Source organism: Euprymna scolopes, chromosome 19 (genome assembly GCF_053919585.1).
Source record: "Euprymna scolopes isolate OS-2025 chromosome 19, ASM5391958v1, whole genome shotgun sequence".
In the NCBI taxonomy this organism is placed as follows: Eukaryota; Metazoa; Mollusca; class Cephalopoda; order Sepiida; family Sepiolidae; genus Euprymna; species Euprymna scolopes.
The window spans coordinates 47,941,802-48,065,329 of NC_136500.1; the positions used below are offsets into that span (position 1 = coordinate 47,941,802).

General features: G+C 33.4%; 1 protein-coding gene across 2 annotated transcripts; it reads left to right on the forward strand.

The window, feature by feature from the left end:
• Nucleotides 1–31,568: 31,568 nt before the first annotated feature.
• LOC145303562 (RING finger protein 141-like) lies at nt 31,569–120,753 on the forward strand. 2 transcript variants are annotated; one of them, XR_013873739.1, is made up of 7 exons: nt 31,569–31,860; nt 63,695–63,876; nt 66,735–66,843; nt 69,828–69,988; nt 90,479–90,601; nt 95,845–96,053; nt 120,619–120,753. XR_013873739.1 is itself a non-coding variant. In XM_080145075.1 (6 exons), the coding sequence occupies exons 2-6, from the start codon at nt 63,731–63,733 to the stop codon at nt 95,999–96,001; spliced, it is 696 nt and encodes a 231-aa protein (XP_080001201.1). In that variant the 5' UTR covers nt 31,569–31,860; nt 63,695–63,730; the 3' UTR covers nt 96,002–96,099. The 2 variants fall into 2 exon arrangements, 1 of the variants encoding a protein (XP_080001201.1); XM_080145075.1 differs by lacking the exon at nt 120,619–120,753 and having other exon boundaries at nt 95,845–96,099.
• Nucleotides 120,754–123,528: the final 2,775 nt, after the last annotated feature.

Consider the following 123,528-nt stretch of genomic DNA (forward strand, 5'->3'; position numbering starts at 1 on the left):
GGTTTATCATAATTTTTAGGTACGGGCAAAAATGGGCGGACAAAAATGGGGAACCTAGTTTTGAAAGCCGATTTAATTTCTTTGTAGGTTTCCGACTACTTTTGAATTGTATTTGAAAGATTAAGGACTAAACTTAATTTCCAAATGGAAAAAAATATGCGAAAAAAAAAAATAAATAAATAAAGTTATGAAAATGTTTTCACGGCGAGCTACCCAATTCAGCTAAATTTTGAAGTTAAATAAATTCATTGTAAAAATCCTTTAAAAGATAAATATTAGTTTTCTGGGTCTATTTCAAAGTTAATTAGTAAGGTCCTAACATATTGAATTCAATGAAAAAAAACACACACACACACATTGTTTGTACAAAATATAAATTAATCAACCCACAAACCGAGTGATTCTTCTGGCGTTCACAAAACGCAACAAACTAAAATTTTGTAAACACGAAAATTACTAAGGCCTAAAATTTCAGGCAGTCGAAAGACTTTGAAAATGACGTCCTGTAATTAAAAGGGGGGAAGTTCTTCCCCCCCCCCCCAGTCGCGCATCTGTACATTCCTTTTCTGAACGTTTGTATTAAGTTTTCCATTTTTTAATTTAATTATTTTTCTATGTTCCTGTTTTTAAATTATTTTTTTTTAATTATTGTTCAATATTATATAAAAAAAAAAAATATGTTACGCCGAAAGTTTCACATTCTTGCGAGCAAGGAAATTATTAAAATCTTGCATATAAAAATTATGCGAAACCCGTAATTTAAAAAAAAAAAAAAGTAGAAACATTTTTTGCAATTATAATTTTTTTGTATGAAAATATTAAATAAACAATGCTTAATTCAATCGTAATATCGGTAGTTCGAGAAATTCATTTTTCGGTACTAGTGCATGACATGAGCTGGCCTGGGCGTGGCTTATCACTCGCTCGGATTTCTCCGTAAAATGACGTCACATGCTGCCATTTAACGGAGAAAATGGACGAAGAGGGGGGGGGGCTTACAGAGAGAGAAAAACGCGGAAACAGCGCCAAATACAAGTTTCCAGAATATTTCAACACGAAACTGCTTGAAAAATTAATTATAGCATTTTCTTTAATTACTATAAAATTGATATAGTGGTAAAATTATTTTTAAAAAAAAGAAGAAAACAGAAGCCAAATTTGAAGCCAAATTAAAAGCCAAAAAAAAAGAAGGCCAAATACAATTTCTTGAAGGCCAAACCATTTCAAAAAAGGCCAAATTCACGAAACCAAAACGTGGCTAAAAACATACCCTGTTTTTTTTTTGTTTTTTGTAATAATTACTACTTTTTTAAATAGAAAAATGAATGATGCAGGTAAGTTGCAAAGTAATTTTTATTGTCAAATAATAACAGAAAAACTTACCGTAATTATTTTTCACATGCATGGGAGTCAAATAGAAGAAAACTTGTAATGTTTTCAAGGAAAAAAGCTAAACAAATTTGTTTTTTTTGTCAAATAAATTAAGTTGAAAAATTTATTTCTTCTTTCACAAAATTTAATTTAATTTTTTTCAAATAAAATACTTTTTTGAATGTCTTTTTCAAAAATAATTTAAGCAAAGTTCAACAAGTTTTTTTTTTTTTTTTTTTTTTGTAAAATGAATTAACTTTTTCTCCGTTAGATGGCAGCATGTGACGTCATTTTACGGAGAAATCCGAGCGAGTGATAAGCCACGCCCAGGCCAGCTCATGCACTAGTATCCATTTGCATATAGAATTCATTAATACGGATTTAGGGGATTTTTTCGTAATGTTCCTATAAAAATTATTTTATTTTATTTTTATTGTTACAAATTACGATGCTTTATTTATATAAAAAAAAAAAAGCAAAAATAAATTCTTGCGTTTTTTATTTACTACTGAAAACAATAACTTTAGTAAAGGTATTTTTTGTTTAAACAAAACAATACATTTCCACTAAGATTTAAATAAAAATAATTGGTTCATTATATTCCGTGATAAATACTGAAAATTTCATTAAAATTGGTTAATTTCTTGATTTTTGGTGAATTTTTAAGTAAAGGGGGGATTTTTATACATTTGGAGCGCCAGCAGTCATTTTGCCCGTACCTAATAATTTTTTTTTTTTTTTTTTTTTTTAGGTTTCTGGCTACTTTTTGGTTGTATTGGAAAGATTAAAGACTAAAGTTGATTTGCAAAAGAAAAAACAAATGTACACATGAAAAAAAGTTATAATGAAAAATGTTTTCATGGCGATATTAGGAAACTGACAAGTTCAGCTAAATTTTGAAGTTAAATAAATTCATTGTAAAAATCCTTTGAAACATAAATATTAGTTTTCTTGGTCTATTTCCAAGATAATTATTAAAGTAAAGTCCTAAGATGTTGAATTAAATTTAAAAAAAAAACAACAAAAAAAAACCACCTTATTTGTACAGAGAAAGGCTTTATTTACCCCTCAAAGCGAGAGATTCTGGCTTCGCACAAATAAAAACAAACGAAGTCGGCTAAGAATGCGTTCTACGGAAGCCCAAAATGTCAGAAAGTCAAATTCTTTTTCCCCCAGCCGTGCACCCCGTGCATCCGTACATTACTATCATAAACGTTTGTATAATTTTAGTCATTTTTTTTATTTGATTATTTTTTTTTGTGTTCCTAAAAAAAAAAAAATATTTTTCAAGGTTATATAAAAATTATGTTACTCTGAAAGTTACACGTTCATTCAAGCAAGGAAAATATTAGAATCTTCGTATAAAAATTATGCGAATTATGTAATCTAAGAAAAAAAGCGGAAATATTTTTTTGCAATTATAATTTTTTGTGTGTGAAAATATTAAATAAACAATGCTTAATTCAATGATAATATCGGTAGTTCGAGAAATTTTTTCGTCAAATTATATCAAATTCATTAATACAGACTTCAGGGGCTTTTATCGTAATGTTCCTGAAAAAATTATATTTCCTTTTTTTTTTGTGACAATTTACAAATGCTTTATTTCCATAAAAAAGAGCAAAAATAAATCCATTCATTTTTTTTTTTTTTTTTTTTTTTTTTACTGCTGAAAGCTATAACTCTAGTAAAGATGTTTTTTGTTTAAACAAAATAATACATTTCCACTAAAATTCAAATAAATATAATGGATTCTTTATATTCTGTGATCATTATTTGATAAATACTAAAAGTTTCATTAAAATTTAATTTCCTGATTTTTGGTAAATTTTTAAGTAAAGGCGGGGTGGGGTCAAAATGTTTATTCATTTTGAGCATCGGCTATTCATTTTGCATGTACCTAGTTCTTAAGCCAAACGAAAAAATAAAATAACGAAACAAAAATTTTAATTTATTGGCCTTAAATTAAAATATTTATTCCACACTTAAGTAGGGGGGGCAATGTTTATACATTTGGAGCGTCAGCATTCATTTTGAATGTTCCACACTTCTAATACTTTTATTGTCATGGAAATCGTTGAAATCACCCATTTTTCACTCAAATTGGTTGATTGCTCTAATTGGGGACCCACATCTGTACACCGGGAGGAAGCTTCACATGCTTCTCTGCAGTGACTTAGTCCACAATACATTGTAGTTTACATTACACTGTAGAGAACCTACTGTTGATTTTTATAAATTTTTTATACATAATAATTTGAATTAACGTTTAAGATGCAAAAGTAAAGTATCACAGAAACATTAATTTCGAACGCACCACTGTCTTATCAAAGATCCTAGTGTTGATTTTATATGCCGGGCCGTTTTGCTTGTGCAGTGATAATACTTCTCAAATGCACTGTATAAGGGCGTTAACTTTGGTCAAAATTGAACTGTTTCTTCTTTCATCGGATTTTTTCGATTTTCTATACTTATTGAAGGCATTCTGATACAAAATTCATCTAAGAACACTGCCAGATACATAAAGTACATTTGTGTGAAATTTAAAAATTCGTTTCAGCCATTTTAGAGTCCATGGGGAAGGAACTCACACACACTAACAAAGTGTCTTTTATATATAAGTAGAGACAGAGATAACAGATAAATGCGATGCACGGTAGCATATTGAACATTGATAATGAAATTCTCTGACGATCCTACTGGATGTCCAACTTTATTAGATATCATTTTAAGCATCTGTGCCTGACATATTTAGTGTGCCGCCATCGAACCCTTTCATGAGTAAGTCGGACCATGCAATTGTTTGATTTAAATGAAGCTACGAATTCAACTGAAATTCTTGACATACCACAATGGAATGTACTTTGCCTGTGTTATCAATTGGTCTCTGATTGATTTAGCAATCAATGCTCAGCCCTAGGATATATTTTTCGAATATGACAATCCTGATTTTGCTTTCAATTTTCTAATCTCTCAGCTTGGCAAGTTAATATTTACTCCTGTGCCCAAAACATGCTCCAAGATTGTATAATCATTCATTTCATTGCCATTTGTAACACTAGAATTCCAACTCTTGTCCCTAAATAAGAAGAAATCTGCCTGGTTTCGATATCAATCTCATGGTTCTGAGTACGATCTACAACTGCTTTGAAACACATGAAACCAACTCTCTTCTGAAATGAAGTTGACAGTTATCGTCTCCAGGCCAACAAGATTGCTGATAATCCCTCAACATGCTTCTTAATCAGCACTATGCAGGTGCAACTCCCGCGAGCGCAATGCACTATCCGTCACCAACATTGACAGGTACACCATTACTTACTGATATTTGGTTCACGCCAGACATTATTTTTGCGAAACTTAATAAACTTGACACTTGAAAGACTATGGGGCCGGTTAATATTCCCAATATTCTACTCAATTGGTTGCTTGCTCATTTGTTTAATCTATCGGTTGTATCTGGTTGTATGCTTCTTCTGTGGTCCTGGACTCCAAGCACAAAGGTGATAGATCAAAGTTAGCCATCATCTAATTTTTCTGACCTCTTGTCTTGGCAAGGTCATAAAGAACATTGTGAATAACTGTCTTATTTCACATCTCAGAAAATAAACTCATCCATCTGTCTCAGTTCATTTTTCTAAACTCACACTCAAGTTGCCTGTCTTTATCAGTACTTGGGCTCAGAACGTGAGGTTAAGAAGTGCTCGATTTCTGCATTTTTAGATCTTACCAATGCATTTTGAACCATTCCTTACTCGGCCCCGCAGCAGGAACTATCGTCATTTGGCATTCAAGGCAAGCTCTTCTCTTGGAACTGTAACTATTTTTCTGATCGGCAGCAGGCTACTTTGGTAGCTGGCTGTTTGCGGATGAGCTTCCTGTCTCCGTGGAAGTTGTGCAGAGAAGTGGTATTGCACCAACGTTATTTTTGCTCTTCATCAACAACCTGCTGACATTAATGGACAGTGCAACATCTCATTTTAACTGTGATAACTTGACTGTGTTCTCAAGCGCTTACGCCAATCGCACACAAATTTCTGTGTCATACTGAAACACTTACATAGCATCAACATACCCTTATTCACTGCTTGTTTTTGCATCTGAGTGGGCGAGAGACTGGGGGCATGGTGTTCAACCCAACAAAAACAGTTGTGCTATTGTCCTCTAGATATCTCTCTCCTGTTCCTGTGCATAGGATTTTGTTTCAAGACACTTTGTGCCATTCTCGAAATGTCATAACTATGTAGGAGGAAAAATAGCAATCCCAGGTTTGATGATCATTTGTCTTATATATCCAATAAGATGAATGACATTTGCTGATTTGGCTTTACAAGGCAGTGATTCATCCTCACTTGGAACACATGTCCCTAGTGTTCGGCGGAGTTGGCCAGATGTTCTCTGATTCTCTTGAGTGTCTACAGCATTGTGCCATCAGGTATATACTGCATATTTCCTGCTGCGATCCTGTTTCCTCTGGAGTGTATGATCTGTTTCAATTAGATCAGCTGTTTACTGGCTGGAATAGTTGCTTCTGTTGCCTATAGATTATTTCATAATTCTTGCTCTGCCACAACATTCAAATACCACCCCGTGCTGTGGCTGAACAGACCAAACCTGTGATGATATACATTCACATTATACTCTCTGCATAATCACACTAGTGTTTGCTCAGAGATGTACCGGCGAACTCCTTTCACATTGTATTCTGCAGCCCTGAACATGCTGCTTCAGAATTGTGTAAATGAACATGTGTCACTTTCACATTTTTGGAATTCTATATTGTCTAACTATCGTGATGTTCCTAAATTTTATGCATTTCCTAATTAGCTTAGTAGCCTCTGTCTATTGCTAGTGTGGAGATAGCCATGTTGGCTTGTTTGTGTTCATGTCTTAGTTGAACCCTCAGCTTAAAGACCGAGTGAGTTCTGTTGAGTTTCTGGAGAGAAGTTGGGTGTGGACAAGTCCATTCCACATGGAGTTGTTGTCCATCCAAGATCTAGGAAAAAAGAGAGAGAGAGAGTGTGTTGCCAATTTAACCTTATATAACCTCGGTCATGTGACTGAGAGCTGGTTTCTGATTGGACAAGCCAGGAGGGAAGTGTATTCAAAAACTCCAATGGCAAGAATTTGTTCCTGCTTGTGTTCCTTGCAATTTCGTCTGCTGCATCTTATTTGTTTCTTGATAAATCTTCAAATGACAATAACAAGGACTATTTTGGCTTAAAAAATTGTGAGACAGTGCCACATATTAAATGACTTGAAAACTTTGAAAAGGATTTCATGAATGTTATAAACCAAATTAGTTTCCACAATAAGAAAAATCACTTGCAAAAGAAGCTCGACAACACAGTAAAAGAAATTAACAACTCAAAAATTTTATTTGTGAAAGCAGACAAAATACACAATTTTTACAAACTCACAAAACAAAAAATACCATAAATTACAAATAACAACATATTACAAAAAACTATTAAAAATCAACTTCTGACATACTTAATAAGATATATTCAGATAGTAAAATTATAATAGATAAACTTGAAATAAGCAACATAGTCAATAAACTGCACAAAAAAGAAGCATACATACTTTGTAAAGATCATAAATCTGATTTTCTAAATAAAGCATTCACTAGACTCATAAACCCCACCAGACCAAAAATTAGTAAAATAAGTAAAAAAAAAAAAAAAAAAAATTAGAAAGAATTAAAAATGCAATTCAAGGCTACTTACGTATAAATTGAATCTATGGGTTAACACGGCTGAAACAATCAGTTCTCAAATATTAAAAAAAGGAAAATGCTCTTTCATACAATTCAACATAGGAAACTAATACAAATCAATCACCAAATAACTTTTCAAGGAAGTACTGGATTTTGCCACACTTCTCTTAGACATTTCCAAGGATGAAATCGAAATTGTCAAAAAGTGCATAATCACAGTACTGTTAAGCAGTTACGAAAAATGAACCCCCAAAAAGTCAGGTCAGCCAATTTGATGTTTCTATATATATTTTTACATGTCTTAGAAAGTCTTTTGAAAGATAAACATATTTCTTCTAAAATTTTTTTAAAGATGATTAATATATTGAACTAGAAATAGTAGCAACAACAGCAAAAGCAACAAACAACAATTTAAATAAATATTCTTTTTTTAATTCATGCAGATTTCATATTGATTGTTATAGAGCGAATTCTCTATTGAATATTATATTGTACCTAATATATAGTACTGATTCCAAAAGATTAAAAAAATGATTTGCGTGCCATCAGCTAGAATCAAAACCAAAACATTTAGAGCTCCAGTTGCATTCTCTATCATTTGAGCCATCAACAGATAGATAAGAAAGATTTAAAATTAAACTACTTCAAGCTAAGAATCAATTTGTGCATGCACAAAAGTAATAGAAAAGTTGAAATGAACATTTTGCATTTCAACTTGCCAACATATTTCTTTATGCGTTATTCCTACATCCAAACGAAGATTTTACTCGTTATAAACCATCCTTGGTATATGATTACTATTTCCTGTTAATTTCAGTGTTATGTGACCAGTAGTTTAAGAGTTTATCGGTTAAATATTTTCATACAGACACATATACAGCATTAGATTACTTATTAATTTATTTGTTGAGAACTATTATCCTCATCTTTTTTTTTTAGTTGTTGTTTGATGACGTTTCGACCAATTATTCCTCTGGCTTTGGTTAGGTGGTAACCACAAGGGGATAGGAACTCCGAATCTCCTAAGTGCATCCTCAGCAATTACTGCCTTCCATAGTTGTTGTCGTCTCACCACATTCAATTAAATTTATGAAATTAGAATATGTTGACATATTACTTACTTTTTATTTAAAACTAGCAGTAACCGCTAACCGGTGTTGCCCAGTGGAAGCATATCCCCCCCCTCTAAAAAAATTAAAGCGGTTGTTGTTGTTGCTGCTGCTGCTCAACCCACAACCTCCTTATGTTACGAACATGTTTCGGTATAGACGACTCCAACTCATGGTAAGAACGGCTATTGGAACACAGTATGCAGCCCGGGTGGAGAGAGGTGAAAACAAAACAAAAAAAATCCTATCCTAAGGAAATGAAATAAAACTTCTTTCCTGCATGTATCATTTATTATTTTTTTATTATTTATTGCAGTACTTGGTTTCCAATATTTCACTTACCACCGTTACAAAAAAAAAAATATATATATATATATATATATATATATATATATATATAAATATATAAAATAAAAGTAACCCCAGAAAAATAGCAATGCAGGTTGTGTGAATGCGACATCTTTGCTCATATAAACCCCTAGATTCTTCATTACTTCCTTTGATGTGATTTCTTGTTGCCCTCACAAGTATCCAGATCTTTCCTTGAGATGGTCTTTATTACCATATTAGAGTAGTTCAAATTTATCTCTGTTTAGAGCCATATTGTTATTATTAGCCCATTTTATGATTTTTTTTGAGATCTTCTTGTAAAAGCCTTGAGTCATGTGGTGTAAAGATCGTTTTGATGATTCGTGTGTCGTCAACGACAGATGTTGCTATAATGTGTTCCAGGTCTCTATCTATGGTAATAACCCTTATAAGAAACAATAGAGGACTTTATACTGAGCCTTGTAGTATGCCGCTGATGATCTTACTTGCCTCTAATAAGCTCCCTCGAATGGTTACTTTTTGTGCCCTGTCTGTGTATCCATGTCCCGAGTTTTCAACAAATTCCAAGCAAGCAAATTTTATGCAGAAGTATACCGATGTCTATTTTGTCAAAAGCTTTTGTGAAATCTATATAAAAATTACGTTTACATTATCTCCATCTTGAATATCATATGGGACGTTCTCATAGTGAGATAGTAGCTGTGACAGGCAGGACTGACCTTGTTGAAATCCATGTTGTCTTTTGTTGAAGGCTCCTTTGTTTTCTAGAAAGTCTACCATCTTATGTCACACTCCTCTTTTGACAATCTTTATTAGATGTGATGTCAACACTACTGCTCTATCATTTTTGCTATTCCTCTACTACCTCCTTTGTGTATTGGGGTAATCATACAATTCTTCGGAGCTTGAGGTATATATTCTTCTTATAGCGATTTATTCCAGACCAGTTGTAGTGGGAGGGATAGCTGGTGTTTGCGATTTTTCAGAAATTGCACATAAAAGCCATTGGGTCCTGATGCTGAGTTAGATAAGATTTTGTCAATGGCCGAGATTATGTCAGTCTTTCTAACCTCTACACTTGAGAGTTGATTTGTTGTTTCTAATACAGTATTGAAGAATATATGAGGTTGTTGACTCTTATATCTTCTATAGGTGGACTGGAAACGCTTTCATATTGTTGCTTGAGCATCTCCGCCATTTTGCTTCGATCACTTTCTAGTTCCGCAGTAGTTGTCCTAAGTGGTCCTATGGTTGAGGTGTTGTTATATTTCCTCATGGCATGTGCATAGAAGAATTTGCTATTTGTTTTCATGTTGGATATGGCTTTTAACTGCTCTTTTAATCTTTCATCTTCATGTGATTTGATTCAATTTTAACTTCTATTGATTTAAGTTCCTTGTCTAGTTTGTGTTTATTGTTGGTAAAAGTGACGTTTTTTAATTTGGCTTTAGGTTTTGCCCTCTTTTTCATTAAGATTCTTCTGTCTCCGGAGATTGCTCTTATTTCCTTGTTTTTTCGCGAACCTGGTTAATATGTACCTTCTGCAGACCTCAGCGCATTTATTCTGGAAGACTTTGAGTATTTCATCCGGGTTTTTTTTTGAAGAGAGTCACCCAGTCGGTGTCTCCAATTTCTGATTTTACTATGTCCCTTGTTGCAGAAAATAAACATGCTTAACATTTCCCAGGTTTTGTGGAGGTTGATTTTTGCTTCGTATTTATGTGATTCGGCCTGATGATTTAACATGTATTATTATGGTAATCAGGGGAGAAATAAAACAACTTTATAATTAAATATTTAGAGATTTATAAAGAATCAGAATCAGGAATTGGTAATTGTATCAGAATCTAGAAAAATATTGGTATTGTCCCATCACTAACACATAATTTGAAATTTATCAAAAAAATAATATATACATGTGGAGCATTACAAAAACGCAAACATGTCAAACTGTTTTAATTTTAAAATCGACCACTTGAGACCAAACAGAACAGATACTCTACTTGAGTAGGGTTGAATGTAGCAGAAAGTTAAGCTTCATGTAAATTGTGGCCACAATTAAGAGCTGCAAAGGTGCTCCTCATGGCCACGTGAACCTCGGCAATATGCTTGGATCAAATTGACGAGCTTTCAATAAAAAATCATCAAGTTTTTTTTTTACTAATGAATTACTGCTCATTAAAGCCCAAAGACAACTCGAGGACAAGGTTTAATAGTTTGCGTCAGGTGGATGATGACAACTAGCACCTTGAGAATTGTAGCTTGGAAAGAAACTCTGCTCATGAACATCCTATTCATCTCCAGACATATAAAAGAAAGGAAAACTTCTACAGTGTTTGTAGCTAGATGATTTTTTGCTGTGAATATTTTGCATGAGGTAACCAAGAAATTGGAGTTCAGTCAAGCACCCACATTAAAAATCATGATATAGTAAAGAAAGAGGCCGTAGGGACAAAAAGTGGATGTTCCCGACTAGCTTTTGAAGTCGATTTTCTATTCAGTTAAGGAAGTAGAGGGTGCTCTGAGCAGCGCATCGTTACTGTATCAATCATAGTATATATATTGAGCTTTTTCATCTGGTTTGAATTGTTTATATAGATATTTTTAATATTTATATTTTATTTTAAGTTTATTCTCGTACTAAACATAATTCTTGAGCATATAATATATATATATATATATATATATATATATATATATATATATTATTTTAAAAATATGACTATGGGTGCCCGGCGTTGCCTGGGTGTTTGGAGGTGTGTGCTAAACAACAAAAAAGAAAAAGTAGTAGTAGGAAGGCAGTCTCGAACCCGTACCATGAAGGAGGAAAAGAACGGGAAAAAACCCTGCCGTCTTTGCTGTTACGACCACTGTCAAACCGGAAGTGACGTAGGTTTAAATTAAGGCTAGACAATCGAAAAGAAGGGATGACTTTCGAAAATATCGGCGAAAAAGCGACCCTTCCCTGTAGAAAAGTGCTCAGTTGAGGATGAACAAATGAATGTTTTTAGCCAATTTTTCGGTATTTGTCATCTGAAGGGTAGAGCTTCAAAAGGATACTGATCTTGTGAAAATCCATCGCCTCTGTCGAAAGTTTTAGGCAAACATGCAAACATAGATACATACATTTATATATTGGTAGCTCACATTTTCAACCCAAACCGATTAAAAAGCTTGCCTTATCTCTGAATACCCTCTATGTAAAATTTCAAATATTTAGATCAGAAATTGTCTGAGTAATTTGGTAGAGACCGCAGACGTCAAATTTTCTTTAACTTTGACCCCTATTATGACCCCTTAACATTTACTGTTTTGGACTCAAATTAAGTTATTAAGATAGATCCATGTCCAAGAAACTTATATCTAAAATTTCAAGTGTTTATACCTAAAATTGGCGGAGGAGTTTGGTAGAGATCTCAAAGGTCAAATCGTTGAACTTTGATCCCTTAACAGCCAAATTTCTGGCCGAAAACGGATTACAAAGATTTTCCCAAATCTCAGTACTCTGTATATCAAATTTCGAGTTTGTAGACTAAAAATTGACAGAGTTATTGCATAGGGAAATGTACACAGACACACACACACACACACACACACACACACACACACACACACACACACTTTCACTATAGATATATAGATTATCCATTGACACGTGTTTCATCGTCTACGACTCATCAGAGTGGCTGAATCTAGTGAGATTTGAAATCGGGACCCCACGGTAATGAGGCTAAACCCCTTATTCGGTCGTCCATCTCGCATGACTATTTGGATATATCGCAATATATTTATATATAGATGTTTTTATTTGTTTTTGTTAGCGATACCTGTTGAATGAATTCAATTATTTATACAAAGGTTCATTTTTACGTAAATGTAAGTTGGGAATAATTTTCCCTTTGACCAATTTGATATCCCCTAAATAGGGAGCGGCATAAATATTATTTTTAAAATATAATTAAAATATAATTTTTAAAATATAATGTTTAAAATATAATGATCCACTTATATGTTAAAAAATAAAGTATGTGAAAGTAGAGAAAAGTTTGATTGTTTTTTTCAAGAGAATGTACAAATTATTTAAATTTTTTTAACAGATGTTAAGAAAATAAACAGAAAAATACTTCCATCATTAATTATGCAAAAAAATAAATAAAATGTTGATTTAGTGTTTCAATATGCTTATAAATTACGATAAAACTTGCTGAGTATGCACTGTTTTATGGTTGTTGTAAAAATGGAACGGAAACTTAAATTTCGCTTCGTTTTAATCTTTCTTAATTTTTTAATTGTGCCCCCCCCAAACGAATATAATCAAAACAGTAACATTCAACAATTGTACTTTATGTATATAAAACACAAAATATTTATTAAAAAAAAAATTTAAAAAAAAAAGTTAATAACGAAAGGGAAATAATTCCATTTTTAAACGAAAAAGTCAGTTTGGTATATCTTTTTGTTATTTTTTACATAAGTCCAGCTTACCATTCACATTGGAAATGTCGACATTTATAGGTTGTCGGGTACGTTTACAATGAATAAACACTCCAATCTAGTAGATGTATCAGAATTTTTGTAGGAATTTTTTACACCTCTATCACGAAACTGCGAATAAAATATAAAAATCTCGTAATTTCTCTTTTAAAAGTGGGTTGTTTATTTTCTTTATGGATTATACTTCCAAAATAAACTATTAAAGTTTTAAAAGTAATAGAAATATTTTTTTTTATTTTTTAAAAAACAGTAATGAATTTTACGAACTCAATATTTTTCAATTTTTAAACTTAAAAAATCTATCAAAATTTTTCTATTGATTCTATTTTTACGATATTTTCAGGGTCAATGTGAAATTTTATGCTCTTTCCAATAAACCGAATATAATATTTTAGACAAACTTTTTTTTAATTCACGCCCCCCCCCATTTTCAAGTGTCTAGTAAAAAGTAAATAATTAATTTACACACCAAAGTTTTATATATCACAAATTGAAGAGAAAAGGTCAATAAGTAATATATTCAAATTTAAAACAAAAAAGTAGTTTTTTAGAAATTTACCTGTAAAGTTCGAAGTTTAAAACCTTTTTTTTTAAACCACGTTGTTTGTTTTTTCTTTTGTTTTTTTTTATGAAACCTTGGTCCTTGCTCCTTTAATTGAAAAAAAAATTAGGGCTTGAATTACATTTTTCGAGTAGTTATAAGCTTGGAAAGACAGGGGGTAGAATAATTCACGCCTCCCATTTTGAAATGTCTATTAAAAAGTAAATAAATTATAGATTGAAGAGAAAAGGTCAATAAATAATATATTCAAATTTAAAACAAAAAAAGTAGTGTTTTTTTAGAAATTTACCTGTAAAGTCCGAAGTTAAAACCTTTTTTCTTTTTAAAAAGCATGTTTTTTGTTTTTTGTTTTTTTAATGAAACCTTGGTCCTTGCTCCTTTAATTGGAAAAAAGAATTAGGGCTTGAGTTACATTTTTCGAGGAGTTGTAAGCTTGGAAAGACAGGGTGGAATTATTCACTATTTTTCACGAAATTTCTTACACACCTACCAATCTACCCATGTTAAGAACGGCTTTCGGAATAGACACCCCTAACCTTGCCAGAATACCCGAAAAGCTATAAAAGTTGACGTGTCAAATGTGAACGATGAGTTAGACATAATGTAAAAATGTATCGAATTTAAAAGGGAACGAAATTCAAATTTCCGTTCCATTTTTACAACTGTAAAGTATAGCATTCTATGCAAATTTTACCTAACTTACTGTATTAATGCTATTTTTTTTAAGCAAGAAAAAAAGAAGGTAAATATCCAGATACGCTACTACAGAACACCGACCACTCTAATTTGTTTTTTATAGGTAATTGAGGTCGCTGACAACGAATCTGATAGTCAAACTTGGGGCAAATTTACCGTTTGCATGGTATTTACCCCTGAACCCACGAACTTCTTTCCACCATTTTGCAGCTTCCGTTTATGCTACGCGCATGCATGCTGTAGCATAAACGACGGCTTCACCAAGCAAACTACGTTGGGGGGAGGGGATATTTTTTTTCCAGGACATAGAATTTTCTAATTTTCAAAAATACATTATAGCGCTTTTTGGGTGGAAAATTTAAAATTAGCTGAAAAAGAAATAAAATAAGAAAAGGAAAGCACACCAAGTTGGAGTGGGGGGGGTAATTTATCTGTTTTTTTTTTACCTATCTAATGCGGGTGTGTGGGTGCCAAATATCTCCAGATTTTCTAGAATTCCCCGCTAGATTGCAAACGAAATCTCCAGATCTAGCAGAAAAACCGCTAAATTGTAACACTGGTCACGTGACAGGAAGCGGTAATAAATAATTGTCCCTAAATAAAAAAAATGGCCTCTCGGTACAAAGAAAAACATCTATTTATAATAGAAAAATTAAGTATAATGTTATAATTAAAAAGAAATATATAAAAACACACATGGATATAGTAAACATATTATACCAAAATGTGGAAGCCATCCGTCCAGTGGTTTTTTAGACTATTAATTCTGAACGAACCAAGAGTTACATTTATATATATATATAGATATAGATAGATAGATAGATATAGATAAAGATATATAGCTATATAGATATATGATGAGAATAATAGGAGTAGATAGATAAAAAAGAACAAACTATGTTACATGTTCATTAATGTTTCGTCTTTATTGTAAGACTTCTTGTGGATGAATGTATAGAAGAAAATAAAATACAAGTGCAATATTTGAAAATATATTTGTTGTAATGAAAAGTATGATTTTGTTCCATTTCAGAACAAAAAAATCGTTGGAAATTCAAAAAAAAGTTATGCATTGTGAAAGAGAGTAAGATTTTTTTATATATATATATAAATAAATGACAAAAGTCTATATTCCAAATTTCAAGATGTTGACCATCTTACCGTTTATTCCATTAAGTATGTTAAAATGCACAATTCTTGACTACACCTATTTCGCAGCGCTGAATAATTCAGGTAATTATTATGCCAATTTTTTAATTTATTCCACCAATATATATATATATATATATATATATATATATATATATATATATATGTGTGTGTGTGTGAAGGGTAATATTTGGTTCACAGGAAGAAAAATGTGAACACAAAAATGAATGTAAATATTTATATAATAATCCAAACCAGATGTAAAAGCTCAATAAATCCAACAATGAGATAGAACTTAAATATGAAATAAAAATCTTGATATTGAAAGTTTACTCAAATTAAAAAAAAAAAAAAAACTTATTAAGCTATAAGGAAGGTATACAAAATTTTAATTATTCGACAAGGGATACAAATTTGTTTTATTTGTATTCCTTGTCGAATAATTAAATTTTGTATACTTTCCTTATCGCTTTATAAGTTTTTTGTTTTTTTTTAAATTTGAGTAAATTTTCAATATCAAGAATGTTATTTTATATATATATATATATATATATATATATATATATATATATATACATATATATATACATATATATAATGCTTTCATAAAAAATCCAGACAACAAAATATACAATGAGAATATCTTGTGTATTTTCTTATGTGTTACAATTGTTTCATAACTATTTGGACAATTTTAAATTATAATTCAATAACTTGAGTGTTATTTCTTCCGCCCGTCACACCAATAATTTCCTCGGTAAGGTTAACACTTTTGTCCAAACTTCCAACTTCCAAACTTCTGTACACGTAACGCACCTTCTCTCAACTCCCAACGTACTTCTGCTAATTCAACTTATTTCTTCGAAATCCAACTTCAAAATGAACGACCCTCTAAAAAAATCAACCCTCTTTTATCTCCAACCAGGAGTATCTCATTTGCATATCGGGTGGTCACATTGCAGGCACATAAAGAGATAAGGCAGCCATTTTTGTTCCTTTCTTCTTCATTCATTTCATTCCATGACCGACCCATTGAATTATGCACACGTGCTAATTAGGTAAGTCGCACGTTTCCCTACATAAATAAATCTTATATCACTTAAAAATATTCCGAAACAGCTACTCTTCAGAGGATCAAATGCACTATTTATACATATATGAATACATTCATAGTCTTTAATTTTAGAGAACAAACCGTTGAATGACCTACACCACCCTTATGTTTTCTTTGTTTTTTTTTTTATTTTTTAATCGACTTTGTATTAGGTAATCACCTCATTTTCGTATCTCTACCTTTTAAATAAGTACGGGCAAAAATGGGCGGGCAAAAATAGGGGGACCTAGTTTTGAAAGCTGATTTATCATAATTTTTTTATAGGTTTCCGACTGCTTTTTGATTGTATTTGAAAGATTAGAGCTTAAAGTTAATTTCCTAAAGGAAAAAATATTTGTACACGTGAAAAAAAAAAGTTATGAAAAATGCTAACCAATTCAGCTTAATTTTGAAGTTAAATAAATTCATTGTAAAAATCCTTAAACAGATAAATATTAGTTTTCTGGGTCTATTTCAAAGACAATTAGTAAACTAAAGTCCTAAGATATTGAATTAAATTAAAAAAAACATCTTGTTTGTGCAAAAATAACTTAATTGGCCCTCAAAAAGCAAGTAAGTTACCGTTCGCCAAAAACGCAACAAACTAAAATCTTGTAAACATAATTATAAGGAGGCCCAAAATTTCAGCCAATCGAAATGCTGCTTCAAAATGAAGTCATGATAGTAAAAGGAGGTAGGGGCGTCAGATTTCTTTTTTTTTTCCCCCTAGACGTGCATCCATACATTCATATTCTGAAAGTTTGTATCAATTTTTATCATTTTTTGATTTAATTATTTTTTATGTTCCTGTTTTTAAATTAATTTTTTTTGAATTATTGTTCGAGATTATATAAAAATTATGTTACGCCGAAAGTTTTACATTCTTGCGAGCAAGGAAATTATTAAAATCTTACATATAAAAATTATGCGAAATCTGCAATTTAAAAAAAAAGTAGAAGTATTTTTGCTATTATAATTTTTTTTTTGTGTGAAAATCTTAAATAAACAATGCTTAATTCAATGCTAATATCGGTAGTTTGAGGAATTCATTAATACAGACTTTAGAGGCTTTTTTTGTAATGTTCCTGTAAAAATTATTTTATTTTTTATTGTTACAAATTACGATGCTTTATTTATATAAAAAAAGCAAAACTAAATTCTTGCGTTTTTTATTTACTACTGAAAACTAACTTTAGTAAAGGTATTTTTTGTTTAAACAAAATAATACATTTCCACTCAGATTTAAATAAAAATAATTGGTTCATTATATTTCGCGATCATTATTTGATAAATACTGAAAATTTCATTAAAATTGGTTAATTTTCTGATTTTTGGTAAATTTTTAAGTAATGGGAGTGGTCAAAATGTGGGTTTGTATTACTGCACACATAGATTCGAAAAAGTTGTCAAAAAAACAAATATATAACAAGTAAATGTTATCAAAGGCAAGATAATTTACTATTCTACCTAACTGGATATGTTTTTAGTGTTTTTATTCAATGTAACATGTTTATTCAGCTCGAAAAACATACAGTGTTTACCGATGTATTGGAAAATTTAAAATGGCGACCGACTCTCTCTTTAACACGGTAAGTTTGGGAAAAGGAGTTAAAAATAAAAAAATATGCAAAATGCTGTTAAAAAACAACGAATATACGTCAGCCTATGTCACGGTAACATATATTGAGCGAGTTTTTAACCGTATTTTGTCTAGTTTTTTATTTATAACTCCTTTTCGCAAACTTACCGTGTCAAAGAGTGAGTTTGCCGCCATTTTGAATTTTCCAATACATCGGTAAACATTGTATGTTTGTTGAGCTGAATAAACATGTTACATGAAATAAGAACACTAAAAACATATCCAGTTAGGTAGAAAAGTAACTTATCTTGCCTTTGATAACATTTATTTGTTATATATTTGTTTTTTAACAACTTTTTCGAATCGATGTGTACAGTAATACAAACCCCAAAATGTTTATACATTTTGAGCATCGGCATTCATTTTGCCCATACCTACAACCAATTTCCTATTTTAATATTAATTTAATCTTTTGTAAGTTTTTTTTAGCTTAATAATTAGTTTTCTTCCCCAATTCATTTATTTAATTAATCTATTTTCAAATACTAATCCACCCCTTCACATTCTAGTTTATATTTAGATGCTTGATTATTTCTTCAACAAACTCTGATAGTTTCGTACAAACTTTGTTTTTATTCTACGATCTACTGATTAGTTTATGCTTAACATTTTATTTCTTAAGAAGGAACTTTGATTAAAAGTTTAATTTAAATATCATTAATTAAAATTTATCTTCGTCTCATACAGTTTTTGCTAATAATTTAAAATTTAAATTTATCTTTTCAATTCTTATCATTATCAAAGTATTTTATTTTAATCTATTATCTTCCCTATTTCTTACCATCCATAAAATTTCACGTTCAAGGGGAGATAACTCTATTTAGTGAATTTTTACCAATTTATGAGTTTAACGAAATTCAATGCATTAATATTTTAATATTTAGACTTTAGTATTTATTAATCATCTTTGTTTGATTATAAACTTATAATTCTAGCATTATCTTATTTATAACAATCTCAGTCCAATCTCTTACTTATTTTTCTTCAACTTTATATTTTGATTAAACTTGTTTTAATCTATCGTAATCTTCTTGTTATTGGAACCACCCGGGTGATATTTTATTACACATAACAATTATAAAAATTAAAATTACTTCTATTTCTCCTATTTAGGTTATAATCACTTTAATTTCATTATGTTAGAGGGGGTGAGAGGAACTGACTTTACTGTATTTATATACTAGTCTGGGTGCCTGACGTTTCCCATGTGCTTGTGTTACAGGGAAAGACTATCTCCTTTCCATGTAAATAAGAAAAATATTAAATAAATAAAAAGGCGATTAAGATAAGCCGAGACTCGAACCTTGTAAGCAAGATTAAAAATTGGAATGTTAGAATTTAGTCTATTGTTAAATTCTATTAGAAATAGTTAGATATTGTTTATATTGTAAAAAGAATTGATTTTAAATTCTATTAGAATAGTTAGATATTGTTTATATCGTAAAAAGAATTGATTTTAAATTCTATTAGAATAGTTAGATATTGTTTATATTGTAAAAAGAATTGATTTTAAATTCTATTAGAATAGTTAGATATTGTTTATATCGTAAAAAGAATTGATTTTAAATTCTATTAGAATAGTTAGATATTGTTTATATCGTAAAAAGAATTGATTTTAAATTCTATTAGAATAGTTAGATATTGTTTATATCGTGAAAAGAATTGATTTTAAATTCTATTAGAATAGATAGATATTGTTTATATCGTGAAAAGAATTGATTTTAAATTCTATTAGAATAGTTAGATATTGTTTATATTGTAAAAAGAATTGATTTTAAATTCTATTAGAATAGTTAGATATTGTTTATATTGTAAAAAGAATTGATTTTAAATTCTATTAGAATAGTTAGATATTCTTTATATCGTAAAAAGAATTGATTTTAAATTCTATTAGAATAGTTAGATATTCTTTATATCGTAAAAAGAATTGATTGTTCATGCTTTTGGAAAACTGAATATTAAAAACGAACAATACAAATTAAAAATATATTGTTAAAAAATAGGTTTTATATGTTGAGAATTCTTTTGTTGTTAAAAGTGTGTTTGGAAAAACATGCATAGCCATGTGAATTCGTCACGTTTGGGAAACACACTGCTGACGTCATAGACGAAGGGGGATTCTCAATATAGAAGCTAGAGTTAGTCAGATCAGGGGAGTCAGCAGAAGAGTAGAGTCGAGAGCAGTTGGGTTGAGTTGGAGGCAGTCCTTTGGAAGCAAAAGGAAGAACATTAAACTATGTAGATCACAAATTTGAATTCCTGACGTCATCAGCATTCGACCGGTCCAATGAATAAAGAATAATGATTGTGTTTTTGTAAATGTTGTCATGTGTCATCTTTCAACACCCAAAAGGTAATGTGTTAATCATCTTGTAATGAACATTGTGTAACCCTTTCAAGATTATGTATCTCCCCTCCTCTGTGTTAAGAACTTGTATACGTCTCCTTTCAGTATATATATGAAGTCCCAAGCATCCCAGAACTGTAATATGTATAAATGTCTCTCTCCCTCATCATTGTTATATATGTTCCTGTCATCTGTGCATATGTCATCCTGTCATATGTACCTCTATTCAACATTTGGAGATGTATGTTGAGCAAAAAAAAAAGAAAAAAAAAAGTGGCAGTAGGCAGGCAGGCAGGCTCGAACCTGTATCGCAGAGGAGAAAAAGAATGTGACAAAAACAATTTGACGTCTTTGCTGTTGCGTCCATCGCCAAACCAGAAGTGACAAAGGTTTAAATTAAGGCTAGTCAATCGAAAAGAGGGGATGACTTTCGAAAATATTGGCAAAAAAAGCAACCCCTCCCTGTAGAAAAGTGCTCAGTTGAGGGTGAAGGAATTAATGTTTTTAGCCAAATTTTTCGATATTTGCCTTCCGAAGGGTCGAGCTTCAAAGTGATACCGATTTTGTGAAAATCCGTCGCCTCTGTCAAAAGTTTTAGGCAGACATACATACATACATACATTTAAACAGACAGGTGAGATTTATATTATAGACTAGCAGGGCTACCCGGCGTTGCTCGGGACCGTATAAACAATGAAAAAACAAAAGCAGATATTGAACATATGTTTTATTCTTAGGGGAGAGGAATCTTTCATCTCAAGTTTTAGCGTTACAAACAAACATTTGTCTTTTATATATATAGATAATGACAGGTTTTTTTGGGGCCCCCCTCGAAGATAACTGATCAGTTGACCAACTTCTAGTGGTCCGTTTGACGTGAAATTTCGATATTTGTCATCCGGGTGATGGGCTTCGATATGATACCAAATTTGTCAAGTTTGGTTCCGTCTTTCAAAAGTTTTAGCGTTACAAACAAACGTACATACATACACACAGACGTTTGTCTTTTATATATATAGAAGACAATAAAATTTAAAGATATATGAAGAAATTTCTACATGCACGCACTAGTAATAAAATAAAAATAATCAATTAGTTGGACATGCTGTTTGTTGACAGGTGTGAGAATAAATAACCAATACAATATTTAAGAAGATCAATAAAATATGATAGTAGAGCAAGTTGTACTTTTATATACGGTGTAGTCATGTTGACACACCGGTTCCTGTTGGATCACCGAAGTTAAGCAACAATGAGTCTGGTCAGTACCAGATGGGTGACCATTTGGGACTTCCAGGTGCTGTATGAACTCTCTGCTTATCTCGGCATGGTTTCCAGTCGTTCTGGACTTCTCCTTGCCACTAGACTCAAACAGTGTTGATTCAGGAGAGGTGTGGTTATGGATTGTGCGACCCTTGCCTCACAATTACATGCACAACTGCCCCTACAGGGGTATCCTTTGTCTTTCGAAACTGAATGGAAGCATCGATCGAATCACGACACACTAGTTCCAATTAGATCACCAAAGTTAAGCAATTTGAGCCTAGTCAGTACCAGATGGGTGACCATTTGTGAACAGCAAGCACTATATGGAAGAAGACATCGACACCTTGCAAGAACTACAAAAGCTTAAAGTTGTCTCCTCTCTTCTAACCAGGATATACATCTGATTGAGGACCGCTTGTGAATTTGATATTCCCATAATACTTCCACCTTTGAAGGAAGCCGATTCAACCCATGTTAGAAAGAATGCTGCCTTTTAAAAAACAAAAAAAGAAGAGTAGTACTTTTGATTCAGTGACAGAAACATGTAGACAAGTTAGCAATTAATTATTCTTGATACACACTCTAACTTGAGATGTATCATATTATAATGCAGATTTTGTGTCAGTGTGTTTCGTTTTAGACTATTGTTGAGGAATGGACATTATCAAAAGAAAGAATAACATAGCCTATCCAGATTACTTAGATTCTTTGGATTACTTTGCTTATCTTGAGCATTATTTGCACAACGTTCCGGTTGATGTAACCTCCGGCCTTCTTCAGAAATCTTTCTGTCGAACTCGGGAATCTTCACAGAATTTCGAACGAAACCCATTATTTAATCCACAGGGCTAACATGCTCTTGTTCCGTCAGCCATGAATTGAAATAATACAAATAATCAATCCTCATCTCAAAAATTCAGAAACATAACGTCTATCTACACAAAAAAAAAAATTGTTTTTTTATTGACAATCCAAGACAGCAAAACATAAAGAGTTTGTATTATTATTAGCAGTATTATTTAATGATGAGAACTGCAGTCCGAATCATTCAAATAATACAAATTATCAATCCTCATTTAAAAATCCAGAAACATAAACAGTTCATAAAGAAAATGAGAGTTCAAAAGGTTTAAGGAACGTTTCTAAGTAAAACTGTTCAGCTCAGGCTCTCTACCGATCCAAGTTATGACAACAGGACCATTGCCAGCACCCTCAAAATGCAAATCCAGAATATTCAAGTTTTTAAATTACATTCTCACCCAAAACAAGGCACAGTGCCACTTTGATGTAGAAGACTACCATCGGGGACATAAGTTGCAGGGATACTATGTAGGGAGTTGAGCAGTGAAATGTCTGTTCATATTACACTTGAACTTCTGCATGTCAGAACAGTTGGGAAAGCAGGAACCCAGAAGATAATTCCAAAGTCTATCAGTCCTAGGGAAGAAACTATTAAAGTAGAAGACTTTCTTACATCTAGGGATCTCTACTGTGTATTTTTTTTTACAAGGTAGTCACTTCATATCAAGGCCCAGAAGCCACTTGGGGATAAGGGTTATTGTGTGTACAGTACGTTAGTGTTGGAGATTTGATGTTTCTTACTTAAGGAGGCAGTTCATCAGGAATGTGTTTACATTGGACTTGAAGACATCCAGGTTGTAGTCAGGTGGGAAACAGGCAACCGGAACAGAGTTCCACAGGCGTGCACTTCTAGGAAAGAAGTTTTGTTCATTGAATCTACGTTTTGATTTTGGCATAGATAAGGAGTGGGGAAAATTTTTGATAGTGGTCTCAGCTAGGCGGGTTTTTATCGTGAAAGATTGTTGAGGGGGGACCAGAGATTGGAGCTCAGACAAGCACCTGCCATGGTAGTAACGATAAAACAAAGACAGACTCGCAACGTCTCTCCTGTGGGAAAGAGGTTGCAGGGAAGAGAAAAGGGCATACCCCACTAGGCCACAAAGCCTATTTTGTACTCTGTCAAGGCAGGATAGGCTGTTTTTAGCAGCTCCTGCCCAGATGTGGCAGCAGTATTCCATCCTTGGACGTACTTGGCTTTTATACAGATAGAGAATTGCATCAGGGGTGAGATATCTTCTGGAGCGGTAGAAGGATCCTACCATTTTTCCAACGACCTTGGCAACTGACTTGATGTACATGTTCCATTTCAGGTCAGGAGTAAAAGTCAAGCCCAAAAGCTTATCAAAACATGGAGCTTCTCCTAAACGAGAGCCATCCATTTCAATTGATGCCAGATGGGGATCAGAGCGTTGATGATGTAAAGATAGGAGCTTGGTTTTAGATGCATTAAAAGTAACCAGCCACCTCCCCCCCCCACTGTACCACACGCTCAAGATCAGAGGAGGGAGAATCTGAGAGAACTTTGTCATTTACAGCCTTTGATGTGTTGCCATAGATGGTCATGTCTTCAGCATAGATGTGAACTAATGATTTAAGTATGTGTTTTTGGAGGTCATTGATATATATCAGGAAGAGAGTTGGGCCTAGGATGGACCTCTGAGGGACTCCAGCATTAATATTGAGTGCCTCTGATTTCTGCTCATCAACCACTACTCTTATGAGCCTATCAGAGAGAAATGATTTAATGATCGAGAAAACATTTCCAGTTATACCGTAGCTGGAAATCTTGTGAAGTAGGCCTTTATGCCATACCTTATCGAAGGCCTTCAATATGTCAAGAGCAATTGCCCTAGAGAGGAAGCCTTTGTCAAGAGATTCACTAATCCTATGAGATATAACCATTAGCACATCTGCGGTAGATCTTGCAGAACGGAAACCATATTGCATGTCACTAAGAAGGTTATTTCTGCTGAGGTGGGTGACTACTTCTCTATTTAATATGGATTCCAGCAGCTTACTCATGACACACAGGAGACTTATTGGTCTGTACTGAGAGGGAGATGATTTATCACCTGAATTCTTAAATACAGGGCATACTTATGAGGTTTTCCAGATTGTTGAGAAGCATTTCTCTTTAAGGCAACGCTTAAAGAGTTTTGTAAGTATGGGGGCAAGTTCTAGTTGAAGCTTTTTCAGCACAATGATTGGAATGCCATCAGGACCAGTTGCTTTACTGGAATCAAGGTTCTTGATTAGCTTGGCGACATCACGCACATATATTTGTATGTTGCAGAGTGTGTTGTCTGTTATAGGAGAAAATACAGGGAGTTGATGGCCTTCGTCACATAGGGTAGAATTAGCTGCAAAGTTCTTTGCAAATAGTTTGGCCTTATCTGATGCTGACGAGATGACCTCAGGTCCATTGATGATGGTTGGGATAGAACGCATGCTTCTGTTCAGGATCCTGTTTGCTATTTGCCAAAACTGGTGGGAACCAAGCCGCTGCACTGCTACTTTGGATTTAACGGACTGAGCATATAGCTCTCTTGCATTTTTTATTACTCTTTTGCAGTGGTTGCTGGCAGGCCTTAAGGCACCTTTAGTCTCAGTACATCTATTACATTGGTAGCTATGGAAAAAGTGATTTCTGTGTGTGATGGCAGCAGCACATTCTGGGGAGAACCATGGCTGGCTGTTAGGTTTTTGTTGGAATTTTTTGGATGGTATGAATCAGTCTATGCCTACAATTAGCCATTCGGTCAGGTCTGATACTATGGAGGACACATCCTTTTTAAACATGGAATGCAGGGGTAGATCGGATATAAGTGTATGGAAGCTATCCCAGTCAGCGGTAAAGTATCAATATACAGTACGGTGGAGAGGTACATCTAAAGACTTATTGCATTTCGTTTTTATCTTAACTGATACAACTGAGTGGTCAGAAGATCCCAGAGGAGACAGAACGGAACTTGAACATAGCTCAGGGGAAGTTGTGAGAAAAAGGTCTAGAAGGCTAGCATACTGACCGGAAGTATCGGCCACTCGGGTGGTGGATAATCTGAGTGAGGTCATAGGCAATGGCAAAATCATGACAGAACCTCCCCTCATCATCTGTCTTGTTAGAGTGAGTCAGCCATTCCACATTGTGGACATTGAAGTCACCACAAATGTGGATGTTAGCTGAAGGGTGAGCAGACAGGATGTGGTCAATTTTTTTCAGATATGCTCTTAAGGATAGTAACTCCACTTCTCAAATGCACTTATGATGTTAGGCTGTGTAGGGTGTTAACTTTGATCAAAATCGCCTGCTCCTTCTTTCATTGGATTTTTCGATTATCAATACTTATCGAAGATATTCTGATACAAAACCTATCTAAGAACACTGCCAGATACATAAAGTATATTTTTATGAAATCTCACAAAAATCGGCCCAGCCATTTCCCAGTCCATAGGGAACGCATTTGCACACACACACATACACACACATACACACACACACGCACAAAGTTCCTTTTATTTAATAGTAGAGATTAGGTAGTGTGTAAAACTACTTGTGTCTTTATCTAGCCCTGGATGAAATGATTTCAAGTGATGAGAAGAAGCAAAAAATAAGTAGTAAGTAATAATAAATAACATGTATGGGGGAGGGTGTTTTGTAATTATGCTGTAATTTCACCTAACAATATAGTAAAGAAAGATATCATAAAACTTGAAGTTAAATCAAAAGTACTACTTTAAAAAATAGCATTGTAACATAAGTACATAAACAACTAAATTTTTTAATTGTCCGTAAATTGTTAGGTGAAAATACAGTACTTATTCAAGGGAGAAAAAAGTAGAACGGTGGGTACTGTCGTAAGAAAATACTCAATTATCTAATAAGCAAAAGTTTTTGTTTCAGTGAAATAACCTGGCTGGGGGAAGGTGTTTTGTAAGTTTACTGTACTTTTCCCTAACATTTAATGAAAGAAAACTTGAAGCTAAGGTAAAATACAATTTAAAAAAATAGCACAGTAACATAAGTACATAAAAGGAATATATTAAAGGAAAGTCGATACCAAGTGATTGGGAGGCGATGGAGGACAAGGTCCTGTCTTTCATCACATCTGACCTATGGGAAAACTGTCTCAAGGGTCTGAAAAAGGAGGTGATCACGGACCTCCTCCAAAAGCTGAATATTCCTGCCAGGTATATACATCAGAGGAGCTTTGCAATGTGAAACGTACTGCTCCCCAACAAAGACGACGTGGAAAGACTCATGCAGGGAGCTTAAATGCGGAGAAGTCAAGCTGCTGCTGGAGTACCAGGTACAAATTTTCAATACTCCATCTGATCTATAGGTATTGTGAGCCTTCCCTAGCCAGTTCAGGGAGGTGGAGCAGGTAGACTCAGTATGCTCCAAAAACGGTGTCCACCTGAGCAGCTACACAGTTGCAATGAGGTTAAGAAGGGAGGGCTTCCTAGGCATACTAAGAAGCTAAGGTAAAAGTTTAGATCAGTCCAAGGCTTTTGATAAGGTTTACCATCAGTTCCTGGGATCTGTTTTAGAGGCTGCCAGAAGTGGGTCTTTGTTCTGCACCACAAACTGACAGTAGCAGTGCAGATCAACAGTAGGCTTTCGGAGTCATTCACCGTCTTCCTGTCGGTGTGTCAGGGTTGCCCTCTGTCGCCCCTGTTATATGTCCTGGCATTGGAACCCCTCCTTCACAAGTTAAAGGATGAGGGGGTAAGACACCAGACCTGTGCAGAATAGCTCTACCTGGCGGTACATGAGCCAGGATTTTCATGTTCGCTGATGACATTATCGTGTTCGTGTCTAGCCGCACGGACATAGAAGCAGTGACCAAGGCGCTCGCTCAATATGAAGAAGTCACAAAAGGGGCCGCCTTTAACCGCAGCAAGTTTGTTGGCCTGCGGTTAATGCCTGGAGCGGAGACACTACGCTTCCGGGCATTTTCAGCTGGACCGATAGCCCAATACATGTTTTCGGGGTCTGGTTTGGACCGGGTCTACAGCTGAAAAAACTGGTCGGAAGTATAGACAAAAGTCGAATCGTTGGTCAAGTCTTGTATTCGAAGGAAATTGTCCTTGCAGGTTTAGGCAGAGGCATGCACCACTTACGGCTTCCCACTCATCCGTTACCAGATGTGTGTACTACCCTTTCTTGTGAAATGCCTCCAATCTTTCACAGAGCTCTTCTCCTCGCTTCTGTGGGAGAAGGAAAAACATCATGTTTGCAGGGAGGTCTGTACCCAAAGTCTGAATGAGGGAGGCCTGGGACCGGCTGATCTTATACGCCACACATGCTGAGATGTTGGCTTTCCTAGGTCGTTCGCTAGAGGAAAATGTTCCATGGGTCTCTACGGTTGGAAGTACCTGGTTAATCCAAGGTTCGGGTCCCTATCAGACGGGTAACGTCAGCCCAGATGAAATGTTTACCTCCAGCACCCTTACTAGTGACATGACCACAAGGATACACATAGGAACAGAAAATTTCCAACATCTCAGGCTACTGTTTACAAAGTACTACCGACCTGGAAAGCAGCTTTTTCTTCACCCTTTGTCAGAAAGATCACTCATTGGAAATGAGGACTGAGGGACAAATAAGAGGAAGCGAGAGTAACGAGAACTGCCGATGACGCATCCACAATGCATTGTCTACTCTCTATTTAAAAAAAAAAGGGGGGGGTAAGGACTTATTAATATTTACCTAGTATAAATCTGTCGCTCTAATTCGAAATTAAAGATATGTATGGGTGGGATTTTGCTGCTTGGCAGGTTTGTCGGGTTATTTACAATGATGAGGTACAAGGGCTTGTAATTTGTCAGACCATTCAGCATTAAAATACTTGTAGAACAGGCTGCAACATTTCGTTAATGGGACAGAGGTTGAAGTTTTGATGACAGTTTAAGGTTAGCGACTCTCTTTCAAACCTTGTCCAGGAGTGAGAGACTAGTAGCAGATGCACTAGCCTAAATGTGACAACAATACTCCATACATGGGAGAATGGTAGCCATGTAGAGATACAGGATACTTTGAGGCATAAGTAGCTTTCTAGCATGGTAGAGAGAGCCCATCTTCTTCGCAGTGGCCCTGGCAATGCTTTCAATGTATCTGTTCCAGCTCATGTTCCCTGTGAACATTAAGCCAAGGAATTTGAAAGAAGTACTTTCAGGTAATGTATCTTTAACCATAGCAATTGGTGGTTGAGAAGGTTTCTTGTAATTATTGAAGGAAACAAACTTAGTTTTGACAGTATTGAATGTGACCATCCATTTTTGTTCGTATTCCACTACAGATTGAAGGTCTTCCTCTAGTATTTTTGCCATTTCCACCTTCATTTTATACTGATTGATCAGCTTCTGCTTATCATGCTGCCCAATGTCATTTGATTTGTCAGCGAACAGGAAGACGTGTGCAGAAATTGTGTCTATCACAGCCAAATGTGCCGAAGCTGTTGATAAATCAACATCTGGTTTCGTTAGAAGTACTAAGCTGCAAATAGATTATGGCTGGGCTTGGATCACGGTGTAGTATCTGAACCGTCCGTCGTTGGAGGAAGGGGAAGACTTTGACTGAGGACGTTTTTATTTTTGTACTGTTCAGAATGACTGTTTGTAGGTAACTGGATATCTTTCCCATAAAAAAAAAAACGCCATTGTACCTAACTGCACTTGTAGTCAATGGGTGGAATGAGCAGAAGATTACTTAAAAAGAACTGATTATCCAAATGTACAATTCAGCAAGTATTTGTTTACATTAGACTTGAAGACGCCCATGTTGTAATAGTTGGGAGGCAGCTTTGTTGTATCTTGTTCCACATGGGATGTTCTAGGAAGGAAACTTTATTCATGGAAGTACCGTCACTTGTGTTCTATTGCGAAGGAACCACTTTTTTGGTTTTCAATTTGGATGATTGGAGAGTGCATAGCATTGGCAGACAATGCAATTTCAAGACCGAATCAAAAACTTCACAAAAATAAATGCATGTGCTTTTTTTTAATTTTATTTTTTGCTGAGAAATTTTTTGTTACAAATATATTTAATTAAAATAAATTTAAGAAACTCATAATTACACAAATAGTTTTTTTTAATGCAATGAAAGTTGTCAAAATGTATGATTTTTAATATTTATAAATATTTTTGAACATACATTATTGAAATGCGTGCGAATTTTAAGAAAACTACTTTTTCTTTTTTTTTTTTTATTTCCATATAACAACGACCAGGATATTTAAATAAATTAAACGATCTTTTAAAATTATTCCTAAATCGAGTTCTTGTCATTGTGGATTTTATTCAATGTTTAATAATCTTAAGAAAAAAAAAAAAAAGGAAAAATCATGAAAAAAACGTTGTTTGATTCATCGACCACTTTTTCTAATGAGAAAAAATCCTTAGGGAATTCTTAAATTGCATTTGTCAGTTACTGATGTCCAAACTGTACCCCCCCCCCAAAAAAAGTGATTCCTCTGCAGTAGTGCACAAAGCACCAAAGCTCCTTTTGCTGTTGGTACAGAAAGAGAGAAAGGAGCGTTTTGCTGTAGTTGTAACTAGACGAGTTCTCCCTGCGAATGTTTTACGAGGAATATCAAGGATTGGAGATCAGTCGAGCACCTACCATGGAGATAAGGATACAGTAGAACAAAGTTATCAACAGCTCTTTTGTGTGAAAGAGACTGTAAGGAAGGAAAGATATTGTGGTGTGGTCCCTGGTCTTGGTAGAGGCCATTTTAAAGGATGATAGCGACATTTAATATGAATTGTGAATAAATGCTAGATTATAGTGAAAGAATGAAATGAAATACAGGCATGCTCAATAAAATGGAAATAAATGAAACTTTAAAAGAATGGAAGGCTCACCAGTTAGCAAGTGCTACCTAAAAACATGAACAGAGTTTTGTAAAGGAAATATGGAGAAAAACGAAATTTTATTCCAAAACATTTTTATACCAGAGATAAGTAAATAAGAGTGGTTTAATAGTCACGAGTCAAGATGTCCATAGTGTGAATAGTATGCATGTGTCAGCAATATATATACGAGTATTTGGCAGCGTGGCATTATGTATGTATGTTAGTTTACCTTGTTTTTGTTAGTGTGTGTATAAATGTGTGCGAGTTGAGTTTTGTTCTTTTGTAACTTGCCTCTCTCAGCCCAAAGTGTACAAGGAGGTGTTGTTAAATGACGTTCTTGGATTCCTTCATACGCGGCTGGCTAGTGTCATCTCCATTTTTCTAACTTCTTTATAGGAGTTTTGCACTTCGCATCAGCTTACTATTTTCACGTGTATGTGTTACTGTTAAAACTTCCTTGTTTTGAGGAGTAAAGAAGAAGGCGAATTCCAACGAAGTGGAAAAGGAAAGAGTGTAGTGATTATGGCTATTTGCTTTTTAGCGTTCGTCAGAATCACTTGGTGATTCACTGTCGCCACAATATCATCCCAACTAGATTGAAAGTGAATGAGCCTCCTCAAATTGGTCCTAATTATAAAAAAATATTAATATCCAAAGGTATTAGTGTATATTGCGATTTTCTTGGGAGAGGTCACAAAGTTTGCCCAGACTTTTTTGCGCGAATCTGCCACTTCTCCCTTTTTATAAAATAGATAAAGGTTTCTCGAGACTGAGTTCAATTAAAAAAAAAAAAACCCAAAAAACAAAATTAAAAAAAAAAAAACAAGAAAAATATTATTTATTTCTTCTTTGTAAATTTATTTTCGATAAATATTTTTTAAAATTAAAAATAAGGAAAAAAACAGATCTGAAAATAAAATAAAGGAAAGTTGCATGGATAGAAAAAACTAGAATTTATTAACGAGAGAGAGAGGGGGGAGAGGGAGAGAGAAATAAAGAAAGAAAGAGAGAGACGGCAAGCCAGCGAGTGCGTGTGCATGAAGGAGAGAGAGAGAGAGAGAGAGAGAGAGAGAGAGAGAGAGAGAGAGAGGCAGGTGTTGGGTATGAGTATCACGTCACCATTTTATGCGTACCAAGGTAATAATAATAGAAGCAACACACGAACAATCTGTTTGTGTTTATCTATAAGATAAAGAGAACAAAATCATAAACCGTGTCTTTTGACTTCAAAAAATATTTTCCAGATTTATTTTCCTTTATTTAAAAAACAAAACATTTCTTTGGAGATTTCTTTGCACCAAAACCACGGAATTCAATGCACTATTTTTTTTTTTATACGAAAAACATTAACTTTTAAATAACAACGATGGTAAATATGTGTTGATTATATTTCTTGTTTTGTTTTCCTTTTGTTGTTAAACTTGGGTCGAAAAAAGGAAGTCGAAATAACATCGTTTTTACGTTTGATGCTAATTTGAACACAACCTTTTTTGAATGAAACCAACAATAACAACAACTATTGACCACCACAACCAACAACAGTAAACACAAATGTCCGTTTTTCCCCTGTTCTTTTGTACAACAGAGACGCCGTCGAAACATATCACGCTTTCCTTTATTTTAAAATCACAACCTAACCACAATACTTGACTTCTGCCTCTTAAATGTTAATACAAACCAGATATTACTTCTGTTCGCCAGTCTAAAGGTTTCAAAATCACTTTAAATGTAAACAGGTGACGACTAAAAATAGTTGTCTTATCGTGGCCTTTCGAAATTCGAAAGTGATTTCGGTACTTGTAAACAGACGTACTTGTGCATTTTAACACACCCACACATACCGGAAAATTTAGAAAGCCATTCTTAACATGGAGAGAGGAGCCTTTTCTTTTTTTTTCTTTCTTTTTTTTTTTTTTTGCCGCGGACGGAATTTTCTAAAAATGAAACTAATTAATCTTCCGAAGCATCTTAAAATGCACAGTGCCTGGAAATAATCGAAGCAGTTTAAAATTTGAAATTTATTTTATTTATTTGGTACTCATCATGCACTTATTGATCCGTGCTGAAATAATGCCGTTATTTAAAAAGCCATTATTAACATGGGGAGGGGGGTGTTTTTTTTTTTTTTTTTTTTTTACATGAGGTCACCAATCAAGGCCCGAAGGCCACTCAGGGATAAGGGTTATTCCGTGTACAGTAATCAATGAGATATTATTGTAGTAATCCTTAGTATTGGGTGGGTAGGGGGGGGGGGTTGATAGTGTCTTACTTAAGGGGGCGGTTTGTCAGGAGTTTGTTTATGTTGGACTTGAAGACGTGTACATATTCTGTTTCTGTACTTCTTACAATTGAATAAAAAAAAAAAACTTTAATTAAACTTGGAAATACGATATAAAAAATACTGCGGATCAGTAAGTGCATTAGCACTATTTATTTTTTATGGGTTTTTGATACTTATGCACTTTTGTTACCGTGATGAAATAACTACGTTATTATTTAGAAAGCCATTTTTAACATGAGGGCGGGTGTTTTCTAGCTATTTCCTACTTTCACTTAATTTAATTATCGTAAAACTTGAATTTAACTTGAAAATACTATTAAAAAAAAATAGCGCGGTAACAAAAGTGCATAAGCGTCGGGCTTTCTTATTTTACCCTGACCCTAACCTAATTGGTAAATATGAAGAATTACTCCACCCTCGAAAATTCCTTTAAAATTATCACTAGTATAGGTTTTCGGGGTCGCTGAAAACGAAAATAACGTTTAAAATTACGGCAAACGAGTAGTTTCCAAGATATGAAGAAATGTTAGTTCTAAAAAAGTGGGGGATCACTTTTCTATAATAATATAACGTAAAATGATCACCCATTTTGTGGCCACGATTGTTTTTGGAGGGGGGGGGACTTTCTTTCCATCCCCGGAAAATCCTTTAAAATTACCACTAACGTTTAAAATTCCAAGGAACAAGTAGTTTCCAAGATATAAAGAAATGCACTCACTTTATGGTCACGGCTGCCGGTTTGTTTATCGTTCTTTTTTTGGATGGGGATATTCAATTATAGAACTTGTATAGTTTTTTTATAGGTCCTTATGCAGTTTAATTAACCGTTTTAACGTAAGTAATGTGCCGATATTAACCGAGCAGAAGAACTGTTTAATATTAACAAAAATTCTGTTTGCATTATCAAATGTAAACAGGTAATTTCAAAGGATTTTCCGAGGGTCGAAAGAAAGCCCCCCCCCCCCAAAAAAAATCGTGGCCACAAAGTGGGTGATCACTTTACGTTGTTATTATAGAAAAGTGATCCCATCCCCCACTTTTTTAGAACTAACATTTCTTCATATCTTGGAAACTACTCGTTTGCCGTAATTTTAAACGTTATTTTCGTTTTCAGCGACCCCAAACACATATAAGAGTGGTAATTTTAAAGGATTTTTTGAGGGTGGAGTAATTCTTCATATTTACCACCTAATTTTTCGCATGTTCAATATCATCTAACTTTTTACATACCCCCCCCCCCGGTTTCAAATTGTAAACTACTTCGGCCATTTCCGGGACTGATTTTGGATTCACCGTCGATACTTGAGATCGGTACTGAAACCCATTTTAACATGGGCAGCGTGTGTGAGTATGTAGCAGCGGGGGAGCTGGGTAACTAATCTGTTCCCTTTATTCTGAAATCCTTTGGATACTTACATCCTTACAAGTACCGTTATTTTGAGTCCTTTAAACTGGCGAATAGAAACTCCTTTCTGGTTTCATTGAAACGTAAAGGTCAACAAGTCAAGTATCGTGGTTTATTTGTGCTATGTATGCTCTCTTAAACGAAACAAAAATGTAAACTTTTATCTACGCCTAAATAAAAAAAACATCTTTAAAATCCATTCGGTACTTGTATAGTTTAGTCAAGACATTAAAAAATGAAAATATCGAAAAAGTTTAAATTGTATGTATCCATTATGGAACGAAGTTCTCCGAAAAAATTTAATTTCATCAAGTAGTTGGTTTTTTTTCTTTCTTTTTTTTTTTTTTTTTTTTACAACGAAAAAAACAATTTATGATATCAAGCAAAATGTTTGATTTTTAGGAAGAAAAGCTAGTATTAAAGGAGGGAAGAAGTGTCAGCGTTTTAACTGGAGTTATCTCCCTTTGGCATTTCTAAAATTCAAACAAATTTTTTAAAATCCAAGATGGCCGCCTTCAGCCCGCTCTCATAAAAACATGTTTTTCCGCTGTAAAAAAAAAAAAAAAAAACTACTTGATGAATTTTTTTTTTCGAGAACTTCGTTCCATAACGGATACATACAATTTAAACTTTTTCGATATTTTCATTTTTTTAATGTCTTGACTAAACTGTATAAGTAACATCCATTCTAATTTTAAAATCCAACATTAACAAGGAAGTCATCGGTTATAGTAGCCCCCCCCCCCATGTTGTTACTTGTCTCTTAGATTTTTATTTTTCAATTTTCTTCCCAGTTTGTTCAAGCTGAGGATAAGGCATCCTACCGGATTCCAAACATTCATCAGCTATCTTATTCCAACCGAGAGATCTTTGTAAGATTTTGACCATCCCTTTAAGTGCAATTGTTGGTCCTTATGCACTTATGCTACTGTTCTTTTTTTTTTTTTTTTTTTTTTAAATTATATTTTCGAGTTAAATTAAAGTTTTACGATATATTATTTTTGGTTTGATTTAAGAATCAAAGTTTGTTTACTTCCGGGATAAGATTTCATTGTAGGAAGACCAATCTTTATTAGAACTTTTTAACCAAGTATTTTTAATAATACATGTATATATTTATGAACTGTTTTAATTTTTTTTTTTTTTTTTTAAGAACTTTTAATCAAACAACGTGAACAATTTTTTAATGAAAAAAAAAAAATTGTTGAAATAAAAATAATCTTTATTAGAACTTTTTTTAAACAAGTAACAAAATTTACCAGAATTTAACATCAGATGGTTTCATTTAACATTCATAAATTTTAGTAAATTTTTACATTAGGTCCACCTCCACGATTTTCTTATAAAGGATTACTATGCTGAATGAGAAAATCTTATATAAATCTTTCAGAGACGCATAGTTTTCGAGACCTGTATTATGCACTGTAATTCACTGGTCGCCTTGTTTATACGCGCGTGCGATAAACAAATCTACTTCTCTGTGACCGACATTGCCACCTGGTGGAAACAAATCTACTTTTCTGCGACTGAGATTTCCCCTCCCCTTTTTTGTTTTTAGTATTTGTGGGTGAGTATGCTGACAACGAATATCAGTTAAATTTGGGGCAAATATTTATTTATTTATTCCAAAAGCCGTTCTTAACATGGGGAGGTTGGGAGATGTTTATTCCGAAAGCCGTTCTTAACACGAAATTACTCAAAGAAGTAAGAAAAAAAAAGTCATAATTGTTATTTTAGACGCATGCACATACTAATTTCTCGATTGTTGGGAAAAAAAAAGTGGATTTATTTCCGCTAGGTGGCAGTGTCGGTTGCAGAGAAGATTTGTTTATCGCACATGCGTACAAACATGACAGTCAGTAAATTACAGTGCATAATATAAGTCTTTATATCTTGAAAACTACTTGTCTCTGCAAAATTTAAATGAGATTTCCGGCGCTTCTACAGAATTATGACGAGATTTTTGAAGTTTTCAGATAAAAAACAATGGTTTCAACTGATTTTTTTTTTTTGTCCATTCTAATAAGTTACAATGGTAGCTTTCAAATTATGCAGTCGAAATCACCTGAATATTACTGAATTATTAAATGCAACAACTTTACTTGTGTTAGCAGGTGAAAAATTGCTATCTTGTTTGAAGCAAAATGGAAAATCTCCTGTGTCTTACAATCGTTTTCATCAAATTCTATTTATTTTCTTTAATAAATAATTTTCTACCTCATCGGTTTTCGTAATTTTTTAATATAATTATATTAAAAATACAGGGAATAAGTAGATACCATTATTTTCATGTGAATTTTAGTATTACGATTTCTGAAAGTTCGTCCTAATAGTGTAGAAGCGCCAGATTTTCTTATTCAGCATAGTCGAAAACCTATAAAAGTCATTTAAAAGAAAATTCTGGAGGTGGACCTAGTGTAAAAAAAATATCAAACTTTTTACACAAACAAAATAAACTTTTTAAATCGTAAAACTCTTACATTAAAAGTTAACCTAGAAACGTAAACTTTATCAAACATTAGAGGTTTCAATTTGTTTTAAATTCAAATGTAAATAGGAAAACTTTTAATCAAACAACGTGAACAGTTTATAATAAGTCTTTTCATGAAATGTATTTTTAATAATAAATGTATATATTTATGAACTGTTTTTATCTTACTCAAAATTAAAAAAAAAAAAAAATCGTATCCAATAAAGAATCATCATCGGCGGTCACTCGTGTCCGAGTAAGACTGTCCTCCGTTGTGGCTTCTGTGGGTCCTCAGGTGAGCATAGAGCCCAATCCTAGACCCAATTTGTTTTGTGCAATTTGGGCAGATAAAGGTAGTGGTGGTGGGGTGGGGTTGGGTGTGTCTGGTTGATAATCTGTCCTTTCTGTGCTTGCGTTTATCCTCAGCAGCTTGATTTAGGTCACTACTATAAAGCGCAGCACCTTCGTGGACAGCGCTCCTCCATGCCAACCTGCTCCCAGCCACGTCCTCCCATGTCTCAAGCTCCATGTGAAACCGCTTTAGATTTGCTTTGATGTTGTCCTTATACCTCATCTTTTGGCCACCCTGGGCACGCTTTCCCTCAACAAGCTGAGAGTAGAAAATCTGTTTTGGGAGGCGGAGATCCGGCATTCGGACAACATGACCAGTCCATCTGAGCTGGCGTTGAGCAACAGTAGCGGTGATAGTGGGAATGTCAGCCTCACTCAGGACGCTGGTGTTGGTGCGTCGGTCCTTCCAACTAATTCTGAGGATTTTTCGGAGGCATCTTTGGTGGTACGTCTCCAGGGTTTTTACGTGCCTCCTGTATGTGGTCCAGGTCTCCGATCCATAGAGAAGAGTGGGCAGCAAGACAGCTTTATATACCATGATTTTGGTCTTTGCCAGAAGGTCACGGTTCTCAAATACTCTCTTCCTTAGCCTTGAGAAAGCCCCACTGGCACAGCTGAGACGGTGTTGTATTTCATCATCTATGTTGGCTTTTGATGATAGGATGCTGCCTAGGTATGGGAAGTGGTCCACATTTTCCAGTCTAGCGTTGTCAATGGAGATGTTCGGGGGTGAGACTGGAGTACTGTTTGGTGGTGATTGATGGAAGTGTCCTTTATTCACTTCCCGCCAGAGAAATTCCTGTAGCAAACTATTGAAGTTTGCCGGACTAGTACCTCGCATAGCTCTGAAATTAGTTTTACAGATGCTCCAGTTACCTTTAATGTGATTTGTATGAATGGTAGGGGTCATCTGGATTTGTGAAGTTATAGCTGTGGTTTAATACCTCATGGTTGGGTAGGGTACTATATGCATACCAACCATCTGTCACTATCTTTGTGCCTGGTCACACATACTTCTGAATTATTGACAGTAGGGTTTCAACATCTCTATTGTTGACTGGCATCATGGTCACATTTGTTTCTCGCTCAACCATCCCAAGAACTCATTGCCCTTCTGGATATCTTCCTCTGTGATATTTCTGATGCATAAACTTGCTCTCATCTATCTCAACTTTTCTTCCAGGACCACCAATTTCAACTTGATTTTCCATCAGGGACATGCGCAAATGTCCCTAATGAAATTGAACCAGTCCACTAAGCTTGTCTGTGGCACATCAGTTTCTTTTGAAACTTTTACTATCAGTGTCTCCAGACTCCAATATAAAATCTAGATTAAAATGTTTAACTTTAATTTCCTGTCTTCAAAAAACGATCCTGCTCTAATATTTTTCCTTTTCCTACATTTTCGTCAAGCCCAACAATATGGCGATATATTCCTTGCCCTGTAGATATTGCAGGTTCATATGACGCCTAGGAATTGCATCACATTTCGGACATTCTGCTGGTTGGTGATTAAACCGCGATATGTTAACCATGTCATACTGCTTAAGATGTCAGATGTATCATTAAAAATGTCTTTGAAGAGTGTATTATTGCTACAAACATCTGCAGTTGCCATCACCACATTTACTAATTTGTTCATGATTAAATGTTATACTAATATCTGTCTTTAAACAATGCTCTTGTAGAATTTGACCCGGATCTCAGGATTTTCCGTCAGTTATGATTCGGGATCGACAGGTAATCAACAGATTAAGCTGAAGAAAGTAACAAACGCAGATGAATTTGAAAACAAACAAACCAGATACCCATGTACCACCATCATCCCATCACTGGTAAAAGTGCATTGAGAATGACTATGTAGAAAAAAATATTGAAACACAAAAGTTTGCTGGTTTTAATGGTACCACTTCCATCTTCATAGCTCTGCAACTTTTTTAGTTAAACATAGGATGCTAACTTTAGATACAATCCTCGTATTTTCACTTACCAATGGGTTTATAAATCTTGGGTTTGTATTACTGTACACGTAGATTCGAAAAAGTTGTCAAAAAACAAATATATAACAAATAAATGTTATCAAAGGCAAGATAAGTTACTTTTCTACCAAACTGGATATATTTTTCGTGTTTTTATTCAATGTAATGTGTTTATTCAGCTCGGAAAACATGCAGTGTTTACCGATGTATTGGAAAATTCAAAATGGCGCCCGATTGTCTCTTTAACACGGTAAGTTTGGGAAAAGATGTTATAAACAATAAACTAGACAAAATACTATTAAAAAACAACCGAATATATGTCACGGTAACATATATTGAGCGAATTTCTAACAGTATTTTGTCTAGTTTATTATTTATAATACCTTTTCCCAAACTTACCCTCCCCGAGAGAGAGTCGGCCGCCATTTTGAATTTTCCAATATATCGGTAAACACTGTCAGCTTTTCGAGCTGAATAAACATGTTACATTAAATAAAAACACGAAAAATATGTCCACTTTGGTAGAAAAATAACTTATCTTTACTTTGATAACATTTATTTGTTATATATTTGTTTTTTTGACAACTTTTTCGAATCTATGTGTACAGTAATACAAACCCTAAATCTTTTATACATTTGTGTTGCTGTTGTGAATCTCGATCATTGGCCATCTATAGATAAAATTTCTCATGTTTGCTAGGATGTTATCTCTTTGAGAGAGTGAAAAAAGTGAATTTTAAATCTAACATGTCTTGCACTGTCTGTTAAGCTCTAGCCTTTGTCACATCATCATAGCATTGCACCCTTTTACTTGTATGCCCTCGACAAAAATACCCCCAACCCACCTAACTAATAGCAAAATCCCACTCCTTCACTTTAGTGATACCTAAAAATTTTCTATTCTAATAGTATTTTTCTCCAAACAACTTCCCTTTGGATTTTCCTGTCTGTTCCCCATTACCCCGAATGTACTAACATGCAAAAATTTAAATATAATATGAACTTACTACTAAACTCCCCACCCAGATAGCGCCCCTATGTAAATCTGACCCCAATCACAATAGCCCTTGCGTTTCAGTGGCAACCTGCCTTGTTTGGGTTGACTAAAATTAAAAACTAGCAAAAACAAAATTACTTTAAAGTAAAAATAAACAAGAAACAAACTTTTTACCCTCAATTTACAAATCAATTCGGACAAAATATTTTTTTTGAAATTTTGACTGCGTTTAACTTGGACTTTATTTTGTTTATTACAAATTGAGGATAATGAGGTAAACCAAATAAATACAATACTCATATAACCAATGTTTGTGTTTTGTTTATTTTTTATCTCTATCGTTACTTATATATAAAAGGCACTCTGTGTGTGAGAGTTCATTCCCTATGGACTCTGAAACGGCTGGGTCGATTTTATTTTTTAAAATTTCACACAAATGTACTTCATGTGTCTGAGTGTTCATATCAAAATGCCTCCAATAAATATCAATAATTGGAAAAATCTGATCAAATAAGGAGCAGTCCAATTTTGACCAGAGTTAACACCCTTATACAGCCTAATATCATGGGTGCATTTAAGCAGTTTTATCACTGCACAAGCAGAATGGCCCAGTATATAAAATCCACAGTATATTCTTTTTATATGGAAGGGGTGCATTCGAAATCAATGTTTAGATCACAATTGAACCATGAGACTTGACTTTTGCATTTTAAACTTTAATTAAAGCCAAAAAGTCACTGAAGGGTTTTGAACTTAAATAGATTCTTTATTTTTGATATCTTTCTGCAATTTAAACACATGTAATTTTGATATGTTTCTGTAATTTAATTTTTTGACAAATATATTGGGAAATTAAAAAAAAAAAATAAAATGCAAACAATCTTTATTTATGAAAAAAAATGTCTTTCAAATGTTGCCCATATTTGTGCTCTTTCCAAAACATTATTCATGACAGATTGCAGAATCTCTTGATTGCGATTTAACTCCCTAATTTCGTTCCTAATGTTTTTCCTTCAATTTTTGCGGGGTTTGGGGTTTATTAAGATGCTCTTTTTTTAAAGATATCCCCACAAGAAAGTCAGAGCTAGTCAAATCTGGGGAACATGGTGGCCATTTGACGTTGCCATAGTGAGATGATGTCTCGAAAGCATTGCCTGAGAAGCTCCATGGTGCCTCTTGCTGTATGTGCCATTGTCCCATCTTGTTGGAACCATAATCTAGGTCTATTTTGAATTTATGGGTGCAGGAAGTCTGTAATCATAGTCTGGTAATGCTCTCCAGTAACAGTGACAGCGTTTTTGTCTTGATCTTCAAAAAAATAAGGTCCAATATTCTTCTCCTCCGTTACTGCACACCATACAGTGCACTTTATGGGATGCTTTTGATGAATTGTCCTTGGATTTTCAGAGCCCCAAAATATGTAATTTTGTTTATTAACGAATCCATTCAAATGAAAATGGGCTTCATCTGACATAATCAACTTTTGCAGAAATTGGGGTTATTTCGGACAAGTTCTTGCATTTTAAACTGCATATTTAATCCTTGTTTGAAAATCTTCAGGCTTCAAATGTTGAACAAGCTGCACTTTATAAAGAAAGAGTTTTAAACTGTGCAGAATACTGTGTAGTGAGCTTCGACATATTCCAAGTTGTGTGGAACGTCGGCAAATCGATGTTTCAGGATGCTGCTCCATGCTCTCTCTCGCACTCTTTCCCTATTTTTATTTGTGATGATGTTTCGAGGTCTGCCAGCTTGTAGAAGATCAAGTACAGCTCCTTGGTCTTCAAATCGGCGCACAATGTTTTCAATTATTGTGACCTGTGCTATCTTCTACATGAAAATGTTTTCAATTATTGTGACCTGTGCTATCTTCTCCATGAAAATGTTTTCAATTATTGTGACCTGTGCTATCTTCTCCATGAAATGTTTTCAATTATTGTGACCTGTGCTATCTTCTCCATGAAAATGTTTTCAATTATTGTGACCTGTGCTATCTTCTCCATGAAAATGTTTTCAATTATTGTGACCTGTGCTATCTTCTACATGAAAATGTTTTCAATTATTGTGACCTGTGCTATCTTCTACATGAAAATGTTTTCAATTATTGTGACCTGTGCTATCTTCTCCATGAAAATGTTTTCAATTATTGTGACCTGTGCTATCTTCTCCATGAAAATGTTTTCAATTATTGTGACCTGTGCTATCTTCTACATGAAAATGTTTTCAATTATTGTGACCTGTGCTATCTTCTACATGAAAATGTTTTCAATTATTGTGACCTGTGCTATCTTCTACATGAAAATGTTTTCAATTATTGTGACCTGTGCTATCTTCTACATGAAAATGTTTTCAATTATTGTGACCTGTGCTATCTTCTACATGAAAATGTTTTCAATTATTGTGACCTGTGCTATCTTCTACATGAAAATGTTTTCAATTATTGTGACCTGTGCTATCTTCTACATGAAAATGTTTTCAATTATTGTGACCTGTGCTATCTTCTACATGAAAATGTTTTCAATTATTGTGACCTGTGCTATCTTCTACATGAAAATGTTTTCAATTATTGTGACCTGTGCTATCTTCTACATGAAAATGTTTTCAATTATTGTGACCTGTGCTATCTTCTACATGAAAATGTTTTCAATTATTGTGACCTGTGCTATCTTCTACATGAAAATGTTTTCAATTATTGTGACCTGTGCTATCTTCTACATGAAAATGTTTTCAATTATTGTGACCTGTGCTATCTTCTACATGAAAATGTTTTCAATTATTGTGACCTGTGCTATCTTCTACATGAAAATGTTTTCAATTATTGTGACCTGTGCTATCTTCTACATGAAAATGTTTTCAATTATTGTGACCTGTGCTATCTTCTACATGAAAATGTTTTCAATTATTGTGACCTGTGCTATCTTCTACATGAAAATGTTTTCAATTATTGTGACCTGTGCTATCTTCTACATGAAAATGTTTTCAATTATTGTGACCTGTGCTATCTTCTCCATGAAAATGTTTTCAATTATTGTGACCTGTGCTATCTTCTCCATGAAAATGTTTTCAATTATTGTGACCTGTGCTATCTTCTACATGAAAATGTTTTCAATTATTGTGACCTGTGCTATCTTCTACATGAAAATGTTTTCAATTATTGTGACCTGTGCTATCTTCTACATGAAAATGTTTTCAATTATTGTGACCTGTGCTATCTTCTACATGAAAATGTTTTCAATTATTGTGACCTGTGCTATCTTCTACATGAAAATGTTTTCAATTATTGTGACCTGTGCTATCTTCTACATGAAAATGTTTTCAATTATTGTGACCTGTGCTATCTTCTCCATGAAAATGTTTTCAATTATTGTGACCTGTGCTATCTTCTCCATGAAAATGTTTTCAATTATTGTGACCTGTGCTATCTTCTCCATGAAAATGTTTTCAATTATTGTGACCTGTGCTATCTTCTCCATGAAAATGTTTTCAATTATTGTGACCTGTGCTATCTTCTCCATGAAAATGTTTTCAATTATTGTGACCTGTGCTATCTTCTCCATGAAAATGTTTTCAATTATTGTGACCTGTGCTATCTTCTACATGAAAATGTTTTCAATTATTGTGACCTGTGCTATCTTCTACATGAAAATGCTATTGATAAGCTCTTTGAGTCCAAACAACTGACTCCTGATTTTGGTAAAACAATTTCACAACTTGCATACATTGTTCAATGCTATACTTATCTATAATTTCCAAAATATTATCTGTAAAATGGAAATGGAGAAAAAAATAATCATTAATTAATTAAATGACAAAGATTTTCAACCTTTTAGTGACTTTTTGGACATCTGTATAAAAGTAACTTTATAAAATCAATAGTAGATTCTCCACAGTGCAATGTAGATTACAATGTATTGTGGACTAAGTCACTGCAGGAGGCATGTGAAACTTCCTTCTGGTGCACAGCAATGAGTCCCTGACTACAGCAGGCAATCAATCGATTTGATTGAAAAATAAGCAATTGATTTCAATGACAAAAGTATTGGAAGTGTGAAACATTCGTTAACCCTCATTCAATCCCGGACAACATTATGTCTCCCTGCTAGTCATTACTAAAGTTATCATTACTTACTCTAATCTCATTTTATAAAATCAAGAGTAAAATTCTATAGAAATTTTCGGTGTCCATAAAAGAAAATGTGTAAAGAAACAAAAGATTAAAAAATATTCTTCAGCGATTTATTTATTTATTCTATTTGCAAACTCTTATCCTCATCTTTTATAGTTGTTTCATGACGTTCCGTTATATTATAATACCATTCATTACGGACCCAATGATGGAAGACTAGATAAGAATGAAAACTTGGATTTATAAGACCAAAAAATCCAACCTTGATTGCCCTTCAGGGCCTGTAGTGCAGTGGATAAAGGTGTTGAATCTTTATAGTTCCAGGTTAGCATTGTCTGAATATAGCGGTTTCAATCCTACCCAAAGCCGGCCAGAGGCTTACTTGGCCAAAACGTCGTGAGACAACAACTATGGAAGCAGTAATTACTGGAGATATAGTTAAGACTCAGCATTCCTATCCCGTTGCAGTTAACCACCTGAAGAAGGACAGAGGATAAGTTGGCCGAAATGTGGTGAAATAACAACTATGAAGATAAGGATAATGGTCCGCAATTAAATTAATATATAAATTACTCATCTCAATAGAAAAAAATATTCTTCAGCTAATATAAATGTGTGTATGTGGAATAATGGTTAAATATGTAAACACACTAGTTTAAATGATAACACAAGCGCATTTCTAAAGCTAAACTCCCATTTTGATTGTGAAAACTGGCCTTGATCTGTGATGAAAAAAAAAAAAGCTTTAAAATCGAAAAAGTGTTCCTTTTCGATTTTTCAGATTGATCTTCCCAACAATAATTTACAGACAAGCATACAAAATCAAACAAACCTACATTGAAGCTAACAATCAAATTTACAAGCAAACATATAGACAAATAGATAAACTCGCAAACATAACTAGCAAAGACAAAGGAAACGTACATCCACGTCTTTATGTAAGTAATACATGAATTAATTGGACAGAAATGTGTATTTGTTAACATGTGATTTTATTCCAACTATCCAGTAATGCACTTAAATGAATCTATTGACAGTTTTGAACATTCTTTGCCTTTACCAAATGGTCTATTTATTTATTTAGTAATATTAGGTTTGTTCATCTATGCATTCCAAAAGCAATGCGTAATTATATAGGACGTGCCCTTTGAATGCTTACAGTGCTTGTAGCGTGATCTTCTTGTTAGTAACAAAAAGATAAATGCTATTGTTATGTTTATAAATAATTTATTTACTCGACTTACCACAAGGATAAGTGTGACACAAGGTCATTTTTAAGTTATGTACTTAAGGCTCTCTCTCACGCGTGCACACGCATGCATGCACACACGCACGCACGCACGCACACACACACACGCACACACACATGCACACACACACGCACACGCACACGCACACACACTCACACTCACACACACTCACACACGTGCACAAAGTCAGTTTAAAAATGACTGAGCTCCACTTTCTTGGCACTCCCAAAATTGTAGGAGTGATACAGACACAAATTGTTCTTCTGCTTTAGTGAAATGAGGGAAGGGGGAGGGTATAATGCTCTGCAAGGATCTGCCCTCTCCTTAGGAAAAAAAATGTCAGATCCAATGCTGTTTTAAAATCTTGACTCCTCTTCCAAACTCCTGCAAAACGTTTCCGACTCCCTACCTTGACTCCTCAAATGAAGTATCGGGGGGGGGGGGGGGAACTCTATCTAATTCTTGTAAAAATTTCTGACTTCTGTCTTTCTCTGTGGCCTTTGCAAAATATGTCAAGAAACCCCAGTTAATGAAAGCCTGTCTAAGTATATTTATCATCAAAATATGATCGAAATAGATTAATCCAGATATCCTGTTGTCTTATAAGTCCCCTAATAACTTTTTAAATCTATAAAGTGACAAGTTCACCCCAAACAAGGCATATTTCCACACTTGGGCATAAGAGGCTTCTATTTGGGACCATGTTTAGGGGAGATGAGCTAGATGTGTGTTTACATTACATTTAAACTTCTACATGTCAGTACAGCTAGGAAAGCAGATAATAGGGAGGGAATTCCAAAGTCTAGCAGTCCGAAGGAAGAAACTATTAGATTTTCCAGCATTTAGGGACCTCCACGGTGAAGGGGTATAATTTTGTTGCTAAGCGGGATTATCAGGGTATGTATGTTGAGGGGGGGTACAAATATGAGTTCATCAGAGCACATTCTATTAAAATACTTGTAAAACAAGCATAGGGATGCAACATTGTGGTGATGGGACAGGAGTTGGAGCTCAATTGAGCACTTGCCATGAAAATAACCATAGAGCACAGACAGGCTCGCAACATTTCTTCTGTGCAAAAGAGGTTGCAGGAAAAGAGAAAAGGGCATCATCTAGGTTTCAAAGTCGGTTTTGACTTCTATCAAGGCAAGATAGGGTGCACCAGGCAGCTCCTGCCCAGATGTGGTGACAGTACTTCATTTTAGAATGTACATGACGTTTGTACAGATAGAGGATTGTATCAACAGTGAGATACCTACTGGAGCGGTAGAATGATTCAACCATTTTCCCAGTGATCTTGACAATAGGTTTTTGTATGTGTTCCATTTCAGATTAGGTGTGACAGTCAGTCCCAGAAGCCTGTCTAAACATGGTGCTTCCCCAAGACAAGAGCCATTCATTTCAATTGATGCCAGATGGAGGTTAGAGCAATTATGATGAAAGGAGAGAAGCTTGGTTTTATATGCATTAAAATTAATCAGCTACCTTTTTCCCCATTACAGCACATGCTCAAGATCAGAAGAGAGAGAATCGGAAAGATTTTGATCATTGCTGGCCTTTGAAGTGTTGCCATAGATTGTGGTGTTGCCTGCATAAATGTCCACGAAGGATCTAAGAATGTGATTTGGGAGATCATTGATAAAGAGAGTTGAACTCAGGATGGAGCCCTGAGGGATGCATTAATGCTATGAGTTTCTGATTTCTGCCATCAACAACTACTCTTATAAGCACATCACCTGTAGGTCTATCAGAATGGAAACCATATTGCATATCACTGAGTAGGTCATTTTTTCTGAGATGGTTGCCGACTTCTTTGTTTATTATAGATTCTGGCAACTTACTCATAACACATAGGAAACTGATTGGCCTGTACTGAGAGGCAGATAACCGATTATAGATCTCACAGAGCTAATATATTAACGTTTGTCTTTGAAATCAAAGTTTCATATCCAGCCATATAAAAAAAAAAAATGAAGAAAAATATAAAGATGATACTATTTTTGAATCTTTATGGAAATTTTGGTTTTAATGTGAGTTTAAAAATGGAAAGATTTTGAATATACTTCCTAATAAATGTATATGAGTGCATCTGAGGTTTTTTTCCCTTAAAACAGTATGATTGGCTGCTTAAACCATAAATATCGACTGGTAGAGCCACCTAAGGACAGACATCAAAAAATACACCACAATCCTCACACTATGAATACTAGCTTTGACCACAAAGTTTATTACTCGAATCAGTAGCAAGGCTCACTCAACTACTGCAAACGAATATATCCCTTTTGAAAGCAATGAAAATAATTATTTTAGATTATAATTTTAATTTAATTCTCTTCTAGTCATAACTTGCTTAGTTTCCTGTTTTTTGCAAAAAAGAAGTTAATTTCTTTTTTCTTTTGTCTGTGAGTCTGTGATTGATCATATGTTGGACATTTCCGAAGTAAGTTAGGAATTCCAATCAGGTGTATAATAAAAGTACAGCCTAAACGTTTCTAGAATATTCTTAGGTTCCAACTAAGAAGATAAATTTCACTCTCAGCTAATTTCCATCCCTTAGTCAATGGCGTTATTAAAAGTAACCCATTTGTGTGCAAAAAATGTAAAATAAGAAAGATGAATGAGAACTCTGATGTGGAGAAACTATATTTGGATGGTAAAGTTATTGAGATTGCCCTGATGTTTTGTGACCTACATGATAAAGGTGGAGCACGGGGAGGAGCAGGTACTCATGTGTTAAGAGTGAATGGAGTAAGTTCTGAAGATTTCTGTCATTACTAATCAGAACGTTTCCAGTGTCTACCATGGGAAGAGTTTATCGAGCATGTGTATGCAGTATGATGATGTGATGGAAGTGAAACTTGGCCAATGAGGATTGAGGATATGCGTTGCATGGCGAGAAATGACATGTGAATGATATAATGGATGTGTAATATGAGTCTTACAGGCAGACAGATCTGATGATCTCAAAGTAGCATCTTTGTAGAACAGGAGACTTTGATGGTATGGCCACATTGAAGTGATGGATGAGAGATCTTGTGGTAGTAAATGTAAAACAGTTGCACTCTCAGGAGGAGTGCTATAGTTGAACACGGGGGTGGGGGAACGCAAGGTATGATTTAATTGTTCTGTTATGATTTGTTGATTTGCATTCAGTAATAAAACGCATTTTTTTTTTTTTTTTTTTTTTTTGTGATATAGGAGACAGAACTCCCCTTGGAGGGGAGATGTGCAACAAGGGCTCTTGGAATTTTTTTAGATGAGAATTGATAATTTGAATTTTTTGGAGTTGCTATTCTCATCTTGGATGTTATTCTCACCACGTTTTGGCAATATATATCTGCCAATATTCTTTAGGTGCATCTTTTCAAACTGAAGAATTTGTATGGAATTTCGAATGGGGGTAGCTTGTTCTCATTCTGTCAGTTGTGACTAGATATAAGTCTTGAGTAATTTTTATTTTATTCTAAGCATTGTTTGTAATAAGGATTGAATCTTCAACCCCCAGAAGACTGTCATTTGCAACTGCTTGTTACTCGATACCTTTAGCTATTAAGTAAATGGTTCCATTCCAAATTTTGTATAGTTTTCTGAATTCGACAAGATGCACCTTAAGAATGGGCAAGTTTTGATTGGCTGACATATAAAAGTAACATCCAGAATGAGAATAGTAGTCTGAATAATCGAAAATTAAGGGCAGTGTTAAGTTAGACCAATGGACACAGCCACTTGTAGAGATGTGATTAGTATTAGGGCAATATATTGGAATTGGGAATCGAAAAAATCGGAACTTTGGGGGGCATCAGAATCAAAAAAATATAGATTTATTTTCCGACGCTTGAAACGATTTTTTTATTTTGTTTGTTTATTTTTGTTTAAACCTTGATTTTCCCCAGCTCATTTTAATGATAGAAATGATGAAATATTTATTGATTTTAAACTACCAGCAAAACTAAAATCTACAAGTCATACTCATAAGTACACTTTTACATTTGCGAAAATATATAAACATATTTCATGGATTTCATTCTAATCTGCCCCCCCCCCAAAAAAAACAACAACTTTATATTTAGAAATCTAAACAGCTGAAATTGGTAATTTATCAGAATCTGTGAAAAATATTAGAATCGTCCCATCACTAATTATCATGTTTAAAAAAAAACAATCCGTTGATGAATATTGACTACTTGTTAAGTCACCGAAGTTAAGCAATGTAAAGTCTGGTCAGTATCAGATGGTGATATTTGGAAATAGCAGGTGCTGTATGTGGAAGGGTGGCAGCACCTAATGACAAAGACTGATGTTATCGAAACCACCTCGCCTGATCATGATATTCATGCGACTGAGAAGCACTTGTGAATTTAATATTTTGTAGGAAGAGAAAACTGGCTAAACTTACCCAAGGCGAATGCTACACTGGGAAAGGAGAGCTTGAATGACAGCTTTTTTAATCTGATTCAATTATGCAAAACGTGCAATTGTTTAAAGTGTGTGTGTATTAATGTTATGAGCTTAATATCGTAAGTTCTGTTCGGACATCCATTATAGATATAATCAAAATGCCATCTGTTAATATTGGCTAATGGAGTTGACATTTAGTTTGCATACTGAATCGATGGCATTTGTGGTCAAAAATCAATTTTTCATTTAGATGTGAATATATACAGGGGTAGTTCCAAAAGTAAGACTGCCTATTTTTTTTTTAACTCAAAAAACAAAAAACGGTTGAAGAGCTATGAAGATGAGAGTGATACCATTATAATGAGTGACCTTTTGTGCTCCAGAATTTATTTTTCTACATAGTCGCAACCATTTTTGCCAGCTTCTTTTGATGCCTCAGTTGTAAAAGTCCAGAGTGTGCTTTGTCACTCACATCTGTCACCACTCTGAAATCGATGAACTCCTCTCCTAACTCTGCTGACCTCAACTGCATCAACTTTGTAAACATTGAATAGGTACTGGTGAATTTTGATCGGTTCAATTTTTTTCTGCCTAGAGGAATTCAATGACACATCTCTGCTTCTGACACATGTTCATGACAGGGGGTTACTTTCTTAGAATCTCATACCATCAATATCTGCAATAAGAGCAATAAAAATAATTGAATGCATAACTTTAGTCAGCATAACAATGCAATTTCTAATCCCTTCTTATTCATTCATGCGGAATAAAAACCTAGGTGTCATTACTTTTGGAATGTCCCGATATGTATACTAGACGATAAGTCTAGGCCTGGAGGGTCTATTCTATTAAAAGGCAGTTGTTTGTTTTTGTGTATCTGCATAAAAGTCAGGAACTACACAAAGCACACTCACAAAATTGATTTTTTTTTTTTTTTTTTTTTTTTTATAATAGTCATTCTTTGCAATTCAACGGGGACAAAATAAGGTTGGTTGGAGGTTGACATGTAGAGCAATTTTTATTTGTTTCCTTCTTTTTTGAGCTTTAGTGTGAAAGTCCAAGTAAAATAAATTTTCTTGGCCTTCAAGGTAGGATCAAAGTGTATTTGTATTGTTCTTAGTTGGATAAGAGGAAATATGTCTTGATAGATAGGGGCTATTTTTATTTTTGATCTAAAGTGCTCCCTTTTTGGAGTGCTGGATATTCATCGTATTAAAAAAAATGGCCTTGTGCCCAATTTTGCCTGAAGGCAAGTAAATAGGGAAAAGAGCAGGGGTGATGGAGATAATTGGGGAATATGAATGGTAGGTACGGGCAAAATGTATAAACATTTTGACCCCTCCTTTTACTTAAAAAATCACCAAAGTAACCAATTTTAATGAAATTTTCAGTATTTATCAAATAATGATCACGGAATATAATGAACTATTATTATTTTTATTTATATCTTAGTGGAAATGTATTATTTTGTTTAAACAAAAAATACCTTTACTAAAGTTATGGTTTTCAGTAGTAAATAAAAAACGCAAGAATTTAGTTTTGCTTTTTTTATATAAATAAAGCATCATAATTTGTAACAATAAAAATAAAATAATTTTTACAGGAACATTACGAAAAAGCCCCTAAAGTCCATATTAATGAATTCGATATAACTCAAAGAAAAATGAATTTCTCGAACTACCGATATTACCATTGAATTAAGCATTGTTTATTTAATATTTTCACACACAAAAATATTATAAGTTCAAAAATATTTCTTTTTTTTTTTTTTTTTTTTTTTTTTAAATATACAGGTTTCGCATAATTTTTATATGCAAGATTTTAATAATTCCTTGCTCACAAGAATGTGAAACTTTTGGTGTAACATATTTCATCAGTATGCCCTGTATTTAAGAATTCAGGTGATCGCTCATCCCCCTCTCAGTATAGGCCAATAAGTCTCCTGTGCGTCATGAGTAAGTTGCTGGAATCTCTGTTAAATACAGAAGTAATCAACCATCTCAACAAAAATAACCTTCTTAGTGACACTCAATATGGTTTCCGTTCTGCTAGATCTACAGCAGATGTGCTTACAGTTATATCTCATAGGATTAGCGAATCTCTATACGGAGGCTACCTTTCTAGGGCAATTGCTCTTGACATATCTAAGGCCTTTGATAGGGTATGGCATAAAGGTTTACTTCATAAGATCTCTAGCTATGGTATTGCTGGAAATGTCTTCTCAATTATTAAATCATTTCTTTCTGATAGGTTCATAAGAGTAGTAGTTGAGGGGCAAAAATCAGAAGCTCACAGTATTAATGCCGGTGTCCCTCAGGGGTCCATCCTGGGCCCAACTCTTTTCCTGATCTACATTAATGATCTTCCAAATCACATCCTTACATCATTTGTAGACATCTATGCTGACGACACTACCATTTATGGTAGTACATCTAAGACAGTAAACGACCAAGTTCTCTCCAATTCTCTCTCCTCTGATCTTGAGCACGTAGTACAATGGGGTAAGGAGTTGCTGGTTACTTTTAATGCATCTAAAACCAAGCTTCTCTCTTTACATCAACATTCTGATCCACATTTGGCATCAATTGAAATGAATGGCTCTCGTCTTCAGGAGGCCTCAAGTTTTGACAAGCTTCTTGGCTTGACCATTACTCCTGATCTTAAATGGAACACGTGCATCAAATCTGTTGCCAAGGCCGCTGGAAAAATGGTGGGATCTTTCTATCGATCCAGTAGATATCTCACTGCTGATGCTATTCTCTATCTATATAAGAGCCAGGTACGTCCAAGGATGGAATACTGTTGCCACATCTGGGCAGGAGCTGCTAGAAAGGACTTGGCTTGCCTTGATAGAGTTCAAAATAGACTTCGTAGCCTCGTAGGAGATGTCCTTTTCTCTTCCTTGCAACCTCTATCTCACAGAAGAGATGTTGCGAGTTTGTCTCTGATGTATCGTTATTTTCATGGAAAGTGTTCAACTGAGCTTCAATCTATGGTCCCCCCTTGCCAAACTTTCACAAGAAACACTCGTCTAGCTGTAAACACTATCAATAATTCCCCCCACTCTTTATCTGTGCCTAAACCTAAACGTAGATTCCATGAATAAAGCTTTTTTCTTAGAACTGCACGCCTGTGGAATTGTCTTCCGTTTTCCTGCTTTCCGGCTGACTACAATATGGTTGTCTTCAAGTCTAACGTAAATAAGTTCTTGATGAGCCGTTCCATATAAGTTATCAAATTTACCAAATTTTCATTACTAATGATTACTATATTGTCCAATTTCTACTGTACACTCTTTAACCCTTATCCTTGAGTGGCCTCTTGGCCTTGATAATGTTGTGATGCCTATGTAAAAAAAAAAAAAAAAAATATTGGACAATAATTAAAAAAAAAAATTAATTTAAAAACAGGAACATAGAGAAATAAATTAAAAAATGGAAAAATTTATACAAACGTTCAGAATAGGAATGTACGGATGCATGTCTGGGGGGACAAAAAGAAACGTATCACACCCCTTCCTCCCTTTTAATTACATGACGTCATTGCCTGAAATTTTGGGCTTTCGTATATTCTGTGTTTACAAAATTTTAGTTTGTTGCATTTTGCAATCGGCAGAATCACTCGGTTTTTGGGCTACTTTATGTTTTGTACAAACAAGGTGTTTTTTTTATTTTATTTAATTCAATATCTTAGGACTTTACTAATTATCGTTGAAATACACCCAGAAAACTAATATTTATCTTTTAAATGATTTTTACAATGAATTTATTTAACTTCAAAATTTAGCCGAATTGGGTACCTCTCCGTAAATACATTTCTCATAACTTTTTTTTTTATCACGTGTACAGATATTTTTTTCCTTTTGGAAATCAGGTTTAGTCCTTAATCTTTCAAATACAATCAAAAAGTAGTCGGAAACCTACAAAAAAAATTATGATAAATCGGCTTTCAAAACTAGGCCCCCCCCTATTTTTGTCCGTCCTTTTGCCCATACCTAATGGATGAAAATAAAAAAGGGGTTTTAAAAGAAATAGATTACACACTTTATAACACTTCTCTTTTGTCTTCCAGGAAATGCTGATTAGCTGTGCTAGTAATTGTTAAAGTAAACCTCAAAGTTTCTTAGCTTCTAAAGAAATATCTCCAACAAATTTGGTGTAGTTGGTCTGGGCAATGCCAAATTAGCTGGACGATCGTTGTTATGATCGTTATTGATATTTGTAAAAGTAGAATGTCAGAACGAATGTTATCAAAGCAAAATATTTAAAAATAAAATTATGTTAAAATAGTTTCCAAAACTGTTAACTTGGTAAAAAAGAATGTTAACAAACATAAACAAAATACGTAACGAAGGTTGATCATCCGATTTGTGTCTTTGGTCACATGGAGTTAATGACGTAATGAAATAGCTTGTAAATACACATAACCAGTTAGAAGAGTTAGTCAGTTTATAGCTAACAAGTTGGAGAGAATGGACAGGAAAATCCGCAGAAGCATTCCAGTGGACACATCAGAAAAATCTAGAGATACAGCATGCTAACTTTGAGAAAAGGGATAACCCATAAAAAGGAATAAAGGTCATATAAAAATACTAGCCTGGGTGCCCGGCGTTGCTTGGGTGTTTGGAAGTGTGTTGGGCAAAAAAAAAAAAAATAAATAAATAAAAAAGCAAAAAAAAAAACAGTGGTGGCAAGCAGGCAGGCTCTAACCTGTGTTGTGAAGATGGGGAAAAAAAGTGAAAGAAAATCTGACGTCTTACTGCTACCGGAAGTCTGAAGTGTTCAAATTTAACGTAGTCAGTCAAAAACAAAAGGGGAATTGCAGAAATGGCGTTGCTTTTAAACCTACCACAAAAACAAATTAGATACAAGGTTGTTTTTCATGTGGGGTGGGGAGACCAGCTTCCACAAAAAGGAGGCACTCTAGCAGTATCCAAATAAATAGTAATTGTCTCAGTATGAGGAGTTTCCCCTACATTGACCAAGCACCAATTACAAAACAGATACTACCTGACCTAAAGGCCAGGTGGTTGCATTCGAATAGTCTTGCTTTATTTATATGAAAAAGACAAACACTGGAGATTACGGTATGGTGGAAATTTTGTTTAACTTGATCCAAAAAAAAGACAATGTTTGTTTGTGAATGCGAGATATTATTTCAGCTATATTTGTTTCCCCACGATGTTAGGGAAAACAAGCTCCCCCCCCCCCCAAAAAAAAGGGAGAGCTTTGCCAGTGTCCAAATGAATAGCAATTGTCTGATATGAAGGGTTTCCCCCCACATTGATCAAAGCTAATTGCCTTCAAGATGTCCTGGCCAGGTGAATGTGTTTGCTTCGATCAGTTTTGCTTTATTTATATGAGAAAGACAAACAAACACTGGAAACCAGGGATTTTTTTAAGTCAATCAAAATAAAGATCGAGATGACGTCCATTTTCAAATCTGAGATATTATAATCTAGGAAGTATAAGGAAACGTCTCTATAATAGTAATCAATGCAAAAGGCCTTTTGCGGACATACACAAACATGCACGTCCATTTTGCTTTTTATATATATATACTAGCGGGGGTGCCCGGCGTTGCCTGGGTATAAAAGAAAAAAAAAATATTTGTAGGGAAGTAGGATCAAGCACGAAGCCCTGAGGTGATTAACCTGACAACTTACCACGATGCTACATGGGCAGAAAAGTGAGGAAGGGTGAAATTAAACATTTAAAAAAGCAGATGGTTAAACAAACATGAACATGTGATTTTCTAGGTCAAACATCACGCTGTAGCAGTAGAGAAAATGAAATCACAGCACAAATTTTGTAACATAAAAATTCAGACGACCTCGTTTCATAAATTGGACATATTATAATCTAGACAGTATATAAAAAGTTGTAAGATTTAGTGATCCCTCCGAGCCCCCCCCCCCAAGCCTTTGGGAGACATACAAAAAGAATGCAAACACACACATTTTTGCTTTTATATTATAGGTTAGCGGGGGTGCCTGGCATTACCTGGGTGTTTGTAAGTGTGTGTGTTGAGAAAAGTTTTAGTAGGCAGGTAGGCTCGAACCTGAACCCTTGATGCAAAGGTGGGAAAGAAAGTGTGAAAAAACCCGAAAACATCTTGGAGGGGAAAAGCAGCTCCCATAAAAAGAGTAGTGTCAAACTGAATAGCAATTGTTTGATGTGATGGGTTTTTCTGGCATTGATCAAGCTTCATTGCATTCTGGACGTCTCTGGCACTTATGCCAGGGAGCTGCTTTTGCTACAGATTCAGTTTCGCTTATATATGGAAAAGCCAAACAAACACGCGAAGAGTAAAAAATATCGCGAAAATAGAGTGTAAAAGTCGCCCAAATAAAAGATACACACAACTTCATTTCGTAAATCATAGATATTATAATCTAGGTAGTATATAAAAAGTTCTAAGAAACAGTGATTCCCCCTATCCTTCACCCCCGGGGGCCCCTCTCCCCTCCAAAAACCTTTGCCGGACATACAAAAAATGTGCGCACACTAACACACATTTTGCCTTTTATATATATAGACTAGTGTAGTTGCCCAGGTGTTTGGAGGTGTAAAAGAAAAAAAAATAGTTTTTGTATGTAGGTAGGCTCAAACCCAAAGCCTTGAGGCGAATAGCTTGATAACTTACCTCCACGCTACAGGGATAGCGGAATTAAAAAATTAAGTGACAGGTGTGTAAATTTAATGAGATCAAACATCACGCCATAGGGCAATGAAATCCTGCACTTAACTTTGGCTGCAAGCCAGTTTCCCTATGATGTTGGGGAAACCCAGCTTCCCATAGAGAGGGGAGTGTCCAAATGAATAGCAATTGTCTGATATGACGGATTTTGCCCCCATTGATCAAAGCTAATTGCTTTCTGGACATCACTGGCACTCGTGTCAGGGACCTTCGTTTGCTACAGATTCTGTTTCGCTTATATACAGAAAAGCCAAAGAAACACGCAGAGAGTAAAAAATAGCGTGTAAAAGTCGCTCAAATAAAAGATAGATGCAACCTCCTTTCGTAAATCGGAGATATTATAATTTAGGTAGTATATAAAAAATTGTAAGAATAAGTAACCCCCCCCCCCGAAAAAGCCTTTGCTGGACATACAGAAAAAAATGCACACACACACAAACATGCACACATTTTTGCTTTTATATAATAAACTAGCGGGGGTGCCCAGCATTGCCCGGGTATTTGGTGGTGTAAAAGAAAAAAAAAAAGTGATAGTATGCAGGCAGGCTCGAACCCGTGACGTGAAGGCGGAAAAGAAAGTGGAAGAAAAGCTGAGATCTTACCGCTACGCTACGAGGCGAGAGGAAGTGAAAAGCGTTCAAATTTATCGATGTCAATCCGAAAGTTGACTTGAAGTGAATGAGTTAAGAATCCTGCAGGCGCATAAATGAAGGTTGGCTGCAGGTCAGTTTCTGCTTCCCCACGATGCTAGGGAAAACCAGCTCCCTTAAGGGAAAGCTCTCCAAATGAATAGCAATTGTTTGATATGAAGGGTTTTCCCAACATTGATCAAAGCTAATTTCGTTTCTGGAGATCCCGGCCAGAAAGCCAAGCGGCCTACTTTGCTCTGATTAGTTTCGCTTTTATACGAAAAAGACAAATAAACATGTGAAAGGATGGAATAGAGAATTTTATAAAAGTCAATTAAAATAAATGTAGAGACCACGTTCATTCGCAAATCGTACATATTATAATCTAGGGAGTATATAAAAAGTTCTCCAAAATAGTAACCCTCTTGAGACCCCCCCCCCAAGTCTTTCGTGGACATACAAAAACACGCATGCCACTTTTGCCTTTTATATATATACTAGGGGGGGGGGTACCCGGTGTTGCCCGGGTGTTTGGAGGTATATGTGAGTGTTGGGGGGGGGGTAGATCAAAACAACCCTGTTTAAAAAAAAATAAATAAATAAAAAAAAAGGTTTTAGTAGAAAGGTAGGCTTGAACCCCGAACCTTTGACGTGGAGGTGGAAAGGAAATGGAAAAAAAAAACCCTGCGATCTAACCATCTCGACCACGGGAATAGATGAATTGATAAGTGTGTTAAGTTGACGTTTATAAAGCGAACTTAACAGGTGCGAGAACATTAAGTCGCGTGATGTTTGACCTAGTTTTGCACTGGAAGCCAGTTTCTGTTTTCCCCACTACGCGGCGATCAAAAAATATCTCAAATAGCTTGTAAAAGTCGGATAAATTAAAGATAACTGCGACCAGAGTTCCTTAGTCGTAGATATTATTATTTAGACAGTATATAAAAAGTTTTAAGAAGGAGCGAGCCACCCGAGAATCACGGCCAAAAAAGCCTTTTGTAGACATACACAAAAAGCGAACACACACACATACATACATACATACATTTTCGCTTTTATATATATAGATGTTGTGTATATATATATATATATATAGAGAGAGAGAGAGAGACAGATAACTTGTTATAGATTTCATTTGAGGAAAATGTCTTTGATTACAGAACTTCACAACAAAAACTGCCAGAAAAAAAACTATACAAAACGTTATGTTTGTGAACTATATAATTGAATATGTATATACATCCGCTTCCCTAAGTATAAACTGTACATGTGATTTAGATGAACAATTTATATACACACAAGAATAGATATGTTTTAGATTATCTTAACAACAGTATTATTTATTTTACACTAGAGGCACAAGCCATATGTACAGGAAAAGAGAAACATTATAGCTACTAGATGTTACACAAGCTCCATATACAAGATACAGAGAGAGAGAGAGAGAGAGAGAGAGAGAGAGAGAGAGAGAGAGAGAGAGAGACTAAAACCTATTGTTTTTATCTTTTTATGTCTCATTTTCCAAATTTGGGAGTGTTACCTGTTAAAAACACTAAACAGCTGATAGAATTTATCTCTTTGCTTAATGTTAACTACAGGTTTATTTCATGACAGGAAGATGTGACATGAGGTCGGGCAAGCTTCTGGGTTTGACCTTTACTCCTGATCTGAAATGGAACACGTACATCAAGTCTGTTGCCAAGGTCGCTGGAAAGATGGTGGGATCCTTCTACCGCTCCAGAAGATATCTCACTACTGATGCAATTCTCTATCTATATAAAAGCCAAGTACGTCCAAGGATGGAATACTGTTGCCATATCTGGGCAGGAGCTGCCAAAAACAGCCTATCATACCTTGACAGAGTACAAAATAGACTTCGTGGCTTAGTGGGGGATGCCCTTTTCTCTACCCTGCAACCCCTCTCCCACAGAAGAGACGTTGCGAGCCTATCCTTGTTTTATCGTTATTTTCATGGCAGGTGCTCGTCTGAACTCCAATCCCTGGTCCCCCCTCGCCAATCTTTCACGAAAAACACCCGTCTAGCTGAATCCACTGTGAAAAATTTCCCCCACTCTATATCTGTGCCTAAATCAAAACGCGGATTCCATGAACAAAGCTTCTTTCTTAGAACTGCACGCCTGTGGAACTCTGTTCCGTCTGCCTGCTTCCCTCCAGGCTACAACTTGGATGTCTTCAAGTCTAATGTTAACAAATTCCTAATGAACCGCCCCCTTAAGTAAACACTCCATCAAATCTCCACACTAACGTAATGTACTTGCAATAACCCTTATCCCTGAGTGGCTTCCGGGCCTTGATAAGTGGTGATCACTGTGTAAAAAAAAAAAAAAAAAAAAAAAAAACATGATTTCGAAAAGTCAGCACCCTAGAGGAAGAGCACTTTGTCCTACAATAAAAAAATGCCTGGATAGCCTCATTGGCATTCCCTGGTAGGTTCGCTTAAAATGATTATTAATAAACTAAACCTTTTTCAAAGGGCAAGAAAGTAAAGCCTGGGAGGATGAACTTTCTAGATTTGCACAGAAGTATACTGCATCCTGACAGAACAAACGGGTCAACTAGACTCTGACACACTGATTTTGGTATGAAATAACCTCAGAGATAAATCAACCATAGTTGAGGTTGGGCTCCCTGAATGCACCATTTTTATTGCCTATTATACAGATGTAGGGGGGGGGTCATTCTTTTCTCTGGATTGCTCCACTTACTCTTGATCCTAACACAGAGGCATCAACTACTATTTTAGTCTTTTTGTATGACTTGATCAAGAATTGAACTCTGGTGCCTCAACCCATAAACAAATACTAACCATTATGCCAAATGGGCCAAAAAAGAAAGAATAAATGTGATTGTCTACTTTACGTGCCTGATTTATTTCTGATATTTTTGTTGTCAAGTTGGATATATACTAAAGTTATTACCATGTGATAGCTCTGAATTTCTGTTATATATGTTGTAGGCCGGTAATAATCAAGACAAACACTGTGGTATCATTAAGAAAAAGTTCATTAGCAAAAGTATATAACAGAAGTACATGTCATGATTCTGGGAACATAACTGCCACAAATAGTGTGTTAGATGTAACTATATTTATAGTTTCTTGGTAATTCCATTTACCCTAAAATACAATTGTAGAATTTATAGTTAGATTTTGTGAAGTAAAAATATAGAATTTTTAGACAAAAAATTGTTTTAAACAAGGAATACAAGAAGTTTAAAGTTATTTCCTTAATCCATAGATTTTCAATGCGTGGGTCATATCTTCAGAGGAAATGTATTTAGCAAAATAATCATCATGAATAAACATTTTGCATTGTTTTTTATTAATTAATACATTTCCTCTGGAGATATGAACCATACCTTGAAAATCCACGGATTAAGAAAATAACTTTAAATTTCTTGTATTCCTTGTTTCAAACAGAATTTTTTTGTCTAAAAATTCTATATTTTTACTTCAGATATATATACTATATTTTTATTTCATAGAATGTAACTATAAATCCCACAATTCTTACTTTGCTCTATCTTGTATATTGAGCTATTTTATTTGGCTGGGATTGTCTTATATAAAAATATTTCCTGTCAACAATCTATATATATAAAAGTGAAAATGTATGCATGTATGTGTGTATGTTGTGTGTCTGCTAAAAACTTTCGACAGACAGAACAAAAATTCACAAACTCGGTATCATATTGAAGCTCCATCCTTCGCTTTGAAAAATATCGAAAAATTGGCCAAAAACATTCATTTTTTTTCACTCCGAAATCGACAATTTTCGACAGAAACGGTCCTCTCGTGACGACGACCGGTTATACGCATGTGCCAGATAACGTCATGACTTGATTTACTTTAAATAGTTGAAAAATTGACTAAATTTCATGTACGCCGCGTTAGCTCATTTGATTAGCGCGTTGGTTCGTTATCTAAACGTTTTGGGTTCGAATCATGGTGTGAGATGTCTTTTTTTTTTTTTGATTTTTTAAATCTAAATATTGAACCAGTGATATTTAAGCCATTTTTCACGTAATGTTCGTTTTTCTGTGTTTTTTTTTTTTTTTTTTTTACTTCGCTTTTCCACCTCCGACCACACACCCAAAAACACCCGGGTACCCACCGATTTTTAAAATTTTAATATCGAAACAGGCTTATTTAAGCCATTTTTCACGTGTTCGTTTTTCTGTTTTCATCGTTTGTTTGCCTTACGTTAGTTTTTTTTTTTTTTTTCGATGTTTTGATTACCCCTCCCCCGCTTAAGTTTTAACGTTGTTTTCTTTTTTTACTTCGCTTATAACAAACAAACCTGGTCATTGACGTCGTCATCACGCTCTATGACTTCCATGCGCGCACCTGTCAATTTGGTTCTTACTTAAATAAATTCAAACATCTTTCAATAACTCATTCTGGCTGGCCGATTTTATTTTCAAACTTTGCCTCAGGGCTTCGGGTTCGATCCTACCCCCCCCCCTCCCCCCGGTTTCTTTTTTATTTAAAACCACACACACCTCCAAACACCCGGGCAATGCCGGGTACCCCCCACTAGTCTATATATATAAAAGGCAAAATGTGTGTGACCATTTCGTATATGTCTCGCAAAGGCTTCTTTCGCACATGCTCCGGGGGGGTGGGGTTATGATCGCTTAGAACTATTTATATACCCGCTAGATAATAATATCTAGGATTTGGGATCGCGGGTCGCCACTACATTTATTTACGTCGACTTTTATGAGATTTGCGCTGTTTCGCTCTGTCGACTGTTTGTCCTGCTTTTTAGTATAAATAAAGTGAAACTAAAAATTCAAAGAGTGCGTTCTCGGCAATGCGCCGGGAAACGTCCAGAAGCAATCAGCTTTGATTAATGTGAGGACAAACTCCTCTTATATCAGACAATTGCTAATCAATCTGGACAATGGGGAGATGGTTTCCCCTTCCCCACCATCTGTTGGGGAAAAAACCAAAGTTGGGTAAACAAACCCAAACGCTGCCTCGCAGCAAAAGTTAACTGCTTGACTTCTATTTGAATTCATTAATTAGGTCAAATAGAAGCAGCAGAGTAAACTTTTGAGGCCACCTGTTTTTAATAGTTAAATAAATTCAAACGTTTTTTGTTGTATGTCGCGGTGGCCCAATGGTTAACGTTGCACGATTTTTTTTCACACTTTAATTTCCAACTTTGCCTCAAGGGTTCGGGTTCGATCCTCATACTCACCTACCAAAATTTTTTATTTTTTTATTTTAACCCCCCCCCCTGGAGTTTTGATTTACCCAAAACCACACACACCTCAAAACACCTGGGCATCGCCGGGTACCCCCCCCCCCCCCCGCTAATATTTTATAAGACTTTAATTTAACTGTGATTTAACTCCTCTCATTGCTTGGATATTTTTCCTAATATAGGTATATCTGTTTACTGCATAATTTTCTAACTCTTGAAAGGAAAGACAATTCATTTTCTAAAGTGCTGATCAGTATAATGCTAAAGGTCAAATTTTTGTGTCAACACTATTTGTCTGTCCGGCTCATTTCCACTTTAGCAAAGTTTAGTCTCTAAACTCTAACTGATTTGCTAGTTTTTAAGAAAAAAAATTGGTCACTATTTTTCCAAGTAAATTGAATTACTTCCGTTTATTTATTTTTTTTCTACCTCTCTAATGCTTAGTTGATCTGTCTATGGTTCTGTTCACGAGACAAAGCTGATGTGTTTTCAAAGGATTTCTCATCCCTGCCTTCCAACCTCCATGAGGCGCCTATTGGCAGGAGGCCCATAATATGTAATTCTCTAAGAATAATTAAAAGAAAAATAAAACCAGGAAAAATATTAAACCCAAAAGTATATTGCCTTGCACATTGCTGACTTCTGCAAAGAGAGATACTATGCTACATCGCTTACTATGATCAACACCAAATGTCGCATCAGGGAGATATGTATTGCTATTACTGCTATGTTTTTTTTAATATAATAATTTATATATATGAATATTTAATACAATATGTTTTTGTTTTTTTTTAATGTAAAACTTTTGTTTTTTATTTATTTATTTTTTTTCATAAAAGAAAAAATAAATTAAAATATTTGTAAAAACAACTTTTAAGAATATAACTGTGATTTAACATTTCTAACAAAATCATAGGGACAGTAATTAAGTTTTAAAAATCCAGTAAAAATACAGAATAGTTAACACTTGATAGCTCATAAAAAAAACACAATTTATATCAAATGCATTAGAGTGAAATTCTCTACCTAACCGGACAGATCTTTTACAGTTATACCATTTTTTAAGTTCATATACTTTCTTCTAAAAGACTATCTTCTCGGCCACTGATGACTACAGTTATGGCCTCCATTAATGTAGATTTTCAAGACAGATTTTATAAGAGGAAAAGTATGAAATAAAAATCATTATAAATATTAAAACTGATTTGGTTTGGTAAATAATTTAATTTTTTTTTGTTTTTTTTTTTTATAAAAAAAAAAAATCAAACATTCAAGTTGCTATTTATTATGAAAAATTTCTTTTAAAAAAAATTTGTTTCTGATTCTGTGATCCCAAAAACTGGTTTTCATACCTTGTACTAATTAAGCAACAAACATTTATTTTCAGTGGTGGACGACGATGTGGTCAAATTAGTTTCTTATCATGGGCCAGTCACATAGCTTCCCCGAAATGGTCAGCAACCTTGGCATTGTGCAAGGAAAGCTGACCAGACATTTGGACATCATCAAGAAAAGTGCTGTGCTTACATATGAAGAATTTTTGGACTCTGTTGACGAGCTAAACCAAACGTAAGTAGACACAGTATTGTTCAAAAAATCTTTTTAATGAAAAAAAAAAAAAAAATGGTACCACCAAATCAGGCTGTGTGAAGATACTAGTTTCCTAAACTTAAGATACACCAAACCTTGATGCTATTGTTTTTTCTTTTTTTTACTTTTCTTTTGCAAAAATCCAAAACATGTTCTGCAAAACCAAAAGCAAAAAACACAATTTTCTTCTAGACCAAACCAAACCAAAGAACTTGAAGCATACTTTTTTTTTTCTTAGAGAGCCATTCAAAAAGTAAAGCCTTTTATTTTTAACTCTAAAGCTAAAATTTTTAAGAGCTACAAATATGGGAATGGTACCATTAAAACGAGTGACCTTTTGTGCTCCAGAATTTATTTTTCTACATAGTCCCCACCATCCTCAATGCACTTTTGCCAGCCGCTTTTGAGACCTTGATCGTAAAAGTCTGGAGCATGCTTTGTCACTTGTATCTCTGTCGTCATTCTGAAATCGATGAATCCATCTCCTAACTGCGCTGACATCAACTGCATTGGTTTTGTAAATGTTCAATAGGCGCCGGTGAATGTTGATTGGTTTAATTTTTCCTGCATGGAGGAATTCAATGCCGGATCTCTGCTTCTGACACATTCAATTGCTTTCTTTGTCTCATACCGTTAATATCTGCAATAAAAAAAATGAAACTTTCTGGTTATGAATGCATAAGTTCAGTGATCTTAACAATGCAATTTGCAATCCCCTCTGATCAGTTTGGGCAGAATAAAAAAAAAAAAAAGGAGGCATTACTTTTAGAATGTTCCTCATAACATGAAAAAGCTTGATATGCTGTAAAATAAAACCAAACTAATGAGGGAAAAAATGTTAGTTTGAGACTAAGTCAATCTGTAAGTATGTGATATGGAAAAATTTTTGAGTGGTATTGAATACAGTGTCGTGCTTAATCTGTTCCTTTCAGATGCTGACATAATTACAAGTGCTGAAAATACATCTGGTCCAACTGTAACATAACGTGTATGAGCATGTGGGAAAATATCAACAGGAGCTGTAAGATAGTTGACTTACAAAGATATTAGCAGCAGTAGCCAAAAAAAGCACAGATGCAAATTAGGAATTGTGCACTGGCTTTCATGAGAAAAAAAAAGAAAAAAAAACTCCACATTATTATAAAGATTAAGCATCGCCTTTTTCGCTCTTAAAAATGAAATTTGTATATGTGATTATTCTTTCTTTTGTTGTTATTATCAACTAGCAGTTCCACCCGGCTTTGCTCGGGTTCTATGTACTGTTCATAACTTTATGTGCATATGTATATATTAAAAAGTGTGAATATGTATGGTAATGCCTTTCTGTATAATAGGCTTTCTTAGAGGAAAGTTGGTAGAGACCGCAGATAGCAAATTTAAAAATAAATTTGACCCCAACTTTGACTCCTTAACATTTATTGTTTTGGGCTCAAATTCAATTAAAATGTTTGATCCATGTCCAAGTATCCTACATCTAAAATTTCAAGTGTTTAGACCCAAAATTAGCGAAGGGGTTTGATAGTCTGCAAAGGTCAAACTCTGTAAACTTTGACCACTTGGCAGCCAAATTTTTGCCTCAAAACTGATTAAAAAGCTTGCTGCATGTCTGAATACCCTTTATGTAAAATTTCAAATGTTTAGACCATAAATTGGTCTTAATAGTTTGCTAGAGACTGCAAAGGTAAAATCTTTGGACTTTGACCTCTTGGAAGCCAAATTGTCAGCAAAAACAATTAAAAAGCTTGCCCCTATGTCTGAATACACTTTATGTAAAATTTCAAATGTTTAGACCAAAAATTGGCTGAGTAATTTGGTAAAGACCACAGAGGTAAGTTTTTTTTTTTTTTTTTTTTTTTTTTTTAAACTTTGACCCTAATTTTGACTCCTTAACATTTATTGTTTTGGGCTCAAATCAAATTATAAAGTTAGATCTATGTCCATGTAGCCTACATCTAAAATTTCAAGTGTTTAGACCCAAAATTGGCAGAGGAGTTTGGTAGAGTTTTCAAAGGTCAAATCGTTGAACTCTGATCCCTTAACAGCGAAATTTCTGGCCGAAAACCGATTAAAAAGATTTTCTCAAATCTCAATATCCCTTATGTCAAATCTTGAGTCTGTAGATCGAAAATTGACAGTTATTTGGTAGGGAAATGTACACAGACAGACAGACACAGAGACATTTTCACTTTTCCAGATATATAGATTATTATAAAGATTAAGCATGTTTTTTTTTTTGTTTTTTTTTTTAATGAAAATTAAATTTGTATACATGAGTATTCTTTTTGTTATTATTATCAATTATTATAAAGATAAAGCATCGTTTTTTTTTTGTTTTCATTGTTCATAAAAATTAAATTTGTATACATGATTATTCTTTTGTTATCAATTATTATAAATATTAAGCATAGTCTTTTTAGTTCATAAGAATTAAATTTGTATACGTGCTTATTCTTTCATTTGTAATCAATCATTATTAAGATTAAGCACTCTTTTTCGTTCATAAAAATTAAATTTGCATACGTGACTATTGAAACGATTCGGAAACACGCATGTTCACTTTTATTATATTACTTATAAAAATAGTTCATAGCAAGAATATTTAGACATTGAACTTGAATATGACCATGCTGTAGTCGGCAGGGAAGCAATCATGTGGTAATGTGTTATGAGCAGAGATGGAATTTCATTCTTGCGTATCGATCACTCGGACTCTTATGCCATAAACAAGGAGTGTATTTATGCTAAGGCCATTACATGTATTTTTTGTTGTCCTAAAAATCTTTAATTTATTATAAAATTTTGAGCTGTTTGAATTTTTATTTAATCTCTTTTTTCAGTACTGCTAGCTTTGCTGATCGTAAGGGAAAACAATTACGCTTCTCTGTCTGTATAGGAACAGCTGACACGGTATTGTGGAAAGGAACAGTTAGGATACGCTGCCAAAAGGTATGTTTTTAACCTCTTCCCTTGTTATCCCAAATATTCATGAGATATGCAGTCTGACCCCCCCTTTTTTTTTTTTGAATCCTGAGTATTTGTCTTTTATCGCTGAAACTAAATTTATTAACCTTTAACAGTTCAATGATAATTTTACATCTTCTGAGTGTTGACAACTTTTAGTTCTTTGTGCAGTGTGATAAGCAATTGTGTATTTAATTACTATTTTCAAAATATAAAACAAATAAGAGGAAATCCACTGTTTGAGAAGAACTTGATATTCAGAATTTAAAATTTAACGGTTGAAAAGATGCACAAGTGCAAATTTTATTATAATAAACGTATCTAATTATTAAAATTAAATTCGATTTTTTAAAATTAAAAAAAAAAATTTTTTTTAATTTTTTTAAATAGTAAAATATTCTTTAGCAAGAAATACTTATAGTTTTTTTTTCTTCTTTTGTGTCATGCTAGAGGTAATACCTGACACGTCCTCAGAAGTTGGAAAGAGGGGCTGAATGAAGTTTGAATGTAAAGTGCCAGTCATGTATATTTGTCTTCTATCGCTGAAACTAAATTTATTAACCTTTAATGCTTTAATGACAATTTTACATTTTCTGAATGTGGATAATATAAGGTATAATTATGTTGATACAGCATTTCTTGTTAGATCATCAAAGTGAAGCAAGGTAGAGCCTGGTCACTATGAGATGGGTGACCATTTAGGAATACCAAGAGCTGTATGTAGGAAGACGTCAACATCTCAATGAAAGAACTGCAAAAAACTAGCATTCTTATCTCCTAATGGGGATATAACTGGGGATCTGTTTTGAATTTGATGTTCTCTTGAGACTTCCTCCTTTGGAAGAAGCTGGTTCAATGCATAAACATATCTACAGAGAACGTATGTTTGTAAAAAGAATGAAAAAGTTATTTATTCATTGAAAGCGATTGTTTGAAGATTAATTAGGCAGTCGTCTAATGTGTGTTTTGAGAAATCTATTAATGCTTTGTTAATGTCTAGATAGAACATGTGGTTCTTGCTAGTTTATTTGTGAAGAGTAATGACTTCATTGTTTTTAAAGAATAGAATATGGACAGACATTGTTTAATTTTACAAAATGGAATCTGTAGAATGAAGATATGTGTCTGAACATCCAATGAAAATGTTATAATTAGAAGTAGAATGATTATTTACCTAGTGAATGTGTTTTAGATTAATGTTAATCACATAAAATGAAATATTGATGATTACTATGAAATATTTTTCTCAGTGAAGCCTAGAGTGTAGAAGTATATAATAATGACAGAGTAATATATCCTCCTATGTCCTGTAAATATGAATTGTTGGGGGGGGGGGTCACCTTGCTTGGAAATATTGTAAAAATTTATGAATTTGATTGAAACTGTCTGATAATTCCCAGAAACATGCATCAGGTAGTAGCAAATAACCAGACCATAATGAAATTATGTGTGGTACCTGTGTTTATACTCCTATAACGTCTTTTGGGAGAGGGGGGTGGGAAATAAAGTTTATTTTATTGATATAGAGAAAAGATAGATAATAATTCTAAATTCACTTAAGAAAATATAAAAAACCTGCCTTAGTTTATATAAGTTATTAAAAAAGTGAAAAGATTAATCCTTAAAAAAAATTATTTTTTCTTTATTTTAGTATAAAATGCATTTTGTCATGCAAGAAAGAAATACATACTGACCCACTGTGATACTGTAAGCCTATCATGTAAGCTTACCACACTCGGAGATTAAAATTAATCTATAAATAAACATTTTGGATAGTTTTTAGAGTTGTTGACAAAAAAAAAAAAAAAAAATCGGTCCATGTGCAATACTAATTTTTCACAACTGATTGTCTATCTGGAAGTGCTTTAATTCATGAAAAATCATGAAGGAATTGATAATCTAGATGTAAATAGATGAGTGTATTATGTGACCAAAAGCACATCAATTTGTTTGCACTGCACCTGCTGTTGCTAGTCTTTTTATTTTGAGATTATCATGGATATGAATTCTCCATCTTTTAGCAGAATCCTGAGTATTTATGCAGAGAATGACCTGCTTCTTCATGGATGTTATGTCGGCATATTTCTGTAGCTTATGTAAACTGCTGGAATATGCTGGGTGCCGATCAAATTTTTAAAATGCTACATAAAAAGAAACCATCATGATAGAAAACATTGTTGTATTTGGTGACTCTCTATTCCATTTGAGGGATTTTTTATAAGGTGCGGAAACTTGTATGCAATTTCTCTGCACCTTCTCTCTCACAGATGTTATGTTGCTAGTTTCAGTCTTTTCTATAAATACTATTATTGCACGTGTTTTTTAGAATTGTCTGTTTTTATCTCTGTGCTCTGAACTCGTAGCATTTGTATCCCCGACAAACCCGCTTAGCAACAAAATCATACCCCTTTACTGTTGAGGTTACTAAATGTCAGAAAACTTTCTACTCTAATAGCTTCTTCCTTTGAACAGGTAGACTTTGGAATTCTCTTCTTGCTACCTGCTTCCCTGACTGTACTGATATGCAGAAGCTTAAATGTAATGTAAACAAACATCTTGTTAATCTTCCCTAAGCATGGTCCCAAATTGTGGCTCCTTATGCCCAAGTAGCAATGTGCCTTGTTTAGGGTGAACCTGAGTAAAAAAAAAAAAAAAAATGCACATATTTAAAATCTCCTTAAACTGCATAAGCACCAATTTTGTTTTATCCATTTGCATTTAATGTTCATTCAAGTTTCTAGCAATCCGTAGTTGTTTAGAGACATGATATGTATACACTTAGTGGTAAATTGTTATTCAGCTGAAATTGGATTACCTGGCAAAACAGTTTATTTGGCAAAGTGTTCAACTAAAGAGTTCCAGAAAATCAATTTTGTGCCAGTACTTTAATTGAATTCTTGCAGCTTAAATTCTCTTACAATCCAAAATGTTTTTACGATCATCGGCACCTTGTATTTCTATTATTCTAGATTAACACAAAGACGATGAAAGTGGAGACCTCCCGGCTGCTTAATTTGCGGGAGTATGTGCTGCTCTACAAGGAAATCACAGAACAGATCGGAAATATGAATGTCAATGAAGAGACAGGCGAAGATGTTGGACCATGCTCAGCATCGCTTCTTTTTGATGAGTAAGCATAATCTTTTATGTACATGTACAAGAAATATATCTGTCTCAGGACAGGTAAAATAAATTCTCCAGTTTCATGTTTCCCCATATAAAGATTAAAATCCAGATGTAGTGCTACTAAACCTTATCTCTAGAATCCTTATTCTAATTTTGATCAAACTCCATTACATGATTTTCATTCTAAAAAATGCCTCAAAGTTAAGGCCTAATCTTAACACTTCAGAAGAAATTGAAATTTAGAGAATTTTGCTTGATTGGTATCTAATGACTATGGATCAAATTCAATGTTGAATTTGATCCATAGTTATGTATACTCCTATATATATATATATATATTTTGTGTATTGATATTTATATTAAGAAACTTTTTTCTATTCATTTAAAAAAAAAACAAAAAAAAACTTTGTTATATATGGTCATGGAATTGCATTCATTTACAAAAGATCTAATTTTTTTTTTTTTTTTTTACAATGTGGTCACACTTATCAAGGCCCGGAAGCCACGTGGGGATAAGGGTTATTGCATGTTCTTTTAAACATTTATTTTTATTAATTCCCTATTAGCTTTTTGGTTTTCTTATGGGATGATCATCTTTAATTAATTATTACGTGTAATTATATTCATGCAGATATTTTATATGATTTATACTTGCGTAATATTTGCATAAAAGGTTATAGTAAACACAAACTTCTTTCTATATTGTATATTTGTCTATGCATATATATATTTGTTTAAAATATTTTGCTTACCAAACTCTTCTGTCAGGTTTTGGTTTACAGACATGAAAATTAATATATAGGGTATTCGAACCAATGCGAAACTTTATATTTGGGTTTTAGCCAGAAAAAATAAGTGCAAAGTGAAAATTAAAAAAAAATGAAATTTTCCAGGTGAATGTCGAATGACTGCATTACGAATATGCATGTGTAACGTAATAACTATTGCCTCATGTTTAAATTTTTAGCAAATATGTCTTCATAGCTCAGGTATAAACTTAAAAGAAAAAAAGTAAATCGAAAGCTAAATGTTTTGGTTTCGATTCTTGGTAGAGGTGCACTAGCCATATTTTTTTTTTTTTTTTAAATTTTTAAATCATTATTATATATTAGGTACAATATAATAATAAATGTAAAATCTGCATTAATCAAGATATCATATTTAAGCATATTTTATGACTGGACAATGCCGGACAGCCTGCTAGTATATATCTTTATATAAAAATTTGTATTCCTGTCTGTTTGTTTGTTCACAATTTGATTAATATATACAAAACTATCCTTACTTTACTCTCTCATTTATTTCTATATATACTGTGATTCTTGCAAACTATATACAATTAAGAGATCATCTCATTTATATATTACATTAAGAAAAATCGATTTTTATTAAATAGCGGTATCTTAGTTAATGTTTCTAGCGAGAGAATCGTTATAATGTTCTATTTAAAATTGTTATTTAATAAATTTTAAACAATAATTATATTGATAACGTATTTAATTAAATTTATTTGGAATTATTATTCCAACATCGATTTTTTAAATATTCAAACAAACAAAAAAAAAACTCACGAAAAAGTGAAAAGATTTCATTTGTTTGTTTTTATTATTCTTTAAACGGCTATACAGAAATCGGTAAATTTTTACGATGTGACCAAGCGTAAAAAAAAATAAAGATCTACTGCCCCCCCCCCCGCTCTAAATATCACAATTTACACTTTTTTCTTTTTCCACGTTAATCTCATCAATTACAAAGTTAACTTTCTAATTAAAAAAGCGGTAAATGTTTACGACGTGACCCAGCGTCGTTTAACCCCTAAAAAAAATAAAAATGAAGACCTACTTATTTTTATTTTTGGCCTAATACTTTTAAACAGCCTTTATAAATAATATGAAAGAAATTTTGAAAAAAAATAAAATTAACATTTTAGAGTGGGGGGATCACTTTTCCATATATATTTAATGTAAAATGAGCACCCACTTTTTGGCCACCAAGCATTCAACAAGACATGTCACCTGTAGCATTTTTCAAGTTTGGCGAACGAGGTGGGGGGTGACAAAACATGACAAATACAATTTTTTTTTTGGCGGGGGAGGGAGACGGAAATTACATTTGAAACATAAAATAACAATAAATTTAATTAATTTTTATGAGACCACTGTACTTTCACCTAACAATTTCATAAATAAAACAAAATATGACATATTTTCTTTTGGGGAGGGGTGTTACATTAGAAACATAAAATGACAAAAAATTTAATTTAATTGATTTTGGAATTAAATTTTACTAGATCTTAATTTTTTTTTTTTTTTTTTTTTTTTTTTTTGTGATTGCACGGGCATTCACTGCTATTTTATTGAAACAAAAGTTGTAATGATTTATTTTTAATCATTTATTTTTTTGGGGGGAGGGGGGGTTCTTTCCAGTGCTCAATATCCAGTTCAATTTGCTCAAAATATATTTTTATATTCAATTATACATAACAAAATTAGAAATCATTTGGATCTTAAATGTAAAAAGACGCCATTTTTAATTTTGTTAAAATGTCAAACATATACATCTGTGTGTACATAAAAGACAAATAAAAGAAATTTCTTATTTTTACCTTAAAAAAGGGATGGGCATGTGAAAAAAGAAGCCATTTCTTAAATTTGATTATGCAGCTTTGTTCAAAAACGCATATTCATATAAATGAATATACATATACATGCAATATGTACCCATTTAAAAAGAGTGTTTTTTTTTTATTTGTTAATTAAAACAATGCAAAAAAAAAAAGTAGGACATCTTTGATAAATAAGAAAAAACTAATGTGCATAAAAAAATAAAAGTCAATTGTAATTTATGCATGCCTGAAAATAAGCATGCAAAAATTATTTGTCAAAAAGGAAATTTACAAAGAAAATGTTTGAAAAAAAGTGACTTTTTTTTATTTCAGTAAAAGTATTAGTTACGCATTTGTAGGTTAAAGTGTTAATACAAATGAAATGGATGCAGTTTAACATCTTGCCCAGGACTAATTTTTCTTTCTTCAATATATAGAAATTTATATACATACAGGTCTGTGAAAAATTATTCAGTCGAATCCTCTAAAAAGTTTTGAAGCAAAACGCTTGTTGTGGGTTTCGTGAATACATCAGTGATATTTTGTTCTGATAATATGTAATTCAAAATAATGGATTCCTTTTTCATCTCGTTTTCTATGATATGGTATTTTATATCTATATGCTTAGATCTTTGGTTGATTATAGTGTTCTGTGCTAAGACTATATTGGCTTGATTATCACAATTAATTACTACGGAGCTTTTAGTTAATTCTGGCTCTAAAATAATCTTTAGGATATTTTTAAGGTAGTGCTTCCTGGGTCGTGTGTGTGATTGTGATAAATTCTGCTTCACATGTAGAGAGAGATACAATCTGTTGCTTTTTAGATTTCCATGAGATAATAGGCCCATTTTCTGATAGTCTGAAACAATATACAGATATACTTTTTCGATCTTCATCATTTCCCCAATCTGAATCTGAAAGTCCTAATTTTAGGGGATTTTTTGATTTTCTAAATACTAACTTCTGTTCTTTATTTCCTTTTAAATACCTAAGGACTTGTTTAGCTCTTAAGTCCTTCATTGTCGGTCTTGATAATTTTTGTGACAGTTTTGTTACTGTATAGCATATATCGGGTCTCGTCACAGTGATTAAATATATAAGACTTTCTATGATTTCTCGTATAATTTATTGTCTATTATTTCAAATTCTGTGTGCATATTTTTATTAATATCATTTTCGACTGGTGTAGAGTTTTTTGCACTCCAGATTTTAATAGTATTTTATCAATGTATCTCGATTGATTAATCGTAATAAGTCCTTCCCTTTGAGTAAATTCATCCCCAAAAACCAGGATATTTTGCCAAGATCGCTCATTTTCAATCTTTTACCTAATTTGTTCTTAACATCGGTTAACATTATGTCACAATTTGATGCGATTAAAATATCATCGACCCATAAAACCAAAATCAAGTTTGCCTTTGTGTTGGGTATATAAACAGGGGTCTGCAGCACATTAAATTTTTGGTTAATCATATAATCATGAAATACTGTATTCCAACACTGCTTTAGACCGTACAATAGCATGTGGCGACTTAACAAGTCGCCACACGCCATTTTTATTTTTCATCATAAGCATTTTTTACGTCCATTTGATGGATGTTTAGGTTATATTGCGATGCGATTTGGAATAAGATTCTGATTGTCATTAGGTTTGTGGTTGGTGAAAATGTAGAAAAATATTCTATACCGTAAATCTGAGAGTATCCTTTAGCAACAAATCTAGCTTTGTACTGTTCTACGCCTGATGCTGTAGTCTTTTTTGTAAAGACCCATCTTGTAGAAATAACATGTTTATCTTTTGGGAAAGGTACTACCGTATAAGTATTATTTTCGGTCAAAGCATCTATTTCCGTTTTCATTGCTAATTTCCATTGATCACAATGTTCTGAATTAATTGCTTCATTAAAGCTTTTTGGCATATTTTCCATGGAATAGCAATAGTCGGTTTGATAATCTTTCATGTTGTCGACCACAAAAAATTGGGCTGTTTTCTATTTCTTTTGGGCTATCTTTCGACTTTAACATCATCATTATCATCATCATGGATACTCTTGTCCCTGTCAACTTCATTGTCTTCATTTATTTTAATAATTTGAGGAAATATAATTTCATCCTCTTCATATGACGGGGTTTTGTATTTAGAATTAAACGCGCCTGTGAATTTTACACATCGGATTTTTAAAAATTTTATTTTTGTCTAGAAAAAAATACTAAATTGGCTGGACTGTTTTTATCGTATCCAACAAATATACCTCTATCGGTTTTAATATTTAATTTACTCTTTTTATCTATATATGCGAAACAAGTTGAACCAAATACATGCATTCAGCTTAAATTTGGTTTTCTACCGCAGCAAGCTTCATATGGGGTTTTAGATAGTGTTTTGTTAAAGCGCCTGTTTCGTATATAGGCTGCCGCCATAAGTGCGTACGTCCAAAAGCTTTTGGAGAGTTTTGATTCAATGAGGAGACATCTTGCCATTTCAAAAAGTGTCCGCCATGCTCTTTCTGCAGTCCCGTTTTGGTGTGGCGATCTAGGGGCCGATTTTTCATGCTTGATACGATGGTTAATTAGTAAAAGTTCAAAGTCTTTATTAGTGAATTCCGTACTGTTGTCAGAGCGAATACACTTTACTTTACTGTAGGGAGCCATGTCAGCTAAATATTTTTTAGTTGCTAGCAGGGTATCAGATTTGTCCTTTAAAAAGTAAACCATTATTAAACCTGAATGGTCATCTACAAAATTCAACACATATCTATAATGTTCTCTGGCCATTGGTTCCATGGGACCGTTCAAGTCATAATGCCCCTGCGATAGGATTTTCTTGGCCTTCTTGTCTGGTATCTTGTTTTGATAGTTTGTCATTTTTCCCTGCATACAAACATTCCAGTTGAAGTATTTTGATGTTTTTATTTTCATTCCATCAACTACAGTCGGCAACTTTTTGATATCAGGAATATTGCAGTGTCTAAGAATTTTATGCCATATCTGTAAATCATGGCAGGTGGTTTTCGATGGGACTACGCTATTTAAATAATATAGTCTTCCATTTTCTTTAATGTCGAATACAGTTCCATTCGGGTACACCAGTTTTGATTTATTGGGGCTAAAGTTTATATTTGCACCTTGTTTAATGGCAGCTTGTACAGAAAATATATGTTGTTTATATTTAGGGATTAGAAGAGGTTTTTCTAGAGTACAGAAACACAGTTCACCTTTATTGTTCATTAGTGAGATTTTAGCATCACCTCTTTTCAAAACGATATCATTTACTCAACTCCCGTCAGCAAGTTTTACAAAATGATTTTGTGGTTTAAAGTTGGGATCAAAATCTATAAAATCAGATTCCATTGTGCCGTTGCACCACAATCGACAAGAAAATTATTGTTTGTTGAAGCGTTAAACGTACACAAAAATAAGAATGTATGTTCGCTAACGGAGCTCTCCACATTTTTAATAGAGTCGCCCTTTAAAGTCCTGTATCAACATTGGAAACTCTTGTGATTAGGTCGTCCACAAGTATAGCAAATAATTTTTGTACTTTTCTTAGGAGAAAAATTGTTTTTGGCAAAGTTGCGGTTTTTATTCCCAGCATAGGTATAATTTAATTTTGGTGTTTTTATGCATTTTTAAATTTCATGATATTTGTAGATTAATTTTTTTTTTTTTTTCTGTGATCATTTTTTTCAGTTTCCTTGTAACTTCTGAGTGCTACCTTGAATTGACTACAAGTTATGGGTTTTTCTTTCTGGGTTATTTATCATGGTGGTAAATGGCTTGAAATCACTCCGTAATCCTGTAGAAATTTTATTTTCCTTTTTTTCTATTTACCTCCCCTTCCTTTTTTCCTACTATTAGTGTCTTTCTACTCTCTCCACCCCCATCCTTTCCCCCCTCTAATTGGTGTATTTTCTTCTCTCTTTCTCCTCTTCTTTTCTTCCCCTTTCTCAATGTATTTGGTGCTATTACTTCTTGCTGTGTCACACGGGATTCGATTGGCTAAAACATTGAGCACACCATTTTAAAAAGAGTGAAACCAGCAGAAGCTGGAGAAGAAAGAAAAAAAAACACCAGAGACTGGCAGGATACTAAAAGCACCAGAGCGGTGTTGGAATTAAAAAGAACCAGAGCGGTGTTGCAGCGTTTGAAATACAAGAAGAAAGTAATATTAACCATCGAGATTATTAAACTTAACAAAAAAATCCTGAACGGAATCGAAATCAGATAAAATTATAAATTCGAGAAACAAGTAAAACAAAGTCTGTTTTCAATTTCCAATAAATTTTGGTAATGGATCCTCCATCGATTTATTTCTAGTGGTGAGAAGTCAGATAAACTCAATTGGAAACTGCTAATGATTTATGCATTGAATAACACAAAAAAAGGGTAAGAAGTGTTGACGTGTTCCAACTACGCCGATTTTTTTTTTTTTTTTTTTTTTAAAGTATAATTGTTAAAAGAATTCTTAAGAACCGCCAAAGGGACTGATTTGGCAGCCCAGTCGAACTATACATTTCCTTTTCTATCATTCTTTCCTTTTCTATTTTTCTTTTTGATAAAATTTTATACCAGTTTACCTTGGTCTCTTTATTTTTTATTAAATTTCTTTTAGAACTCTTAGTCTCGTGCAACGGGATAAAATTCGTTGAATGTAACTATAAAATTTCTGTTAATCCCTTGAGAACCATGTGTTATACAGGGGTTTCATTATTATTATTATTATTCTTGTTGTTGTTGTTGTTATTGTTCGTTGCATTCTGTGTTCGTGTTATGAAGAGATTCATATATATAAAATGTTCATACTTAGAAGTGGAGTAGAAGCTCTTAGAGTGAGGAGACAGTGTTGAGACAGTCTTAGTGTTCACATTGTCCATCTCTGGACTCCAGACTGTCGTCTGTTGTCCTCAAACTCTCCCTGCTTAACTCTCAAGTTTCTAACTATATCGAGAACTTCCCATTTTCCATGACGTCATACCCATGTTAAAACATGTGTCTTCTTTCACGTGTTCAGAAAATGCGTGTCCAAAACATTTTCCTTTGTTTATATTTCCAGTAACCTATATTTTCAATATGTTAAAAACATGTTTATTAAATTATCCTATAGTTGCATTCCTCAATTCAATTTCATAACAGAATTGACAAATGCACATTCCTTTTCTTAAAACTATTTTATCTCTAAGCTAAACAATGGTTTGTTTTTACATTCCATTTTCTAATTCTCTCTCGTAATCTATTTCTAAACCTAAATTACGAGGTTCGAATTTCGTCTATTCTATTTCATATTTACATTTAACTAATTCCCTATTTTTATACTTACATGAAAAGGGGACAGCCCTTATCATGTAACACATGGAAATTAACAGATTGTCACTAATAACGTCACCAGACATTTTTAAAGAATTTGCAGTCATTTCAGCTCTTATAATATAATCTGTAATATTTTCGGCTTTCATTCGTTTTAGAAAGATCTGTTCAGTATATAAAGAAATAATTTTGAGTTTTCTTTTCAGTAAATAATGCTCTCAATATGTTTAATGCTTTGCAGCCATCGTCCAGGGCTTCTCTCATAACCAGTGATAGATTTCGGTCATCTAAACACTGTATTAATTCCGCAAAGACAGTTGCGTTCTTTTCAATGAAGTCAGGGTTGTTTCTGTTTTCAGGATGTGTTTGAAGTACTTTGTGTAGCTTTTGAATTCGTAGATATCCTAAAAATTTCATTTGCCACAATTCGAACTTTTATTCAGATCCATCGAAATAAAGACACACGTTGGGTCCATAACCTCTCTAGAAGTGTAAGCCATGTTTTTTTTTTTTTTTTTTTTTTTTTTTTTTTTTTTTTTTTTACATGGCAGTCACCACTTATCAAGGCCCGGAAACCATTTGGGGATAAGGGTTATTGCATGTACAGTAATTAATGGAGAAAATATTGTAGTAATCGTTAGTAATGGAGATTTTATAAAGTGTCTTACTTAAGGGGGCGGTTTATCAGGAATTTGTTTATGTTGGATTTGAAGACATCCAAGTTGTAGTCAGGTGGGAAACAGGCAACTAGAACAGAGTTACACAGGTGTGCACCTCTGAGAAATAAGCCCCGTTCATGGAATCTACATTTTGATTTAGGCACAGATAAAGAGTGAGGAAAACTATTGACAGTGGTTTCAGCTAGACGGGTATTTTTCGTGAAATATTGGCGAGGAGGGGGGACCAGAGATTGGAGCTCAAACGAGCACCTGCCATGGAAACAATGAAAAAACAAAGACAGGCTCACAATGTCTCTTCTGTGGGAGAGAGGTTGCAGGGAAGAGAAAAGGGCACCCCCTACCAAACCATGAAGTCTATTTTGTACTCTGTTAAGGCAGGATAGGCTGGTTGTGGCAGCAGCACTCCATCCCTGGACGTATTTGGCTCCCATATAGATAGAGAATTGCATCAGCAGTGAGATATCTTCTGGAGCGGCAGAAGGATCCCACCACCCCTCCAGCGACCCCCCGGCAACAGACTTGATGTACGTGTTCCATTTCAGATCAAGAGCAAAGGTCAATTCCAGCAGCCCGTCAAAACATGGAGCCTCCCCAAAACGAGAGCCATCCATTTTAATTGATGCCAGATGGGGATCAGAGCGTCAATGATGTAAAGACAGGAGTTTGGCCTCAGATGCATTAAAAGTAACCAGCCCCCCCCCCCCACTGCACCATGCATTCAAGATCAGAGGAGAGAGAATCAGAGAGAACTTTGTCATTTACGGCCTTTGATATGTTGCTGTAGATGGTCGTGTCATCAGCATAGATGTCAACGAATGATTTAAGTATGTGTTTTGGGAGATCATTGATGTAGATCAGAAAGAGAGTTGGGCCCAGGATGGACCCCTGAGGGACTCCAGCATTAATACTGTGGGCCTCTGATTTCTGCCCATCAACGACTACTCTTATGAGCCTATCAAAGCGAATTTAATAATTGAGAAAACATTTCCAGTTATACTGTTGCTGAAAATCTTGTGCAGTAGGCCTTTATGCCATACCTTATCAAAGGCCTTTGATATGTCGAGCAATTGCCCTAGACATGCTTCCTTACACTATACTTTTACAGTTTTATTTTCTGATGGTTTGGTATTCTACGCAAGCCCTAGGAGGTGACTGGTTCACGGTAGACAGTTCTCGAGTTGGAATCCACAGAGCAAAAGATTCTTCCCGTGTTGACACTAGGGTTGCAGAGTTGGAGTTGGTTTTAGCTGGAGTCGGATTTCTAAGAGTACAAGGAGTCGGAGTCAGAATTTTTTATCCGAATCGTTAAGTCCAATGAATTTTTTTTTTACATGGTTTTTCTGTTTAGTTTAACCAGTTTTTTTTAATTACATTTTCTAACCAAACAAGGCACATTGCCACTTTGATGTAGAGGGCTACTATCAGGAACCCAAGTTTCAGGGCTACTATGTAGGGAGTTTAGCAGCAAGATATCTGTTTCCATTACACTTGAACTTCTGCATGTCAGTACAGTTGGAGAAGCAGGAACCCGGAAGAGAATTCCAAAGTCTAGCAGTTCTGTAAAAGAAGCTATTAGAGTAGAAGGCTTTCTTACATCTGGGGATCTCTACTGTGTAGGGGTGGCACTTCGCTGCTTGTCGGATTTGTCGGGGGTATTTTCGTCGAGGGGGTACAAGAGCTTGTAGTTTGTCAGAGCATCTACCATTAAAATACTTGTCAAACAAACAGAGGGATGCAACATTTTGTCGATGGGACAGGGGCTGAAGCTTAGATAACAGTTCAGGACCTATCAGGTTGGTGACTCTCTTTTGAACACTGTCCAGGAGCGAGAGACTAGTAGCAGATGCACCAGCCCAAATGTGACAGCAGTACTTGATACATGGGCGAATAGTGGCTTTGTAGAGGTACAGGATAATTTCAGGCGTAAGTAGCTTTCTAGCACGGTAGAGAGAGACCACCTTCTTCGCAGCAGCCTTGGCAATGATCTAAATGTTTTTATTCCAATTTGTTCCCTGTGAACATTAAGCCGAGGAGTTTGAACGAAGTACTTTCAGGTAATGTATCTTTAGATATTGATGATTGGTAAGGTTTCACGTAATTATTAAATGAAACGAGCTCTTCTTGGCAGCTTTGAACGTTACCATCCATTTCTGACCTCATTCCACTACAGACTGAAGGTCTTCCTCTAGGTTTTCCATCATTGCCTTAGATATGTACTCATTAGCTTTCTCCACGTGCCTGCTATAGAGCGTGGTGTTATCAGCAAATATACCCATGTCAGAGACAATTTTATCAGGTAAGGATTGATCCCTGAGGTACACCTGTATTTATATCATATTGTTTAGACATACGACCATCGAGGACAACCTGGATTCTTCTTTCATTTAAGAACAATTTAATTATGTTAAGCATTCGTTCAGTAATACCATAGATTTTATTTTCATGAGAAGACCATCATGCCATACCCTGTCAAAAGCCTTAGATATATATAGGGCTACTGCCCTCCCCTCCCCTGCCTTATCCAGTGCTTGGTATATACTTTCAGAGATTAGTTAGAATATCTGCAGTAGAACAGGCTTGCCTAAATCCATATTGATGGTCAAACAGAAATTTAGCAGCTGTAAGGTTGTTGACTAGAGCTTGATTAATTAAAAACTCAAATATTTGGGCGAAAAGCGGGAGGAGGTTATTTGGGCAATAATTTAATGGGTCAGTTCGTTTGCCAGAGATTTTGTAAACTAATACCACAGAAGCAGTATTCCAGCCGCCAGGAAAGCAAGATTTGTTAAGACATTTGATTAACAAAAGTTTAGAGAGAACTGGAGCAACCACAGCGGGACATTTTTCATGATGTGATCTCTAATGGCATCTCAGTCAGCCTTATTTTAGTATGTTGTCGTTTTGAGCAATGACTCTTCAACTTGGTGTCGAGAGTTTAGCGTGATTCTATCATTATCACAGCATGATCAGCATTCCTAAGTGGGCAATCAGCATTTGTTACACAATCCTCAGGATCTCGTCAGAAATAGATCCAGAAGTGAGGCTTGTTGGTCCTGGCAATCTGGGAGACGGGTTGGGAATGTTACTGTTTGTGTCAAAAAGTGGGATATAGCAAATTTATGGATGATGCTACTAGCTGTGTTAGTGTAGTTAAAGAAGCCAAGCAAATTTCTATGGTGGCTGTTAGTCACTAAATACATGTATTTGGGCGCTAGTGTCAAGAGAGAGTGCTACATCTACGCTGTCAGAGACATGATTGATTATGGTACAGTCCTGGGTTGATGGAGAGCAATCAAGAAAATACAAGTAGCTAATGCTATGTTGTAAATTTAGTTTAAAGCACATGAAGGCCTGGTTACCTGATTCTAGTTTAGATTCCTTAGACATGGGGAGGGTGTTACAAATATAGACTCCAAGTCCGTTCCTGTTAAAGTCTTTAGGACAAAGTGGAGGATAACTAGACATGTTAAAGATGTTAGAGAGGATGGAGGAGTGAAATTTAGTTTCACTTAGTGCTAAGATATCCGAGGAGTTTGCTAGGAGAAATGGTTCTTCATCATCTAAGTTAGTTCTAAGTCCTCAGATATGTGTAAATGCAAGCCTCAAGGGAAGAGGCGTGAGTGTGTGTCTGGTTTGAACATTTTTTTAGATTGAGCTGTCATTTCATTCTATTTCATAGTTTCAGATCTAGATTGAGGTGCTATGCAAAACAGGTGTGCATAGCCACCATCATGCAACACGAGTAGACCATAAGCCGGCTCCTTATCCACAGGAATGTGGTCTCGGGAATGTCCACCAGAGATGAGTGCAGGGGGCCTTTCCATGTGCAACATGGCACTACAAATATCCCGATATTACACAACTGATGACAGAACAGCCACTCTAAGTGCTATCAAAGTGTTAGGGCTTTTGTACTGTCAGTTGGAAACAACAACCAGCAACTGTCAAACCGGTACCCTCAAACCTGTCCGACAGGAGTGACCCAGTCCGATCATGTTAGCATATGTGGTAAATAAGCACCCCCAAGATACTCGGGTATAAGGAAAGGGAATAAGGCAAATGTGGGGGACGGCATTCATTGCCCTAGTCAGGAAACAAGGCTAAGCACTTGGCGTCTCTAATGAGTCCTTGTAGCCGCACCTCTGCTCCTGGTTAATAGGCAAAGAAGGAGTATGGAGTATAGATAGGCAGAGCCTAACTACTCCTTAAGCAGTTTAGGTTTGCAAACCAGTGATTTGATTAAGTCACCAGCTCTAGGGAGGTTGTCATCCAGAAATGAGGAGGCCTCCCTCCCCTGTTTGGTGCCAAGACATGTGAGGTCAATGGCATAGGTTTACATATCGGAGTATTCCCTATCCTAGATAGATGACCTAATGAGATCTACTGGTACATTAGCACTGAGAGGGTTTTCCTTGCACCTGGTTTCAAAGCCAGGTATTTCTATGCCCCCGCATGGATAGTTAGGATTGATAGAGTTAGTATCAAAGAATTAGTATCTGCTTTGAAGTTACACTCCTCATGAGACCACACATTCTAGACTGGACTCGGCTAATGGATCACTGTGTGTATGTATATTTAGCGTCAACCATATTGCATGTGACTAAGAAGGTTATTTTTGCTGAGATGGTTAACTACTTCTCCATTTAACACGGATTCTAGCAACTTACTCATGACACACAAGATTGGTCTGTACTCAGAGGAAGATGACCAATCACCTGAATTCTTAAATACAAGACATACTGGTGAAGTTTTTAAGGGTGTTGGGAAGCAATTCTCTTTAAGACAATGCTTAAACAGCTTTGTAAGTATGGGAACTAGTTCTGGTTGAAACTTTTTCAGCATTATAATTGAAATGCAATTAGGGTCAGTTGCTTTACTGGAATCAAGGTTTTTGATTAGCTTGGCAACATCACGCACAGATATTTGTATGTCGCATAGTGTTTTCTGATAGGGTATAATTAGTTGCAAAGTTCTTGGCAAAGAGTTTGGCTTTGTCTGATGCTGACGAGATTACATCAGATCCATTGATGATAGTTGAGATAGAGCACATGTTCTGTTGAGGATCCTGTTTGCTATTTGCCAAAACTGGTGAGAATCAACCACTTCTTAGCTACTTTGGACTTAACGGACTGAGCATACAACTCTCTTGCATTCTTTATTACTCTTTTATAGTGATTGCTGGCAGTCCTAGAATCGGCTTTAGTCTCAGTACAGCTTCATGTTTTTCCTTTGATCCTCTTTCCATAAAGGCAATATTATCTTTTTAAAAATTTCTTCTCTCTATAATGTGTCTTTACTCCCCTCTTCTGAAGAGAACAGTTTAGCTTTGAAATGCCATGACCTAAAGAGATTTCCTTATCCCAAAATATTGTAGTCCCTTTTAAACTGAAAGCATAATAAAATTTAATTGTAATTTTTTTATCCCTATGTTATTTTAACTTATTCTATAAACTAGTTTGTGTTTTTAAAGTTATTTATAGTGTATTTTAAACCACATTTCCAAACTCCCATTCCTATCTGAATTCATTTTAACTGCCGAGTCTACTCCCCATGTTATACAATAAAATGATAATGAAATATTGTAAGATGGCCTTGCATTTAAAAAAAAGCTTTAATCTATTTAAAATTTTTACCATCCCTTAATCTGCCTTTAAAATCGATATTACTAAAAAATTAATTTATTTTATTGTATTATTTCATTTCTATATTCTTTACTATCTACGCACTTGAAACTATTTTCCCAGATTTTTTCTCACGTGTCATTTGTTTGTAATATATTAGTAATAGTTAGCAATATATGTATAGACATAATAGAAAAATTGGAAATACGCATCTTTTTTTCTAGCATTCATCATGTTTGGTAAATGAGTTTGTATGTTTTAAATTATTAATATAGAAATTGAAAATTATTCCGTTTTAATTAAATAAAAAAAGGAAGTATTAAAATCAGAGCACACATTTGGCTCTTAAGGCAGATCCTTCCTCCCTCCCTCTTACTGCTCTCAAATAAATGCTAATCTTTGCACCCCAATTCATTCCACGTGGAGATACTAGTCTTTTAGCTAGACCAACATGGATTACTTGAAGGACACCAAGTTAAGTGCATCTATATATCTGTGTTGTGTGGAACCGCTTTATGTAGATCTAGTTCCATCATTTCTTTTGTTTTCTTTGCTTTATATTCTCTTACATAGTCAAATAATTATTAATATCCTATTCATTCATTTTAATACAAATTAGTTGCTAGAGCAGATTGGCTTTCTCACAGTACTTGAAAAATAAAATTTCTTGTAAATGTTAGAATGGAATCATCCCAATCCTGCGCTTATTTATGAAGAATAGAGAAAAACTTCAAGTAAGATACTCAATATCTTCATCCATGCGGGGGCGCAGAAATATCTGGTGTAGAAACCAGGCGCATGGTTAACCTTCTCAGTGTGATAGACCCATAGATCTTGTCAGATCATCCATCTAAGAGAAAGAAAACTGATAACAAAACTGAGAGAGAGAGGCCTCCTCAATCATGGTTGACAACCTTCGTGGAGCTGGTGACTCAAACAAATTCCCGGTTTGCAAACGTAACTTGCTTGAAGAGTAGATAGTCTCTTCCTATTTCACGCTTCTTCTTTGCCTATTAGTCAGGCCAGAGATACCAGGGACTCACCAGAGTCACCCTATGCTTGGCCTTATTTTCTGACTAGGACATTGAACTTTGTTCCCCTATTCCCTATTTTAAATTTCTCTCTTTCTCTCAGAACTAAGAACATTTGCTTGCATGCCACGTGTGCTTACTAGACTTGTTTGGGCCGGTCTTGTCTGAGAGGTTGAGGGTAACTAATTGACAGTTTGTCTTCCTATTGTTTCCGACTGGCAGTACATGAGCTCTAACATTTTGGTAACACGTAGACTGGCTGCTCTATCATCAGATATATAATATCAGGATAGTTATAGTGCCATGTTGCGTATGAAAAGGGACCCTCCTGCTATATCTGGTTGGCTTTCATAAGACTACACATTCTAGACTGGACTCGGCTAATGGATCACTGTGTGTGTGTATTTAGCATCAAAACAGGCCCACTTTGCTCAACACTCTTCTCTAACCTAACATTAAACAAAAACATAATTAAATGAAAACCCAAACAAATATCACAACAAAACCAGACAGCCACCCAAACAAAACCAATTCGCCTCTGTCTTCAGGCGCGCTTTCACAAATATCTGTGGGCTTAGAGGTAATATAGATGATGTAGAGTCTTACCTTTTACTAAACTCCCCGGATATCTTAGCATTAAGTGAAACAAACTTACACTCTTCAATCCTCTCTAACTACTTAAACATGACAGGATACCTCCCTCTTTGCCGTAAGGACTCGGATGTATGTATGCACGTGCTTAGAGTCTATATTCGTAGAACCCTTCCTTAAACTAGAGAAAGATTTTGAATCAGATGACCAGGTTTTTATGTGCTTTTGACTAACATTTCATCAATGCATTAGTTACTTATATTTTCTCTGCCGTTTTTCCTCAAGTCAGAATTGTACCCTAATCGATCATGTCTCTGATAGTATAGATGCAACTCTCTCCTTAGATAGTAACACCCTAATACATGTGTTTGGTGACTTTAATGTTCACCATAAAAATTGGCTTGGTTTCTCAGGTTACACAGATGCAGTTGGATGCTCCACTTATAGCTTCTCTAAAGCCCATCACACAGACAGTAATGTTTCCAACTTGCCTACCAGCTTTACTTCTAGACCTATTCCTCACCGCAGAATCTGAGGATGGTGTGACTAATGCGACAGTACACTTGGAAATGCAGACCACCTCAGTATCAGTTGACATCACATTTAAATCCCAACCTAAAGGTGAGGAATCATTGCTCACAACCACAAAATACTACAACAGAGCTTACTGGGAAACCATTAGAGAACACATGTTGTGATATTTTCTCTTTTCCTGCTGAACATTGTGCCAATGAGACAACTGAATGATGCAAAGTGGGAATTGAAGCACATGTTCCCACACGGAAGTATTATAGCAAACCCCACTCGCCTCCATGGTTCACTACAGATTGTGCAGCTGCTATGGCATAAAAACAGCATGCATTCTGCCGGTTTGTACGTCATAAATCAAGTACAAATAGGAAAAATTTGTAGATGCTAGAAATCATAGTGACAGCCAAAAGAAAGCATACTGAAATAATCAGGGAACGCATCAAAACATGGAGCCTCCCCAAGACGAGAGCCACCCATTTCAATTGATGCCAGATGGGGATCAGAGCGTTGATGATGTAATGATAGAAGCTTGGTTTTGGATGCATATTTATTTAATATGGATTCCAACAACTTACTCATGACACACAGGAGACTTATTGGCGTGTACTGAGAGGGAGATGACTTTTCACCTGAATTCTTAAATACAGGGCATACTGATGAGGTTTTCTAGGGTGTTGGAAAGCACTTCTCCTTAAGGCAACACTTAAAGAGTTTTGTAAGTATGGGGGCAAGTTCTGGTTGGAGCTTTTTCAGCACTATAACTGGAATGCTGTCAGGGTCAGTTGCTTTACTGGAATCAAGGTTCTTGATTAGCTTGGCGACCTCACGCACAGATATTTGTATGTTGCATAGCGTGTTGTCTGTTATAGGAGGAAATACAGGGAGTTGATGGCCATTGTCGCATAGGGTAGAATTAGCTGCAAAGTTCTTGGCAAATAGTCTGGCCTTGTCTGATGCTGACGAGGTCCATTGATGATAGTTGGGATAGAACGCACGCTTCTGTTCAAGATCCTGTTTGCTATTTGCTAGAACTGGTGGGAACCAAGCCACTGCTCAGCTACTTTGGATTTAACAGATTGAGCATATAGCTCTCTTGCATTTTTTATTATTCTTTTACAGTGGTTGCTGGCAGTTCTGAAAGCAGCTTTAGTCTCAGTACATCTATTATGTTGGTAGCTATGGAAAAAGTGATTTCTGTGCGCGATGGCAGCAGCACATTAGGGGAGAACCATGGCTGGCTGTTAGGTTTTTGTTGGAATTTTTTTGATGGTATGAATCAGTCTATGCCTATAATTAACCATTCAATCAGATCTGATACTATAGAAGACACATCCTTTCTATTTTCAAACTCCTTTTTTGAGACTATTTTACCATATTTTACTTTGTGGGCAATATAAATTGGAACAAATACATAAAGGACATTGCAAAGACTGCTGCAAAGATGGTGGGTTCCCTCTATCGAGCTAGAAGACTCCTCACACTTGAGAGTATCCTGTACCTTTACAAGGCCACCATTCACTCATGCATGGAGTATTGTTGCCACATCTGGGCTGGTGTATCTACAACTAGCCTCCTCATCTTGGATAGGTTCCAAAAAAGAGTTGTCAATCTAATCGGTCCCACTTTATCAGCTCCAGCTCTTGTCCCATCGTCACAATGTTGCATCTCTGTGCATGTTTTAATGGAATGCGTTCTGATGAACTCGTTGCACTTCTACTCCATACATATCTCCGACAAACCCGTTTAGCAATAAGATCTCACCCCTTTCCCTGTTGAGGTCCCTAGATGCCAAAAAGCATTCTATTTTAATAGTCGCTTCCCTTGAACAGCTGGACTTTGGAATCCCCTTCCTGTTACCTGCTTTCCTGGTTGTACTGATATGCAGAAGTTTAAATGTAACATAAACCGACATCTTGCTAATATTTCCTAGACATGGTCTCAAAAAGTAGCCTTTTTCGTCCAAGTGGTGATATGCCTTGTTAGGAGTTAACTTTTTAAATAAATAAATAAAATAAATAGAGCTGGTAGAGTGTATATTTGAGTATATTTATCATACAAGTGAATGTTAAACATAAAGTTATTATAAAATGCATGCTGAATAGATGTGGGAGGCTGGGATATGGATCTGCAGAATAGATTTCCACATAGGAGTCTGGAGTTGGAGTCTAAGATATCAAAGGAGTTGGAGTCGGAATCGGCATTCTAGAAATTCAAGGAGTCAGACTTTCACCATCAGACTCCGCAACCCTGGTTGACACGAAGAAAATATGTGAAATTGCTACAGAAAGGTTTAATATTTATGGAGCAATTCTGGTTTCTGATTGGTTGGTAGCAGAACGTGAATTAATTTGAGTTGTCAGTTCCTAGCAGCATCGTTTATAAATAGAATCTCCCGACTGTGCGGGATCATACCCCATTATAGTACAAAAATATTGTAACATATGTTATCAATATAATTATTGTTTAAAGTTTATAAAATATCAATTTTAAATAGAACACATAAAACAATTCTCTTGTTAGAAACATTAACTAAGATACCGCTATTTAATAAAATCGATTTTTCTTAATGTTATATGCAAATGAGATGATCTCTTAATTGTATATTTTGCATATCCTATATATATTTGTAACAAAACTGAGTTACTTCCCCTGACTTTATGCTGTTGATTTTTTACACCTTTGAAATTTTTTTCGAAAACTGTTTTCATTAATAAATTTTCTTTTTTATCGTTTTTTGTAATTTTTGGATATTTTCATTACTGCAACATAACAATTCAGTAGATACCATTGGTTTAACTTTGTTATGTAAAGACTGTTATTATTAGACGAAAGGTACTAAATATTCGTATATGTTTCGTTGTTCTTATTTAGTGTTCTTGTTTGTATTAGAAAGTCTTAGAGTAATAGACAGTCTTAGGAGAGATTAGAGTTTTAGGAGTGTTCATTTTGTAAGAGATGGAGACATTAACAAGTATATATAAAGAGAGAGACAGTTGTACATTTTTATAAACATAAAGTTCATATTAATACACTTTGAGAGGCGATTTGATATATAGATAGATAGACCGAGAGATTGGCATTTATGCTTTTGACAGTTCTGTATGAAACGGGAGTGTTTCTATAACATTTATAGTTTTACACATATACTTTCTAACATATATTTTTTAGGTGATGATTTTATCAAAGGTTCTTATAACATAAATGAACAATACCTTTTCTGTTGAATTACAACATGAAGACGCATGTTATGAAAAACATGATGATCATTTATTTCTTCCATATGACCGGTCAATGGCTTTGCATCCAGGAATTCAAAGTTTCTTTACATCTTCTTCTTTTAAAACCCTCTCGCTTCCAGATGGTGCCAAGATTCGGTCTGAACCTCTCTGCTTCCCTGGTCGGACTGATCTAACTCCCCTGACTCCTTGACTCCCCTTACTAACTTCGAACTCTTTCCTATATTTAGAAATCACCTATGTCTGCTCAATGTGACTATAAGTCATGTGTCATCAACATGCGCGATTTGCACGTTTTTGAAACCGTTTCTGACGACCAGGAAATTTCCCATTCTACTTGTTGTTTTACAAAGGAATTTAACCCACTCCTCTAATTCTATAACCCATATTTTATTATGCATTCTTTCTAAGAATGTGAATAGTTTCCAGCCAAATTTGTATTTATTAAATATTTTAACAGAATCAACAATTTACTGGACATTCCATTTAAAACCTATTGTTCTTTAAAACTTATCTACAGGGTTCGATTCCCGTTTTATCTGATTTTATTTTCATTTAACTAATTCTCTTTTTTTACTTACATGAAAAGGGGACAAGCCTTTTCATGTAACAACTTGAAATTCAGTAGATACCATTGGTTTAACTTGAAATTCAGTAGATACCATTGGTTTAACTTGAAATTCAGTACTTCAATTTTTGAATTTTGTTACAATGATGAAGAAGAACAAGATTCAAATCATCACCCGCTTTCATCAGTGAGCAGATCTTTTTTTTTTTCTTTTTTTAAACTTTTAGTAAGAAAATGAAATAATTGTGATTGTTTATTACTACAACAATGAAAAATATGTGCTCTTTTTGATGAACATTTAAATCCTGTTGTTCTTATTTACAGAGTGGAACAAATTGGATTGGCTTCAGACAAGGAAGATGAAGAATGTTGTATTTGCATGGAAAGAAAATCAGAAATAATCCTGCCTTGCATGCATTGTTTCTGTGAGATTTGCATTGATTCATGGTGAGTCTATACAATTACAATTACTGTATTATACAGCCCCTCCCAAAAAATTGGCAACTATAAATCGTTAATAAAATTCACACTTCTTTCTGCAATATGACCATATTTGGTACACACAAACTTCAGTTTATGCATGGCTTGTCCACCAAGTTTCAATCATGAATATCCAACAGCCTTTATTTTATAGCTGTTCAATGCTAAGTACGCATGGATACACCATACAAAATTGCCAATAATTGTGACACATTCCTCTCTTGACACTGCCCTAATTTTAGTTCAGGGATAGTCTGGAGATTGTTTTTATAGACATTATTAAAAAAAAAAAAACTATTCCCTGGGTTCAACTGGGCCAGATTTAGTCAGGTTGATGTCGTTTTTTTTGTTTTTTTTTTCCAGACATTTTATATACTAATTTAGAAAGAAAATGCTGGCATTACTCAAGGAATCTGTTATAAAAATCTCAGTCGTCTGCATGTTTGTGTGTGTTTGTAAAAACTTTTGCCATCTGCATTGTACAGGTGCAAAGACAGTATCGTTAGAAAGAGCGATCTCTTGGACATGGGTAAAAGAATTGGAAAATATTATTTTGTTTAGAAATGTCATTTTGTTTGAAGTGGAGGTCAGATAAAACCTTGCATTTGACGTGGTTTGCAAACCTTCTTTCGTCTTAAATAGCTAAATTTGGAACATTGTGTCCTCGTGGGGGCATCAATAATACATTTGCTTACTTACTTTAGTTATGCAAGTTTGTGCCCAGCACGCAACATTTTATTTTATGATTTTTTATTGACAAAATTTTGCTTTTGGTTTCACTGCTGACTGATGGCACTCAAGTCCCATTTTTTTTTTTTTTTTTTTTTTTTTTAAATTTTTAAATTAAAATATGTTTAAGTGGAGTTTCTGACTGCCAACGTGTCACAATTCTTTCTTTCTTTTTTTTTTTATAATTAGCCCCCCCCCCTCCTCCAATCTATTACAAATGCATACAGAAAACTCCTTTATGTATGTCCATTAGAATATTTGACTGTGGGATGATATATAATTATTTCCACAATCGAACAATGCTGCATCTCTAATAAATTTTGAAAGTCTCAGACTAAAAGTCCTAGACTCAAGTTTCACTCTCCTTGGGCTCATCAGTAGAACAAACTGTGGCTATTATGCCTATTTCTTCTCAACAAGAGTGTAGTCATCCAACTAATAAGAACTCAGGCTGATGGATATTACTAATGATATATATTTTTAATTTTTTTATTGCATTTTCACCTCAAACAAGGCACAGTACCATGTCGATGTAGGAGGCTACTATCTGAGACATAATTAGTAGGGGTTCTATGTGGATAGCTGAGCAGCAAGATGTCTGTTTACTTTACACTTGAACTTCTGCATGTCATTACAGTCGGGGAAATAGGGACCCGGAAGGAAATTCCAAAGAGTAGCAGCCCTAGGGAAGAAACTATTAGAGTAGAAGACTTTCTTACATCTAAGGATTTCTACTGTGTAGGGGTTAGATTTTGCTGCTTGTCGGGTTTGTTGGGGGTATTTACGGTGAGGGGATACAAGGGCTTGTAGTTTGTCTGAGCATTCACCATTAAAGTAGTTGTAGGCAGAGGAATGCAACATTTTGTGGATGGGACAGTGATTTAAGCCTAGCTGATAGTATGGAACCTATTAGTTTGGCGACTCTCTTTTGAACCCTGTCTAAGAGGGAGAGACTAGTAGCAGATGCACCAGTCCAAATGTGGCAATAATACTCCATACATGGGCAAATGTAGAGGTACAGGATACTCTCAGGCGTAAGTAACTTTCTAGCACACTAGAGAGAGCCCACCTTCTTTGCAGCAACCTTGGCAATTCACTCAATGTATCTGTTCCAGCTCTTGTTTCCTGTGAATGTTAAGCCGAGGAGTTTGAATGAACTACTTTCAGGTAATGCATCATTAGTCATGGCTATTAGTGGTTGAGAAGTTTTCTTGTAATTATTAAAGGAAAGAAGCTTAGTCTTAGCAGCATTGAATGTGACCATCAATTTTTGTCCCCATTCCACCACAAACCTGAGGTCTTTCTTTAGGGTTTCTGCTATTGCCTTGGATACATGTTCATTTGTTTTCACCTCAAATCTGTTATAAAGCATGGTGTCGTCAACAAATATACCCATCTCAGAGACTATTTTATCAGGGAGGTCATTTATGAATATCAGGAATAATAAAGGTCCAAAGATTGATCCCCGAGATACACCCACATTTATAGCCTATTGTTTTGATGTACGACCTTCGAGGACAACTTGGACTCTTCTCTTAAGAAGGATTTAATTATGTTAAGCATTCGTCCAGTAATATCATATGATCTGATTTTTCTTGAAGACTATTGTGCCATACTCTGTCAAAGGCCTTAGATATATCTAGGGCTACTGTGTAACCTCCCTTGCTTTATCCAGTGCATAGTATATATGTTCAGAGATTACAGTTGGAATATCTGCAGTAGAACAAGTTTTTCAAAACCCATACTGTTGGTTGGACAGAAGTTTAGCAGCTGTGAGGTGGTGGACTAGGGCTTAATTATGGATTCATACACATATATATCGTTAGGAATAATTATTAGGATTTTGGTATCTTATAACTTCAATTAATTTTTTTAAATTCCATACTTACAGAATTATCTCCCTTCTACTTCTAAATTATCCGATAATCGTAAATCTTAATAGGAGAGGATGAATGAAAATAAACAAAATATAAAATTAAAAAAGATAAAAATAATAAATAGATTGAGATCTTTAATTTTAAATGAAAAATGAAAATGAACTAAATATAAAGTAATGTTTAGACTTTATTTCCTTATTGAATAAGTTTTTAACTTAAACCTGTCCTAAATCGCATAAATAAGCTAGCAGATAATTTTGTAAATAAACTGAGCAAATTCTTACGTAGTTTTGTAACGATTTAACTTAGTTGATTATTCTGGTTTAAAAAAAGAAAAAAATAATAAAATTAAAAAGAAAAAAAATTGAAAATGAAAAAATAAATATTTAAAAAAAAAAAGTTTAATTACATAAAGAAATATAGAAATCTAATTTAAGAAATCGATAAATCGTATTAATAAAACATATTTAATGGGCATAGGTAATTAGTGGTAACATCGTTTAATATTTAGTTTGAAATTCGTTTTTTATTTTTTTTTTTAAATAAAGATACGAAAATAGGTAGATATATAAATCTTTAAAAAAAATACAGACAGGTAAAGTGTTCTCGCTCGTTTTCTTTTCCTTATAAAGGGAATGTTTCTTTTCCTTAATGTTTTATTGTTAAAGTGTTTTTTATTTAATAAGTCTGAAGAAAGGCTGTTTTTGTGAAAATTTTCAAACAACATATTGTTTGAATTTGTCCAAATGGTCTTGAAACAATTGTAACTAACAATGAAATACACTTGTTGTTGCTATCAACTCATTTTTTGAAGTCTTGGTTTTTGTTAAAACAGTATATATATATATATATATATATATATATATATATATATATGCTAACAGGTTGTCTGGCGTTACCCAGTTGTAAGATACGCTTAAATATGATATTTTAATTCAAGCAGATTACATATTTATTATTATTATAGAGAAAAATCTCTATTGATTATTATATTAAGCCTAATATATCATAGTAAGATCAAAATAAAAATATACATGACTTGAGTGCCATCAGCTAGAATCAAAACCAGAGCATACAACTCTCCACCCTCATTCCTTAGCCTCTGAACCATACACACACACACACATATGAATTCACTTGTCATCCCTTAAAAAAATGGAATTACCTGATTATTGAAGACAAGATGCAAGCAAGCAAGATCCAGTTTTATAATGTCTACATCTACACTTTTACACTTTGTGTGTATGCGAGTTCTTTCCTCATAGGTTCCGAAACGTCTGAGCCAATCTTTTGCAAATTTCACACAAAGGTAATTTATATTTCTGGCAGTGTTCTTAGATATGTTTTTGACAGAAATTCATTTGATAAGTATCGAAAATTAAAAAAATCCGATCTTAAAAATTATCTTTCTCTCTTAAAGATAGTAAAACAAATTTTTACTGAAGAATATTTTATGTTACACCAGTCAAGGGAAATAATAAAATATCAACAAATCATTTCTTGAACAAAACAGATTTATTGTCATCTGGAGATTTAGCTCAGTAGTAGACCACTTGAATACAGATCGAATGATCCACTGTTCAAGCCCGGGTGTAACTCGCCATTTTATTTTAATTTTTTTCTTATTAATGAGTTCAATTTATGATAAAAAAGAGGTACCATTTAAAATTGCTGCAAATCATTTCTTCATTTGCATATTTTAAAACTAAACATTAATCAAAAGTGACTTTTCCAGGACATTCATCGTTAAGCCCAAATATCAGCTGCTGTGATATTGTAAACATACACAGATGGAATTTGATGAACAGCATTATCATTATTTTAAAAAAAAAAAATTTTTTTTTTGCAAATTAGTCCATCAGGCAAATTATTTCTCATATAAAATCAACAGTAGGCTCTTTGATGTGACAGGGGTGCATTCGAAATGAATGTTTCTGTTCAGAGCCTAATTAAACCGTGATACTTGACCATTGCATTTTGAACTTTAATGCAAGCTGTTATATATAATAATAATTTTATAAAATCAACATTCGGTTGGGTATAGTGTTGACGAAGTCACTGCAAGGAAGCATGTAAAGTTTCCTCCCAATCTACCACTATGGATCTCCAACTAGAGCAGGCAATCAATCGATTTGATTGAAAAATGGGTGATTTTACTGATTTTGATAATAAAAATATGGGAGTGTGAAACATTCGTTGATCATCACCTCAATCCCAGGCAGCATTGACTCTTCCTGCTAGTGTGTGTATGTGTGTGTATATATATATATATATATATATGTGTGTATATATATATATATATATATATATATATATATATATAATTCACTTCTAGTTTATAGATGAAAAGCGTTCTTAGAGTTGACATTTTGAGAAGTAGGTTTAACTTGATATAAAAATAAGACTCCATGACATCTTTGATAAATCATTATTGAATACATCAATATTGTTTTATTTACCTTAGACTCATGATTTTCTATCAAATTATGTGTTCAATTGTATTGTCATTGCTTTCAATAACCAAGCTGATTAAGTTGCTTTTTGTTTTATTTCTAAAAACCAGCACCTTACAGATATTTAACAGAATTTCTTTTTAAATTCCAGGAACATTTCTCATCGAACCTGTCCAGTGTGCCGTGCAAATGTGCAAGGCTCTGATGACACCTGGGTACTCACCGAAAAGCCAGATAGCACTGAGTATGATTCTCAAGTTAAAGGTTACCTTATCGGCTTGGCTGATACCGTTGGCAACCCACAATAATGCTCATCTTGTTTCGCGACATCCGTACATACTTATCGATAAACATACATAGGTGAGATATATATATATATATATATATATTGTGTGGATTAGAAATATCCAACCAAATTAATGGATGTGATAAAGAGCAGATGACTGCGTGAAATAAGTGAAATTGTTAAATTTGTAAGACAAAGGCGAAGGTGTCCACAGGAGGCGTCTAAACTTGTGAGAACTTTAGATGCAGATTATTGTGTTGTGTCATTGGCAATGATTCAGATAGAAATCAATGGGGTTTGTTGTCTTTGTCAGATCAGATTCTTCTCTCTCTCTAACTCTATCTCTCTGCTTTTCACTTTGTCTTTCTCATATTCTTTCAACCGTTTTATTAGCTCCATTCAAACTACACCTTCTAATCATATCTCTCTCCTTCCCTTGCATTCTCTCTCTTCCCCTCTCTCTCTCTCACATATTAGGGTAGGCTGATTTTTCTTAAAATATAGAATTGCACTTACCAAAAGTCGTGTATGTATCTATTAAGTACTCACGCAAAGAATTAAATCAAATACTTCAACGTTTTGGCATCAAATATTGTAGACAAAAATATACTGGAAATTCCTCGTTTTTGTTAGATTTGCTTGAATATTAGTGTGGAAACCAAATAATTTTAGTATTTAAAGCAGGGAATGTCCTTTTATTTTATAAATATATTAATTAAAGAAATCTTCAAATTGAAAATCTTTCTCCCCTACTTTCAGTATCTGCTTTAGCAAACTACTTTTTAACGTTATGAATTTAGCAGTAATATTTTTTTACTGTTATAATTGAAAATATAACAAACTAATAAGGAAAAACCAAACACTATTTTAATAGAACTTAACATATAGTCAAATTGCTCCATATAAGAGCCCTCACACCAAAATGCTGGTCTCAATTTCTGACTCAAAACTTTGGCTGTAATATGTTGATGCCTTTCTTCCAAACCATATATAATTTGTGAAGCTTCTCGTAACTTAACTGCCCATTCCATGTTGTGAGAATTTGAGGGGAAAATCTGACAAGAAATGCTTAGTTCTATTTATTGATCATTCTTGAAGTTCAGATTTAGAAAAATCTTCCATCATTGGCGGTTCAAAAATGCCATATAATATAAAATCTATTGTGTCCAATGTGTGGAATTAAAATTAATAGATTGTATTCTTTTTAACCTTTTCCTCGTTGACTCCTCACTCCTGAATGAATATAAAATTTAATTAATTGAATTATTACAAAATTCTGATCTGTACTACTATAATAATTATAGTGAAATTAGATAAAAATCTTTAAAAACGATTCTATAAATTGGAATAAATAATCAAGTCAGTACGAATACGAATTAATATTTACCTACCTAATGACTAAAATTCTTTTTAAAACTTGTTATCTCACTTCATCTTTCTCAGATTTGACTATATTAGAATATAGGAGGTTTTTAGGTAGTAAACAAAATGTATTACCTTGTATATGGTCCTGGATATGACCTTAAACTATATCCGATGGTGAGGCCCCAGCTTGCGGGCTTTGGGGAGTGTGGAGTCACCCCTTAATTGCCATTGCTCCCAGGTCCACTCTGACCCGGTGTGATAGTACCTGTTAGGGTCCCAACTATGGGTTAAATAGAAACTGACTGGAAAAAATATATACATATTCTATTAAAAACCTTTTCTTCACAATCGCTGGATTTGGCATTAAATGACCTGAAAAGGGTTGATATGCTGTAAAACAACCAACCAACCAACCAACCAAATTACCTTGTATATTTCTTAATGTGATCTGGTCTATTTCATGAGACTGCTCCTTAATCCTCTGGATCATATGAAACATTTGTACTTGCTGATTGTAGAATTTATTTCTTTTAATTTTGAACCAACAAGTGGCATACATATTTATAATAAAATTTATTAAATTGTGTTTTGTTGTGAGCTATAAGTCCATAAACAGATGACCCTGATGGCCAATGTTAACCATCTTGCTTGGTTTAAAGGCCCAATTTTCCGGGAGGCATACCTAGAGTTAACCTTATCTCTAGAAATACCTACTGTGTATTCATACAGGAGTCTTTGGTCACAACTGAGATTACATATTTCATCAATTTTCAAAATTGACTCTAGAGGACTGCTAATAGTGGAAAATGATATTTGAGGTTAATCATTTGAGCATAATTTCCCCAAAGAGAAGGGGCACTGAATGTTGTAGGACAATTTGTGCAACCATCCATGTTTTTAAAAAGGCTCTGAAAGGTAGTTCATCATGATGCAAAGAGCAGCCAATTGTGTGAATAATTAAAAAATATTTTTCTAAAATGGCAACCATTCAACCTTCAGAACCTGTGTTGGCATTTGTGCTGTCAACAAGGATAGCCCTGAAAGTATTCTCACGGTAGAATTCATAGAAAACATTGACCACTTGCTCTGCATGAACAGCACCCATTGCATCACTATTAAGAACTCTGTCTCAAATATTTACTTTCATATGGTGTTAAATGGTGTTGTGGTCTCTTTTTTTTTTTTTCATAGTTTTCTGTCCATTTTCCTCCACAATTTACTTATAAAGAAATGTGTCTTTATTCATTCTCCCATCAACTCCAATACATATAAGATTTTCAACAATTCCATCATGTTTTTGTTGAGCAGTTTTCACTTTACATTTATCAATAATAATATCGCCGATATTAATATTGGGTATAAGAAGGCCCATAGCTTTCAAATCCAAGAGCAAGGCGTTTTATTTAACGGTGAAAGTTGATTTGAAAATTTCATTACATTTTTTTTACTGCAAGTTTAAATTACAGATTTTCCAGCTATTTTTATTAAAATGCCTGCAAAAATTATACTTTCAGAAATAAAATTACACAAATATTTTTAGTGCTTATACACTTATCCTATTTAATATTTTTTAAATAGGATTTTCAAAGTAAATTCAAGTTTTACAATATCTTTTTTATTAAATTGTGAGGTACAGTACAGAATATTTGCAAACATATTCTCCCCAGGTTAAGAATGGGTTCCTAAAGAATAACATTATTTCAGCACAGTAACATGAGTACATACAATATTTAAAAAAAAATTCATTTGATAAAATTTAAAATAAATACATGAATTTAAAACTAATGTGCACTTTTTCCAAGATAAGCCCGTAAACAGGTTTCTTAATGAATAAACACTGTTATATAGAATACTGCCTTAGAGCATTCATTATAAAACATAATTACTTAAGTCATATTTGGAATACTTCATTATAATTAAAAACATAAACAGAATGAACACGATCGTTTAGCTTATAAATATTTTGTTTTAAGAATAAAAAGTAACTTAAAAATATAACCAATCAGATTAATTATTTTAGTTGTATTTTTAAAAGGTAGATCTATTTTAATGAAAACATCACCAGATATTCGGGATGATTAAAAAAGTAAACAGTAAACACAGAATGGAAACGCTTTATCAAAAGGAGGGTTTTCAACCGGTGAATTCCATTAAAATATCTGATAAATAAATTGATGTGTATAAATCATTATTTGTATATGAAATATTATAGCAATTTTATTCCTTTTTAATTTTGATATTTTTATTTATTTTCTAAGGAAAAGGTTTAATAAACTTGGAAATATTTATTATTGTTTTGTTTTATTTTTGTTTAAACTGGGCTTTATTTAAGCGACACATGTTGACGGTGACACATATACCGGGTTAAAGTCTTTTAAAGAAAAATATTTGTAACATTTGACATTATTTTGCAACTTTCTTTAAATGTGATTATTTACAGTTTCAGACTCGACCTACCCTAATATATATATATATATATATATATATATATATATATCAGCTTCAAAAGAAAATATTTTTGGATACTGTCTCCTCAACGCAAAAAAGAAGTGAGGGAAGACACCAAAATTAAACTAGCATATTGAAGTGAGTATGGTAGGTAAACTTCTATACAAAAGTAGTTCCAAAGTGGTTCCATTATAGTCTGTAAGTAGATTTATGGATATGTAATATTCCATGTTAATCTTATCTTTGAACACAATATTATTAATAAATATTCCTTGTTAACGATAAGTCTGAAATTTCAAAGACTTATCTGCCATAGTCACTCCAATATGCTAGTTTAATTTTGGTGTCTTCCCTCCCCTTCTCCTTTTTGTGCTGATGAGGAGACAGTATCCAAAAATACTTTATTTGTCAATATTAAATAAATAAATGGATATCGTTTCCGAAACGACTGTACATTTACTCTGTTTTTTATTTTGTTTCTCCTTTTGAAGCTGATTTATAATTTTACAATTATTGAGCTTTTATCCTCTCTATTAATATAGCTCTAGGTAAATACCTCTTGAGTTTATCATATCTCTGCAGTACTTCGAGCCCAGCTCTTTTGAAGTATACATACATTATCAGAAGCTTTGCTTTTTTATTCTCTATAATATATATATATATATATATATATAAATACCATAAAAATATAAGGGTGACTCATTCATATATATATATATATATATATATATATATATATATATATATATATATATATATATATAAACAAGAAGAGCATATAGCTCTTTAAAAACCGCTACGGTAGTGGAAAAAATTAAAATAATAGTGTTTTAAAGTTGTTAATATCGCTAAAAAATGCCAACAAATCTTACATATATTCAAGCAAATATCATTAAATAAAATGGAGATCCTTTGCTTTATGATTCTTTTTATTATCTTTTTCGATTTCCTGTATAATCTTTTTTATATCAAAATCGGAAATATTAATGAAAGTTCGATACTTTGCACTATCAAATTTTCATAACTATGGAACTTTCATCAATATTTTCGATTTTGATATAAAAAAAAAAATTACATGGGAAATTGAAAAAATAATAATTAAAAAAAAAAAAATCATAAAACAAAGTATCGCCATTGTATTTAATAATGTCTGCTTGAATGAAAAAATGCTGCCTACACACACACATCTGTGTGTATGTGTCTGTCTTGGGAGTTTTTTTAACCGTTAAAACTATACTAGACTACCCGTGACCCGTTGGGTCAGTATGTTATATTAGCTATGGAATTACTGTATGAGCGTGATGCTTGTGACATAAAGAAAATCGTTTTTTTGTGACATAACAGAAACATTTCTATGAAAGGATATTAAAATGAAAAAAAGAATATAGATAGATTTCTATGATTCGTTCTGTTTATAATTGTTTATTTTTGAAAAAAAAACAACTTACAGCCATTGAATTATTAGTGGTTTGCCATACTTAAAGGTAAATGTGCACTGAACAGATACCGTAATACTTAAGGTAAAATTCAAATTTTGATATATCTTTAAATTTAAACACACACAAAAAAATAACAATTGGGACGCTGAAAACGTACACAGTAAAACAATACGTTTTATTGTCACGTTGATTATGTACGCATGCGCAACCAGAAGTCGTAAACCGGATGTTGAGTTACAATACAAATATATAATATATATATATATATATATATATATATATATATGTTGACTCCTTTACCATTTTGTGTTGTGCTTATTCGGACTTTCATCTGAAGATTTTGGAGACGATTCATGTTAGTTTCTTTTAAACAGAAGGAATGTCTCTTATTTTGAAATGTGATTAGCTTCTAGGTGATTCTGTCATTGTGCATATATCACATGTAGCTTTCCCCGTTATTTTAAACATATATTTTTCCTTGTGGGTTTCTCTTTTATAAAATTTTATCTTGCACTTTTCATGAACACTGTCCTAGAAATCATTCTAATTTAAATTCTTTTTTTTCTTTAGGAGCATTCAATACAAGATTATATGTAATAAAATAATATATATAATAAAAATATTAGAAAGCAACACACCCAAACAAACCCATGATATAATTAACTACTATTACATTCTTGACCAACAATGGACAAACAATTTAATAACTAATAGTATGTATAAATAAATAAATAAACTATAAAAATTACAAAAGAAAAAATTTTTAAATTTTAAATTTTTAAATTTTTTTCTTTTGTAATTTTTATAGTTTATTCATAAGATACTACATAGGGGGAAATAACTCTAACTAACTCCAAAAATTGCCCCAGCAATTACCTTGTTAGACTAAACAGTACTAAATGATAACAATAATAATAAATAATAGTATATGCTAATAAATTATGAGTAAATAAGTAAAAAAAATATTTGCATTACAAAATAAATAAATAAAAAAGAAAAAAGACGTATAGAAAATATACTAAAAGGAAGTAACTCTACTCCAATATCCGGCCATAGTAAATATCTCCCTTAGACCCTATTATTAAACAATATAGATAGAAAGATATTATACTTATGCAGGTGTACATGGTAGTAAAATTATAATTGAACAATTATAAGTAAAACATGTAATAATCAAATAATATAATTATTATTGATAAATGTTGTAATATTATTTAACGATAACGAATACTAATGCTGATACATATCTCAGAAATAATTTAAATAGAATGCGAACCTGCCTAACTGTGTAACTCTCCTCCTGACTTCTAGCATAAACATGAACACTACAGTGATTTTACATATCTCCTTTTCTTCTTGAAGATGAGGTATACCCTGCAAATTTGGGAACTTTACACCACATTTATCATCCTGGTACAACACATTACGCTGTTAAATGAATATTTTATAATTGAAAATGATTGAAATCTTTCAATATTGGCATTATTCCTTGTCTCGTACTCAAAGGTGTTATCCTACAAGACTGCATTGTCATAGCCTTCAAGCACAACTCCTTTCTCATATTATGTTTTTTTTATGTTAATGTATTTTATTTATACCATATTGTATATTTTTGTGAGGTTTATGATCACTATGAGAAAGTCAAAATAATATCTACCTTCAGCATGTTTTCATTAAGAAAGAAAAAATGTAAGATAACTTATACAAGAGTATGGGCTAACTTGTTATAAAAAGGTTATGGGCTAACTTGTTATAAAAAGGTTATGGGCTAACTTGTTATAAAAAGGTTACGGGCTAACTTGTTATAAAAAGGTTACGGGCTAACTTGTTATAAAAAGGGTACGGGCTAACTTGTTATAAAAAGGGTACGGGCTAACTTGTTATAAAAAGGGTACGGGCTAACTTGTTATAAAAAGGGTACGGGCTAACTTGTTATAAAAAGGGTACGGGCTAACTTGTTATAAAAATGGTACGGGCTAACTTGTTATAAAAAGGGTACGGGCTAACTTGTTATAAAAAGGGTACGGGCTAACTTGTTATAGGTAAATTATGTCATTTTCATACACACATGCAAATTTAAAGAAAAAACATATCAGAAAGTTATAAAAAGACTAAACAAAAAATATAAAAGTAAGGAAAAAAAATGGGTGATGACATTAAATGATTACTTCAACAGTTGTTTAAAAATAACTAATTACTGACCTCTTAAAGACGCCTACTATGGACCTCTCCACTTTCTTTTTACAAGTGGTAACTTTTTGTTTTCTTCAAAATATTTATTTTCTAATGAGCTCTTCATAGAGTGGAATACATAAAAACAGTCTTCTCCCTTTTTGACGTTTATATCCTCAACCTTTGTGTGTGTGTGTGGGTGTGTGTGTGTGTATGTATATATATATATATATATATATATATATATATATATATAAAAAGATTTTTATGGGTACATGATTTTATAAAACATTTGAATAACACGGAACATACTGCCATTATTAATTGTTGAGGGTTTAGTTTTTTTGTGTTTTTTTTTCCCTATAGTTTAAACATAAACCATTAAAGAAGAAAATTTCAAAAAGAAAACCAAAATACACTTTTAAAGTATATTTCTCCTAAGCTCTAATTGTATGCTTAACAAACATAAATTAGATAAAAGGGATAAATAAGGGGTGTGGCAGAAAAAAAAAAACCTATCGAGATGTCTTTCAACCAACTCTTTTCAAGATTAACGTTGGCAACGGGGGAGAAAACATTGTTTAAAAAACATCGCCAAAAGACCATAAATTATTAGTGAAGGTAAAAAAAAAAAAAAATTTTTTTTAATCATATGGGGAATAGGAGAAAAGGAAACAATCTCAATGAATACCCATAAGTTCCAAATTATGGGTATACTCTCTTTCTTCAGAGATGGTTGGCGTAAATTAATGGATACTGTTTCGAGAATTTTTAAGTGAATTCTCAAGTGCGCTCTGTGTAAAACCGAGAAAGTTTCACCAGTGTATCCATCAGTGCAGATCTGGCACTGTAATAAATGTTCACCAATGGCTAATTTATGAGATTGTAAATGCCCGGATGTTGGCCATTTTTATGGCTATATAATATATATATATATATATAGGTAGTTGCTTGTCTTGCCGCACTGATGAGCTGTGAAACAATGAAACAGTACGGTATGTGGATGACTATATATATATATAAAAACAATGGTATTTTAAATTCCAATGAATAAAAACTTGTTCATTGAAATTTAAAATACCATTATTTACTTATTTTTCTGTTAAATGTTTACATTCATCAAACTTTTACATCAAACAGTTCTGACAAATTTTTGAAAAATATATATACCCAAATATATATTTCCCTCCACACATGCACATATAATGTGTATATGTGTACACATATAGTATAGAAACGCTTTCAATAAATTACAAAGACAAAGAATGCAGTTTAAATTCTTAAGGGTATTAACCAAGTTCAACATATTTCCAACTTAGCACTTGCATGAACCGACTTACCGCTGGAAAATTAACAAATACAAACAGATTCAACAACATAACAGTGAAGCATAAACGAGGGACCTCAAGTTAAATTATGAAATAGAAAAGGGGATCATCAGCTGTGTACCATGTAACTGTTTTGGAGATTTAAAAACAGAATAACTATTAAATTCATGTCTATATATATATATATATACACACACACACACAAGCACACATGAAAGACGTAAATAAACACGCTTATTATGATGATGACTGTTGTCTGAGGCTTCTGATAGACGGTGGATAATCACTTGATTCACAGTGCAAAGTGAAATCCTAAAATATGTTGTGATTTAATACCTGTGAATTAACCCATAGTATGGTCACTCTGAAACTCTGAGAATTCTAATGTTTCTTTAGCCTGTACCATATTTAAATGGTGATATATGATAGATATGTTGATATCTGAAGCATGATCAACTACTGTTATCTATTGATATTTTGAACTTTTACTGCTGTTTTGTACGACTCTGAATGCTGGCCATCAACAAAAGAAAGACTTTAAACATGAATTGTTTGTATGGAGTGTCTATTAGTTCATGTTTGTGTGTATGTATGTATGTGTGTGAGAGAGAGGTAATGTGTAAAATAATGAAAACTTGTCAGAAGGTTCTCATTGAAATGAGGCAAGATAATATTACTTCCTTTGCTGATGAATTGGACAATCATTTGGTTAACAGTGGAAAGTGGAATCTCAGGGTTTGTAATGATTTTACACTGATTAAGTACACCATCATTGGTTAGATCTGAGAATTCTAATACTTCTTTGGCCCATGTCATATGTAAATGTTGATAAACAATGGATATATATATATATATGTACATTTGAAACATAAAAAAAATGTTACTATATTGATTATGATTACTATATTGCCCAATTTCTACTGTATACTCTTTAACCCTTATCCTCGAGTGGCCTCTTGGCCTTGATAAGTGGTGATGCCTATGTAATAAAAAAAAATGTTAATTAGAATAAAATATCAATATTTCAGACTTACTATTGCTTTGTATGGCTCAAAGTTTTTGTTGTTGACGAAGGAAGCCGAAAATTTCAATAAATAAATTATTTTTGTGAGGTGTCTATAAACTTCTTTTGTGTCTCTCCGTCTTTCTCTGCCTATCTATCTATCTATCTATCTATAATATATATTCTTCTTCATTATTGCAGCAGAAAAATTGAGTTTTCATTAATAAACAATGATAACTATTTACGTTTTTGTCAATTTCAACTAAAAGCAATGTTATGTACCTCATCATCATGTCGCAATTAGTTAAATATTACGGCATTATTACAAAAATCACATATTCTTATGCTTCTTGAAAAAAGTGCGGCCATATTGTTTTGAATGAAGAGGGTAAACACAAGAGAAGTAACTTGGATTGCCGAAGTATATAAAAAGATTTAAAGACAAATTTTTCAGGAAAAAGAGCCAAAAATGACCAAATGTGAAATGTTCTGTATAAATGCTATATAAATGGCTATATTAAAGATGTAAAATCTGAGCTATATTGATGTTGACTCCCAAACATTCGTGTCGTTTGCTATGAAATTGAAATCATATGCTTTTGGAGGAAATAAAAAATTTTTTTTTAGATAAAAACGCTAAAGAATATTAATAATACATTCTATCGGTTTTATATTTTTTAAACAAGTACCCTCATCTAATCCCCCCCTACTCCAATATAGGCTTCTTTATTTTTTTTAGGCGATTTTGTGTTGGAGAAAAAGAAAACACAATTATTACAGATTTTAGAGTGAGGGATTATTATTATTATTATTATTTTTTTTTTTCATATAAAACCAAATTTACAAAAAAAAAAAAAAAAATATAATTTTTTAAGGCCAAATTGCTTCAAAACAGGTAATTTCGCAAAATTTGGCTTTAAATGGGCCAATCTGGCAACTCTGAAGTAACTCCTACTTTGGAAATCTGTTTTCATTATTAATTAATTTTCTACTCCATCGTTTTTCATAATTTTTGGATATGTTACAAATTTTGAGATATGATTAAGTAGATACCATTTTTTAAAATTGAAATTAAATATTTTGATTTTTGGATTTTGCTATAATAGCGAAGAAACTATATATATATATATGTGTGTGTGTGTGTCAATGTTTCATCATCCTCATATTTGGTTTAACGTTTGTTTTACATGTATGGCTTTAAGAAAATAACTTCTGAACGTTCCTCTGCCCAGGTCTTTATTTGTCCCTCTTGCTCTCAAGTGCATCCTTATCAATTCCTTTCATGTCTCCCTTCACTTTCCCATATCAAGAAAATATGAGAGTAAATGATAAAAATGAACTTAAGAGGGATAAATAAGGATCTGACCAGAGATAAAGTAGTTCAGAAGTCAATCTCTAAAAGTCGTCCAAAGCATGCCAGCATGTAAAACGAATGTTAAACCAAATATTAGAATGGCAGACGCATATTCATGTACACATACACACAAACTCCTATAGATACATATACACACACTCATATTAGTGCGCGTATATATAGATATGTATATATAGAGAAAGCGAGACGGATGGATAGATAGATATTAAATGAAAGATGAGGAATGAAAGTTATATATAACTTTATTATATCATCAGAACAATGAGGAAAAGTAAAAAAGAAAAAAAAGAAACCTCTTAAGTTATGTCAAGGCATTTCTAAACTGAATGCTTCTCATCAAAAGAGGAGACTGACCAGAGTTATACAGAATGTATATATAGATAAAAACTGGCTTAATAACGTTTAGATTGGAATGTTCTATACCTCATCTTTTATTTAATATATTTTAATTATTTTTAAGTGTGGAGCTTTTTTTATTTTGGTAAGTTTTGCTTTGTCAAAGATATACACTTTGATAACCTAATTGTGTGTGTGTGTGTATATATATATATATATATATATATATATATATATATATATATATATATATATGTATGCCTACATGCATACACACAGAGTAATGAGTGCAATAGTCCCATCACTAATATATATATATATATATAAGCCTCTCTCCTTTGGGTAGAGCACTTTTGTATAAGGATTTCACTTGCTACTAATTAGCGTTTATGTAAAGCTCACTGTTTGTTTGCTTATAAATAAACAAGTAGGTCGAGCACTGTAAAAGCAGTGGGCGGATGTCTATATAAATGGATATTTGATGAGATTGTTTGCAAGTACCGATCCCATAAGTCTGAGGTTAAAACTACTGACTATCAACTAGATGGTTGTAAGTTTAATCTCGGGCTAGGGATGGGTGCTAGTGCACTTATGAGCTGGGGTAGAGCGAAATAGTACTGTTTGTGGATGATTACCCCTCTCTCTCTCTCTATATATATATATATATATATATATATATATATAGTGATGGGACGATTCCAATATGTTCCCTGATTCTGATACAATTACCAATTCCAGTTCTTTGAAAATCTCTAAATGTTTATTTATAGAATTGTTGATTTTATTTTATTTTTACTTTCGGATCACTGTAAAGACTTATGTTACATGTGCATAATGTAAAAGTACACATGCATGGATGTAATCTATAGATTTTAGTTTTGTTTAAATGAAAAATATATTTTATCATTCTACCATTCATATCAATCGTGGAAAATTAAGTTTTAAATAAATAAAAAAAATTAATTAAAAGAATCGTTTTTGGCATTGGAAAATAGGTACAATTTTTCCGATACTGATTCTGATACCTCCAAACATTCTGATTTTTTTTTCTGATTTCGATTAATCATCCCAACACACACACACACACACACACACATATGTATGCAATTTTTTTTTTGTTTAAATCACCGAATAACAAGCAGGAAGGTCACATTAGTTGACAGTAACCATTCTGATAAATCAGTTGCATTAAAAAATAGTTTGGCAACTGCAAAATATGTTTTAACACCCTAAAACGTGAATTGTTAGTCATCTTCATGGCCACTATGTGCGCCAATTTTCATTTAACCCCCCACCACCACCACCAACACACCTCTTTAACTCTGAAATACAAACTGAAATTATTGCATCTACTTAAAGATGGTTACAAGATGGCTGCAGGATGGAGAAGAAATATCCAAGCTTATTGATGAGTACACTTTTTTTTTTTTTTTTACTACTGAGAATCTTCAAATGATAACCTTTTTTTTTTTTTTAAACCCCATCCTCAGTCTGTGATAACTAGCATCATTACGATTTGTAAAACTTGAAGATATATGCATGTGGCGATATATAGTTGTAATTATTATTGTTGTTATTAGTATTGTTTTAATTAATTTTATACTAAATTTTCTTGTTAATTTGAATTTGACTGATTTGTGTTCTCAGACTATTAAAACTGGCGTTGTCTCCTCCCACTGTCTCAGAAAATAATACTTATATATATATATTTTCACAAGATCAAGACATTAAAAATAAAAAATGAAAACATCATATTGTGTATTTTCATATTTGTTACAATTGTTTTGTGACCATTCAGACAATTTCAAACATTATGTCATTCGAAAATATTCGATATATACATATACACACACACATAAGAGAGAGAGAGAGAGAGAGAGAGAACTTGTCGAATTTATATTTAACTACTTGAGATAGTAATGGCATGAATAAATAACATGAAGGTCTCTTTGGATAGTGTGATACTAGAGAATATTTTTCTTAAAGTTACCACATCAAAAGGAATAGTTACACAAGTATTTTTTCTATGCGCTGATGAAACCTAAGTTGTGCAAAATTATAATTTTTATAAATGTAAACACAGAATTTCTGTGAAATGTTAAACAGTATTCTACTCGGTAAATGTTGGCGCATTACTTATGAAAAACGGTTAATCAAACTTCAGAAGCACCTTTTCAACTACACAAGTTCTATAATCGAATACTCCCTTCCAAAAAAAAAAGAATGAAAAACATAAAATATGCTTTTGTAAACTGCTTGTGGAAACTTAATTTTTTTAGATCAATTAAAAGGGGTTAGTACCATGCAAACTGTAAATTTGCGATGGATTTGATCATCAGATTTGTAGCCAGCAACATCAAGTATCCCTAAAAAAAACAAATTAGTGGTCGATGTTCTGTTGTAGCAAAAGGTAATATTTACCTTTTAATTTATTTTAATAAATATTATTCTAAATACTGCTTTTAATTTGTGGTCTTTACGTTCTTTCCTTTCGTTCAAGATTTCTTGGAATTTACCCCTTCCCCCCTCCAATAAACCTTTTTTTTTTTTTTTTTTTGCGCCAACGCCGGTGGTGGGAAAGAGGCGATTCCAGTTACATGTGTCATATTAAGCTTTTTTTTTTTTTTTTTGGCGTTTTTTCGTTATTGGAAAACAAGATGGCTGCCATTAAAAATAATAGGGATTACGTTGGATACTGAATGTCTTCAAATAACTGCGTGTTTGCACCAAAATAAATACGATATTCGTCCTCAGTAGGTACGGGCAAAAATGGGCGGACAAAAATAGGGGGACCTAGTTTTTAAAGCCGATTTGTCATAATTTTCCGACTACTTTTTGACTGTATTTGAAAGATTAAGGACTAAACTTAATTTCCAAAAGGAAAAAAATATTTGTACACGTGAAAAAAAAAAAAAAAAAAAAAGTTATGAAAAATGTTTTGACGGTGAGCTACTCAATTCAGCTAAATTTTGAAGTTAAATAAATTCATTGTAAAATTCTTTTAAAATATAAATATTAGTTTTCTCGGTCTATTTCAACGATAATTAGTAAAGTCCTAAGATATTGAATTAAATTAAAAAAAAAAACCAAACACCTTGTTTGTACGAAACATAAATTAATTAGTCCAAAACCGAGTGATTCTGTCCTTCGCAAAACACAACAAACTAAAGGTTTTCTAAACACGGAATATACGGAGGCCCAAAATTTCAGGCAGTCGAAAGACTGAACATTACGTCATGTAATTAAAAGAGAGGAAGAGGTGTGTGTGATATTTTTCTTTTTTCCCAGACGTGCATCCATACATTCCTATTCTGAACGTTTGTATAAATTTTTCCATTTTTTAATTTAATTATTTTTCTATATTCCTGTTTTTGAATGAATTTTTTTTTTTAATTATTGTTCAATATTATATAAAACATATGTTACGCTGAAAGTTTCACATTCTTACGAGCAAGGAAATTATTAAAATCTTGCATATAAAAATTATGCGAAATTTGTAATTTAGAACAAAAAGCAGAAATATTTTTTGCAATTATAATTTTTTTGTGAAATATTAAATAAACAATGCTTAATTCAATGGTAATATCGGTAGTTCGAGAAATTCATTTTTCTTCGAGTTATATCGAATTCATTAATACAGATTTTAGGGGCTTTTTTCGTAATGTTCCTGTAAAAATTATTTTACTTTTATTGTTACACAATTGAATTAAGCATTGTTTATTTAATTACGATGCTTTATTTATATAAAAAAAATCAAAAATAAATTCTTGCGTTTTTTTATTTACTACTGAAAACCATAACTTTAGTAAAGATATTTTTTGTTTAAACAAAATAATACATTTTCACTAAGATTTAAATAAAAATAATTAGTTCATTATATTCCGCGATCATTATTTGATAAATACTGACAATTTCATTAAAATTGGTTAATTTCCTGATTTTTAGTGACTTTTTTAAGTAAAGGGAGGGGTCAAAATGTTTATACCTTTGGAGCATCGGCATTCATTTTGCCCGTACCTAGTCCTCAGCGTACCTGAAAACCTATATGTCGACAAATTAAAGGTGAATGCCGAGGGGTCGGTAAACTAAAAATTTACCTTGGGTTTGTATTACTGTACACATAGATTTTAAAAAGTTGTCAAAAAACAAATATATAACAAGTAAATGTTATCAAAGGCAAGATAAGTTACTTTTCTACCTAACTGGATATATTTTTCGTGTTTTTATTCAATGTAACATGTTTATTCAGCTCGAAAAACATGCAGGGTTTACCGATGTATTGGAAAATTGAAGATGGCGCCTCTCTCTTTAACACGGTAAGTTTGGGAAAAGGTGTTATAAATAATAATAATAATAATAATAAAAAAAAAAAACTAGACAAAATACTATTAAAAACCCGCCGAATATATGTCAACCTATGTCACGGTAACATGTATTGAGCGAGTTTTTAACAATATTTTATCCAGTTTTTTACTTATAACACCTTTTCCCAAACTTACCGTGTTGAAGAGAGAGTCAGACGCCATCTTAAATTTTCCAATACATCGGTAAATACTATGGTTTTCGAGCTGAATAAACATGTTAGATTAAATAAAAACACGAAAAATATATCCAGTTTGGTAGAAAAGTAACTTATCTTGCCTTTGATAACATTTTGTTATATATTTGTTTTTTTGACAACGTTTTAGAATCTATGTGTACAGTAATACAAACCCCCATTTTTTTTAATTACTTATATTTTATAATTAAATTTTTTTTTTTATATTTGATTTTATTTATTCTTTGCCCGTTCTTATATTCAATTTAATTAGGTTAAAATTTTTCAAGCCAAGGGAAACAACCCCACAGAGAGTAGTCGCCCTTGATCTGTTTATTTTTGTTACTTGTTCATATAGGCGAAAGTTCATTCATTGTGAGTTTATTGTTTAACTTGTTTATCTTAATTATGTCTTCGATTTTGAAGTAAATGTTACTCCCACATGGTGAATATTATTCATTTCTGTTATTTTTTTGGTTTGTTTTTATTACTCTTACTGCACACATAATCAGTGGCGGCTCTGGTCTTTCAGTTTTACGGCTGCTGTTTCAGAAAATTCATGTACGTAATTTTAAACTTTAACTCTACTCTATTGCTCAATCTGTTCAAATCTAAGATTACTAAAATCATCAACTAAAAGTTAAATGTTTTGTTTAATAAATTTATTATTTTATTTATTTATTTTTTTTTCTGGAGGAGGTGGAGGGGATAGGGTCCCGCCGTCCCGCCTTGTCCTGAGTTCGGAAAAAAGCCGTCTGCCGTAAGTGGTGTCAAGGCAGAAAATTACCCTAACCCTAAAACCCCTTCAGCATGGATTTGACAAGCATGAGCAAATTTTGAAGTTGTTACAAATGAGGCGAAAATTTTCTTACGAGAAAATAACATCTTACGAAAAGGACCTATGTGCGTCATTTGCCAAAGACAAATGACAGAAGTAAAAAGGGACAAAATTATTGTTGGAGGTACTCTACACATAAAGGAATTATTAGCAACCGCAACAAAATTAAGGGGCCCCGGAATAACTGTGGAGATAGATCGAAGTCGGTGTCGTAACGAAAAGAAAATACAACCGAGGGCGCATGCATGACAACAAAAGTTTTTTTTGTTCTAATTATTTGAACTGTTTATTTATTTATTTATTTTAATTCTAATTATTTGAACTGTTTATTTATTTTTAATTCTAATTATTTGAACTGTTGAATTAAAAAAAAAAATCGGTATACCAAAAATTCTAATTATATGTGGAGTTTATAAAGGGGTAAAAAATACTAATTATTTGAACTGTTCATTTTTTAAAATTCTAATTATTTGAACTGTGAAAATAAAAAAAAATCTAATTATTTGAACTGTTTTTGTTTTCTAAAGTTAACAACTCGGCACTTTATTGAAGGGGTAATTTTTCACCTCGACACCGTCACGTCAGACGATTTTCCCCCGAACTCAGAACAAGGCGGGACGTCGGAACCCTATCCGTACAGGTTAACAGGGGGAGGTTTAGTCTTTGTTCTCATGCTGTTCAGGGGGAAAAAAAATAAAAATGAAATTTAATTTTGCAATTACATATTCAATGTTGAAGTAAATCTTACTTTGGATAACCTTTACGGAGATGGTCCCAACGTCTGCCTCGTTCTGAGCTCGGGGAGAGGCCGTCTGACGTAGGCGGTGTCGAAGCAGAAAAGTACCCCTTCAATAAAGTGCCAAGTTGTTAACTTAAAAAAAAAACCGTTCCAATAATTAGATTTAATTTTTTTTTATTTTAAACAGTTCAAATAATTAGAATTTTAAAAAATAAACAGTTCAAATAATTAGAATTTTACAAAATAAACAGTTCAAATTTTAGATAATTCAAGAGTTCAAATAATCGGAATTTTACAAAATAAACAGTTCAAATAATTAGAATTAAAAAAAAAACAAAAAAAACAAAACAATCCACATGATTAGAATAGTTTCACGAGGTTAGTTAACCCTGTAAAATTCTGCGAATTGTTTCACAATATTTGTAAAAGCATCTGTCTGGGACATATCGCATATTTTAGGGTTAGGGTAATTTTCTGTCTCGACACCGCTTACGTCAGGCGGCCTCTCCCCGAACTCAGAACGAGGCGGACGTCGGGACCATCTCCGTAAAGGATAACCCTTACTTTTCTATAGCAAATACTATAGGCATAAACATCAGTGCTATTAGGTATGGTAGCTGAAAAAATAGATTTGTTCACTTTTTCATACGAGAATTTAGGACGCTAATTCAGAGGAATTATTTACTCATTTATTTATTTTTTTCGACCACTTTTTTTTTTTTTTTTTTTTACAATATTTTTTTATTAAGAATAGTTCGATGAATTGTAAAAAAAAAAAGATGCAACTGTTTAAAAATTTGACAATAATACTTATTAAACAAGCGTAACGACTTATTAAAGATTTGAGTACAACATCCAACTACTTTATTTAATGCAAAAAAAAAAAAAACAAAAACAAAGAAAACGTTTTATAATATTAATAACAAAAAAATGTAAAATAAAACGATATTGTAATTTTTTTTTTTTTACTAAACAAAACATTCAAGTAATTGTAAGAATAAATGATTTTTTTATGTACTTTATTTTATGTAACAAAGTTTTAATATTATAAAAAAAACATTGATAACAGAAAAAAGGGGGAAAAAACGATGCTAATCTTATAAGATTCATAACAAAAATTTTAAGCTTTAACATAAAAAAATGATTGAAAATGCGGTAATTGCTGAGGTATTTATTTATTTATTTATTTTTTTTTTATCGTTTATTTATTCACCCCAAACAAACACAGTGCAACTAAGTTGTAAGTATTTGGAACCAGCTTTGCAGGGATGCTATGTAGGGAGTTTGATAGTGAGCTATCCGTTCACATAACACTTGAACTTCTGCATGTCAGTACAGTAAGGGAAGCAGGGGCCTAGGAGGGAATTCCAAAGTCGAGTACTTTGAGAGAAGAAGCTATTTTTGTAGAAGGCTTTGCAGCATCTAGTGTAAGGGTGGGATTTTGCTGCTTGTCTGGTTTGTCAAGAATATTGGGCATTGAGGAGATACTAGTGATCAGAGTCTGTCAGAGTACTTACCATTAAAGTTGTAATTAATAAATGTTATCATTGCATTTTTAAAGAGTCACATCTCTATTTTTATGATTCTTTTAAGTTGCCTTTTCTTAATAAAAAAAGTAGTAAACAAGAAATGTATTCAAAGAAATAACAATTCCTCTGTAATTAACATCCTAAATTTTTGTATGAAAAACCCAACGAATTTGTTGGTTATTCCTCTCAACACAATAACGATTGCAAAAGCGCCTATTTTCCTATGAGTCTACCACAAAATGATCACTCACTTCATAACCAGAAAGCATTAACGATCACCCAGTTCTTGATCATATAGCAGGAAAAAAACAAGTAACCATATGGAAGCCATTTTAGAAATATAAAAATAATTACCCCATTCTGTCCTATGATGATGATGTCCGTCCATTGCTTGTGAAGATGACCGTGATAATGCAATTGTTCTGTGGGTTCAAAGATGGCTTGTTAGACTGATTCGAGCTCTGAAATATTTCCTGCATGTTGGACACTTATGGGATAATTCTGTATAAGAGATGTTGATTGCTCTGTTTTTTTAAATGTCCCGTTTTCTTTTGCATTTTTCATTACGTGCGGATTCAGCGATTGTAGCCTCTTTGTGAGTTGTGACATGCCAGGAACATCTGGCTTGGGTTAGTTTTTACCATGAGTTAGAATACAAACCACACTGTTTGAGGGAAACCTTCAAATTGTCCTTGAACTGTTTCTGTTGTCCTCCTGCAAGTCTTTTTCCTTTGGACAGTTCACCATAAAGGAGCTGTTTTGGGAACTTTGAATCAAACATGCGGTATATATGACTTGCCCAACGAACCTGGCACTGCTGTAACATGGTGTGTACTAATGGAAGGTTTGACCGAGCTAAAACCTCTGTGTCTGTTATTGTGTCTTGCCACTTGATTTTTAACATTCTACAGATGCAGGTAATATGGAAATGGTTCAATTTCTTGGCATGTCTGACATATACCATCTAAGTTTCACAAGCATACATGAGGATCGTAAGAGTCACAGCCTGGTATACGTGGAGTTTGGTCTGCAGCCAAATTCCTCTATGCTCTCACAGTGGTTTTGAGACGTCCAAAGGCAGCTATCCTGCAATCAGCTTCATCGGCTATGTGTACTGCCCTTAACAGAATATTGCTCAAGTAAGTGAACTTGTCCACAGCTTTTAGTCCATAAATTGAGATCTGAGACTTAACATACCTTTTTCCAGGAGCAGGCTGATACATTACGTTTGCCATTTGTCCTACGATATGTGGTCAAAAATGAGGCGATCATTTTACTTTTTTTCACTTGATATTTTCAAAATGTTAGTAGGCAATTGCATAAAAAAAATCTTTTTTTTTAAATTCTTTCTTTCATGGCGTAGCGACGAAAGGTGTAAAAATATCCTGCTTTAATTTGACTTTGCTTTATTATTTTAAATTTAAAAATTAGAATCTTATTTATAATGCAAAGATGGTGATATTTTTTTAAGTAAAATATTAACAAAAAACTAAATGAAACGTTAAATATTAACATTTAAAAAAAAAGTTAATAAAAAGTTAAAAATAAACAAATTAAATTTTATTTTGCTGTAGAAAAAACAAAAAACAAAAAAAAAAACCGTATTTCCATAAATTATACATGTATATCTATCAGTGGACATTAACACGGGGTGCTGCTGCTGCTGCAGTTGTACAATAACACCAAAGGACAAGCTCCCAATGTTTGCCAAACTATTCTTTTTCTTTAATTCTGATTTTTGAAAACTGGATAAATAAATCTTTATTCTTTTATTCTTCTTTGTTTTAAGTTATATGAATAACCCCAATTTTTTTTTTGCTTTACTTACGCAGTGTTGCTTGGGCATAAAATAAAAAAAAAATATGTAACTTGATTCTGAAAAAAAAAGGCAAATTTTATTTGTAATGAAATTATTTTGTGCAATAGGAAATTCAAAACAGTCAATTTTAATACTTGATGCCAATCACATATTAGTAAAGAATAACTGATAATTTGTAATTGATGCGAAAACGAGAAAACACACAGACTCAAATAACCTTATTCTGAATATTATTCAGTTTTGGATGCACCATTATTATGATTTATTTGCACTATATTTCAATTTCATTCCGTTTGATTTTATTATTTGTTTTGTACAAAACACAAACATACTCTCTCTTAACTATACCACTAACCCTAAATAAAAATGGCAACAAATTAATGTCTAATATTTATTTGCAAAATAATCTGAAAAAAAAATGAAAACAAAATTTGCAAAATAAAATGAAAGAAAAATATCCATGAAAATCAGACACCAATTAATGAGGTGGATTAGTTATCCCTGATATCACTTGGCAAGACAGTTAATAAAATTTGGTAGCCAACTTGGAAGCTAATCGCTTCAATATAATAACAAAGCTTTACTCAGTTTAAAATAGTTTTGTACATATAGTTATAGCCTAAAGAGTTCGTAATTAAGCAAGGGAGATAACTTATTAAATTGTGGGACAGTTTTTATCAAGGCTGTGGAGTTTAGATTAAAGTTATTAAACTCCAATTAAACGAAGGAAAAATGATATAAAATCAAAAATATCTAATGAAAATGCTTAAAACAATTTTCTTCTGATGTATTACTTTTTTTAATTGAATTTTGTTAATTAAAAAACAAAAACAAAAAAAAAATTGAATACACTAATCTTTGAAAAGCGCATCCTCTTTAAAAATCAAAATGTTAGAAATCATAAAATACATCTGGTCGATGCTCTGAGGTCGGTCATTATGAACTTGTCTCACTGTATATGTTTGGGTTTTGAAATCATCAGATCTACCTCACCAGTAACTCAAGCATCTCCTAAAAGAATGTGATATCATGCAAATAGGTAAATGCTTAATTCACAGAGCCATGAAAACACTTTTACCATCAACACAAGATATGAAAAGAAAGGGAAAATCTTAATGCTTATAAACTCCTTAGCAGTACATACACGATATATATATATATATATATATATATATATATATATATATATATATATATATTTAAATAAATGTTTGGAGGTACAAAATTTGTATAAAGCTTTAAATAAAATACGCAGAAGTTTCTTTAGAGCTCTTCGGCTATCATCTCGTCAGGAGGAAAATCGATAGTGAACACAATAATATTATCTTGAAAGTTTAAAGAGTTCTAATGGGGAACTATTGAATGTGCCAAAAGTATGGGGGCAAACTAAAATTAAATTTATTGTCACTTAAAAACGATTAAAATATTGGTACAACGCTATCAATTTTCCTCCTGATGAGATGATAGCCGAAAGAGCTCTAGAGAAACTTCTGCGTATTTTATTTAAAGATATATATATATATATATATATATATATATATATATATGACGCGTTCAGTGGAAGAACACTTGATACTTTTCACAAAAAAAGAGGTTAAATATTTGGAGCATAATGATACTTGTTTGAGCCTTTAAATGGGGTTTAATAATCGTGTAATGGAAGAATTTATTAACTATTTAAATATATTTTTTCTTATAAGAATATGCTTCTCCAAGCCTGTGTTTTCCTACAATGCATTTTGAAGAACTGACATATTCTTCTCCATTATTTCGCTTCCGTTTTACTGTTTCTCTTTCTCATTGGTCAGCCTTTCTTGTTTTCTTTCTTCCAGTCATATTTGAAAGGGCTTATAAAATAAAATTTTTTAGATGTTCGACTTTAATGAACAATGATGTTAGTGCTCGTTGATTTGCAAGTCTGGAAAAATTAAAACAAATAGAACATAATTAAGTAGAGAATTTAAAGAAAATCTATGGTCATAAGTATCCACATTTCAACTGACGTATATCAAATACACAAACATTTATGTTCACAAAAATACTTTGAATTCAGCAAATGATTTTTTTGCGATTAGATTCTCTTTGATATTCTATGCGTTTTGCAACAAAAATCTCAAAATTTCAACTTTTGGCGCTTATGTTGTTCTGCCACTGAGCACTTGCTGTTTTCATTAATGCTTAAACACGTTTTCCAATTTCTTAAACTGTTTTAAATTGAACATGTCTTTTATACCTTTTCTGGTAAAAGGTTTTTCAAACTTTAAGTGATTTTTTATCTGTGTGGCCATAGATGGAGATTTTGTGGAGTAGACATTTATGACGCACCCTATCAAACGCCTTTGATATGTAAAGAGCAATTAAACTCTATGGTTTTAAGTATCCATATTTAAACAGACGTATATCAAATATTCAAGCAATTATTTTCACATAAATACTTTGAATTCAGCAAATGATTTTTTTTTTTGTGATTAGATTCTCTTTTATGCGTTTTGCAACAAAAATCTCCAAATTTCAACTTTTGGTGCTTAGGTTGTTCTTCCACTGAATGCGTGATATATATATATATATATATATATATATATATATATAACGAGACATTTCAGAAGTAATACTTCCTATTTTTTATTCTGCCCGAATGGATCAGAAGGGATTGGCAAATTGCGTTGTTATGATAACTGAAGTTATATGTTCATGATTTGAAATTTTCATCTCTCTGTTGCAGATATTGATGGTGTGAGACTCTAAGAAAGCAACCCCTGTCATGGATGTGCATCAGAAACAGAAATGTGCTATTGAATTCCTCTATGCAGAAAAAATTTACTGGCGCCTGTTGAATGCTTGAAGCTGATGCAGTTGATGTTAGCACAGTTAGGAGATGGCTTCATCGATTTCAGAGTGGCAACAGAGATGTAAGTGACAAAGTGTACTTCAGATTTTTACGACCGAAGCATCATTCAACGATCGCTGGCAAAGGTGCATTGAGAATGGTAGAAAGATAAATTCTGGAATACGAAAGGTCTCTCGTTTTAATGGTACCACTTTGTAACTCTTCAATGTTTTAGTTTTTGAATTAAAAAATAAGAGGCCTTACTTTTGGAATGTCTCTCATATATATATATATATATATATATATATATATATATATATATATATATATATAATGTATATATAAAATTTCCATGAACACTATACATTGGTTTGATCCTCCGTTGGTTGTTTGTTTCGGTTTTCAACACATCACAAGTCCATTGAATTATTACTTCCACAAAGTCCATTTTTTTTTTTTTTTTAGGGAAGGTGGGGGTCTAAAATAAAAATTAAATTAAAATAGATGCTAGCATGCGCATTTTTTTTTTTTTTTTTTCGTTTTACTTTAGTGCAAGTTCACAGAAATTAAGGAGCCCTTTCTATTTTCTTGAACTCTATATGAAATACATAGTTATTTGATGTTCAATCAAGACTCTCCTCTATCTTGCACACATTAAGTTAGCAAAGAAAGGAAGAACATTTATGGGCACATGCTTTTACCAAATATGTGTTTACTCAGATCGCACACATGCACACACTTTCAAATACACACCGGTTACCTGCCCTTGTCATGAGTTTTGTTTCAGCCGGCAGGCAGCATTTGTACTACTTTGTATTTCGTTCTCTCTTACGATCTTTTCCATTCCAACTGCCCACAGGAACACATCTTCTTTTCTCATTTAGCTTCCGATGTGATATAAGCAGTTTTCCACACGTGTCTGCAGCAGCCGTGTAATCCTTTCAAGGTAAGGGTGAGCTCTCGTGTATACTCACGTACGTATACACGATGAACATTCAACAAATCCAGACACACACATGCACATGAATATATACGCAATGAACATTCTACTTCATATACGCTTACATACAATGAACTCATACGTATGGAAAACAATTAACTTAATGCATGAAATATACATACGCACACATACACTAATACACCTTGTGTTCTTCAATACTTCTGTATACATATATGTCTCCTGTATATATATATGTAAATCTGTTTCAATGTGCTTTATTCTAAATCTTCTTAAATGTACTCGTGAAACATGCTCTTTATTGTTGATTGTTTTGTTACACTGTAACAACTACAAACGCCGACCTTCGACCCTCAAGTACTAGAACATGCAGCCTATAACTGGTAACTAATCCGTAACACATTAATTTTCTTCTCCCCAATTAACTATTAAACTATATTAGAGTATACCTTTCTTGTGCTCTCTTGGTCTTACTGGATTCCGGGACAAGAATTCATCAGGTCTAGTGGAGTATCCAGCTACGTGCTGTAACACCACTAATAGAAAGTGCACCATTCCTCGTATGACCCAGTGTATAGGTGTGTCGAGGGGATCTTATTTTGGCATCGAATGCTTTATTATTTTGAATCAGGGTTTATTTTTAAGGTGAAATATTCTCGTATCAGGTTGTCCGAGTAAATCCTTATATAGAGAGGCCAAAGACAGTCGAGGATGGTGTCTAGTAGGTAATTCGCTCTCACTTTCTTTTTTTTTTTTTCAATTTTTTATTTTTTTTTTTTATTCTAGCTGGGGATGGAGCATCCTACTGGATGCCAGACATTCACCTGCTTTCTCATACATTTCAACCGAGAGATCTTTTTTAAGATTCTAATCGTCCCTTCCCTTTAAGTGGAATTGTTTATATGTCTCTGGCACTTGGTTCACTGGGTATATTCAACAAGTAGTTTTTGAAATTCTTTTTCATGAATGTGATTGCTCTTATAATTACAGGAATTATGACAATCTTCCTAAGATTCCAGTTTCTTTTCATGTCGCACATAAAACCTTGGTATTTCATTATCTTTTCCCTCTCCACTGTTTAACCCAGCATCATCTTGGTGTTACTAGTTTTCAGAATAAGACGTTACTTAGTCTGGTGGAATATCTAGCTAAGTGTTGTTACTTGGACTGATGCCAGTTGGCGAGGGTGCACCATTGCTTGTATGAGCTAATGTAAAACTGTTGCGGTGAGCTTAATTGGCTTCAAAATACTGTTAATATTTTACTTATAGAGTGACGTATCTTTATGTTGGTCTGACTTTTGTACAGAGAGACTGACGACCCTTGAGGGTGGTGTCTAGTTGTTAATTCAAACTCCCCAGCATATGTTTGCATATGTGTACTTAAAAATTATTGCAAACGAAAATGTTGCTATCTTTCATCTGAATGAATGTTAATTCAGTGATTACGTTACAAGCTGAAGTTTATTTTTCTATTAATATTTTCTATAAATTATTTTGCTTCATACTCTATATTTCTGTATACGCCCTTTAGGTTTTAGCATTAGTCATAACTACATGTACACACATTGTTTTTATGCAAACAACTTGTGTACATATTTGCAAACATTAGTCTTAAAATCACACTCAAGATGAGGACAGTAGTCCGATGAATACAAATAATATGAATAACGTTAGTCTTATGCTAGACTGTTACTTCCACACTATTGTGACTGAAAAATCAGTCATATTTGCTATCTTAAGCTCTGCAGGCTAAGTTTCTAGTGTTTTGGCGAAACCGAGGGTATCAATGGAAGATTAAACTAATGTATGATGCCCCTGGATAAAACATATAATTCATAATTGAGCACTCTGGTTATTTCTCCTATTGCAGACATGCACATATGTGTGTGAAATAATAAACTACATGATAAAGTATCAGATACTGAAATGTAGAGACAGGATGTATGAAAAGATAAAACAAAAGGAAAACAAAATTAAACACAGGTATGTTATTTTCTGAAGACGTTTGTTGATCCACATGAAACTGGTAAAGCTATAATTTTTGATGATTTACTCCAGTGTCTATTTTGTTTTTCCTTTTTACCTTTTTCACACACACACACACACACACACACACACACACACACACACACACACACACACACACACACACACACACACACACACATATATATTGTATGTCTGTATATGTAAAATAATTGAAGAGATGGATGAACTAAAAATACAAATTAAATCCAATCAGATAACGTTATTTTATATTTCGTCTTTATTAACTGAAAACTTCATCAGGATTAATCACGCTGTATGAGTTGATTTTTATTTTTGCGATCTATCCAACCTTTTCTACTTATTTCTACATTTTGTCGGATTTTATCCAAACTTTTCTTAGCTGCATGATCCAATATTTTATTTTTTTTTTGTTATGTGGGCAGCAAATATTAATTTCCACCAATGTTGTTGAATTGAAACAGACAACTCATAACGGTTACATTTTATTTGTATCAATCTGTCCATGGATCAAAGTATTTTTCTCAATTTGTGAGATAAAGAATAAAGGAAATGTCTAAAATTTATTGTGTGTTGCTTTATTCATGTCTGAACTTTTAAAAGTCGTCATCAGGATATCTTGATTTATTGAGAAGAATAAACTTTTGAAATGTCCAATTTGCAATTGACTTTTTTAAATGTTGTAAAACTAGCTGGACGCCTGGCATTGCACGGGCATACAATACATGTAACCATGATATTTTAATTTATGCAGATTGCGTATGTGTTATTATAGAATCAATTCTCTCTTGAATATTATATATTACGAGGAATAATTTGCCCGGTAG

Coding starts and splice junctions, on each gene's coding strand:
- LOC145303562 (XM_080145075.1), top strand. CDS start 63,731: ATGGGCCAGTCACATAGCTTCCCCGAAATGGTCAGCAACCTTGGCATT. Junction 63,877..66,734: donor GTTGACGAGCTAAACCAAAC/GTAAGTAGACAC, acceptor CTCTTTTTTCAG/TACTGCTAGCTTTGCTGATC. Junction 69,989..90,478: donor GCATCGCTTCTTTTTGATGA/GTAAGCATAATC, acceptor TCTTATTTACAG/AGTGGAACAAATTGGATTGG.